We start from the raw sequence: 140,452 nt of genomic DNA on the forward strand, positions 1-140,452 counted from the left end.
TGAGTAAATCCTGAGAGACTGATCTATTCATATCCCAGAAGATTATTGATAAAATTGATACTATGTTTTTACTTTTGTTTTGCTATTTCCCATTTCTATTCCCAATTAGAATTGTTAGATATTATTAAGGTTCTGTTTTACATCTTTTTTCCAAACATGATTTTTTTAATGTTTATTTGAGGATTTCACATCATTCACCCTGATCACATTCACTTCCTAGTCCTACCAGGTCAGCCACCCAACATTTGCAGCCTTCCCCACAAAATGAAGAAGAAAATGAAGGAGGAGGAGGAGGAAGAGGAGGAGGAGGAGGAGGAGGAGGAGGAGAACAAAGGAGGAGGAGAGGATGATAATGAGGAGTCCAATTTGTGTTGTCCATTTGCTAGCTGTAGGACACTCATGAATTATTGTGGAATTTCAAGTAAAGCTGCAATGAGACACTTTCTAATCTCACTAGGAATGGTGTAGTGCATTAGTGACAAAGATAATAGAGCCCTTACATATTACCATAGGTATGCAAATGCCCCATAACTCCTCAAGGAAGCTTACAGAAGTTTCTTAGAAAATGTAACCCAAACTTTATGACCCAACTATTAAACAACCAGAAGATCTAGCAGATCACCAGCATGAGGCCAATCTGAGTGAAGTGTAAAGATAATCCTACAAACAAGAAAAAGGAAAAAAGGAAGAGAAGGAGAAGGAAGAAGAAAGAGGAGGATGAAGAAGGTGAAGGTGGTCGGAGAAGGAGATAGTGGATAGAGGAGGAGATAAAGAGTAAAGAAAGGAGAAAAGAGATAGATAAAAGGGCGGGAGGGAGAGAGGGAGAGAGGGAGGGAGAAAAGGAAGGAAGGAAGGAAGGAAGGAAGGAAGGAAGGAAGGAAGGAAGGAAGGAAGGAAGGGTAAGCAAGATTGTTCATGAAAATATTTGCAAACCAAAGCATCAGCAAAAGCTATCCAGTACGAATACATTCATTAAGTCAATTTTTACTTCAGAGATTCTCACTTAGTAAAAATTTGAACCAATGTAATTCTTATTCATTAATCTTAACAGTTGGAGATAAAGTGAAGTTAAATGTCTCTGATAAAAACCTACAGTGAAGTTAAATGTCTCTGATAAAAACCTACAGTGAGAACAGGTGTGCTTCATCAAGCTATAAGACAGCTTACTGCTTGCTTGCTGCTGGCTTGCTGCTGGATACAGATGGTTTCGTGTCTCTGAGAATTCTAAGTTTTGACTCAAAGTCAACTTCTTACTGTTATTGGCAACTAGCTTAAACACTTTGACAAATTTAGATTACAGATATGCCACCTACATTATACCTAAAAATGCAACTGCCATGGGGAAATCTAATTTGGAATCTGATAGATGTGTGATGACTGCCTTTCTTCTTCTTCTTCTTCTTCTTCTTCTTCTTCTTCTTCTTCTTCTTCTTCTTCTTCTTCTTCTTCTTCTTCTTCTTCTTCCTCCTCCTCCTCCTCCTCCTCCTCCTCCTCCTTCTCCTCCTCCTCCTCCTTCTCCTCCTCCTCTTCTTCCTCTTCCTCCTCATCCTCTTTCTCCTCCCCTTCTCCCTCTTACCTCCCCTTCCCCTCTCTCAAACTTTACTTCAAGTCTTCAGATAATGCTCACAGTTTGTGTACATGGAGTCTTGCACTTTTTATTGGATATTTTATTTATTTACATTTCAAATGTTATCCCCTTTCCTGGTTTCCCCTCTGCAAATCCTCTATCCCATACCCCTTACCCTGTTTCTATGATGGTGCTCCCCCACCCATCCACCCATTCTTACCTCATTGACCTGGCATTCCCCTACACCAGGGCATCAAACTTTCACAGGACCAAGGACCTCTCTTCCCATCGATGTCAGATAAGACCATACTCTGCTACACATACAGCTGGAGACATGGGTCCCTTTATGTGTACTCTTTGGTTGGTGGTTTAGTCCCTGGGAGTTCTGGAGAGTCTTTTTGGTTGATATTGTTGTTCTCTCTAAGGGGTTGCAAACCCTTTCAACTCCTTCAGTCTTTTCCCTAACTCCTCCTTTAGGGTCTCTGTGCTCAGTCCAATGGTTGGCTGTGAGCATCCGCATCTGTATTTGTTAGGCTCTGGCAGCGTCTTTCAGGAATCTTGCACTTTGTAATAGCCATTTTTAAAAAGTGAAAAGATAACATCAATATGATAGACTTGAGACAGAACTAATGATTTTTCTGTAATGCGGGAACGAAGAAAAATGGAAGGATAATCTCATTGTTTGTTTCAGCATTATGCTGTAGAACCTCTGCCTGGGCAACCAAGCGGAAAAGATTTTTTCACTGGCTTAAGGTAGAAAAACCTAGAGAATCTATAGGAAAGATTAATAGATGAGGTTATTAAATGTAAGATTAATTTACTAAATTAATAACGTTTCTAAGAAACTAGCAATAAACTAAAAATTATGCATGTATTACCATTTGTACTAGTATAATATGATGCATTTATGATAAATTTGACAGAAGATGAACAAGTCTTGCACACTAAAAATTATATCACCTAGAATGAATTTAAGACCAGACTATAAGAAAAAAATCATGTACTAAGAGTTTGATTGATCAAATTGTTAACAGAGCAATTTCCCAAATTTATTCTGTAAGATCTTTACTGGATGGCCTCACACTGATTTTAAGACTGATGATATTGGTTGAGTTTCCAAGAAAGTGGGTGTTATTATAGACTTAGGTAAATGAATTAGAGTCAGTATTAAAAGCCAATTTACACACTTTGCTTAATTGATTCCTGTGAAAAATCTTCAGACAGTTCAATAGAAAGGTAAAATTTTACTCAAGGTAAAATCTTATTAATCCTAGTGACTAAGATTTCTTTACCTTTGCCAGAAAAATTCAAATACACTGAACTTTATTGGAATAAATACTGTCTGCTTTTCAAATGACATAGTTATTAAAAACAAACAAGAAATGAACAAAGGATTTGGAAAAATATTTTGAGCACCCATGTCTAAGAAACAGCTATAATCTAGCACAGAAAGTAGATTCTAACTAAAAAATTAATAACTAAATAAATAAATCAAATAAAATGAAGAAGAAACACAATTTAAGATTTTCCTCCTATTGTGTGGGTAAAATCTGAATAATGCACATTTACACGAGCTCTCAGCACTAATTCCAGCAAAGATATTCATAAGAGATTAAGACAAATATTAAACTATTGTTACTGAGTGCTTTAAATTACATCTGCTACCAAAATATACATGTGTCTGCTAGTCTTAATCAATTTATCTATGGAACAAATTGATATGCTGATGACTGAATTTTCCAGGTCCATAAAGCTCATTCTAGTTTCTGTGTCATTTGGGTGCCTTCCTTTGGTAGTCTAGACACAGCCCGAGTTTGTTAGATATGTTTATAAATGAATTAGAACAGAGGTCTAAACAAAGGCGTTACTGAGGTACAAAATATCCTTTTGTTGCCTAGTGTTATTATTAAGAAAAGGTTCCAAAGCCTTCTGGCAAAGAATCATAGATTCCTACAGATGTTTTCTACAGATGAGAACTCAGCTCCTCCTTTTCCAAATATGCAAGTTTTGGGAGAGGTCTTTTCTTCATAGCCCCTGGGAAATAAATTGCAATGAAGACCATGTTTCCTAAAACACTCCTATGATTGTTTGAAATCCAAAGTGAGAAGGTTCTTTTGGCAAATAAATATTTTTGAGACTTTAAAACCCTTAACGTTATTTTGCATTTAGCTCCAAAGTGATAGCCTTGGTACCAAACTCTAAAATTAAACAAACAAACAAACAAAAAACAGGGAGCCTGGCATGATGCTACACACCCGTACCCCCATATGTGTTCACCTACACTACCAACATTACCACACAAGTCCATCGATTGATTTTGTTCAAATCCTTTGAATGACAGTGGCAAGCACATCAGGAATTTAAGGTCATTCTTCACTACTTAGTGAGCTGGAGGCCAGCCTGAGATGCAGGAGACCCTGTCTGGCACAAAGAAATAACTAGGGAAGAGGAATGCTGAGCTTGTTTTCTCATGAATATGAAATACAGTTTGAAAACAAAGATACTTTGTGTCCTAAAACATGGCCAAAGTTTTACAAATTGCTTCAGCCAATCCCTTTATCCCAGATAAGTAAACCTAGGCTGAGAGTGTGGATGTAGTAGAGCAGAGAGCAGAAACCACAGCCACAGTTTTATTCCTAGTCTAGCGTCCTTTCCATTATGTCTTCCAGTTGCCAGGAGGAAATAACCCCTGACAACATAATTAATACTATTTAAAGAGGTCAAAAAAATTGCCCAAGATCACATAGAAAGAAAGTGGCTATTCTGAGACTAATTAACACCAGAGACTCCAATAACTATTACACAGACTATGTCATGTCCTTATATCTTGTGTTAAAAGGACTATACATGAGTTTCATAAGAAACATTTTAATGGCTCTTTTCAGCAACAGGCTACTTAAGGTATTATAATCACACAATACATATAAGCTTCTGCTTAGATACATTCACTGACTGAATGTTTTGTAAGGGTGCACTCAGCAGACAATGGAAATGTTCATTGTCTATACTTATGGATTCAGACAACATGGAAACTTTGAAGCTTTATTAGAACCCTTTTTTTTTCATGATACAATGTATCCTAAAATGGCAATTTTCCTCACTGGTGAAGTCAAAACTGGAGAGAATGGAGGGGAGGGACAGAAAAGATAAAAGAAATTACCTACTAAAATATGTATTTGAAAATATTCCGTTCTATCTATTCATTTTCTTGAAATATAGGACTGCAAGGAAAGCTATAAAATAAGTAAAAATTTTCTCTTGTTTAAATCACCTTGCTTGATTCCCATCAGATTTGTAGATTTGCCACTTGAACATCTCCTTTCAAGGGAAAGTTTCTATAGTCAAGTTCTTTTTAAAAATTCCTCAAGCCTTCTCACTTGAAAAGTATTCACAAAACTCTGATTACTCGTTATACATTGAGCCCCAGTCTTACATTACAATCTCTATTATATTGAAATCATTGGGAGGTTGAAAATAGTGTTGTGTTGGGATATAACATAATGTGCTTATGTATATGCATGCCCCTCTAAAATATGCGATTGTATGTGCTAAAAATAGAACAGAGAGGCAAACGTAAAACACAGGACTCTGGCAAGCACAGTCTTCTTTCTTTTATTCATTGCAAATGCTTCACTTACGTCTGGTAAGTAAATGAAGACTTGTCTTGCACATGCTGAAATGATTAAGAGCAGACAGTACAAGGTTAACTTGCATTCAGTGTATTTAATGTCTTGATATATGCTGCTTTAATGTAGGTTTAAGCATTCCAACTGAAGTCATTTAAAATACACAATTTAAAGTAGTCAATAGAGGAAAATTTTAATTAGTTAGCAAAATATACAGAGCAAAATGAAAAGTGACTCTTGGACATATTGAGGAAAATTTGGGAATTCATAAGAGGTAAAAAAAGACTTACGGAAAAATATAGACACAACAACAAGGTCAAAGTTAATGTAAAAAAATATGAAGACCCCAAATCCTCACTAAATATTCAACTTTATTATCTAATAAAGTATTATCCAATGCTTTTTACTTAGATATTTAGAGTATATTTTTGAAAACATTTAACGCTGACAAGGATGTAATGTTAAATAGTCTTATACATATTTGGGGTGAACAGGTATGAATTTGGTGAGTAATCTGGGGATGTGTATATAATTTAAATTTTTCCCTTCTTTGCAATAACTTGTAAGAATCTGAGTCACTGCAGTACAAATTCTCAGGAACATACACACAGACATACAAATACATATACAGACACACATACACAGACACATAGAAACACAGACACAAATACATGGACATGCATACACAGAAATACACATGCATGCACACAATCATGAATGCTCATAAGCACACACCTCTACAGACACACACAGACACACACAGACACACACACACACACTGACACACACGAATGCATACACATCACAGTCACATACTTCAATATAGACTGTGGAGACCTTCAAATATTTATAGTTACAATGCTAGTAAATAATATAATGAGAGAAATAGAAATTGTTATAGGATATTTTAATAATACTATTATTAAAACAAAGTTCTCACTTATATTTTATATTTGATAAATTAGTAAGAGAGTGAAAAACTAAACTAGTATTTGGCAGAAATTTAATAAAGAAACTAATTAATATGTATAAGAAATGTACGAGGATGAATGTGTTTGTGCCTGTAATTATATTTTAAATCTGAAAATTATATTTATTAGTTTTGAGGTAAAGTTCATCAAGTCAAGTATTATGACTCTAAAGTATTAAATAGGCAAAAATCTCTCTGATTATTGTTTGTTTTTCTTTATTATTATTACAAGTTTATAAAAGCACTGATGGAAAAGAAACTATAGGAGTATACTGAATCCTGGTCTATGAATTTATATACAATGTGTCTGAAATAGTCAACATAAGTAAATCTTTCTGCATTTACAGAAATTCAAAGTATGTGTTTGATTGTAAACACAAAGTATAAATTCAAAGTACTATGTGTGGATTATAGACCTTCTATCCTTAGCTCTATGTGAAATGATGGATCTCTGGAGATTTGGTATACAATCAGGATGATATTCCATTTTTCAGTCAAGGTTACCTATGGACAGCTATTAAGCTGACACATTAAAAAATGAGCAGAGTATAACAGCATGAGAATTGTATATCTGTCAATAAGACAAAACCCAAGTGTAGATAAAATAAGTTCTAGTAACAATCTCCAAACCCTGACTTAAGCCACAGTTCTCTGTAACCCTCCATCCTTTTGGGGAAATAATTCATATATCTAGCAGTGAATAAGACAGTAAACAAGGAGGCCATTGAAACAGCAACACTGGATGAGAGGATGAACTCCTACAGAGCAAGACCAAGACTAGAATACCAGGAGAGGTAATGTCACTGAATATGAGATGCTGATGTGGGCTCTAAGAGTCACTGAGGGAACAGAAGAGGAAGACAATCCCCCTGAATACAAACGCTGCTTCACACTTCGGCTCACAGTTACACTCTACTGCCAGGAAACCCACTTATTTTCCCCCTTTCCTTGTTCCGAATAGACATTTTCCTGTGTTTGCGTTATTCCTGGTGACACCATCATAATCTAGTCCAGCAAACACAAAGTGTAGAATTACTTCTATCTTTTTTATCAATTTTCTGATACTTTGATAATATAATCCATAATCTTGTCTTATTTTCATTTGTGTGACAGATGTCGCCATTTGTCTTATCTTCCTTTTTTTAAGATCATCTACTCATGGAGGTGTAAGGAAAACTGTTCAGCGATTAAATCATGGTTACAGATCCCTAACTCATCCTGGGAAGAGCAGCTGTGACAATCTGTCTTTTCTCATACAGCCAATCTTAGGCTCCCCCTTCTCAGGTGGTTGGCATTGCACTGGGCTGGATGAATTTCCACTTCTTCACCACTATAACGTGAAGAAATTTTTCTCAGAGTATAAGAAAGTGTAGTGCAAAAGATGAGAGGCTGTAAAACTAGACATTGTTGATTTTGCAATTTAAATCTACCACACTGTATGTGTAGGTTTAGAACATTTCAAGCCTAGGTTTTCTTTGCCATAAGGTAGGCAAAGATGACATTGCTCAGAAAATAATGTTGTTCTTAGAATTTATCCACCATAAAAAGTGTGCTGTTATTTCTGTTGCTTGAGCACAGAAACTGGCAAACACGTATTCAAAACCATCAACTCTATTTTTTATTCCTACTATCCTAGTTTGGGTCCTGTTGCTATGATAAAGAGCATGGCCAAGGGACACTTGGGCAATGACGGGTTTATTTAGTTTATAGTCCCACATCACAGTCCATCATTAAGAGCAGTGAGAGCATGAACACTAAGCAGGAACTCGGAAGCAGTGACTGAAGCAGAAGCCGTAGAGGACAGTCACTGCTTACTGATTTGCTTCCCATGGATTGTTCATTTTGCTTCCTTATACAACCAAAGACCACATGCTTAGAAGAGACCCCACCCACAGTGGGCTGGGTCCTTCCGCATTAGTCATTAATCAAGAAAATGCCCCCACAAACTGGCCCGTAGTGCAATTTAATGGAGGCAATTCAAACGAAGAAAAGTTTCTTCTTTCCAGTTGACCAGAGCTCATGTTGAGTTGATGAAAATTAACCAGCACATCTAGAAATATCAATATTTGACTCTCAGCTCTGAATTTCTTTTAGTGTACAAATGCATTCTTTTAAAAAGAAACAAAAATCTTTTGTTCATTTAATAACTTCTCCAATGTGAAATTATAAAAAGGAAGAACACACTGAATGAAGTAATGGAGATGACTTTAGCTGAAATGCGCAGAGGAAGGGAAGGTAAATCCTTTAGAGAACTCCTCCAGCAGATAGGCATGGACCCCGATCGAGGGATGGGGACACGCACCCATCTCAAAGTTTTTAACTCAGCAATGTTTTTGTCCAAAGGAAAAACAGGGGCAAAAAATAGAGCAGAGACTAAAGGAAGGACCAACCAGGGACTGCTCTACCTGGGGATCCATCAGGTCTGCAGACACCAAGCCCAACAATTGCCATGGCCAAGAGGTGCTTGATTCCTGAGGAAGACTGGCCAGCAACTGACCAATGCAGATGTGGATGCTTGGAGCCAAACATCAGACTGAGGTCAGGGAACCTGGTGGGTGAGCTGGCAGAAGGACTGGAGAAGTGGAGGAGATTGAAACCCCATTGGAAGAACAACATAGGCGGGACTTACGACCCAGTTCTCCCAGAGTCTAGACCACCAATCAAGGAGTGTACCTGGAGGGATCCACGGCTCCAGTTACATATGTAGCAGAGGATGGTCTTGCCTGACAGCAACAGGACTGAGGCCCTTGGTCCCAAGAGGTTTGAAGCCCATTGTAGGGGGATGCTGGAACAATGGGGCAGGAGAGTGTGGGTGGGTGGGGAAGCCCTCTCATAAAGACAAAGAGGAGGGGGAGGGCAGCTGTGGGTTGGGAGGCTGGTGGAGGGGTAACTGGGAAGTGGGATATCATTTGAGATTTAAACAAATGGAATGATTAATAAAAAAAGGAAAAAAAGGGTGAATCGTTTTACCTTCTATAAACTTTACTCATATTTAGAATCAATTTTTCTTTAACGTTTTTTTCTATCACAAAGCCTGTTTTATTTTTTAAGTCTGTTTGTCTAGATTAAGCCCTATCTTGAAATATTAGTAATAAAAGATTACGCATTTTCTTGGAATTCTTTTTGAGAAAAATCAAAATGCTGATCAATTAAATATTCCTGCTTTGGAAAAGTTTGTCATCCTCCCCTTTTAAGGATGGCACAGTTTTAGCTGATCAACATTTTCATCAAAGTGCCTGGATACAAAATAACTCAAAAAAATCAATAGCCCTTTTATAAACAAATAATAAACAAACTGAGGGGGGAAGTTATAACTTTCATAGTATTCTCAAATAATATAAAATATCCTGGAGTAACTCTAATCAAGCAAATGAAGCACTTGAAGGTTGAAAGCTTTGTCTTTTAAAAAGAAACTGAAGAAGATATCAGAAGTTAGATCTCCTATGCTTATGGGTCAATAGGATTAACATAGTAAAAATGGCCATCTTACTGAGAGTCATCTACAGCTTCGTTGCAATCTCCATTCCAAAACAATACTTCACAGACCTTGAAGAAACAATTTTCAACTTCATATGGAAAAACAAGCAAGCAAGCAAACAAACACAGGATAGGTGAAGAAATCCAAAACAATAAAAGAACTGCCCTAGGTCTCACCATTCCTGATTTCCAGTTGTACTACAGATATATAAATAGAAAGCACGTGGCATTGGCATTGAAATGGACAAATTATCAATGGGATCAAACTGAAGACCCAAACATACACACACACACACACACACACACACACACACACACACACACACACACACACACACGAATACCTGGTTTTTAAATTAAGAAACCAGAAATATAAATATACACTGGAAAAAAAGGCAGCATCTTCAAGAAGTGGTGCTGGTCAAACTGAATGCAAACAGATCCATTCATATTATACAGCACACAACTCAAGTACAAGTGGGTCAAAGGACTCTACACAAAACGAGATCCACTGGATGTGATAGATGAGAAAATGAGGAATAGCCTTGAATACATTGGCAAAGACTTCCTGAACAGAATACCATCAGCACAGGACTGATTAACAAATAGTAAATGAGACCTCATGAAACTGGAAACCTTCTATAAGGCAAAGGACACAGTCATTCAAACAAAGCAGGCACCTACAGAATGACAAACGCTGTTTTTTTCCCAACTCCATATCCCATAGAGGATTAATATTTAAATTAAATAAAAAGTCAAGAAACTACATATCAAAAAAATCTAATCCAATTAAAAAACGTTGCCCACATGTGGGATATATTGTTTCTAGCTGGGATGGATTGTGTGACTTCAGTGGGAGAGGCAACATCTAGCTTACAGAGACTTGAAAAATTGGGGACTACCCAGGGGACCTCTACCCACTCAAAGGAGAAGGGGAGGAAGATGGGAGAAAGTTTGTGGGAGGGGCTGACCTGAAGAAGAGCAGTGAGTAGGGTGTAAAGAGAATTAAAAAAATAGGACATAGATGTAAACAGAATTCTCAACAGAGAAAACTCAAATGACTGAAAGACACTTAAATGTTTAATATCCTTTGCCCTCAGGAATATGCAAATTGGAACTACTTCGAGATTCCCTTTGTCATTATTGGTAAGATCAATAACACAGGTATCCACTCATACTCACAATGATGCAGCACAAGAAGAATAGTCCTTCATTGCTGGTGGGGGTGAAAACTTATACAGTCATCATGAAAATCACTATGGCATTTTCTCAGAAGGCTGGGAATTAATTGACCCAAAGATTCAGATATACCACTCTTGGGCATATACCCAAAAGATGCTCCATCCACAAGGTACTGCTCAAGCATATTCATTTCTGCTTTATGCACAATAGCCCAAAACTGGATACAGCCCAGATGTCCCTCAACCAAAGAATAGATGAAGAAAGCCTGGTACACTTAGACAATGGAGTATTCCATAGATGATAAAATAATGACATCACAACATCCACAGGCAAATGGATGAAACTATAAAAGTGTCATTCTGAGTGAGGTAACCCAGACCCAGAGAAATAAATATGTTATATATTTGCTTATATGTGAATATTAGCCATTAAGTAAATAATAACCAAGGTACAATCTGTAGACCCAGAGAGGTTAAGTATAGAGGAAGGGACTAGAGGGACCCACGTATCTCCCTGGGATGGAGAAATAGAGTTGAGTTTCTCATAGACTACAACATGTAGAGTTGTGTATGGAATGAATAGGTGGTAAAGGCAAGGAGAAAGAGAGAGTAAAAGGGAAAAAAATTCAGGGAGAAACAGGTAAAATTAATGGGCATTTGAGGGATGATATAGAAATCTAGTGTAATGGAAACTTCCTAAAATACGAAGGTGATCCTAATGAGGAATACTAGTAATGGGGCATACAGTGCCTCAGTGGCTATCTCTTTTAGCCATATCAGTCTTCCAGTTTAGGATTAGCACACATTAAATCCCCCATGGAAATCCACAAACAGCCCAGGCTGTTACTAAGACAATGAGTTTTTCTCTGCAACAGAGAACAGGTCCCATTGCTGAGGACAATGTCCACACAACTCATTGAACATGGAGACGTCCATCTGGAGTGTACATGGAGCCTTCACCTCTATATTCTAGTGTCTTTGTTACAGGAGTGTCTCCAGTAGGCTACCAAGAGTTAAACACCAACACAGTCACAAAACTTTTAACTTACAATCTGTCCTGCTTGCAAGATATTCTAGGATGATGGTGACCCAAAACTTGTGGGAGTAGCAAACCAATGTTTGATTTGACTTAAGGTCTATTCTATGAGAAGAATCCCATTCCAGACACTGCTTGGCTGACCAAGATTCAGAGACTATATCCCAAAAACCTCAGGTAAAACCAAACACCATCAGTATTTAAAAGACTCTTCCATTGCTGGTGGTTTTGCAAACTGGTACAACCACTCAGGAAATCAATCTGGAGGTTCATCAGAAAATTGGAAATAGATCTACCTAAAGAGCCAGCAATATCATTCTTTGACATATACCCAAAGATGCCCCACTATTCCAGAAGGGCACATGTGATACTATGTTCATAGTGACCTTATCTGTGATAGCCAAAAGCTGGAAACAACCCAGAGGTCCCACGATGGAAGGATACATTACAGGGTTCATTTACACAATGGAATATTACTCAGCTACTAAGAAAGATGACATCATTAGCTTTGCAGGTAATTGGAAGGAATTGGAAAATGTCAAGACTATACTTTCAGGGATCATTTCTATAGTTCGTCACTAGGGAAAATGTCATCCTGAGTGAGGCTACTCAGACCCCAAGGGACATTCATGGTATGTACTAATAAGTGGATATTAGCCAAAAAAAGTAGAGAATACCCAGAACACAATCCACAAAACTCAAGAAGCTTAACAAGCCAAAAGGCCGAAGTGAGGATGCCTTAATCTCACTTGGGAGGGAGAAGAAAGCAATCACGGGAGGGGGGCGGTGCATAGCAGGGAGACACCTGGGTGGAAAAGAGGACAGGGATGGGAAAAGGAGAACATGACCAGGTATTGGAGGGACAGGACTGAAGCCCTGAAGCCCAGCAGAAAAAAAATGGAAACAGGCAATCTCGGGAGGTAGGAGGTGGAAAAACGCTCTACAATGTACCAGAAACCAGGGAGGTGAGAGACGCTCAGGACTCGGGGGAGGGACTTTAGATGAAATGTCATACAGTGGAGAGAGGGAACTTGTAGAGTCCACATCCAGTAGAAAGACCAGACATCAAGTGGAAGGATGACATTGCCATCCCACAGTCAAAAAATAACCCAGAATTGTTCCTGTCTGAAAGAACTGTAGGGACAAAAATGTAGAAGAGCCTGAGGGAAAGGAGGTGCAGTGACAGGTCTAAATTAGGATCCTGCTCAAGGGGAGGCCCCAAGGCCTGACACTATTGTTGATGTTGTGCTGTGTTACAATCAGGAGCCTAGCATGACTGTCCTCAGAGAGGCAAAACAAGCAGCTGAGTCAGATGCAGATACTTGCACCCAACCAATGGACAGAAACTGGGGACACCTGTGGTTGAAACACAGAAAAGCTGGAAAAAGCTGAGGAGCAGGGCGATTCCATAGGAAGACCAGCAGTCTTAACTACGTGGACACCGGAGGTCTCTCAGACAAGAGCCACCAAAGAGGCAGCATACACCAGCCGATACAAGGTCCCCGACATATATACAGCAGAGGACAGCCTGGTCTGGCCTCAGTGAGAGAAGATGCATCTAACCCTCAGGAGACTTGAGGCCCCAGGGAATGGAAAGGTCTGGTAGGATGGAGCTTGGGGGTGGAGACATCTTCTTGGAGGTGGTGGTGAGGTGGTGTGGTATGGGGAATAGTTAGAGGGCAGACTTGGAGGGGGGTAGAAAGTGGACTCTAAAAAGGATTAATGAAAATATATATATATGCAAAATAAATGTAAAAATGACGTCTAACGATATTCTGCTATATTTATAGATCAGTGAGTTCCTTATCTAGTCATCATCAGAGAGGCTCCTTTTGCAGGAGATAAGAACAGATGCAGAAATCTACAGCCAGACATTATGCACAGAGAGATGACTGCATCAAACCTTTTCCCTCAGAACTCAGGGAACCCAATGGAAGAGGAGATGGAAAGAGTGCAAGAGGCAGTGGTGATGAAGGACACCAGGAGAGCAAAATCCTCTGAATCAACTGAGCAAAGCTCACATGAATTCATGGTGACTGAAGCAGCGTGCATAGGACCTACACAGGTACACACCAGATCCTCTGTGTATATATTATAGATTTTAGTTTAGCGTTTTTATGGGACTCCTGAGTGGAATAACACGTGTGTCTCTGATTCTTGCTCTTCTTAGTACGATTTCCTTCTGTTGACTTTCCTTGTCCAACTTCAGACGGGTTTTGTTTTACCTTATTACAGTTTATCATGTTTGGTTGTTTTCCCTTAGAAGCCTGTTCTTTTCTATTGAGAAGCAGAAAGGAAATGGAACTGGAAGGAGTAGGGAGAGGGGAGGCTATAATTAGAATATATTGTATGAGAAAAGAATTTATTTTCAATAAAAAAGAACAGCATTGTTTTAGTGAACTACACTTACTAGGAAAAATACAATCAATGCATCCAATGAAGACAAGAAAACCTTAGTACTGATTCATAGGACTGTGACAAAGATTTCCAAGTGCTAGAGGGCTGCAGGGGGTTTCCTCTCTGCAACTATCATGTGTGTGTGCTAATTAGTCAATGATTCTACACATAATTTTTAACTTATTGCTGAACTTGCTAAGCAAACCACTAATTACAAAACTAAAAGATAACAGTTTTGAAAACATTCTAGATATGTCTGACACTGTAATTGTGAGTCATAAGAAAAGTGAAAGATTGCCAGTTCTACAATCAGTTAACCAAATAGCTTTAAGCCAAATGCTTGTCCAATCAGCAATGGTCATAGATGTGAAACCCCTTAGACCAGTTGCTCCGTAGCAGATCTCACTGCTAATCTAACATCTTAGAGGAGTAAATAGAAAAGACTGGTGAATCGACTGGAGGAATTCCAATATCTCCTTTCTCTGAACTTCCACCAAAACCTGAATTAGTGTCTCATGAGAATCATCAATTCCTGAATAAAGGACAATAACTCATCTTGAGAGTCCGGAGTGTGATTAGCTCTTCTGTTGCCATGCCAAGTGTAGCTCATTGTTTATTTTTCTAATGCCCTGCTGTGTTAATGCTAGCCATTTAACTGTTTATTGAGTACTGAACATCATCTAGAATCTTGGCAAATCACACCTTAATCCAAGGAAGGGTTAAATTTCGTGCATGGAAATTTAATAGGAAAAAACATTCTTAAGAATTGAAAAGGAATCTGAGTAAATAGTTTTCTCTTTTGAAATCAACACATTTAACTCTGTCTCTGAGTTTCCAGTTGGGGAGAAAGGGAATTTACAGAGTCTAAACAGGAATTTAGAACATAGTTTCTTAGACAAAAATCAGAGATTGACAGATAACAGTATGTAAAGATGCTTTCTCCCACTGTTAGTTCTTATAGGTGTTTTGACCAGCTACTTCTTTGAGCTGATGCAGGGGGGAAATGAAAAACTTTTCAGATATGTTGCTTGTTATACATTTGAGCATGCAATGGCTTAAGAATTAACAGAGCTCTTGCAAAAACCAAATACATGTTAGCAGGTCCAACATTCAACCTGAAACTCTTAAGAGTAAACGTTTTTTGGCATACTCACACATTACTCATTCTATGCTTGTCTCAGAGCTGCCTCAAACTCAATCAAAAAATTTCCTGCTAGCACCACACATTTTTCAGGTACCTTGTATATTGTAATACTTTGATTTAAGAAGTGTTGATGAATCATTGGGTAAAGAAAAGTTATTATGAATTTAGGATGCATATTCTAGCCAGCTTGGTGTGCTTCTCCAAAACAAAGTAACAAAGAAAAAAAAGAAAGAAATTACAGGAAGTCATAACTAAAAAACAAACATGAAAAAAAGGACTAAAAAGGTAGCATTGATACTTCATGGAAAGAGTTCTCAAAGTTTCTCTCTCCATTTCAAGAATAGGGTACAGAACACACAATTCAAACTGCAGCGTTCTTCTAGAAAACTCATTCTGTTAAAATTTGAGCAAAAAGCCTAGCATGTTATTCATAGTGAGTCACTGCATATAGCAAAGATTTAGTCACAATTTAATATTGCCAATATCAAAACCTGTCAGATACTATTATCAACAAACAGAAGAAAAGATGACATTGAATAATACTAACAAAAGAAACAGCTCTAAAATTACAAAAGGATGGGTGACTCTAGAGACAAACATGAATGACCATGATCCTAGAACATAGAGCCTTCTCCAGCAGTTTTATCAACTGAGAACCAAGAATTCAAGTAGATGAACCTTTAGGGGACATTCTCATTCAAACCACCATACCATGATTTGGTATGGTAACAGTCCTATGAAGTTTTAGTCTAATAGTTCAGGGCATGTCTCTAGTAACTTTAAGAAATATCAGATGAGCAGGTAACAGAAAAGTGGAGAAAATCTCAGTCGTGGGCCACAGATCTTATCTGCAAACATTCTTATCCTTTAGGGTGGTAAAAGCCAGAGTCTGCATGTATATTGAAATGAGTTATTTAGTAATAGGTCACATACAGAGGAAAACAACAAATTACAGTTAAGGTGGCCCAATACAATTGAGACATGTACTTACAATAGTCTATCTACAACATTGTATTTCTCATCAAAAAAAAAAAAAAAAAAGAAAAGAAAAAAGAAAAACAACCAATCAGCCTTTATAGTCACATCTTCTATGCATGAAGTTTTGGTCTCTGTGATAATTATGTTTTGGAGAGCTGTAATACAATGTCAGCAATGACCCCTGTAGACAAATGTCCTATCTACCTTCCTCCCCATATCTTTGGACCAGCATCTCATATTCTGTTTGCTTACTCAATCATCTATAGTCATTGCACGTATAATTATAGCTATTATACATTTCCTTCAGTGCCAGGATTATACACTTTAGCCATTGAAATTCTCAACTGCATGACCCAAGCTTTACTCTAAAGATGCCATTTTAATATGTATCCGAAAATGAGCGAGGTTGTGGTGAGCATTGGAGACTATGGAATAGGAATAGAAAGAAGGAAGAATGACAGAAGAGTCTTTCAAAGAGCTGTGACTGATTGGGGGAGAATCAAGTTCAGGTTTGAAATGGAGATGTGGCAAGGAGATTCCTCCAAAGGGAATCACAGTTGTGGGTCACTGTGTGCTTTTATGTAAAGCGAACGTGATGCCGAGATGACAGCCGTACAAAGCATGGACAGAGGGGTGCTAAGAAGAAAGCTCAGGATGTGGGATGTCAGCGAGAGACTATGAAAGTCTGAACTGAAAATCTTCCTGGAACTAAAAATTGAAATCTACCCTAAAGAGTAAGTGAAAAAGTTAACTTACAAACTGAGGTAAATATACTTGTGATTGTTTTTAGTACATATTAAATGCTATTTTAAAGTGAAATATAATTCTATTTCCAGAGAATTAAACAGACAATTAAGATTTAAGGCAACCTTTTTGTTCTCTTTCTCTGACTACCAGCTACAAATTATTTTACTTTATTTAACTACAAATTAAACATTATATTACTGTTAAGACCTAACTCATAAGGAAAGGGACTGATAACACTATGTTTGAAGATGCTTCCAGACCCCTACATAGTTCTATGACTTTTTAATTACCTGTTCTCTAATGTAACCCTGAGATTTCAGGGAAATAAGTACGTAGTATCAACGGCACACTTCAAGTTTAGGAACCAATCATCAGGAACTGGCAAGTCCAGCTAATGAGTCTTCAGTATTAGCAGCAGATAACACCAGTCAAACAATGTTATGCTAAATGGTTTGAATTAACTTCCGGTCAGAATTTGGATGAGATGAATACAGACAGATCTTCACTCAAACTATTGCTTTTAATCGCTTACATTTGTGTACCAGATTGAATGTATTAGCAAAGGATATAAAAAGTTTCCTTTCCAAAAGAGGAAAGGCCTTGTATTACTGATATCTAGACATATACAAACAAAATATTCTATTTTCCTAAAAGAAGAATAAAATGGAAAATTACTTGTGACCTTATAAAATTCTTCATAAAGCCCTTAAAGAGGAAGTTGAGCGACTAAAGCCGTATGGCCTCACAGATCTTTCTTCTATCATTTTATTTGTAGTCTGCAGTGGATATCTCTCTCTGTCTCTATCTATGTCTATATCTTTATATACATTCAGTCACTCTTTATTTAAAACTCTTTTTTAATTGTTTGTATTTTGAAGAACAGTTTTTATTTATTTTTTCAAATCCTTACAAAAACCTAAATACCCAGCCATCTAAAAACATTAGGAAGCATCTATCTTATGTGTGGGAAGCATGCTCGACCGTCAGCCCACAGTTATGCAGGTCCGCCAGTGTGCACGGCTCCTTCAACTTTTACAACTGGACAGTAGAAAAGACCCATTTTGAGTCCCTAATGGACATTTATTCCAAAATGCTTATGATATTTTCTACTCTTGTCAGAAGAGTAGAAGAGGAGGCTGAGGATAAAGATGGGGGAAGCGGGGTGATTGAGGAGTGAGTAAGCATAGAGCCTGTCAACTGTTAGTTTTGACAAAGTTTGTCTCTCCTGTGCTTGAGTGACTTCACTGCCTTCTCATTAAAGTGCTGTTTCAAGAAAAAGTTGAGATTAAAATTCTTCTCCGGGAGCTGGAGGGATGGCTCAATGGTAACAAGCATTTATTCTTCTTGTAAAGGACCTAGGTTCAGTTTCCATAACCTACATGGTAGGTCATAGCCATTTCTAACTCCCGTTTGAGGGACTCTGATGCCTTCTACTAACCTCGGTGTATACCATGCATATACACAGTGCATACACATACATGCAGGCAATACACCAGTCTAAAAAATATTCTTGGGCTGGAGAGATGGCTCAGTGGTTAAGAGCACTGAATGCTCTTCCAGAGGTCCTGAGTTCAAATCCCAGCAACCACATGGTGGCTCACAACCATCTGTAATGAGATCTGATGCCCTTTTCTGATGTGTCTGAAGACATCTACAGTGTACTCATATATAATAAATAAATCTTTAAAAAATATTATTTTCTGCACTTTGGTCTTTAAGTCAAATAACTATATATTTGTGATAATGCTATAATTATTTGGAGATAAAAGACACTTTGTTTTTCTCAAGTTACACAAGAGAAAATTAAAAGATTATTTCCCATGTTTTTGAATACCGTGTCCAAATCAATATTAGGATGAACCATATACATACACATCACCAGATTTCAGGCTTCTCTAGAAGGTAGGTGACATAAGAACTCATGGTAGCCTTTACTTCATAATACCCAGCCATTAAGGGTCAGGGTCAAGGTACTGGCATTCATGTTTTGCTGCAGAATATATATGTAACTTATGTAACTTACAATGTAACTTGAACTGTCTTACAACAGTTCAGAAGGTTCTATTTTGTTGCACTATAAGAGCCATATGTAGGGTTCGAGGAGTGTGTGACATAATCCCTGGAAACTCATAAATCATTCATTATGAGACCACAGCAAAACCAGAAAATAATCGCTCAAGTAAAATATTTTGAATGCTAAGTGTAACTGTGCATTTTGCATCTTCAGAAACCATTTAGGTGTTTATAGAGGCTTGGTTTAAGGTTATTTTCCATTGCAGTTTGAGCTACAACTGGTAGGTGGTGCTGTCAGGATATGGTTCATGGGTTCTCTGAAACTGGCTCCTTTCTATGAGAACTTTGGAAACCTTCTATATTTTGCAGTTTGTTGAGGATTCTTGTTAAGCATACCTAGAACTACTTTTCCAGGTAAATATCAGAGAAGTAACTCTGATATTCTGCTATTCTAAATGTTCTGAAGCAGTTGGCAACTGAAGACTGAACAGATACTGTGTTTCTGATGTTCTTGATACATTGTGACTTCACCAACACTTAGGCATGTTGCCCGATTTCTTCTTTTATGCGCTGTTTTCATTTTTATCTACCATTAATGCTTGAGTCCTTGCAATGAAAAAGCAGGCCTGAAAAGCAGCAGTTCTTAGGTAACTAAGATCCTTCCCCTGTCCTCCCTGTATTCTTCAGCAGCGGCTTCCCGTTGCAGTACAAAAAAAAAAAAAAAAATGAAATAATAAAGGAAGGTAGGAAGAAATATTGAAACAGAAAGAGAAGGAAAAGAAGAGAAAGGCAGAGGAAAAAGACAAAATTGTAATTGTCTTCTTTGTCAACATGAGATATTAGTAACTAATTTACTGATTTCTAGGAAACAGAATCTTTAAAAAAATGTAGGAAAAGTAGATAAGTAAGAGAGAGAGACGTGCAGAAACAAAACAAGGAAATATATTTTTTAAGTTCCGTTTCCTTAGTGGGAGAGTAGGAGTGTCAGCCATTTTTACAGTTAGCTCAACACAAAATCATAACATCTGACCACTGGAAAAACAGGGAGTTTCCACATCTACATGCTGAGGGTCATTTCTTGATTAGACAAAACAATAACACCAATAAAATACTTCTTGAAATTTGTTACTTGATCTACTCCACTGTCAAAAAGTGACTGTTAATTACTGGGAGGATCAGCCTCTACTGCTTCCTATCCAGAATTTATAATATGAGCTCTTAAATATTGTACAAACATGATATTCAGTAAAATATTTTGTTCAGTGAATTGCACCTAAAACCACACTTGTTACTTTAACATGCTTATATTCTCATGGACGTGTGTAGCTGAATATTCCACAAAAGCTATCTAATACGGGTAATTTTAAAATTGATTTGTATGCTAAAAGCATTTATTAATTTTAAATTTTTTTCTTTTCTTTTTTACACTCCAGATTTTATTCCCTTCCCAGTCCACCCTCTGACTGTTCCACATCCCATACCTTCTCACTCCGCCCAATCTCCACGAGGATGTCCCTACCCCACCCCCACCATACCAGCCCTCTAAACTCCCTGGGGCCTCCTGTCTCTTGAGGGTTAGGTGCATCTTTATGTTTTATCTTTAAATCTCACAACTTATTTCAGGAAAGGTAGTGTGAATACTGAGTGTATAAAGCACATCGCTAGTATGAATAATTAGAATTCACCACATGTAATAAAAACTGGATAAAGATTTTCATTTTAATTTAAAGTAAATCTAAGGAAGACCTAAAAAAGTATTCTTTTATATGACTCCAGGACAGTAGAAAAGGTTAAAATATAAACATATGCCTGTACTTTAAGTTTAGTATATTGCTAGATGCTTTTCTTAGTTACGTAGACTGCATTTATTGGGAGCTCTTACCATCAGCTTTAAGTGCTTTGCATCACGTGGGTGTGAGACTCAGTTTTACTTAGATTCCTGATGTCATGATCTTACTGTGGGGAAAAATGAAGCAGGATTCATTGAGCCTTCATTACTTTTGCTGCCAAGAATCTTTTTGATGTTATTTAGGAGAAGCCCACAATGTTAGGTTACTTATTATGCTCCCCCTTTCTCTTCTATAGCAATAGTGGGACAAATTTTGGAAGTTTTGAAAGAATGATCCACATACACAACCTATATGATTGTAATATATATATATATATACATATACATGTAATAGATATACAATTATAATAGATAATATTATAGATATGCATTAGAAAAGTAGCGTAGAGTTTTGAAATAACAGAAGTCTAAGTTATTATAATATCATATGAGCACACAAACATGCATGTGCACAGGTGTACCCACACACACACCAATATTTTAATTTAAGGTCTCTCTCTCTCTCTCTCTCTCTCTCTCTCTCTCTCTCACACACACACACACACACACACACAATTTTAATTTTAAGGTTTCTAAAGAAATTTAAAGAAATCTTTAAGCCAAGCTTCTACCCTAAGGAAACATTATATATTTAAACATTTTAATTTAAATTAAACTAATTGGTTAGCATTTGACAAGAAGACTGAAATTCAGCTTACTCTTTCTCATTGGCTACTGTATTTTCTTAATGCTCTCAATATTATTTTGACACTCCATTTTCTTTTGAAAAAATTCAAAGTTTGTGTGTTTAAAATGAATTGTGCATTGGAAAATTAAGTGTTATGTGGTCCTAACTGTAGTGTCATATATTTAAATTGCATAGAGTAGTAATTATGGATGTGAATGCTTATTTACTGCATCTTGACTAACAAAATTATTTCAACAGTTTTCCTTAGCAGAGGTTGAACTAAAAATAATTTTTCTAATATATATTTTTCAAACCAGTCTTGTTTTATTCAAATTATGATGTCCTTTCAGCAAGTGGGGAGATGACTGAGTGGGTAAATTGTGTGTGGTTCAAGCATAAGGAATTGAGTTTCTACCCTTAGAATCTATGTAAAAGTCAGGTCAGAAGGGTAAGCCTGTAACCTCAATTCTGAGTCCCAGGGAAAGGCACTTGCTGGGACTCACTTATTAGCTCATCCCAGTGAGTTCCAGGTTCAGTGAGAGACTCAATCTCACAAAGATAGACAAGCCACTGAGGAAGGTTTGCCAAAGTCAATTCTGAACTTCACATTCTTGCAAATACATATAGCATAAGTACATAGACAGGGGGTTTAAATGAGCTTAATGAAAAAAATCATGAAGATTGATTTGAACTTCATGTTTATATTGTATGTTTTTGTTGTATCATGTATATACTGTATGTATGGCTGAAGTTAATATTAATATATATGTATATAACTGAAAAGATCATAGTAAATCAAATTTGACAACTTGCAGCATTTGTCTTTCTTTTTCATCTTCTGGAAGAGAGTTTTGAGGTGAAATGGAAATTTCATAATAGGAATATTAAGTCCATCTATAACTCAAATCTACATAATCTATTCTTTTGTTATCTTTAGCACTTAATAAATATCAGTTGAGTAAATATGTAAAACCAGCACTACCAATGACGATTGTATTCACAACCTGACTTCTCTTTAGCCTATGTATTGTAAAAACACCAAGAAGGACTGTGTGTGTGTGTGTGTGTGTGTGTGTGTGTGTAATACATACATACATGCATGCATGCATATATACATATAAGTGTGTGTTCTGTGTGTATGTGTCTGTAATACATACATACATACATACATACATACAATATGTAGTGGTGGTGGTGAGGGTGGTGTGTGTGTGTATATGTGTGTGTGTGTGTGTGTGTGTGTGTGTGTGTGTGTGTGAACTCTAAGCTATTGTTGAACAACAAGATGTTGGAAAAGAAACACGAAAGGTGTATAAGGAGTGTTAAAGAATGAGGCGTTATTAGGAGCACACTTTTCAATGGGTCGTCTCTCTAGTCCCCTTTGCTGTTGTTCCAACAGTGGCAGTTGATTGGATGATGACATTCCACCAGATCAACTTGTTCCCACAAAATGCTACCTATCCTGTATTTCATTGCATGAAAAGAATGTGAAGGATAACTGTCCTGCTTTCCTTTTTCTGGCACTAACCTCCCTGCTCTTGGTCAGAATGGAGATATATTAAGAAATGTGGAAATCACTTAGTCTAGATGGAAATTCAAATGACACAGTTTAGCTCAAGGAATGATGAAGAAAAAAAGTATGATAAAAGCTAAAAGCAAACAAAATAATATAAGCCGTGTTTGCATTTGTGTGTGCATGTGCGTGCGTGCATGTGTGTGTGCGTGCGTGTGTGTTTGTGTATGTGTGTGTGTACATGTGTTTGTCTCTGTGTGTGTTCCTGTGTATACATACATACTCATGCTCATATGTGTGTGCCTATGTGTGCATGTGTACACATGCTCATGTGTGTGGGGGAGGAGTGCTTTAACAATCACCAGATACTTGCATGGAGGTGATAGAATGCTATCAAAAGAAATAGGAGCTGGGCTAGGAATCCCCTATGTTATCATTTCCAATGAGGAAGAGATTTTCTAAATCCCAAGCATGAAATGAAAAACGTAATTCCTATTAATGTTTATTTCAATGGACCTATATCAAATATATATCATTCTCTCTCTCTTTATTGCTTGTTGATTAACCTTGAAGGATGCTTTCTTCTGTCATCAGGTACTATAGATATTTTCTGAAAATATTAAAAGAGTTAAAATATGCACAGAGGAGTATAAATACTGTAGTGAAGTGGAATAGTGTGAACAAGGAGAGAACAGGGGAGCTGAGGTCCAGAGGCAGAAGATTGGTCTACATAAGCCTCAGCAAGGAGGCCCAATCTTAGTTTTTTTAAGTATACATATTTCAAGAATGGCACAAAAATTATAACATATGTCAGCACAAAACACTATGTATATGTGTGTATGACACAAATGCAAACAATCAAACCTTCTAACATGAAATGGTTTTATGTGACAAATTTAAATTTTAATGTCTTTAAATATCTGTCTTTCTTTTCCCATATTTTCATACATATCTCTCTTTCTAAATTCTGCACTGACTTTAATAAAAGAAATTTGATAAATTACTACTTCTAGATAATTTCAGAAATACAGATCCCATGTGTGTGTACTGGAAGTGAGAATATTTTATCATTTCAGTTTGAAACTTTCAAGACCAATCTATATTTACCAAAATACTCCTCAATGTATATGCATTCTTCCCTAAAAAGATATTCAACTTACCAGGAGTTAGGACCTAAGAGTCTTTCTCTCAAACACTTACCAATTGTGTCTCCACGCTGAGATTTGGTCTGGCTTAGGTTTGTACACTGTTGTCCATGTTATTATTGTACCCACTGTGAGTAAATACATGCAACTGCCTTGCTTTGTCCAGGGGACAGCATTTTCTCCCTGTTATCTACCAATTCCAGCCACTAATTTTTCCTCAGAATCTCTTTTGCAATGATCCCTTAGCCTGGTCATCAAGGTGAAGTTCATATATTTCGTTAAAGGTGTGAATTCTGAAGTCTCTGGTTCTCTGCACTTTTGCCAGTAGTGGACATCTGTTAATCCTTTTTACTATGAATTCTCAGATGAGGCTTGAGAGATGCATTGGTGTGATAGCTGTATGTAGAAAAACACGCCAATTCTAATTTCAAAAACCTAAAATTCTGTAACCATAAGTACCCAGTCATGTGCTTTTAAAGAAAATTCAAAATCTGTTACTACTCTAAATGCCAGTTGAATAGATGACTAGGCAACGTGTATTCACCAGGAGACACAATATAAGCCATTGATATTAAATTAATGAATGAATGAGCTAGTGGAATTATGAATGGATATTCCCAAAGAGTTTCTATAAATAAACATGAAAATCTTCCTTTAACACATTAAAAAAATACAACGCATAAAGGTTTGAAAAATAATGTTATTTTTTCTCCTAACGGTGAATTTTATGATAGTAAAATTTATATTAATAATCCTCAACATGCAATATTCTAGGAACTATTCCACTTTAAGTCTTTAAAAGTCTTTGTGCTGCTGGAAGAACTGGGAACTTTTGCGATTGATTTACTTGTAGCAGTTCAGAATGAATGGTCTTTTTCTAAGAGTGTTTCCATCACATGGATTGAATTTTAAACTATTTTCAATGACCAATCAGACATTATAAAATAGTTATGCTACTGACTTGGTATGTGTTCAATGTCAAGCCACGTTTTTCCATTGACAGCTTGAGAAGGCTGTAAAACCATTAAAACTTAAACTTGTGGTTCAAAGGGAGTTTCAGCACTTAGGCTGCTTTTAATTTTCTCTCCTTAGTGAACACCTGCCTTTCCTTGAGTATTAAACCAATGTGCAACTGGTTGGATTTTGTGGGTACTCCAGGTAAAAATGGCAATATATTAACTATTTGAACAGAGAAAAACAGAAAGAATACCATTTTACAGTGTTATTCTGCATACTAATAAACATTAACTTGTAAAACAGTATCCATTAAAATAATATGCATCTAATTTTCTAAAGTAGAAAATTATTTTATTATTTTAAAAATGACTGGTAGTACTGATCTACTGTTAGAGGTTCTAGAGGAGTCTTTTGATATTAGTGGCTAATTTTTTAGCACTAAACTGAATACTAATTCTGCTAAAAGCCAAAAGCCAGCACTGCATATTTTGCTTTGGTACACAGCTACTCATGTACACATACAAGACTTTAATCAACAACTGTTATATTAAAATATAGGTTTGTACTCACCCATTTCTTTTCATCAATTACCTTTTGAGCACTGAGTTATTGTCAGATGCTCTTAGTCACTTGGCCAACCAAAGCAGAAAATCTTATCTTCAAGAACACAAAGATTACTAGAGGAGAAAAACAAATGCATTTATAGAATCAAATAGATACACAGAGTGAACATGTGTAGACACTGTTGCAGGTAGAAGGGGATAGTGGGTTTGAAGAGATAGCTCAGTGGTTAAGTGCACTGACTGTTCTTTCAGAGGTCCTGAGTTCAATTCCCAGCAACCACATGGTGGCTCACAACCATCTGTAATGGGATCCGATGCATTCATCTGGAGTGTCTGATGGCACAGATAGAATGTACTCATATAAATAAACATAAATAAATCTCTGTCTAAATAAATAAATAAATATTATCTATATATCTATGCACCTATGTATATGTGGGTCTATCTATCTATTTGTCTGTCTGTGTATGTGATGTATATATTACTATATATAACTTACAAATTGGTTGATTTCTATGTGGCTTTTTCAAACATCTTTAGTGCTATTTATCCCTCCCCCACATCCTCTTTCTCCTTCCCATCAAAAAAAAAATTCCCTCTGGGTTATTTCCCTTTATATCATCACAAAATTTTATTTTTAACTTCCTCCTTGACTATCCTTTTAAAACAGATGTTTTTATCTCAACTTCTGACATGAACCTTTCGCTGATTCCATACATGAGTGAAATTATTGATTTATTGCTCTGTGGCTGCCTTGGCTTTGTGCACTAAAATAAAGGTTTTCTCAAGGTTGTTTCACATTGTTGTGAATGATAGAATTTCACTAGTTTTATTACAGAATAATATTCTATTGTACATTTGTGTGTTTGTGTGTGTGTATGTGTGTGTGTATGTGTGTGTGTGTGTGTGTGTGTGTGTGTGTGTGTAAGGGTGTCTAGTTTGCCATCTGTTGCTGTGATAAACATCATGACCAAAAGTCACTTGAAGAATATACTCAAGGGTTTATTTGTCTACCAGTTCATGCTCAGTAATTTCTTACGCTAAGGTATGCATTGTTAACTGTGGCTCCCTCTTTCTACGTGATTCTAGGTTTGTGTCAAGTTTACAGTTAAAACTAATTTTGAATACACATACATTGACACACATATATTTGTGCCATTCAGTGTTGACATGAAAAGGTTTTTGAATGGGTAGCATGTAGCAGGTGCAGAGGAACAATTATATTTATCTCACAGTACACCAAAGGGATAACAATGTGTTACATACTTTAAAACACCAAAGGAAAGAGATTGGAGATGTTCTTTTCACAAAAAGATAATTTGTGAAAATGATAATTACCTGAGTTTGATCATTACTTTATGTCTACCTGTATTGAAACATTACCTCATACCCATTAAATATGTATAATCATGTCAATAAAATCAAAATAAAATAAATGTCCTTCATACAAGCAAGCTATCCACCATCAGGTGTGTATGCACTAAAATTTGTCAGTATCACTCAGGTTGTGACGATGATTATGGAGAAAAACAAAAAGGGCCAATGTATGTTCAGAAGATAGCTTTGGTATGTCTTGAGAAGTCATTTTATCTTATAACTAAAAGAAAAAGAAGATTCTAGAATAAATGGTTTCTTAGAAAATTCACCAATGTCTGAGAAAGAATGTGAAACACTGGTTATTTTTCAGGAATCTAAATAAAATTAGTGAACTTAAATCTATCAGGTATAAACATACACATATTTTCAAATTATTCTGGACACAAGAAAGTATCACATATTATATAATGTCAAGTTGTTATATTTTATACCACCAAAATTTCCCTTGTGAGTTTTACTTAGGTACCAATTATCCTTCCATGGATATTTGAATTATTGTCATTTAATGTGTGTAGACTTTGGATTCATTTATCAATGAATAGATGAATGAATGAATGAGATATTGTTTTTCTTTCTCATATATTAGCTTCCAGAGCTTCATATTCTATACTTTTAATTCACACCACATACAATTACATATTGGCTTATTTTAGCAGCATATATGTATTAGAATTAGTGTTTTTCATCAGTTTTATTTAAATATCTATTAGAATTTCTGAATGATACATTTGAAATTCAGCACAAGACTGTGCATCTAACCTTATCATAAGTTGGAAATTCAACTGGAAATTTCCAACTAAATTTAATTTATCTGTGGGTACTTGCCTATAGGCCAATTTAAAATATATGTATTTAATGATCTTATTTCCATATCTTTAGGGACTATTAATAAGGCAGTATTAAAATTTATGAAAGTTGCAATTAGAGCATGCTTGTTTAATTCATCAAATTTAATCATAACCTGAGTCAATTTAAATATTACAGTGACTTGTTAAATGTATGCAAATGAAGCTCTTTTTAAACCTCAGTTCGAGGGCCCTATGTGATACTGGACAGTGACTGACACACTGAACGTTAACCCTCTCCCAGGCGCTCACTACTTTATTTGCCAGATCTGCTGCACCTCATTCAGTTCTAACATCTGTCCTACCTCACAGATTATGTCTACCTTACACATGAAGATAAGGACCACTAAAACAGGAAATAACTCCTCAAATCCATGGCTCCGTTTCAATTGCACTTACTAGGATTCCATATCTAAGCATTCTCACTCACTCTTGGGTCATTCTCTCTTACACTTCCTAAGTGAATGCACACTATGGTGACTCTGTGGAGACATGACATGGAGACTAAAACAACCTGAGAAAACCCATTTGATTTTACATTTTTGATTATAAACATTATAAGTTGTTCTTAATGGAAAATAGAAAAATTGTGTTGAAAAGATGCCTCAGAGGAAAAGGTTAGGCTCACAACCAAAAAACCATGCGAGTCGGGGTGTCCCTGGCTCTTTTGCCAGGCCTTGGGACTCTTTTCCCCCTATTGGGTGGCACTGTTCAGTTTTGTTGGATTGATGCACTGATACGAGAGTTTGTGCCTCGTCTCTTTGTAACTTGTTATGTTATTATGTGGTATTCCGTTTATATCCTGGGGAGGCTGCTCTTTTCTGACCAGAAACAGAGGAGGAATAGACCTGTGAGAGAAGGGAGGTAGAGGTAAGGAAGGAGTGGAGTAAGAGGAAGAGGTGGTGAGAATTGAATTGTATGGGAGAAGAATAAATTAAAATGAAATAATTTGGTAATCACTAACATAAATCAATAGGCAATGTTTTAAAAATTGTAAAATCAATAATATTTCATATCAGGAAGTTGCAAATTGCAATTCAAAGTATGGGATTATTATAAAATTGTTGCATCTAAGAGCTATGAGAATTTTGATGAATCATTGATTAGAATTTTGTTGGGAATTTGGTAGTAACATATTTCTTCATATGAAGGTATTTATTTTAGGGGCACTAGATCTTTACGCAGATGTTTAAACAAATGTGCATTTAACATTTCTTGGAGACATAGATGCTTTATTCAGTCTTGCAGAATTTAGAAAATACAAAAATTAAAGTCCAGAGAGTGAAATTAGAGACAGAAGCTGTGTCATAACATGAAGGTAGACATATTCCCATCTAATATAAAAACACCCAGAGCCACCATGAAAACCTACAGAGATCTATGGAGTTAAGTTGGGGTACAACTCTTTTTCTGAGACTGAATGTTTATTATCTTTCCATGGAAAGACTTCCAGATATAATTATCCGTATGAAGTCTGAAGTCTGAGATCAACTTTGTTTCCATGTTCTACAAAGAAATGTTCCACTGGGTCAAATAAACATGTCTGAGGTTTCATGTAATCTATATAAAACCATTTGTATCACCTGACCACAAAACATGTCTAAATCTAAAGTTACTTTCTTTTCAATCCTACTGGGGAAGGCAGTGTTTCGCTTACCTGTGATAGATAAACTGAATGATATAAATAGCCCATTCGCTTATTTTATGTAGTACAGCAGTTTTTAAAGCATGGTTAGGAATTTCTTCAGAACTAATACATGAATGAGAAATGCCATCCTGTCCATTCTCTCTTTTTAATGGAATACTTGCGTCTATTATATAGTGGTGAGTATGGAACTCCCTAAAACATAGACTGTGGCTTTATTTGTAAATGTGGTGATCGCAGGTGAGGTCCCACTGCTGTGGATTGTAAATCCGGGATGAATGGTCTTCTAACAGGGAGGAAAGATATCATGAACAATGTCAAGTGCTGACAGGGCAGCAAGACAGGAAAGCAAAGAGCAGGATAGATGGGCAGCAGCCCCCAGAAGATAAAAGCAGCACACACACACACACACACACACACACACACACACACACACACACACACACACATCTGCTCCAAACTTTTAAACTCTAGACTTTGGGAAGAATAAATAGAGCCTTGTTCTCTCAAATGCCTTGCTTTGTAATGATTTATAATTGAGATTCAATCCTGTCCATGTGTTCACTCTTCATACGGAACAAGCACACCAGTATCCAGAGTCTACACTTCAATTCTGCTGACTTTTCCATGCAGCGTCTCAACAACAGCACAGAACCTCTGTCCCTTTTAGACATCTGACACAGAGGTTCTTAAACAAGTATTTCACTCAACATCCACTCAGCTCTTACCTCACTAGGTTATAAATATGAGGACATTCCTAAATTTTTCTTAAAGCCATACATAGGCTTGGCTGCATAACTTATACAATTATAATAATTTTTACAGAATCTTTAAAAGTTTAAGTAGCTTCAGCATTTCAGACATGTAACAATTCTGAGGCTGTTTTCTGGGGTGGGAGGAGGAGAAATTATGCTAAATATCTTGGTTTACACATTACTATACAGTTTCCAGGAGCATCTATGTATTTGTATTAATTGAATCTTTTTCTTGTTAGTTACATATCATTATGAATTGTCATTAATTCATCAAACTAGAAATAACATGTTAAAGGGGGAATCTTCTATAAAGTCTGTGAGCCATAGGACACTTTCTAGGACACTCGCTTAAAATCTGCTAGCTAAACATTTTATGAAAAACCGAATGAGACTGTATTTTTAGTCAGTTATTATTTCTATGTTCTTATTGGCCATATGCTTAGAGCTGATGTTTTATCACACTGTTATATATTATTTAACTTACTAAACTTTTTATCCTTAATTTTATCTATTTACTATATTTTTCATTCTAAATACATGGGGAGAATATGGTACTTTAGACTCAAGCACCCATAAAATAGAGGACAAAATAGAAATACAGCATGATGAAATAAAATAAAGTCCCCCAGCTTCTTAACACCAAAGTGATGAGTATTGAAAGCTCCACAGTAGCACGGTGCACAGAGAGTGATAGAATCTGTATGCCTTAATGTGCTTACGCTTCTGTTTCCTCATACAGTACATATGGAATTGAGACTTTTTATTTATATCTTCAACAGTATTGAGTAACACTCCAAAGTGATAGCACTTCAGAATGAGTTCTATCCATTCATTCAATTTAAATTTCTTCACTATCATATCGTTCTTAGAAAGAGCACCAGAAGTAACTTACTTTATTTGATCATCCCTAAGACAGATGCTCTTTATCCTGCTTTAGTGATCCGTATTGTACCTCTTCTTCTGTGTCCACGTCTCTTGCTACTTTTTTATTATATAATTCCCCTGGCTTTGTTCAAGTATAATCTTCCCAAATACTGCTATATTAATGGAAAACGTTTGTTGCTATTTCTAGGATCTCTGTGTTCTGAGCCCTGAAACTGCGGTGTTTATCTGGCTGTCCTTTCTCTAGTATCATTTCTCTAGTATCTAGAGTAACAATGACAGCTTCATTGTGTTTTCTCTCCTCTTCTTTACATTTTTACGTTTTTCTCCCTCCTAAATGGGGGTGGTACTACCTGAACGATGAAGGTTTCACATCCTTGCTCTTCGTACTGCTTGCAAAGCTCACCCATAACCACAGTCCCAGGTATTACATAACAACTAAGCTTTTACCCTCACTTCTAGAGGAAGTTTTGGATGAAAAGATATATTTCAGCACACAGCCATCATTTCCAATGCAATGTGTTTTAATGGTCATCATCTTCCTCTCTGGAAAAACATGTTTTAATGTCCCCAGGTCTGTGAAATACAATAAACTTTCTTAGATGGCAAGTACAGTGGGAGCATACGCAATTACTACTTAATTTGAAAACATAATAATTTAACAATTCATGTACTATATAAACAATAATTTAAAACTTAACTAGTAGATTGCATAAGCATGGCTCTAAACAACCATCTCTTTCTAAAAATGTACTAAAGGCCTCTGAAGTTATTTTAGTTACAGTTCCCTTAGTAATCTTCTGCCTGCCTGCTTCCTTCCTTCCTATCCTCCTCCTTGTTCCCTCTCCCTACATTCCTCCCTCTCTTCCTCCCTACCCCCTCCTATTGTCATGCAAGTCCTTCCTGTATGCCTCTCTTGCCTGCCTAAGAAGTCATCCCTCTTCTCAGAAGATGAATCTGAATACCATTTTAAACTATTATTTTACTGAGCATTTCTTTCAGCTTCTCTACTCAAAATTTAACAGGGCTTATTTTATACGTATTGCTTGATGATTAACAATTTTTAACAGAAATAATTTCTAATAGTTAAAGATAACATACAAAGCTTAAAAATTTTGATAATTCTTACATAAAATGTGTATCTTAAATTGATTTCTGATATATGATGGGAAACATGAAACCAGATGTAACTATAAGCAATAATAATCATTTGTCACTTGGTTTAGACAGGGCTTAGCATGGACACAGGTTGGCAAATATGGAAATCTGCATACTTTAATCATGTGGAAGCAAACATAGATCACTCTGAGTTTATAAACACACAGATATACAGTTATTTAAAATACATATTGCAGTGTGTGTGTGCGTGCGTGTGTGTGTGTGTGTGTGTGTGTGTGTGTGTGCGCGCGCGCGCGCGCCCACATGTCCACAGGCACATCTATGCAACGTAGAGTCCAAAAGTTGATGTCAGATATCTATCTTTTATCAATGTTCAACTTAATTTTGAATCTCGAGCTCACATTAAATTTGCCAGCAAACAAGCCTTGCGATCCTCCAGTGTCCAACCCACAGGCTGGAACTCCAGGTTTGTGCTACCATGCCCAGGGGTTTACTCCATCTCTGGTGCCTAACAATCATACTTGCCAAGCAACTCCTTCATCTGTGACCCACTGATGTACAGACACACACGCACACGCACACGCACATGCGCGCACACACACACACACACACACACACACACACACACTGCATGTTCACTTTAAAAATCAGATTATAAAAGATTCCTTTTTTTTTTTTTATTAACTTGAGTATTTCTTATATACATTTCGAGTGTTATTCCCTTTCCCAGTTTCCGGGCAAACATCCCCCTCCCCCCTCCCCTTTCTTATCGGTGTTCCCCTCCCCACCCTCCCCCCATTGTCCCCCTCCCCCCAACAGTCTAGTTCACTGGGGGTTCAGTCTTAGCAGGACCCTTGAAATTTTTCACTTTTCTTAAATATACTAGTGAATATAAATGATTTATACATACATTGTCATTCTGATAAAGTAGTCATTGGTATTCAAAAATAAAAAAAGCTTAAGTTTTATTTTAGTTAATACATTCAAAATAAAATATATTTTGACTAAAAACATAATTTTGTCTTAGGCACATATATATATGGCTTATTTATAATATATCATATATGTTATATATTAGGATATAATATGCAAGAATATAGCACACATGTGGTACATTTTATAATGTTAATGAAGGACACTTGCTCAATTATGATCATAGTATATATATTCATAATAACCAGAAACTAGAAACAACCTAGATGTCCCTCAACTGAAGAATGAATACTGAAAATATGGTACATTTACATAATGAGATGTTACTTAGTTATTAAAAGGAAGGGCATCATGAAATTTGCAGGTAAACGGATAGAATTAGGAAATATCATCCTGAGTGAGGTAATCCAGACCCAAATGAGTATGTACTCATTTATAAGTGGATATTAGCCACGCAGTACAAGATAATCACGCTGTAATCCACAGATCCAAAGAACCCAAAAACAAGGAAGGCCCAAGGGAATCTGGTTGAATCTTTCTAGAAGGGGAAATAAAATAGTTATCTTAGGTGGATAGGGGAAGGGAATTGGTTGGGAAGGGGAGCAAGCAAGGGCGAAATAGTACAGGGAGATCAGGGGAAAGTGAAAAGAAATAGTGTGATGTGGGGGAGGGGGCGATGGCAGAGATATCTCTAGGACATTTCAGTGACTTGGGTTGGTGGGGATGTGCCAGGGTGGCTGTAGGGCTAATTCTCGCTGAAACTCCTAGTACTGGAGGATATAGATTCTTATAGTTAGGCAGGACTTCCAGTGGAAGGATAAGGACAGTAAGCCACCTACAAAATGTGTCCTGCCTACAAGATGTGCAGGAACAAATATAGAGCATATGGAGGGAATGGCCAACCATTCCAAATGTGAGACCCATCCCATGGGCAAGAACCAATCCCTGATACTATTAATGATACACTCTAATATGCTTGCAGACAGGATCCTAGCATAACTGTCCTCTGAGAGGCTCCATGCCACAGCTGACCAAAACACACCCAGAAAACCATACCTAAACATTCGATAGAGTTCGAGGAGTCTTGTGGAAGTTTGGGGGAAGAATTCAGGGACCTGAAGAGGATAAGGACTCCACAGGAAGACCAACAGAATCAACTGTCCTGAATCCTTGGGGTGGGTGTGGGAGTGAATGTGGAATGGGGGGGGGCTAAAAGGGATACCCAAGGATGCCCCTCCTTTTCAGAAGAGAGGGGAGGGGCAAATGGGAGAAGGAGCTGCCAAAGACCTGGATGAGGAGGGGGAAGGCTGATATTGATATATAAAGTGAATAAATATATTTTTTTTAAAAAGTATTACAAGTATTTGTGGTAAACACCACTTTCTATGAATCTGTATAATTTCAAATGCTAATATGTTGATACAAGCAATCCTTTTTACTCAATCTTCCACTTCAAAATTTAATGTCTTCCAGAAAAACCCCAACAGGCACATTTAAACAGTGTTTTACCAGTCCTCAGTAGATCTCACAGCCAAGTTAAGTCCAGAAACAAAATTCAATGTTACACGCACATCCTCTACCACAGGTTTTGCCATATAGATCTTCTTAAACCACTTTAGTCCTGAAATAAAAACAACTAACAAAGTTATAAATCTGTTTAAATGACACAACTATATTGAATTATTTGAAAATATACATTGAGCATGGTGATAGACACCTATAACCTCTGCATTCAACAGGAAGATGGGGAAAAAAGAAATTCAAGGCCAATTTGGACAACTGTGAATTCTTGACCAGCCTGAGTTACTTGAGTTACTGTTTCAACAAACATACAAACAAAAATATCAAAATATATGAATTATCTTTATTAAGAGAAAACAATTTCCTTGAGTGATATTATTCTAATATTTAGCACATTAAATATTTATTACAAAACTAATAATAATTAAAATAAAAGAAAAAAAAGAGTAGAGATATTCATATTTGTAGCATAACATACTTACAACAAAATAAGGAGAAAATGTTCCTCAGCCAAAATTACAATGCTTAGTTTTATATTTGGTATGTATAGTTCACATTTACCCTCCATTCTATATAATTCATTTCCCTCCTATAAGCTTCACATGGTCATGGCTTTTATCTTATGTCTCCTAGCTCTCCATCCATAGAAGGTTCTGATGACCTTGGTCAAAAGTCATGGAAATATCAAAAGCTTTTCTAAGGAATCTCCTGTATTTTGGACATAATTTTCTTTATTTTTGCATTGTAGAGTGGTTGTCTCAGTTCCCTTCTAATAATTCAAATTAATCACACCAGTGACTACACATAACTTACTTCTTTTTTTTTTCTTTGATGGCATGGCTCCTAAATTTTTTTTTATTAACTTGAGTATTTCTTATATACATTTCGAGTGTTATTCCCTTTCCCGGTTTCCAGGCAAACATCCCCCTCCCCCCTCCCCTTCTTTATGGGTGTTCCCCTCCCCATCCTCCCCCCATTGCCGCCCTCCCCCCAACAATCTAGTTCACTGGGGGTTCAGTCTTAGCAGGACCCAGGGCTTCCCCTTCCACTGGTGCTCTTACTAGGATATTCACTGCTACCTATGAGGTCAGAGTCCAGGGTCAGTCCATGTATAGTCTTTAGGTAGTGGCTTAGTCCCTGGAGGCTCTGGTTGCTTGGCATTGTTGTACATATGGGGTCTCGAGCCCCTTCAAGCTCTTCCAGTTCTTTCTCTGATTCCTTCAACGGGGGTCCTATTCTCAGTTCAGTGGTTTGCTGCTGGCATTCGCCTCTGTGTTTGCTGTATTCTGGCTGTGTCTCTCAGGAGAGATCTACATCCGGCTCCTGTCGGCCTGCACTTCTTTGCTTCATCCATCTTGTCTAATTGGGTGGCTGTATATATATGGGCCACATGCGGGGCAGGCTCTGAATGGGTGTTCCTTCTGTCTCTGTAGAAGTCCAATACAACTGAGTGGTCTTAGTTACCTGTTCAGGAGAATATTTGGCAGTTTTTGTTTGTTTGTTTGTTTGCTTTTGTTTTTGTTTTGTTTTGTTTTTTGTTTTTGTTTTTGTTTTTGTTTTTGAGGAAGCACTTCTCCATCTGAAATTAATTCTTTTAAGGGTGGTATAGCACAAACACACAGGGAAAGGAAGCAAAAATGTTACTAATGGGTTGCTAGAGGTCAATTCCAACAATGTCATTCTTATTTCTGTTCTTTTATTCCAAGACCAGTCTTTTGGTGTAAGAGAAATAGTGATGCATGTTGGCTGCTGATTGAAAGGACTCTTTGACAATATGGTCTGCCCTGAAAGACTTTGACACACAGATGATATTTGAACTGAGTTTTTAAAATATTATTTCAGAATTTAATGAAACCAATAGCTTCAGGGAGTCAGAAATTGTAGCAACATCAGTGAATCTCATTGTTGTACTCTTTCATTGGCCTCTGAACTGTTCTTTGTAATTAATAATCTTTGAAAATAAAGTAAATTCATGTAGATAAACTCTAGAAGCCTTTATGCCCAGATAGCGTGAATTCGTTTTATATTAGGGTGATGAAGCAGATGAGAAAAACTGACTTTATAGACAAAAGTGTTTTGTGTGGGTCACATTTTGGAAGTTCAGGGTCAGGAAACTGACATTAGCTGAGCTTTGGTAAGGGGCTTCTTGGTTTTCTCCTACCATGGAAACAACATGGGAGAGAAAGGGATCATATCTTTAAACAGCAAGTACTTGGTGTCTCACAATCCTCTCCAAACACATGTCTATATCACATAAGAACCTTCCAGTCAGTTCAAGCTTACATTAGTTCCAAATGTGTCTATAGCATTCACAACTGTATTGCATACACATATTTAAGATTTGCTTTCATTTGTACATCTCTCTACACTTCTATTATACCACTGCTTAAGTTCTCATTGTGTCAGGGGAAAGTTAAAGTCAAACATATCAATAACAGAAACAGGAGGAGGAAGACAGTATAGGAGAGAGAGGCAAAGGAGAGAAAGAGGGGAGGGATAGGTAAAGACACACATACACAAACACACACACACACACACACACACACACACAGAGAGAGAGAGACAGAGACAGAGACAGAGACAGACAAACAGACGGACAGACAGACAGACAAAGACAAAGTGACAGAAAGAGAGAAATAAAGAAAAGAGTTTCTTTGCTACCTGAGTGCTAAATCATATCTTATGACATTTTCAGTTTTTTAAAAGAATGGTTCTTTTGTTATGCATCAGCAAGTTGAATGCTCTTGTTGTTGCATTGTTATTTTAATTTAATGTATTTTACACAGATCAGTAATTTGATTTAAAAAGGTAGCACTGAGTTTCGTCTAAGATTGTATAAAGTAATCCCAATTTTGAAACTCTTTAAATTTGTACTTTAACCAGACAGCAGCTCATACCTCTAAGACAATGGAGGGTGTCATGTGAGACTGAATTTCTCCCCTGGTCATAACTTAGTACAACACCTTCTACTGCTTCGACCCCACCCCCTCCACTAAAGATTAAGCCCTACCTTTGCAAAATGGTGGGGGGAGGGTGATTGCCCAATCTCTATTTTCACAGATGGGAGAAGAGGTGGTTTCAAATTTACCATAATTCAAAACATGAAGGACTAAATTTGTCCAAGACAACACCTTGGTTAATACCCCAGACACCATGAAGCAGCACGTGCAACCTCTTGGGCTTGGCTGTAATTCACTCCATATGCTTCACCTGACTGTGCAGGCGGACAATCGAATCTTTCACGTTTGAGTTGGAGCAGGTTGATTCTAAGCTAGAGATAGCTTAAGAATACAATTCAGAGTAACTGATGCGGTTTGGATTGATAAACAACTGTTTTCAAGGCAAATATTTAGCAAAGGTATCCAGGACACTTAAACGAGCTCCTCGTTCACAAACCCTACATGATGTTAATGCCTTTAAGGTGAGACTTCTTTAAGGTAAGAAACGTCTATCTCCTTAAACTAAGACTGCTTTACTACTTCACAGATATCATTAGAGTTGATAATAGCATTCCCCTGATAATAATAATAATAATATCTATAAATTCATTACAAAAATCTCTAAAGCTTTTGTGGAAGACTTTAGGACATGATACAAATATCCTGCAGTGCCACATGCCAGGGATGGCAGTGACAAACTGAAATTGGTTTAATTTGAGTAAATTCTATATATAAAGTATAGTTTGTATGTGTGTGTTTGTGTGTGTGTGTGTGTGTTAACATATGTATTTAGTGTTTAGTACATCTTTCTAATATGGTTAGCACTAATTCATGAATTTTTGTTTTTTATTTCTTTGTGGTTCTGGGGATTAAACATACTATGCGTCTATCACTTCTTTAGACCCTACTACAGTTACGTATGCTTTTATTTATAATGTTGTAATATGATATAACATGCAATACAATTTACTTAATCTGTGTTTATATTATGGTATGTTTTAATAAAAGTCTACAGATACAGATATGTAAATTTTATATACTTGATCATTTTCTAACTACATTAATACACCTTCAATTACTAAATTAAACCTAACATTTATAAATTGTGGATTTTCTGTTTAAACAATTTATTTTTAATTAATAAAATATAAACTACAATATTTTTTCTAAGTTTTTGTTGTCAAGATCCCAATCTCTATTTGAATGTCCATTGCTGTTTTAGTTGAATAAACAGTCGTCCTTTACTTTGTGTTTTATTGAAGCTGAGACACAACTAGCTTTACATTTTACTGGTTAAATAGGCTTTTTGTATAGACAAAGAGTCTTTGCCCTTGTCTCTTCTTTGATAATACAGTGACATATGATCTTTTATCCTTGTAGTATTTGGAACCCCTTCCTCTAGGATTTAAGAACTTTTCTTTTTAGATTTAATTAAGTAGCATCTTCTTGAGCATACCTTAACGAGACCTTTACTTCATCTCTCTTTTCTTAATAATACACAAGGGTAGTGGATTAAATATTTATTCACTGAAAGTAATTTTAATGTAATAGTTTTTAAAGAATCAACTTACATATGAAAAAGGAAAATCTGAGGAAATTTGATATGTCAAGATAAGAGAAAATAATATTGCTCAAAAGTTGTCCCAAACTTGCACCTATCAAAGTAATGAACAGAGCAACAACAACAACAGCAACAACAACAACAACAACAGCAACAAAGACATACTCTACTTGAAGAAGGATCTCACTGAGTTGCTTGCACATCAGAGAGACGATATCATGTCAGAGAGATGAGCAGTTTTTGTTTTGCAGTCTGAGATCCATTTGTTTCTTTGGAGGAGCTTGGCCAAGCATTGAGGGAGAAGTGAATCCATATAGCAAGAAGTATCAGGTTCCTCATCTGCATCCATTATGACAGGTCTGCTCATTCATACTTCACAGAATTAAGTCATAAAGAAGATTTTGTGAAGAAAATAATTTCCGATAATTAATATTTGAACACCACAGCTTTGAAAGGCATCCCGTACTATATTTTATAAATGTGCTGTTTGATCACATTTTATACAAATCACTATGAAGCCATTCTAGACTTAGGAAGCAATTCGATTAAAGCAATATATTCACTATGCGAATCCAGCAGTTTATTTCAAAGGCTGTTAATTCTTAAACTCTGCAATGTTATTTGTTTCACTGTGTTTTATTTCATTGCTTTTTCACCTAACTGCTTGTACTTAGAGTTTTCACATGGTACTAGTTCCAAAACAGAATTTGTTTATTTCTAATAAACTTCTTTTGTGTAAGATAGTGCTCATTAGTTTCAAACAAAAGTTTAGATCCATCAAAACTCAAAATCAAAAATACACAATAGTTTTATTACTTTTTTTTAAACCAACTGTCTTAGCTAGGATTTTCTTTGCTATGAAGAGATACCATGACCAAAGCAAGTCTTATAAGAGACAGCATTTAACTGGGATTGAGTTACAGTTTCAGAAGTTCAGTCCATTATCATCATGTCAGGAAGCATGAGAACATTCGGGCATGCATGTTCCTATTGAAGAAGCTGAGAGTTCTGTATTTTAATCCAAATGCAGCCAGGAGAGAGATTAATTCTGCACTGGGCAGAGCTTGAGCATTAGGAGTCATCTAAGCCCATCAACACAGTGACACACTTCCTTTAACAAGGCCACATCTAATAGTAGTGCTTCTATTGGCCAAGCATATCCAACTTACCAAACCAACTTACTATAGGAAAACAATAGCTTATAGTTTCTTTCTTATAATTTCATATTTTGGGGGGGGCATATGCTCTGTTCCAATATAGATATTAATGAATTTAGACTTTGTCAGTCACCCAAAATTCTTGTTTTACATTTCTATCTTTGATATTGTCTTATTTTGAAAGAATTAGAAAACTCAAGTGAGAAATATGCGGCATGGGACTTGGATAAGGCTGTTTGCAAGAGATTGCAAAGCAAGCATGAATACCTGAGTTGGATTCCTAAGACACAATTATAAAAGTCCAGTGTAATAGCATGTGTTTGTAATCCTAGTGATGGAAAGCTAGAGACAAGTAGATCCTTGGGTCTGCTGGTCAACCAGGCTGCTGGATTGAATTCCAGGTTGGAGAGAGAGACCCTGATCATAAAATAAGGTGGAGAGCAAGTGAAGAAGACACTAGGTATTTTCTTCTGGCTTACACACACATGCACACCCGAACTCCCCCACACACATGCACATATCCATACACATTTGCCAATACAAGTGCACACACAGTCACAGATGAATAGATGTACATATGTCTGAAAAAATAGTATCTGGATATTTTATTAAAAGTGTTAAAATAATATTTCACATTAATACATATTTTTTCTCGTTCAGTATTTATAACTCTGTGATAGGACTTTCTTAAGTCCTGGTGCTAAGGAGGATAAAGTATAATGAATAAATATAAGTAAATATAAAAAAATCACAATGTAATGTGCATAAATATTTTTATGAGGCCTATTTTAGACAGAATATAGCTTCTTTTTCATACAAAAATTTGTACCTGTGGATTAATGATAATGATGACCACAAATACTGTCATTCCAATAATATGTTCTGCTATGATACATCATATAAACCATTACAAAATGCATGAAGATAAGAATCAAGTTACACACGATCACTCTGATTTTCATAAATAGCAATTGATGGTACAACTAAACTGTAGATGCTTGTAGATCAAACCCCTAATGAACCCAAATGTCCTCATATATATGGATGCAAATGTCTTGATTCCAGTGGAACTTAGAAATGAGCGTTTAACTTAGAGCAGAAAACCAGGTTTAAATTATTGCCTAAACCCAAAGAAACTCAATAACTTGAAACTAGAGTAAGTTAAAATGTCACTGCATCTGTAGTGGTAGCCAAATGTAATTAATGCGATCAGTAGCTACAAGGGTACTAAGACATAGCCCAAACAGGAAGCCTATCAATGTAAGCATTCTGTTGAATGTATTTATTGACAAATGTGCACTGGTATCTGCACTAGAAAATACAATTATAAGATGCAAGAAGGCTTAAGAAATGTATTTTAACCATGTAAGCGTTGTAAATTAGAAGTCAAATTGAGTGGTCAAGGCCTACCTTAAGGAGACTTTTGTAATTAAATAGGTACCATATACTCCAGAATATTTTCCAGTCATTGGTAGGTATGCACAAAATTTTGGTAGTAGTCTGGCAAACATAAATGATACTTATCCCATTTAGATTACAATGTATATGTCCAGGTATGTGACCTTTCACCTCTCTATTTTCCTCCCTCCTGTGGCATCTTGGAGACTCTTGCTGAGATAACTAACCCAAAATCCACACTATCAACAGCTGCGTAAAAAGTCAACCATCTTGCACAAGATTTTGAAAGAATAAAAATGGGAGCATTTGTTAAGGCAATAAGATGTGGAAGCTAACTGACTCTGACAGCATTGTCTACAGCATTCTAAAAATACACCTGGTTTGCCTTCCTCCACCAGACCGCTGCCAAACGAACTCTTTCAAGCATATCAACAGTTAATTAACAGTGATGCTTCTGTTGCACTGAGGGATAACTGGATGTCTTCAACTAGGATGCATTGCTGTTCCAGGAATTTCCTGTGCCTGTTTGAGATCTTGCACGGCAGGTTTCCAGGTGTGGTGCCATACTGTGAAGCTCCAATCATGGGGTCAAAGAGGATCAACTTACAGAGCAATTTCAGGTCTTACATCATTTTGACAGATCTATATGTAATTTGGTACCTATTTACAAAGAAAGGAATAAGTGAGGTAAAAATTAAGTGAACACTCTCATTCTCTAGCTCAGCACTGAGGAAAATATGTGGTCAGCTACACAGACCAAATGAAACACAGCAGTAACTATACAAAGAAAGTAAAAAGAAAGTAATTTACTTTTAATGATGTATTTTCAGTAGTTTAAATAAATTGTATCTATCCATGACTACAATTTTCAATGACATTAGTGTAAATTGTTATACGTTGTATGTGAAATCATTTAAGTTTGGGATGCATTTAGTCTTTTATTAATTTACTTACTTTCCAGTCACAGCTTGCTCTCCTTTCTCTTCTCCCTTTCCCTTCCTCACCCACTTCCACTTTCTCTCCTTTCTTCTCTTTACTCACTTTCTCCTCAGAAAAAGAGAGGTCTCTCATGGATATCAACCTTCCGCGATATAACAAGTTGCAGTAAGACTAGGTACATTGTCTTCTATTGAGGGTATACAAGATAGCTCAGTTAGGGGAAAGGAGTCCAAAGACATGCAGAAGAATCAGAAATAGTCCCTACTCCTACCATTAGGAGTCCTACTAAAAGACCAAACTCCACAACTGTCATGTGTGTGCAGAGGGCCTAGGTCTGTCTATGCATGCTCCCTAGCTGGCAGTTCAGTCTCTGTGAGCCTCTAAGGGCCCAGGTTAAGTGATTCTGTAGGTTTTCTTGTGCTGTCCTTGACCCCTGTGGTTCTATCAAACCTTCCTCCTACTCTTCCATGAGACTCCCTGAGTCTAATCTAATGTTTGGCTGTGGGTCTCTGCCTCTGTTTCCATCAGTTGCTAGTTGTAGGCTCTTTGATGACAATTCTGCTAGGTTCCTGTCTGCAAGTATAGCAGAACATCATTAATGGTGTGAGGGGGCAGGCTGTCTCTCATGGCAAAGGTTTCAAGCTGGGCTAGTCATTGGTTGGTCATTCCCTCAATTTCTGCTGAAACTTTAACCCTGCACATTTTGTAGTCAAGACCGTTTGAGGTCGAAGATTTTATGGCTGTCCTAATCCCGCCTTGGGAAGTCTTACCTGATTACAGAAGATGGTCTTTTCAGGTTCTATATAGGTCACCCTCATAGATTCACTGCAGAGAGTCCCATTGTCCTAGATTTTTTAGTTCATCCCAAAGATGCCATGGTTAATCCAGTTGCCTTTCCCAGTACTCTATCCCTATACTTTGCCCTCTTGATCTCTCCAATTCTTATTTTCACCCCTTCCCCTACCCAATCCCCTCCCTCCACATATCCCTAATGTCTATTTGATTTCCACTTCCAAGGGAAATTCAAGTGTTCCTCCCTTTGACCTATCTTTATACTTAGCATGTTTGGGTCTGTGGATTGTAGCATGGCTATCCTGTACTTTATGGGTAATATCCACTTATAAGTGAGTATATACCATATTTCTCTTTCTAGGTCTAGGTTACCTCATTCAGAGTGATTTTTTTCTATTCCATCCATTTGCCTGAAAATTTCATTATGTCCTGGTTTTTCATAGCTGAGTAATATTCCACTGTGTAGATATATCTCAATTTCTTTATCCATTCTTCAATTGAGGTACAATTGGGTTGTTTCCAGTTTCTGGCTATTACTAATAAAGCTGCTATTAACATAGCTGAGCAAGTGTCCTTGGGACATGGGGAAACATCCTTTGAGTATATGCCTAGGAGTGGTATAGTTGGGGCTTAAGGTAGAATTAATCCCAACTTTCTAAGGAACCATCAAATTAATTTCCAAAGTGGTTGTAGAATTTTGCACCAGCAATTGATGAACATTCCTCTTGATCCACATCCTTACCAGCATGAGCTGTCACTTGAGTTTCTGATCTTACCCTTTCTGACTGGCGTAAAATAGAATCTTGGGGTTGTTTTGATTTGCTTTTCCCCTGTGACGAAGGATGTTGAGCATTTCATTAACTTCTCCTCAGTCATTAGAGACGCCTGGTTGAGAATTATCTGTTAGATCAGTACCTCGTTTTTCATGGGGTTATTTGGTTTGTTGATGTCTAGTTTTGCTACTTGAAGATGATACAATAGTATACATAAGCAGCCCCCAAAATTCTACTAGGAAACCCCTACAGCTGAGAAATATGTTCAGCAAAGTGGCTGGATACAAATTAACTATAGTAGCCCTCCTGTATACGAACTATAAACAGGCTAAGGATAACATTAGGTAAACAACATCCTTCATAGTAGCCCCAAATAATATAAAATATCTTGGTGTAACTTTAATCAAACAAGTGGAAGACCTATATGACAAGAACTTCAAGTCTCTGAAGAAAGAAATTGAAGAAGATATGAGTAGATGGAGAGATCTCCCATGTGCCTGTTTCTGTAGGATTAACATAGTCAAAATGGCCATCATTACAAAAGCAATCTATAGATTTAATTTAATTACCATCAAAATTCCAACACAATTTTTAAAGGAACTTTGAAGAGCACTACTCAGCATCAAATGGAAAAACAAAACACAGCAGGCATAAAAGCCCCAGGGTAGCTAAAACAATTCTGTACAAGGAAGAAGAACTTCCGGGTGGAGTTTATGGATGTTCTGGATAGAATTATCATCATCCTTGTTTTCAAACTGTATTACAGAGCAATAGTAATAAAATCTACATAGTATTGGCATAAAAATAGACAGGTTGGTCAATGGAATTGAAGACCTCAAAGTAAACTCACACATCTATGGACACTTGATTTTTTGAGAAATAAACCAGAACAATATAATGGAGGAAAAAAGTATCTTCAGCAAATGTTGCTGGTCTAAGTCATGTTTATATGCAGAAGAATGCAAATAGATTCATATCTATCATTGCTGCACAAACTCAAGTACAAGTGGAACAAGGACTTCAGCATAAAATAAGATACTCTAAAACAGAGGGAAAATAATTTGTGTAACAGACTTCAAGACATGGGCACAGAAAACAACTTCCTGAATAGCCATAGCTCATGCAGTAAGATCAACAATTAATAAATGGGACCTCGTGAAACTGGAAAGCTTATGTAAGGCAAAGCGCAGAGTCAAAAGGGCATTTATCTTACAGTAAGCCTTCATTTACAGTGATAAATTCTAAGGGCTCAGCCCCCACATATGTCTGTATTTGACAACAGTGTGGCTCAAGGTGAAAGCTAAATTTACTCAGTATTTGCTGAACTTATGTCGCACATCACAATATGCACAGTTACAATGTAATTAGCTTCCTTTATGATAATATTCATGTTGAAATGAATATTACTACAAAATTAGAAGGTGTTAGAGCTAAGGTCCAAACGAGTCTCAGTTTTATTCCTCAAGATGAAAGAAAACTCTAAGCAAGAAAGCTTCATGTGACTCCTATGCATTTCAAAAAAGGAGAATGGTGCCGTGAAATAAATTAATAATATTAAATATTTATTTATTATATATGTATACTGTCACCGTCTTCAGACACAGCAGAAGAGGGCATCAAATCCCATTACAGATGGTTGTGAGCCACCATGAGGTTGCTGGGATTTGAACTGAGGACCTCTGGAAGAGCAGTCAGTGCTCTTAACCACTGAGCCATCTTTGGCAATGGAAAGAAAGATGGCACTAGTGAATATGAAAGAGGTTCAATTAAGAATACTCTTTCCTGGCTACCGCTGCAGAGAGCCCCTGGGCAGCACCCCACGAGCGAACCTGAGCCTCGGGACCACAGGTAAGACAAAATTTTCTGCTGCAAGAAAGCTGCCTGATGAGCTTGGGACACACGGAAGCAGAATTTCTCTAGGACCAGGCACGTTCTGTGTTTACCGGAAGTCCCACACCGAAAGATCCCGGCCCGCAGCAGCTCTCTACTCCCAGACACGGTGAGAGAGAGAACCAACCGCCTGGTCAGGTGGGCACTCCTGAGGCTGCAGAGCGGAAGAGATCACCAACACTGCTCACCCCTGCCCACATCCCTGGCCCAAGAGGAAACTGTATAAGGCCTCTGGGCACCCGTGGGGGAGGGCCCAGGAGCAGCAGATCCCCTGCCAGAGACACCGCCGGACCCTGAAGGAAACAGACCGGATAAACAGTTCTCTGCACCCAAATCCCGTGGGAGGGAGAGCTAAACCTTCAGAGAGGCAGACAAGCCTGGGAAACCAGAAGAGACTGCTCCCTGCACACACATCTCGGACGCCAGAGGAAAAAGCCAAAGACCATCTGGAACCCTGGTGCACTGAAGCTCCCAGAAGGGGCGGCACAGGTCTTCCTGGTTGCTGCCGCTGCAGAGAGCCCCTGGGCAGCACCCCACGAGCGAACCTGAGCCTCTGGACCACAGGTAAGACCAAATTTTCTGCTGCAAGAAAGCTGCCTGGTGAACTCAAGACACAGGCCCACAGGAACAGCTGAAGACCTGTAGAGAGGAAAAACTACACGCCCGAAAGCAGAACACTCTGTCCCCATAACTGACTGAAAGAGAGGAAAACAGGTCTACAGCACTCCTGACACACAGGCTTATAGGACAGTCTAGCCACTGTCAGAAATAGCACAACAAAGTAACACTAGAGATAATCTGATGGCGAGAGGCGAGCGCAGGAACCCAAGCAACAGAAACCAAGACTACATGCCATCATCGGAGCCTAATTCTCCCACCAAAACAAACATGGAATATCCAAACACACCAGAAAAGCAAGATCTAGTTTCAAAATCATATTTGATCATGATGAGGGAGGACTTCAAGAAAGACATGAACACACTTAGGGAAACACAGGAAAACATTAATAAACAAGTAGAAGCCTACAGAGAGGAATCGCAAAAATCCCTGAAAGAATTCCAGGAAAACACAATCAAACAGTTGAAGGAATTAAAAATGGAAATAGAAGCAATCAAGAAAGAACACATGGAAATAACCCTGGATATAGAAAACCAAAAGAAGAGACAAGGAGCTGTAGATACAAGCTTCACCAACAGAATACAAGAGATGGAAGAGAGAACCTCAGGAGCTGAAGATTCCATAGAAATCATTGACTCAACTGTCAAAGATAATGTAAAGCGGAAAAAGCTACTGGTCCAAAACATACAGGAAATCCAGGACTCAATGAGAAGATCAAACCTAAGGATCATAGGTATAGAAGAGAGTGAAGACTCACAGCTCAAAGGACCAGTAAATATCTTCAACAAAATCATAGAAGAAAACTTCCCTAACCTAAAAAAAGAGATACCCATAGACATACAAGAAGCCTACAGAACTCCAAATAGATTGGACCAGAAAAGAAACACCTCCCGTCACATAATTGTCAAAACACCAAACACACAAAATAAAGAAAGAATATTAAAAGCAGTAAGGGAAAAAGGTCAAGTAACATATAAAGGGAGACCTATCAGAATCACACCAGACTTCTCGCCAGAAACTATGAAGGCCAGAAGATCCTGGACTGATGTCATACAGACCCTAAGAGAACACAAATGCCAGCCCAGGTTACTGTATCCAGCAAAACTCTCAATTAACATTGATGGAGAAACCAAGATATTCCATGACAAAACCAAATTTACACAATATCTTTCTACAAATCCAGCACTACAAAGGATAATAAATGGTAAAGCCCAACATAAGGAGGCAAGCTATACCCTAGAAGAAGCAAGAAACTAATCGTCTTGGCAACAAAACAAAGAGAATGAAAGCACACAAACATAACCTCACATCCAAATATGAATATAAAGGGAAACAATAATCACTATTCCTTAATATCTCTCAATATCAATGGCCTCAACTCCCCAATAAAAAGACATAGATTAACAAACTGGATACGCAACGAGGACCCTGCATTCTGCTGCCTACAGGAAACACACCTCAGTGACAAAGACAGACACTACCTCAGAGTGAAAGGCTGGAAAACAACTTTCCAAGCAAATGGTCAGAAGAAGCAAGCTGGAGTAGCCATTCTAATATCAAATAAAATCAATTTCCAACTAAAAGTCATCAAAAAAGATAAGGAAGGACACTTCATATTCATCAAAGGAAAAATCCACCAAGATGAACTCTCAATCCTAAATATCTATGCCCCAAATACAAGGGCACCTACATACGTAAAAGAAACCTTACTAAAGCTCAAAACACACATTGCACCTCACACAATAATAGTGGGAGATTTCAACACCCCACTCTCATCAATGGACAGATCATGGAAACAGAAATTAAACAGTGATGTCGACAGACTAAGAGAAGTCATGAGCCAAATGGACTTAACGGATATTTATAGAACATTCTATCCTAAAGCAAAAGGATATACCTTCTTCTCAGCTCCTCATGGTACTTTCTCCAAAATTGACCATATAATTGGTCAAAAAACGGGCCTCAACAGGTACAGAAAGATAGAAATAATCCCATGCGTGCTATCAGACCACCACGGCCTAAAACTGGTCTTCAATAACAATAAGGGAAGAATGCCCACATATACGTGGAAATTGAACAATGCTCTACTCAATGATAACCTGGTCAAGGAAGAAATAAAGAAAGAAATTAAAAACTTTTTAGAATTTAATGAAAATGAAGATACAACATACTCAAACTTATGGGACACAATGAAAGCTGTGCTAAGAGGAAAACTCATAGCGCTGAGTGCCTGCAGAAAGAAACAGGAAAGAGCATATGTCAGCAGCTTGACAGCACACCTAAAAGCTCTAGAACAAAAAGAAGCAAATACACCCAGGAGGAGTAGAAGGCAGGAAATAATCAAACTCAGAGCTGAAATCAACCAAGTAGAAACAAAAAGGACCATAGAAAGAATCAACAGAACCAAAAGTTGGTTCTTTGAGAAAATCAACAAGATAGATAAACCCTTAGCCAGACTAACGAGAGGACACAGAGAGTGCGTCCAAATTAACAAAATCAGAAATGAAAAGGGAGACATAACTACAGATTCAGAGGAAATTCAAAAAATCATCAGATCTTACTATAAAAACCTATATTCAACAAAATTTGAAAATCTTCAGGAAATGGACAATTTCCTAGACAGATACCAGGTATCGAAGTTAAATCAGGAACAGATAAACCAGTTAAACAACCCCATAACTCCTAAGGAAATAGAAGCAGTCATTAAAGGTCTCCCAACCAAAAAGAGCCAAGGTCCAGACGGGTTTAGTGCAGAATTCTATCAAACCTTCATAGAAGACCTCATACCAATATTATCCAAACTATTCCACAAAATTGAAACAGATGGACCCCTACCGAATTCCTTCTACAAAGCCACAATTACTCTTATACCTAAACCACACAAAGACACAACAAAGAAAGAGAACTTCAGACCAATTTCCCTTATGAATATCGATGCAAAAATACTCAATAAAATTCTGGCAAACCGAATTCAAGAGCACATCAAAACAATCATCCACCATGATCAAGTAGGCTTCATCCCAGGCATGCAGGGATGGTTTAATATACGGAAAACCATCAACGTGATCCATTATATAAACAAACTGAAAGAACAGAACCACATGATCATTTCATTAGATGCTGAGAAAGCATTTGACAAAATTCAACACCCCTTCATGATAAAAGTCCTGGAAAGAATAGGAATTCAAGGCCCATACCTAAACATAGTAAAAGCCATATACAGCAAACCAGTTGCTAACATTAAACTAAATGGAGAGAAACTTGAAGCAATCCCACTAAAATCAGGGACTAGACAAGGCTGCCCACTCTCTCCCTACTTATTCAATATAGTTCTTGAAGTTCTAGCCAGAGCAATCAGACAACAAAAGGAGATCAAAGGGATACAGATCGGAAAAGAAGAGGTCAAAATATCACTATTTGCAGATGACATGATAGTATATTTAAGTGATCCCAAAAGCTCCACCAGAGAACTACTAAAGCTGATAAACAACTTCAGCAAAGTGGCTGGGTATAAAATTAACTCAAATAAATCAGTTGCCTTCCTCTATACAAAAGAGAAACAAGCCGAGAAAGAAATTAGGGAAACGACACCCTTCATAATAGACCCAAATAATATAAAGTACCTCGGTGTGACTTTAACCAAGCAAGTAAAAGATCTGTACAATAAGAACTTCAAGACACTGAGGAAAGAAATTGAAGAAGACCTCAGAAGATGGAAAGATCTCCCATGCTCATGGATTGGCAGGATTAATATAGTAAAAATGACCATTTTACCAAAAGCAATCTACAGATTCAATGCATTCCCCATCAAAATACCAATCCAATTCTTCAAAGAGTTAGACAGAACAATTTGCAAATTCATCTGGAATAACAAAAAACCCAGGATAGCTAAAGCTATCCTCAACAATAAAAGGACTTCAGGGGGAATCACTATCCCTGAACTCAAGCAGTATTACAGAGCAATAGTGATAAAAACTGCATGGTATTGGTACAGAGACAGACAGATAGACCAATGGAATAGAATTGAAGACCCAGAAATGAACCCACACACCTATGGTCACTTGATTTTTGACAAAGGAGCCAAAACCATCCAATGGAAAAAAGATAGCATTTTCAGCAAATGGTGCTGGTTCAACTGGAGGGCAACATGTAGAGGAATGCAAATCGATCCATGCTTATCACCCTGTACAAAGCTTAAGTCCAAGTGGATCAAGGACCTCCACATCAAACCAGACACACTCAAACTAATAGAAGAAAAACTAGGGAAGCATCTGGAACACATGGGCACTGGAAAAAATTTCCTGAACAAAACACCAATGGCTTATGCTCTAAGATCACGAATCGACAAATGGGATCTCATAAAACTGCAAAGCTTCTGTAAGGCAAAGGACACGGTGGTTAGGACAAAACGGCAACCAACAGATTGGGAAAAGATCTTTACCAATCCTACAACAGATAGAGGCCTTATATCCAAAATATACAAAGAACTCAAGAAGTTAGACCGCAGGGAAACAAATAACCCTATTAAAAAATGGGGTTCAGAGCTAAACAAAGAATTCACAGCTGAGGAATGCCGAATGGCTGAGAAACACCTAAAGAAATGTTCAACATCTTTAGTCATAAGGGAAATTCAAATCAAAACAACCCTGAGATTTCACCTCACACCAGTGCGATTGGCTAAGATCTAAAACTCAGGTGACAGCAGATGCTGGCGAGGATGTGGAGAAAGAGGAACACTCCTCCATTGTTGGTGGGATTGCAGACTGGTAAAACCATTCTGGAAATCAGTCTGGAGGTTCCTCAGAAAATTGGACATTGAACTGCCTGAGGATCCAGCTATACCTCTCTTGGGCATATACCCAAAAGATGCCTCAACATATAAAAGAGACACGTGCTCCACTATGTTCATCGCAGCCTTATTTATAATAGCCAGAAAATGGAAAGAACCCAGATGCCCTTCAACAGAGGAATGGATACAGAAAATGTGGTACATCTACACAATGGAATATTACTCAGCTATCAAAAACAACGAGTTTATGAAATTCGTAGGCAAATGGTTGGAACTGGAAAATATCATCCTGAGTGAGCTAACCCAATCACAGAAAGACATACATGGTATGCACTCATTGATAAGTGGCTATTAGCCCAAATGCTTGAATTACCCTAGATCCCTAGAACAAACGAAACTCAAGACGGATGATCAAAATGTGAATGCTTCACTCCTTCTTTAAATGAGGAAAAAGAATACCCTTGGCAGGGAAGGGAGAGGCAAAGATTAAATCAGAGACTTAAGGAACACCCATTCAGAGTCTGCCCCACATGTGGCCCATACATATACAGCCACCCAATTAGACAAGATGGATGAAGCAAAGAAGTGCAGACTGACAGGAGCTGGATGTAGATCGCTCCTGAGAGACACAGCCAGAATACAGCAAATACAGAGGCGAATGCCAGCAGCAAACCACTGAACTGAGAATAGGTCCCCTATTGAAGGAATCAGAGAAAGAACTGGAAGAGCTTGAAGGGGCTCGAGACCCCAAAAGTACAACAATGCCAAGCAACCAGAGCTTCCAGGGACTAAGCCACTACCTAAAGACTATACATGGACTGACCCTGGACTCTGACCCCATAGGTAGCAATGAATATCCTAGTAAGAGCACCAGTGGAAGGGGAAGCCCTGGGTCCTGCTAAGACTGAACCCCCAGTGAACTAGTCTATGGGGGGAGGGCGGCAATGGGGGGAGGGTTGGGAGGGGAACACCCATAAGGAAGGGGAGGGGGGAGAGGGATGTTTGCCCGGAAACCGGGAAAGGGAATAACACTCGAAATGTATATAAGAAATACTCAAGTTAATAAAAAAAAAAAAAGAATACTCTTTCCTTGTGTTTCCTAAGGGAAAAGGATAAGTCGGGACTTGTTAAATTATCAAAAATGCTATGTAGGGAGAGATTGAAATGGGTCTCTATTACCTGAGATCAGTATTTGGTAAGCTTTTGTCACTGAGGTTGTTAGCACATTGTATTATTTTAATCATCACTTATTATATCTGTCACATATACTAGATGAAAATGATTTGCCAACTGCTATTGTAGTCAAAGAACGTATACAGATTGCACTAATGGGCTGTATTGGCAAGCATCTAATGATATTGTTAAAAGTAGAAAATGATGGCTAACAATGAACTCAGGACCTAAAATTCATGGCTAGGAGCCACAGTTAGAGTTATTCCCATATACTCCTTGGAATCTCTCCTGTCCCAGGCCTCTGGCTTGTGCCAGAGGTATCCCCCTTAACTGATTTCCCTTTTCTTTTCCTGTCCTCTTACCCCTCCCAGTCCCTTTACCTGGTTTCCACCCTACTCCTCTTCATATTCCCTATTGAACCCAGTTCCCTCCCTTCATCCATCCCCACCACACATGACTATTTTATTTCTTCTTCTGAGTGAGACTCAAGCATTCTCCTTTGGACTCTCAATACCTAGCTTCTTTTGGTCACTGGATTAGAGCATGGCTTTCCTGGACTCATAGAGCATGGGCTCACAGAGACTAAATCACAACTAAAGTGTATTTATGGCTTTATGTCCTAATGTCTAATGTCCACTTTTAAGTCCTTTTGAGTCAGAGTTACCTCACTCAGGATGATAGTTTCTAGTTGCATCCATTTATCTGCAAATCTCTTAATGCCGTTGTTTTTGATAGCTGAATAGTATTCCATTGTATAATGTACCACATGTTCTTCATCCATTCATCTATTGAGGGGTATTTGTTTTTTTCCAGTTTCTGATTACTAAGAATAAAGTTTCCATGAAGATAATTGAGCAAATGTCCTTGTGGTATAGTGGGGCATCTTTTAGGTATATTCCCAGGAGTGGTATAACTGGGCTTTGAGGTAGAACTATTCCCAAATTTCTAAGAAACTACCAAATTGATTTCCAACATGGTTGCACAAGAGGCTGATGTGGCCATCTCCTGTAGCCACATGGGATTCCCAGTGGAGTGAAGGGAATACCAACTCACCCATAAAACCCTCTAGCCAAAGTTTGTCTTGCTCTCAGGATGTTCAGGTATAAAGGGCAGAGACGGAGGAGATGGCTATCCAATGGCTGGCCCAACTTGCTGTGAAGTGATGTACAAAGGCAGGTTGGTAACCTCGGTTTTTCCTCCCCCGAAGAGAAGAGGGTAGCATGAAGGGAGAAGTGTATTAGGGTGGGATTGGGAGAAGAGGAGAGAGGGGACTGTAATCCAGAAGTAAAGTGCATAATAAAGAAATTAAGGGAAAATATATAACAGCAAAGGGAAAAAATACTTGAGTGGCTGTGATCCTACTTTCCAAAAGGACTCATCTTTTGACTCAGATCAAATTACATCAGGAACTGCTGCAGAGAGAACGCAAGAGGTGACTCAGAACAAAACTTGTTGGGTTGAAGCATCCCAGGGACAGAGGATAGCAGGCCTTATAGTTTTGGGGGTCAATACAGATGCTATAATATTAAATTATACTTCTGGTTGTTTAATTTGACATTGATTTGTTTTTTAAATTACAGACGAAAGCAGTAGCTTTACTGCAGTCACTTCAGTTGGCCATCTTAAATAATTTATCTGTAAAAAAGTGGTGCAGATCACTCCATATGTTGTAAATCAGGAAACAACTGTTAGATTACCTGCATTCCAGATTGGCCAATATAAGTGGGAGGGGCAAATGTTACTATATTTTATCCTCACGTAGTACTAGGATATACTGATCTATTCAGTATATTGAAAACTAATAATGACAAAGCTTAATTGTCATGGAGTCCTGTAATTTAGGCATTATTGGCTGACTTGAAGATTATCAGACAAGAACTGAAGAGTGAACACCGCTGGGTCTGCTGTGGTCTAAGGACTCAGGAATGTTTATTTAATATACAAGCACAACTATGTAGCACACACCAATCTTGGTTTTGATTACAGTCTCTAATACTTGTATTTAAAAATAGATGTTAGCCATTGTTCCAGAGAAATCCCTTTTCCTGGGAACCTTATGGAGCCCCCGTGCCTGGCGAGCTCAACTTGGAACCTGGAAGTGATCTAAGCTGCAGATGACTTACTCAGACCGTGATGACTATTGAAATAAATTCTGCTTATTCCTTTTTTGCGTACTGTTATCCTAACAGGGAAAAAAATCATCCTCTAAAAATAAATGTTTAACAAAAATAATTGGTGATAATGAGTTAGAATCCGTGGACTTAGAAGATGGAGAGTAATCAGTCAAAACTTCCGACAACCCAGAGCTTGTGCGTGACTACGCACCACTCCTGTTTTTTTCTAGCTTTCTCATTACATTCATGTAGTCATTTGGTCATTCTCATAGGAGGAGTATTTTATCACTATTATGTCCATCAACTTTGTGTGTATATGTGTGTTGTGTGTGTGTGTGTGTGTGTGTAGACACATACACAGAGAGAGATGATGATGATGATGATGATATATAAAACCTTCTAATTAATATTTTAATTCCAGTTTAAAGAAGGCATATACCTAGGGATTTTATAACTATCATATACAGTCACGACTTCATATTTTTGTAGATAAAAAGCTATTCTTCATATATTAAGTTCACTTCATTTCTTAGTTTGCGACATGCTCCACACACTTCTCCTCTGCGGCTGGTCTCTGCTGAACTTACACACACAGGTGAGCAGTTGTGAGTTTATCATTGGCAATCCTGTTTGGGATAACTTTGATTTGGAAATTGACTTTAACGAAATACTGGTATCATTTACAAAAGTAATTTTAAAGTTTTAAGACCTTGCAAGGAACTAACTTAGCGTTTTTAGAAATTGTTATCAAAGAAGTTGTGTAACTGGCCTTCACGTCTCATTTCATTTGGAACATGAATGTACAACCTTTTGTTTTATGCCTATAAATTAAAAATAATGGCATCTATGAGAGCCAGTTTATGTGAGGTATTGAGCCTCTTAATATAAACTGAGAGTGAGCATTAAATATCTGAGTGGAACTATATTAATACGGCTAACGCACAGGTTTCAGGGATTTGATTCATAAACCAAGCTTTAAGTGGGAGAGTAACTTAAGAATATTCTGCAAATTGATGAAGTATGAAAACAAAAACACAGAAGAATAACCTATACTGATGCCAAAATTGCATTAGTCATGCCAGACTCTCAAAGATGGAAATCTCAGACAGAAGACTGTTTTACCTGGGATTCCAGTCTTACATTTCAATAGAATTTTTGTTTTCTGAGATTTACGAACTCATTCCCAAATCACTACATTTAGAGGTATACAGCATCGCCTTTATTACATAGGAAGAATAAAATGTTCAGTTCTCTTAAATTGTTCGGAGAAATAAAATAGCTATTGATTTAATGATAAATGCACACGGCATAGTGCACAGCACTTTATTCTAGAACTGTCTTACACTAATGGATCTACGCATCTACATTTAGAAATGAAAATAAAGCCCTTTTAACCATGACATTTAAAAAGTGTGTCCATTTTTTAACACAATAGCATGGATTATGAATATAGAGATGAAAATATATGCAAATATAATTATTTTTATTTTCATTATTGTAAGTTAACTGTCAGGCAAGCCTAGCTTTAAAAACATATACAAAAGACATTGCAGTTAGAAGCTTTATGAAATTTAGGATATTGTTCAGATCTTCCTAAATTTAATGTTAAATTTTATAACATATTTAAGGGTGGAAAGTGATTGGAATTATGGCAGAGGCTGATCAAATATAATTTGAAATTCTAATAAAATCTTTTAAGCTTAACTTCATTAATCATGCTGTCTTTCAGAATACTACTTTTTCGAATGTTCTAGTTTTCAAATATAAATATATATATATTTGTATATATGGAAATAAATTTCAAATATATGTCTCAAATACATATATATTTTAAATACATCATAATTATGTACATACATTTTTTTCTGTGTATATGTGTATATGTATGTCTTATAGCCTGAGGCAGAGCTAAAGATTTTTTAAAATCGTAATTGAGTAATAACTTACAATAATTTTATTATTATAAAATGTCAGTTAGAATAACATAAAAACATTAAAAATTTTAAATGTCCACATAAAGCCCAGATTTAGTACATCTGTCCCTTATATTTTGTAATTCATAATACCTAGAGAAAGGTAATTCCTTACTTAATTGAAATAGATTATGTAATACATCATAAGCTTAGAATATTATATTCTTTAAAACCCTAAATTCAAAGCAATGATCTTGAGGACATAATTGTGTTCCTTGAGGGGATACAGCAACAATGGTTTTTCTATACAAAATAAGTGTCTGAGGCAATCCTCATGTTCAATTCATCATGTAAGCCTCAGAAATTATATGTATTATGAGAAGAAAAAAATTCTGGGATTTAACGTTAATTCTCATCATCCCTCAAACAACTTTTAAGTCACCATGAATCTTCAAATAAAATTAAATAAGTTCAATTTCGCTTCAAATAAAAGATTCCACTTGTAAAAAATGTGCCTTCAGAGTTGACTTTAATGCCACTTGGTCAGACCAAACAATGGGCATACTTAGCACTGAGTATGATAGATATCTTCTAATGACAGATAAGATAAGGCTATGCATCTCCACAAGAGCTAAACATCCCTATACTCTATGATGCACGCCCTGACGTTACACCTGTATGCTTCATATCTATGCTGACATGGCAGTTTTTCTGGAATATTGAAATATATGTTTGCGAAGAATAAACATTATAGCTCAAATGACATAAATACTTTAATGGAATTTTTATAATCCACCTTAATACTGAAAAGTCATATTAATCATTGGATTATGTAAAGTACAAATACTAAAACAGCTACTGATGAAAGTGCTGTATTTTCTTTCTGTTGTTATGACACTAAAATCTAAGAAGCATAATCTAGTATATAAAAATAAAAATTCTGTATCATTGCGAATGCCTTAAGAAAGTGAAGATTTTGAAAGTTATAGAATAGTAGTATTGAAACATTACGAAACTTTGATGGCCATATTTAATTTTGAAAGCGGCGAGCCTTGGCTCCTTTTGCTTTTTAGCACCCCTTTCCTTTTCCATGACATTTTGCTTGCATTACACTTTATATTAGAAATCTGAACTTCACCGTTCTTAGGATTATTTAATGCTCTGTGCCTTCAAGTTAAAAGACCTTTCCTGAGAGCGTCCTGCAAATCCCTGCCTTTGGAAGCTGTTTCTTCATTTTCTAACTTGTTTTTCTCCTCCTTTCCCAGATGACTGGCCTCAAATTTCCAGAGGAAAACTGACTAAGGCAGGTTGTAGAGGAATTTCTGGACATGCTGTTAACATCTGTATGATGTAGTGAATGGGGGTTGGGGTGGAATCCAGCACAGTCACTTGGGCAGGCTCACCAAATGCCGGCTTCTGTGGATATCAAACGTTATTTTTGCTAGTTATTCTTACCTGCAACCTCCTAGTTAAATGTAACTCTTTATTCCTAATAGTTTAGCTTTGTTTACAGAATACACACTGAGAAGACCTCTACGAATTTTATTAACCACTGTTTGCAAATGAAGTGTGCTTTTGTCAGTCCTATCTGACACTTCAAATACTACTTTCAGCTGAGGGGGTTTGCATGATGCAAATATTTTATTATGTTTATTAGAGAAATTGCTCAAATTCCGGTTTGAATAAAGCCTTTCACAGAACCCAGGGCCCATTGATATGCAAAGGGAGTCTAAGGAGGAAATTTATCATTGTACTTTATACTTCTACATTTACTATCACAGCGCATATTGAAGTCACAAAAAGCAGAAAAATCAAAATACTTTGCAATCTTATATGAGGAAGACGTTTCCCACTCTCTTTTGTAATTCTTAAAAAAGCCAAGGGGGTGGGCAGTGGCAGAAGAAATAGTCTCAAGCTTTAAGTCCAGGAAACGAACCTGCCTGTACCTAAAGTTTTGGCTGCCACTGACCGCACCCCAAGAATGCTCAGCTCCCCTTGTCAGGATTAGATTCCCAAATTACAGGCAAAGAACCTTACCTTAGTCAAAGACTTGCTGCAGGTTCCAGCTCACTCTCAGACTGAAAAGTTGAGCAGCTGGTGAACAAAAGTTTTAGGTTCTTTTTTTATTCCCTAACGAAGTCTGCAAAACTAATTTCCCTCAAAATAGGGCTCAATTTCCGTTAAAGAAAGCAGTGCTTACAAATCTTGGAACTCCTGATCAACCCCCACTCCACCCCATCTCTAAGTAGTGAAAAACAATTCGACTTTTCACACGGTTGTTAAAGTTTGTTTGGAAGTCCCTTTTCTGGAGAACCTCTTAAAATAAAGGACAACAGACTGAAGATTCCAGAAGGGCCGGCAGAGGGAAAGGCTCTGCCTTGGGGACACACCTCCCAAATTAATCAATACCTTTTCCTAATTTAAGCCAGATGTCTAGTTCAGGTTGCTGTACTCATTAATCCCATTAGCAATTTCAAAGACTTGACCATCATCTTCTGGTCACCCAGACAATAAACATATGGCAGTTAACCGTAGTGGCACGCCCAAGCCCTGAACACAGTAGGCTACTGCAGACATCCTCCTTGTAGACACTTCACAGACAGGACCCACTTTCCTGCAGCTCATTCTCCAAAGCTTGTTGTGGGTTAAAGAGAGGACCTCTAGTAGACTCTGTGGCAGGTCAAGCAAGCTAAAGGCTGTGTCAACCGCAACCCGGCTCTCACAAATTCACCAGTGGGCAAGTTTCGTAGTTCACTTCCAGGAGCCCAGGCTGTAAACCTGGGGGAAATGAACCATCATAGCAGGGTCGACTCTGAGGAAATGTTGAGTTTGCTATCTGCTTAAAACAGAGAGGTGGCAAGGAACGAACGGAATGTATGCAAAGAGGAGCACTGTAAGCTAAAAAAAGAAATTTCATTTCTCAACGGATGGGGGACGGGGTGGTGTGTGTGTGAATTGGCTCCTGTAGGGTTAGACTAGAAAGGGTGAAGCTGGGAGCAACTTATACTTGCTCAATTGATGTTTCTTAGGGTTGTTCCTGACCCAGAAAACTTTCCCAGTGAGCGAGTGTTGAGGAAATTGAACAAACTGGGTTGTTAAAGAGACATAGGGCTGGGAGGACACGGTCAGAAACAGAAGAAAGGGGGACACCACTTGGAGTGGCACATAAATATGTGCCACCAAGGCACCAGAACTTGCATCCATCTCTGCTTAAGGCACACCCCACTGGCTACCTCTCCATTCCGCACTCAGAGTAGCTCTGTGCTATCCTTGGTGCTCAGCCCTACAACCTCCTCTCTGGTGCGGGTTTTCTAACAATCTATCCTAAAACACCTAAAAGGGAAAAATATAATGTGCCCCTGAATGCGGGAAGTGCGAGTGGTCTTGGAGTTTGAAAAGCTAGACTGCTTCGCTCTTTTCCTTCTCTTGAACTCTAATAAGTTCTCTGTGATCTGAAAAGTCAGAGAGCGCCTGTAGGTGACTGCAACCCCCACCAAGGCTGGGAAATCTAGGTTCCAAGAACAGTGAGCGAGCACAGACACGGGGTGCTGGCTTAGCATAGTCGAGTGCTTCTGTGTCTGGCCACGGGAATCTATGGGATAGATCGCGGTGGTGTCCCTGAGCTACTGAGGCTCTGGGCGCTCCACTAACTGTTGTGGAAGCTCCCAGGACCCGACGGGCGTGGGGCAGCCGCTCCTGTCCTGCCAGCAATTGGGAACTGGAAATGAGAGAGTACGGTGGCGCTGACTGAGCGGGAGTTTTGGAGGGAGTTTGCATGTGGTCAGCGCTGGGCTCCTAAGCCAGCCCCCAGCTCACATTACACTCTATTTATAACCTCTCAGAGCCATTTCCCCCCCTGAAAGCAGTTCTCTGGGACCACCTTCTTTTGGCTTCCACCTCTCCCACACTTGACATCTGAGCAGCTGCAAGGGAAGCTCCTCCAGGTCCTAGTGTTTATACGTGCAGGAGACTGGCCGCTCGGCTCAGGACTGGGATTAGCGGGCTCTGCTCAAACCCGCGCGGCTTTTACATTAGGAGTGAGTGGGGGAGAGTCCTAGGATTTCTAGTGAAAAGTGACAGCGCTTGGTGGACTTTGGGACCTTCGTGAAGTCTTCTGCTTGGAAGCTGAGACTTGCATGCCATGGAACACCCCCTCTTTGGCTGCCTGCGCAGCCCCCACGCCACAGCGCAAGGCTTGCACCCCTTCTCGCAGTCTTCTCTGGCCCTCCATGGAAGATCTGACCACATGTCCTACCCCGAACTCTCCACATCTTCCTCGTCTTGCATAATCGCGGGATACCCCAATGAGGAGGGCATGTTTGCCAGCCAGCATCACAGGGGGCACCACCACCACCACCACCACCACCATCACCACCACCAGCAGCAGCAGCACCAGGCTCTGCAAAGCAACTGGCACCTCCCGCAGATGTCCTCCCCGCCAAGCGCGGCCCGGCACAGCCTTTGCCTGCAGCCTGATTCCGGAGGGCCCCCGGAGCTGGGGAGCAGCCCTCCGGTCCTGTGCTCCAACTCTTCTAGCCTGGGCTCCAGCACCCCGACCGGAGCCGCGTGCGCACCAGGGGATTATGGCCGTCAAGCGCTGTCACCCGCAGAAGTGGAGAAGAGAAGTGGCAGCAAAAGAAAAAGCGACAGTTCAGGTGAGTGTCGGCAAAACAATCCTGGGGAGAGTGCGCTCTGGGCTAGGAAGATGCAGGGGAGGTAGGGATGGTTCTTGTAGAAAGACAAACTAAGAAGCAGCTAGCGTTTCCTCTCTCTGGTGGCCGAATTCATCTATGCAGGGTCGGCCCTGTAATTCAGGAGCACGTGTTTCACTGAAGTTAATATATCTACATCCAGCCGTTCAAAGCCCCCCAAGATCGCAAATCAGTTTTCCAGAAGCGTTGAAGAAAGAGCAAGTGACACTATGCGAAATCGGTTAAGGAGCGTGGCGGTCCATCCACTGGTTGGGCGGGGTGTGCTCTTTGGGATGCTGCATCCTCTGGGCGTGCGTGCATGTCTCTGTGTGTGCGTGCATGCGGTTCTCTTTGACTTTTTCTTTCCAATTCCCAACTCTGAACAGCTAGACTTTTCCTATCATTAGCTTGGTTTCCACATTATTGCACAATATCTTGAACTTTAACTGGATTTGACAAAATACGCAAAAATAGAAAAGAAAAAAGAAAAAAAAAGAAAGAAAAAGAAACCCAAAACTTTTTATTTACATTTTATTTTCAGAGTTCCTTAAATAGCATTTACTTAAAATGATATTTAAAAAGCATTCTATTCATTTGGCGAAAAAGACATTATCCAGTAATCTAGAAGTGTTTAAGGAATACATCTGAAAATTGCGAATAAATAGATAAGGGCTTGACGAAAGGGTATTCTTATAGTGATTACACTCATGTGGTGCTAACATAGGATAAAACAAAACAAGCAAAAAAAAATCAATCAGCCAACTAAAGGAAACAAAACTTTTGAATTTCAAGAGTGGAAAATAAAAGCCTTCACCAATTGAGTACTGCTTGGAGGTGCAGCGAAGAGAGCTGACAGACAACAGCTCTGACAGCGCTGGAAGAAGATACAGAGAAAGTGTGGGTAACCTGAGCAGCCCAACAAAAGGGGAGCCTCCCAGAAGAATTCAGGGGCCTGAAAGTTCAATAGCCAGTACATCCCGGCAGCCCAGTAAAACTGAAAATTTCCAGGAAGCACAACAAAGCCCTTAACTATATTCCTCATTGTAAAGATGTTTACTTTCTTCCTTTCTTCTTTCCTTCCTACCTATCTTTCCTCTTTCCGTTTTCCCTTCTTTCTTTCTGTTCTTTCTTTCTTCCATTGAATCTTCCCTGTAGTTACAAGGCAACCTGGATACAGATTTTGGAAGACATCACTTAACTAGCACAGTGTTTGCATTTATTTAATTTTCTGTGTTAGCGACTTGAAAGTTAGAACATACAATTTGAGGCATTAGTTTGAAGAATTGAAAAAAAATCGCATTTGCAGTGTAGGACAGTAAGGGCTGTGTATTTTGTAAGGGGTTGAAAGATGATAGAAACTTTTCTTGACCCCAGTGTGGGCTGACTGCTTCCTTCCCAGCCGCGTTGAACCTGCGATTTTCTAGGTCCAGGGTGAACTTTTAATGCTCCATCATGATTAGTTATGTCTAAGAATGTTACCACACTGTCATTTTGTTTAGCGGTTATTGCTGAATGTGCGTGAAATCCTAAGACACTGAGAAGGTTCCTAAGAAGGCATTAGAATCCGCTGGGTTTCCTCAGATTGGGCTTCATGAGCACAAATGCTCCATTTGCTTCTGCAGGTTGGTAGTTACCTCAGGAAGGACCAGAAGCCCCATTCCCTGTTTTCTTTCTGCAAGGGGGAAACTGACCTACTTCTGAGCTGAACCAATGCCCTAAAGATTATTTGCGCACACGAAGGAATTTTTGTTCAGGCACAAGTTATTTTTGGGTGGGGAAACAGGGAAAGTGAGATGCCAAGCTCTTCCCAATTTGTTTTACTATTTAATATAACGGTCTTAATTCAACGTTATTTAATATAATGGTCTTAATACTGACTAGCAGTGGTTTTCATCACCTTTACCAGGGGCAAGTAAGCACACAGCAACGCCAAGCTTGTTTTAGCATGGTGAAACTCGTTTAAACACCAAAACAAGTAAAGAGAATAAACATTTGTGCCAACCACCCAGTGTATTAATACGTTACAAAGATGGGAAATATAATCAATAGGAAGGATAATGTCACTGGGGTTGACTGAGAATGAATGTTCCCATTGATAGACTACCGAAGTCAAGCATCAATTTTCTTGGTACACTATTGAAGATCAAATCTATGTCCTCAGACTCTGAGTTAAAATCAATTAGATCACAGGTATGCTTAACTCCAAGCCATTCTTGGTCCTATTCCAATTTATACAGCAAACATTCAATTCAAGGTCAAATCATTTCATAGTATTGTGAAAACAGTTTGACTTACGAGACATCAAAGTAACAGAAAAACAGCTACCATCCTGTTCTGTTATCAATATATGAGCCTTGGCACAGTTGGCTATTGCATCACTTCATAATTAATTAATGTTCAATAAATTATATTGGACAATCTGAGACTATATTATATAAAAATTAAATCATGCATAGTAGCAACTATTTATTTATTTAAGCATTTTATAATCACTATGTATTTATCGTTGGCACTATAGACAGGGCCTTAATCTATGGCAGTATTGGAAACAAGTATCTATACACCTGAATCTAATACCAGTGTATGTGTGATAACTGCATTAATTTCTAATAAGCAACAGAAAGTAATGTTAAACAACCAAGTCATGTGTAAACATTACACTTTTATCCACAGTAATACTGCAACAATTTCAATGTAAAATACTGTCCAGTATTTCTGCTCTGAAAACCCACATGAAAGCAGACCTGTACAAATCCAGAAAGCTTACCAGTAGAGAAGCAGAGGTTTATAGACTTTAGACTTCCATTATAGTTAATTAACAATTAAAAATAGCCAGTTTCAAGAGAAAATTATGACATTTTCATAGTATGTGCTAAACATTTTTATAACCTTGAGCCGGCTACCCTTTCCAGCAATGTTAGTAAAGCCAACATCTGCCACTCCTTCAAAGGGACTCTTAAAGTTACAACTGTGCTTAAAACAATCAGTGTGACCCAGGTGATTCTGAAAAATGTCTATAAATGCGGTGAACTTCTTGGCTTCAATTACACAAAGCAATATATTAGCGGGCATGAATTGCTTGGTTTTGTTAAAATAGATGTGCACACTTAATCTAATCAGCTTTTATGTAGTTAATATACACCATTATTGTATACACATCCTGTAGACAGTTTAGATTAATGAAAATAAGCACGCAGCTTTATTTTAAGGGATAAATTTATAATTATTCTCATTCCAAAAATGCAATGAATAACTTGGGGTTGTGGATGTTTTTTGGCTTGAGTCATATTATGTTTTGGTAATGTTACAAATATTTACAGCTATTCTGACACAAAATATTTAGTTTTGAATTATGTCAGTCTCTGTGTATGCCTATGCGTAATGACAAGGTGTTTTTTTTTATTTAGATTATACTATAAGCTAACTTTAGAAGTTCCCTCTGACTCTATTATATTTCTAGGTGTTCCAATCATTATGTTTCTGAAAATAAAACTAACAACTTTGCAATACATCTGCGTTACTGCATTATAACTTTTTGTATTTTCTTTAAGAGAAAATGCAATCTTTAGGTTCTCAGGTTATTCAGGAGAACTGTGAACACTTTAGATATCTTTAAACTGTAGTATACAAAACAGCATTGTGGAACTTTCTACAGTGTTAGCCTAATTTTGATGAGACCATTTTTAAAGGGTGCTTTGACTTTCAAAAACAAATGTAGGTATCACTGACCTACATGTGTGGCCTCAGTTAAAGTCTCTCAACATCAAGATCAAGAATTCCTTTTTAATTAAGGTCTTTAAACTTGAAAGTGAGCAAATAGAATTTGCTTGAATTTCCCTGCAGATATATTTTTGTGGTTACTGTTGTCGGTGTTAAAGGGAAGAACAGTCAATGAGAGAAATGGTGGTGGATTCCTCTATATTGAATCCTGACAGTACCTATGTAAACATATATATTTTATAGTAATTATTAGTAAAAACAATTATGTGGGTATTCTGTAAGCAACTCCAAAACAGGAAACTAAAACTGAATGCCATATTTAGGTTTTCCTCTGTGTTTGGAAAAACCGCCCCTTTGTCATAGTGCTAGAGAGTGTAATTTATTTTCAGGATAAGGCCTAATCACTGCAATAAATAAATTTCGAATTAAAATTACATATGAAGGGGCTATTTTTTTCTGTCATGTTTGTTCATTCAAAAGATGTAATCTATGAATGAATAACTGAAGATAAAAATTCCATTACATATAAAACTACCTATAAATTTAACTATAATCTGAATCTAATCAGATTGAGATGCTATTCCTTCTATAAATTTAAATATGGAATTTTAGAATTTATAATCTGAGCACTGCTGTTAAAGTTTTAATATCTATGACTGATTAAAGAAGAGGTAGAATATTGATGTGTTGGAAAATAAATTATGTGTAAGAATGTCCTAACATTTTCGGGTCAAATATTTGTAATTTACATCTCTCTCAAATTGCTTAGAGTTTGAAATTTCAATTTTCTTCACATTCCCTAATTTTCACAACACCCTTCATAGTAATAAACATTTTTGAGAATTATCCTGTAAGATGAGAATATTAGCGGTAGCCTCATTCCTCATTGATTATAATCATAACTTCAAAAGCATCAGTTCCTAGTTGGCCAATTAAGTTGCATTTCCTTGGGCACATGGTATTGTGGACTGATTCAAATGATTTGAATGTGCTTAAGAAAAAGAAAGACACAGACCACAATGTATGCCCTCAAGTTTGAAGGCAAAATACGTAACATTTCTTGCTTAAGCTTTTTTTTAGTATATTTCAGACATTGACACATTTTGTGGTTAGCACTGATCATGTTGAAAGTACATTAAGACAGTAGAGCACTGAGATTTACCCTGCGTTGTCACTCTGTTTTCAAGGATGCTGGTTTGAGTAACTACGTTGAACTGAAGTTCTCAAGTAAGGGTGTCACAGCACGTAGTCCTGAGCAAAACGCGTCATTGCTAAGTCACAGTCAACAGTGAGGCTCAGAAGCCATAGTTATGGACTATTTTACTCTATACGGCAAAATGGTTCCCCAAATTCCAGGCTTTAGTGTGTACTCCGGGTATTACCGGTTTGAAGACAGCATAATTCTAAATCTTGTGTCTTCTTGGAAAGTTCCTTCTGTTTTACTGTTATTCTAAAAGCATAAGGCATTTGTTTGCCCTTTAAGAAACCGTCCTGCACAGTATGGAAATCTTTAAAAGCGTTTCCTGCTTCCCTTTCAGTGTAGCTGTAGGTCATACTATGTGTAGAGGAAACGCAGGTGCCACAATGCACACTGGGACTCAGAGGACAACTTTGTTAAGTCTGTTCTGTCCTTCTGCCTTCATGTGAGATTAAGCTAGGGTCAGAGGTTCACGCTCCAAGTATCTTTACTCACTGAACCATCCCCATGGCTAAAGCATGTAAGTCCTATAAAACCAGTCCATATGGATCTACCTACTCAAAACTCAGGAGCTGTTTTTATAGTTCAGATTATTTTAATGTAAATCCTTTGGACAAATGTAAAATTAAATTAACAGAAAATTATGTGGTGAGAATATACATTTGGATTTTACAATATGGGTTAATTATTAATATTCTACATTCAAAAGTTTAAATTTATAATAAGTGTATTCCATTATTGAATTTCCACGCATTATATACTTATATTTTCCACTTAAATGCATTTCTATATTTGTGCATTACTGTCTATAAATTGTGTGCTCTACAATGACATTTTTTGCGGGAGTTCTAAAAATATTTTATAGATGTATTATTGTCTTATGCCTGTATGTGAACAAAAATGACCAGGCAAAATTTATAATGTTATTATACATTTTGACAGAGGATTTGTGAAGGATCTCTAAGAAAATAATTTCTTGGCTTTCTCTATTTTAGACATAGTATGCGATTAACAAATTATTTTTAACATGTATATTATTGTTGGGTCACTTAAAATGTAACATTTGCCTAAATTTTTAATTATTCTAACATATTTGTAAATGATGGTGACAATATTTAAATCTTTGGCGTTTTTACTTTAGTTGAGAAATATAGCACATTTACAAGACTCATAGTTCTAAAAAAACTATTTATTGGTTAAAGCTTTAATTAAAAAGTTGGTTTTACATTTTTCATGAAATCAATTTGTTCTAAATATCTTTGACTGCCATAACACTTATTTTTATAGCTTTAAATGCTATAAAATTTGGCAATTAAAACTTGCGTAGTCTGAACTGATTAAAATTATGAATGTGAGATGTTTAATTTTTGAGATTGATAGTGTTTAATTATCATAGATTTTTAGTTTGATCATATTTCTGCAGAAATCTCAGTTGTTAAGAAAGCAAGGAGAGGTTCTTCAGGTAGATAAAATGTAGCAGCACCACTTAAAGCAGCTATTAGACGGATGCATTTATAGTGAGTCTTGTAGATAATATGCATATTAATATCAAGACAAAATTCCAAACGAAGTTTCTTGATAATAGTAAATCCGAATTAGAGTTCCGTCATTAAAGGCTGTCATATCTTAAATGTTTCTACTATAAAATAAAACATTAAGCCTGCTGATTGCACAGCTGTTCTGAGACTCCCACAGGCTGAATCAGATAATCAATGATATTCACAAAAGCCAAAACTGCCAGGTCCCCTGCCGTGTTTGTTGTCCTTTATTTTTCTGTTTCTCTAGATCACTATTCTCTGTACATACTCCGAGGAGGAAAGAGATCAGAGCAATCTTACATGACTAAGGGCTAGAAAATAATTCAGATGAAGTCACCTTACCAGTTTGGAGGAGAGAGACAAACAGGACTGCCCAACTTAAGTTGGCAGGTGCCAGTTGAGTTTTACAAGCCTAGATTTTTACCCTTTGAAAACATAGCCTTAAAGCTCTGCCAGAAATGACACCCAAAATAGATTTACTGCTACACTGTTGTAGTTACTTGCAAATGCAGGGATAAAATATAAGCAGTGTCTGTAGACTGGCTTCTTGGGCAGTCAGAACTGCACAAGGACATGATGGTGTGGTAATTCTTAGCTACCTGTAAACTACCAGCATGCTCAACAGATGTATTCATGAGTTTAAACAAGTACAATGGGTGGGCTCCCTTTCAAATGAATGCAAAAAAAATTCCAAAAACCATTGATTTTACAAGATAAAAAATAATCCTCAGGAATACTTGATTGTCCCATCCAATCCTCTAGGCACTAAATGAATAAAATTTGCTGTGATTTTGATTAAAACATCAGTAAATTGGCAAGTGAGCTTCATCTTGTAAGAGCTCTTGGAATCTGCTCTCTGACAGAGTATATTGAAATCAAGTGGTATCGCTCCCTATTTAATATTTTTCAAAAGTTAAACAAGTTCTCAGCATGTTTACTGCCTTCAACAATTAAAATCTCCCCAACCATAAGCTGTGTTTACATGAGAGGTTTTTTCCTCCTCATTGAAAACATAAACGAGTCTGGATGTATTAAACGGACAGAATGTAGATATAAACTTCTGAGACAGCCAGGAAAGCCAGAGTTCAGCATCCACGTCTGGAGCCTACTGCCGCCCACATTTCCTGAATTACCACTCTGTGAAGACCTGCATCCAAAGTTATATCTATATGCATGTACATATCTATATACATATACATTTATATATATATATTTATGTATATATGCATATATATACATATTCATAAATATAACTTTTTCTTCAAGGACAGTTTGGTTTTAGGAAGTAGAGCTTCATAAAAATTATTCTTGAAAACATACATGTTTGGCGAAATACAAAGAAGTGATAACACTGTCTACTGTGTTTGTAGATTGAGCCAGCAGTTAATAAATCATAAAGGCCTTGTCTTAGTCCCCACTCAGTATATCAGACAAGGAAAGAGACGGCACACCCCAGTAGCAACTAAGAGTGAATCTGTTGAGAATTTGGTGATGAGTGGTAGGTGATAGAGAAAGTAGAGAAGCAAGAATCACCAAGGTCCGTCCTTAATCAGGTGACAAACCTCAGGTGACAAATCCTAGGAGTCATCACTGCAGGCCCAACACAGCCTCAGAGCAGAGGTGTTCTCTAAAGACAGGGATTTCAAGGTAACAGCCCGTCACCAATCTTCACATCCTCTGGTCTCAGTCTTGCTGCCCATGGTCTAGAAGTAATGATATGTTCAAGCACACGGAATCTGTGGATGAAAAGCCTCAAATCTGACCTAAAGGAAGCTGGGCCACAAAGAACATGGGGAGAAGACTCAAGAAAGACTAAAAATTCAAGGAAGCTAAAGCAAAAGTCTGGTGCTACCTTAGTAGGTGTCACTGTTGGCTCGACGTGTACCTGGTTTCCCTGGAAACTCCCAGCCAAATGAGCATGCACAAGGCTCCAATATCTAGCTCTGTAAATATGTCTTACTATTTTATCATCCATGAAAAGGGCAGTTACCTTGTGGGTATGCATCCTGTGAAAACCAGTCTGCTTTATGACATCTATTTTCCCTTATTATTGATAGTAGGATAAGAAGAGTTGCTGGCCTAAATGAACGCTACAAACTGAAAACAGTCAGCACAGTCTTTAGAATAATTTCAGTGGCATCTTTCTGAAATACAAGACAGGTTTGGCCAGACTACATAAGACATTCTCAACCTGCAGCCTCTACTGCTCGGGGATCGCCTTACCTCCTATTCTTGAATATCTCCTGCTTTTAATAACATTATATGCTGTATAAAAAAGAATAGAGTTGTACATAAACAGACATAGTCACATACCCATGCACATGCATACACACATTCACGCATACAAGCACATGAGTTCACCTTGGACTATTCTTCTGCCGAGAGATAGGATTCCAATTAACCAAATTCAAACATGGAATGAAACTTCCGCTTTCAGTTAACTGGGAGGGAACATTTTCATGCTATCTCGTGTGGTTTATTGCAGGGCTGTAGCTCTTTGTTATTTTGGCTACTCTAGTTAAGTGCTAACCAATGAGAAACCTGAAAAATAAACACCCCTGGAAGTATACTTCAAATAGAATTCCTAGGAGTTTGGTTTGGTGATGGTTTCTTTGTATAAAGAAAAATGATACATTTGTCTCCTTGTGTATAGCTACATTCCTGACACACTGCTCAGGTGAAGGCAAGACAGGATCGCAAAACTCCCTGGAGTTTCAAGTTCTGAACATGAGCTACAGTCACTTAGTTTATTTTCACTAGTGGAACCCACCTTTCAGTGTGGAAAATTGAGAAATGCTATTAAGAACATTATGTTCATATAGATGACGGTCTTCGGCACTTGGTTTTGAATAATTAAGAGCATTAAATCTGCATATCTTAAAATACATTATTAGAAATCAAAATGAAGTTTTAATCTCTTTCCAAGTTGTTTAATTCACGACAGTACCAACCCTGTAATGCGATGTTATCAAATAAGTAACTGTTCCTGGCTTTCCACAGAACACATGAGGAGAAGAAGAATTGTTACATGCTTGATGGCTGATGACTTAGTAATAACAAGAAAGAACTAATTACATTGTACAGTTCATTAACCCTGATTCCAAGGTGGGCTGATTTCTCAGTTTACTTGGTGCATTACAAACTCTAATTGTTCGGTAGATCACCAGACTCTGGACTGATTCTCAGAGAGAGTCAAGTCTTTACTCAGCTATGCAAGACCTTGTCTTAGGTCATGAGCCGTGCCCAGTGCAGTTAAGTAGGGTTTGTCTTTTCAGCCTAGTAATGGATAGCTGATTTCTAGAGTCCAATTTTAGCCTCAAGCCCTTTACCAGGAAAATCTCAAAGTGTAGTTTCAAACCTTAGGATCTTAATCCTCTAGTAAAAGTATTTATGATTATCAGTTAACAAATTGTAATTAGCAAAATGCTTTACTTAGGTGTAAATAGATTTTTCTATGGATTTTTTGATTGTCTTGGCTACTTTTCATTCTCCTTTTATGAATATGGACACTGGTGGACTGCCTTGGCTTGATTTTAGATTTATGTTTCTGCTCACAGGAAGGACAGAATTGCATGGGATTTTGACATATCACGCACTATACCTGAGCATCCCATATTTTATATCCTATAGTGTACAGATGGGCATTGTAAATAATCAATATTTACATAGACAAAATCACAATAGTGTGATCGCTGTAGCCATATTTCTATAACCACATAGGATTTGAAAAACTATTTCCTGATTTTAAATTTTTATTTTTAATTTTTTTAAAACCATGTTCTTCTATACTGTAAATGCTTTTTTGTATACTCTATGAAGTATTTTGGCTCACTTTCTCTCCTCTCTCTCTCTCTCATCCTGTACCCCATCTCTCTCTTTCTCTCCCTTTCTCTCCTTGCTAATTCTATTGACTTTGAAAATTAAACACACTCTCTAAAATGAGTACAGACTAGCTGTTGTATTTATTCTAACCAGAAATGCTTTCTTGATTCCCTCTTGTCTTGTTCACCCCCATCTCCTAGACAATCTGTAAACACTATATTGATCTTTTCTTCTGAATACAGTTAGCATCACAACCTCTGTATACATCAATGCTGATCTCTCATGTATTTTAGTCCATAATTCTCATCGTTCTCTTAAAACACAAATGTATTAGGAAATTAAAGACAATTTTCCTATGCATTTCAATTTCCTGTTTAAAATTTTTTGTTTAAAAACAACTTGATTTAAAAAAAAACAGAAAAAAACTAGAAAATGTCCACTTCTATTTGCACACACACATGAATGTGTGCACTTCTTTCTCTCTTTCTCTCTCTCTCTCTCTCTCTCTCTCTCTCTCTCTCTCTCTCTCTGAGAGTGTGTGCATGTGTGCTGCTAGGAATCAAAAGCAAGGCTTTCACATAAAATCAAGTGATCTACCATCTAGATACATGTCCAAATAATTAAGCCTAATTTATAATTTAAAAGTGACTGCGCAAAAAATGATCCTAGTGGACAGTTATGTCTTTCCCATCAACACTGGACTTAGTGTGCTGTCAGTGTTTCAAAACACATAGATGGATCAAAGGCACCATCAGTATTTGTATCTGTTTCCTCCTACTTTTATTACTTCTGGTATCAATTTAGTTATTTTTTGAGTAAATATTCTGTGAGCATCCATTCAACTTCTGTAGCATACAGGCATATTTTAACTCTATGTCCCTATGCTTGGAATTCTATATTAATTGGAAATTATTCTGCACTTGTAGTATAGGCATTCAATTATACGCCTTGACACTTTGAACAGATGATGTCTTTCAAAGATATATTACAAAGCTTTGTATATGCTAACTTTTGTGTGGAATCAAATTTTATTTAAAATCTGATGTACCCATTTATTCTGGAGAGGATTTTTGCATGAAAATATTTTGCATAAAATATATTACTAGTATTTGGAACATTATTCTAAGTAGTATCACTTATATTGGAGGTTATAATTACAGCACTACTTTATTTAAACCCATAGTTATCGATACTGGTGTTACAGTGGAGTTATAAGAGACTTCTTAGCATGATCAAGATAAGTAGAGGTGGCATTTGTTAGATGGATTATTGGAAATCACAGCAGTAAAAGAGCAGAGAGAGTAGAATAAAGTGCCTTCACGATCCTTATTTTCATTATTTATCAGCACACGGCATGTAGAATTTCATTTATGTCATCTCCGTCTCTGTCACATTTTATAAATTGCTTCCAGATAACTCCCAGCTTATTGTTTTATCTGAACATTATTACTTTTTTAGGTGTCAGATTGGACTCTATGTCTGCTCACTAGCAAGGAATTCATCATCTTTATCTTGTAAACTTAAACTACACAGCATAGCTGCGGAGGGCGTGGAACCTAGAGGAGAACACACTAAACCAATACAATCTCTAATAACACTCTCCATATTAAACTTATACCAATGAACAAGTATAGCTTTCCCCAACCCTCAGCACCCAAAACACAAAGAATAACTTACTGTGGGGTTCCCTCTCTGAGTAATACATTTATAACATACCCTTAAACCAAAGACACAGAGAACATAGGTGAAGGAGGGAAAAGAAGTATCTTAAAAGCAACAGTATCAGAGCGTTTGTTTCATGATAGTCTCTTCTAAAATAACAGGAGGGACAAAAACTGGGAATGATACGGAGGAGACATTGGATCAGGGAGATCTTGGAGGTAGGCGTGAGGGTAAATATGATCAAAATACATTGTTTGAAAACCATCACAGAATTAAGAATATATTTTATTTTTTAAAATTATCTTTAATCTACTTTTACAGTCCAGTCATTATCCCCTCATGGTCTGCCCTCAAGTAGTGTCTCATCCTATTCCTTCTCCCCCAATATCCAAGAGGATGTTCCCATCCAATCTACCCCACCTCATGCCACCCCACCCTATCCCATCCTGCCAGGCTTCCCCACTCCCTGTGACCTCAAGTCTCTCTTCTTTCACTAAGGCCAGGCCTAACCAGGCAGCCAGTCCTCCGATATATATATATATATATATATATATATATATATATATATATATATGTGTGTGTGTGTGTGTGTGTGTGTGTGTGTGTGTGTGTGTCAGGGGACTCGAACCAGCTAGTGTATGCTGTCTGGTTGGTGGCTCAGTGTCTGAGAGATCTTGGGGGTCTGGATTAGTTGAAATTGTTGGTCTTCCTATGGGGTCACCCTCCTTCACAACTTCTTCCAACTTTTCCCTAATTGAAAGGACAGGAGAACTCAAATAAAACAAAAAGATAAAACACTTCTGAAAGTAAGATATATACACACACACACACACACACACACACACACACACACACACACACACATATACACACACACACATTGGTTAGGTGTTTAAGTATCTGCGTCTAGGTCAGGGGCAAAAAAAAAGTCCCTAGGTGGTTTCAATGTATGGCTAATTGTGTTGAGAACTACCTATCCAGATAGTTTTGTGTCTTGAATGAAACATCCTGCATATCATCCTTTCAACACATGCAGGGCAATGGTGGACATGGTTTTTCAATATAATATAACTTGTTATAGAGAAGTAATTGCATATCTGCAATTATCACCAACAACATGCTATGTAGGAGAATAACTACTAGATATCTGTGACCATTACATGAAAATTAAAAAAATAAAACTTACATTGATAGATAAAGATTCAAGTGTTCAGTTGCTACCTGTGGCTGCTTACTAATGAATGGGCGGCATAGGTACAGAATGTTTCCATCACCTAGAAACACAAAAATATAATCTAACATTTAGCTAACCAACAGGCAATGAGGATGTGAATCTCTCAATGATGAAAGGAATTGGGAGAACTCAAATACAACGAGAAGACAAAACATATTTGAAAGTAAGATATAAAAATCCACTACATTCCTAAAAGGCTTTTTGTAGAAATGTTTATAATTGTGTCATCTTAAAACTGTTATTAGTTGAGTACATACTACACACACACACACACACACACACACACACATGCAATGAAAATTGAATAAAACATGCAACAATGGATAAAATCGGGATTTTGGAAGCAGAGGAGCAAACAATAAAGCATATTAAAAATGTAAGGTCAACTAGGGGGATTCTTTCAGGCCTCTAGAGGGATGGGGAGGAGAACATTTTTCTGGGAAAGGGTGGGGAGCATGCCAGGAACTAAGCTAGATTTTTCCAGGAGAAAGTATGAAAAGTTAATAAAATCAGACAGTGGCCGTTAATGACATAGCATCATTAACCTACAGAGTCTCTGAAAAGATCCTGTCTTTTGTAACCTTTGGTCTGACTTTCGAAATTGGAAGTCAGGTAGTTAAAGGGAAGCAGAAGAAGGGAAAGAGTTTTCTTTCTTAACACAGACATTAAGAATCGCTTGTTCGTCTTGGCATACAGAAGCAGCAAACGCAGGGGAGAGTGAACTATGGGAGTTTCACATCTATAGTACGAGGCATCTGGGCTGCTGGGCTGTGGCCACACATTACTTCACAAACTGCCACAACCGCAGAGCTCTGCTCCCGCGGGTAGCAGGCTGTTCATCAGTGAGTGGATTTATTAATGTAGAATAATTGAGGATTAATATTTACAGCATTTATGAGTTAAAAGAATTCATCCAAGTACAAAAAGTAGAAAAGCGTTCATGACTGCAATTAGGCAGGATACTCTAAGGAACACAGAAAGTAAAATACATATGAGAACACACACACACACACACACACACACACACACACACACACACACCACAACTCAACACACAGAGAGAGAAAGAAGGAGAGAGAGAGAGAGGAGAGAGCCAAACACAAACAACTGTCAAGGCAGATATCATTTTTATAAAGGTTCTTTTGGAAGAGAGTGAGTCCATACCAAAAATAATTTGTAATAAAGTTTTATTGGCAGGGTAGGGGACAGAGGAAACATTTTACTGGTTTACAGTGATTAAATTTATGAGTTCTTTTTTTTTTTGCTGAAACTTTACTCATGTTATTGGTAGATCCCAGCAAGGATATGTGTAGAAGTGATAATCTAATTTGGATTGAGACATTGGTATTATTCCCAATTTTACTGCTTTCTCCATAGACGCAATTAAGTAAAGGTAAAACCCTTAGAAGCATACCCATGAAACACCTTTATCAAAGACACCAGAGTGCACTGTCGAGTGAAGTAACCTAATGCCTGCCTTCAGACTAATATGTAATAATAGGTAATAATTGATCATTTCTGCACTGGGTCACTTGCCTTGGAAATTCCAGATGAGAAAGTCAAAGCAGACCATTAGGAAATTTAAATACGTTATTCAAAGAGGGTGGGATGAAGTGGACTCATAACTCAACTGTATCCAGAAGAAATGCTGAGTGGGAGATGATTCTCCCAACAGAGAAGCCACCAGTAGAATGCTATTAAGGGTTCCCTCATCAAATAGTTGTGCTATTCTCTGAACACACATAAGCACCTCCTCACATTTTCGCTCTGTTTCTCCAGATACCTTGAACATTCTTGTATATTTTATAGTAGAAACACTTTATTTTGGATCACCTTTTTTTTCTTTTCTTCATCTTTATTAACTTGAGTGTTTCTTATTTACATTTCTATTGTTATTCCCTTTCCCAGTTTCTGGGCTAACATCCCCCAACCCCTCCCCCTTCCCTTCTCTATGGGTGTTCCCCTCCCCATCCTCCCACCATTACCGCCCTTCCCCCAACATTTGGATCACCTTTTAATCATAAGAAGTGGCACTAGTACTTGTTGGTGAAAGCTGGATTGTTTTTCAATTCAGTGAAGGGAAGGTTATTTGAGGAATGGCAATTAAGATTATATCATAGCTTGTCTCAGTCCAGCCACTCTAGTCCACACCTAGGCAATAGCTGTTTTCATAAGTTTGGGATTCCTTAAGGAGACTGAGTCCAGTACACACAGACACACAGACACACAGACACACAGACACACACACACACACACACACACACACACACACACGATAATGTGAAAAGGCTTTAGGAAAAGGATGACTGATAACTATGTCAACTGCTCTCATCCTGTCTTGCATTTTACTAATATATGTATGAAAATTCACAAGGCTTGGCTTATAGAAGAACAAATTCTTGCCACGTAATATTAAATTCAGGGTATGATTTAGGACCCTATAATCATGCACATAATCTGTTTCAAGCATATTTTTATTAATGTTATTAATTTTTTTCCATTTAGACTTTAGACTTTCCTTTGTATTATGCACAAAGATGTTCATGGAAGTCATTATGAAAACATAACTACTTTTTAATTCAAAATATTATTCTAAAATAGGGGTGGTGCTCAGTGGTAGAAAACTTGCCTTCTATGTGTAAGGCCCCCGGGTTGTTCTTCAGGACCTTAAAATTAGAGAATTGGAAGGGATTTCAAAACCTAATAAAGCTATCCATGTTGTATTAAGAATGAGTAAATTGAGGATCAGAGTGCCAACTTTAATATCAGGATATAAAGGTGCTTCTGATAAGGATCCTTCCTATTCTTTCCTCTTGTATAATTCATTCTGAAAGTACAGCCTTGTGTATATAAAGATACCATATAGCTGAACCTTTACTTCCACAGATGATTAACTGGAATCTTTCAAATGTAAGGATTGTGCTTATGTCTAGGCATATTATCCTAGTCCCTTCTTGCTATTACTCAATTGGTAATCTACTGATGTGAAAAAATGGTATGCCCTTTCTTTTAATTAATCATGGGAGGAATGTGTTTTCACAAATGAGACCTTAATGTCCCTTCTGTGTAGAATTGTTCTTTTTAGTAAAACGTGATCAGATATTCAGGAGCAGTAAATCGAACCTTTCTGGAGTTCATGCCTAGTATTTAAAGTGCTATGAACATGCATTCCATTGATAGATGAAAATATCTGATTCTGATGTTTTTGAAAATATTTCATGAGCTGGAATATAGGGAGGTTGTTTCCAGTGGGTTTTTGAAATATCAGCTATCACACTCAAATCCTTATGAGGTTTGTTCTATTATCTTTATATCACTTCCAAAATATATTTCAAACTATAATTGTTATCAGCTTTTTTGTCCTAATATAGGATAACCCATTTTCTTTTCTTCAGGTATGTGAAAAAATCATGCACATTTAGAAATGTGACTATATTGAGTCACATGGGTTTTGATTTAAAGTACACATTATCTTGAACATTTAGAGTGCGGTTAGAAGGAAGCTTGAGCTGTAAGGAAAGTGCTTTTGTGTGATGTCCACTTAACCAATAAATCTGTCATCACCAAATGGTCTCCGTTTTCCTCCGAAATAAACAAATCACTTTTGAGTCCTTTGAAACAGGAGAGTTCCAGGAAAACAAAAGTCACTTTTGCTTCATCCCCCAAAGTAACATTTTTCATAAGTGGATATGAGACTCAAAAGGACGAGGAGTAGTGGGGTCTCCACACCTAATACAAAGTCCAGCAGACTGTATAAGGGCAGTTATTCAAAAAGAAAAAAAAAAACCGCAAACCTTGACTCACCAAAAGTGTGTGCATAAGCCAAGAAGGAAACACTTAGGGAAAAGCTCTAAGAAGGAAGCTTGACATTTGGGAAGCTGGAACTCAGAGTAGGACAGGATGGTATTTGCAGGCCCTAGTTGAATTAGCCATGGGATAATTTTGCCTTTGCATCACTCCGTATTATAGTTTTGTGTTTTTAGGAGGTGGCCTTGTCCTTCACAGTCTTCTTTGATCCAGATGATTTTCATATGAGAACTTTAATAAGAAAACCAGTCATTACTGAATAGTCAGGACCAAGCACTGATAAAGATGGGACTTCCTCTTATTTGCTTATATATATGCTCTCAGAACATACCAAACACATATTTTATTATTATTTATCTTAATTGAAATAAAAGAATGCCTTTAGAAGTAAATGCCTATGGATTCAATCTAGCAGTTTACAAGGCCAGATGTACACCAAAACAAAATAAACAAATATCTTCTGAGCAAGAAAGATTGGAACGTGAGTGAAATACAAAGGAAATGCACATTAAAAAGGAAAATGGAGGGGCTGGGGATTTAGCTCAGTGGCAGAGCGCTTGCCTAGCGAGCGCAAGGCCCTGGGTTCGGTCCCCAGCTCCGAAAAAAGAGAACCAAAAAAAAAAAAGGGAAAATGGAAAGTGTATTTCTACATTGTGTTTTTTTAAATATTTATCATTGTTACCGTGTGCTGCTGGTATCTTTGTGTGAACACACACGTTTCATAGCGTATGTGTGGTAGGCAGAAGATAACCTTGAGCAAAAAATTCTCCTCTGTGTGGGTTTCAGGGATTGAATTCTCGTCTCCAGACTTTTTAATGGCAAGCGTTTTTTTGTCTAATGATCCACCTCATTACCCCTCCCAGTTAGTTTGAGAAGGATTGTCTTCGCGGATGTGGCCGTAGAAAGCAGCCTATGTTCTAACAGATGTCCTTACGTTCATACACATACAAGTAACAGTAAAGAGACTCAGGGGTTTAACAACAAATAAACAAAGAACAAACAAAAATCCCAACTCCTGAAATTGGTGACATTGGGAATGCATAGGCAGGGGACAGGAGGGGCTCGAGGGAGGGATGGGCAGGTACATATATTATATGCATGTGTGACACTCTCAAGGAAGGATACACTTTTCAATAACAGAGAACACATTTTTAATTTATCTTTCATAATTATTAACATAATTGTTAACACAATTATTAACTATTAGTTAAGTAACACAATCAATTCTTTGTTCTATTACAACATGAAAAAATAAAATTGCTTAATAAATAAAAGTTTCATTAGCACTAAAATGCTTCTCATCTTAATGTTTAATAAACTTATTCAAAGTGGATATATTGAAACAACCAAGGACTTAGCCCGTTTCTTTCTGAAGCTTAGGGACTGAAAGGGAGCTTGTTCCTAACACTTAATTTCTATGACTTCCTCCTACGTCATGGTAGTCCTTCTATTTGGATGGCTAATGCTGTGCAATTTTTTTAGACTTCAACTAATTTGCATATTAATTGTTTTCTTTCAAAGATATAGACTGGAAATATAACTTGTTTAATAAGGTGCTTACCATGGGAACATGAGTTCTATTCTCTAAACTCTCTCTCTCTCTTTCTCTCTCTCTCTCTCTCTCTCTCTCTCTCTCTCTCTCTCTCTCACATCTGTCTTTTTCTCTCTCTCTGTCACACACACATACACACACACACACACACACACATACAGGCACACAAAACAAAAAAATTAACAAATAAAAAATTCTGACCATGTTATCCTGGGACCACCTCTGTGTAGGCTGAAGTAAACAAATTTTAGGAGTCATTGCCAAGCCAACCTAGACTTCTTGGTTAGTTCAGAGCAGTGGGAAATCCTGCCATAAACCAACCAATCAACAGACAAATAAAAAATTAATAAAGAATAACACCTGAGAAATGACACTTAAGACACCTGAGATTCTTTGCTTTAGATGCACACAATAATGTGCACATTCATGCACACACACACACACACACACACACACACAAACATACTATAGATAATAAATAGATAAATGATTGATCAATAGTTAGAGGATAGACAGACAGATGGATAGATTAGTGTTAGAGCACTCTCTTAGCATGAACAAGACTCTTAGTTACAGTAAGATAAATAATTTAATTTAATGCCATTAAAAATTACTTGTCTCACATGAGCAGATGTCGCTGTAAGAGGAGTATATGAAACATAAGCTGTTTGTATGCCTCAGTTGTCTCTTCATATTCCTCGATTATCTTGTGAGATGGTCTGGGGCCTTTGAATTCTGGGGCATCTGTTATTACGGTATTGATGATACCTTATAGTGAGCAGACAGAACATGGAATATGCATTATTTGCTGAGTTATTACTTTTTATTACAGAAGTCTTAACTGGTTTAAAGGATTTGTGCTTTTAAATTTTTACATGCAAAGCATTCAGTTGTAAATCTTTTGCAGTGGTTTCATTCTGTATAAATCTTTGGAAGAAATACAAATAAATCACCCAGAGTACTGTCAGTCACTGCACAGCGTGGGTATTAAAGAGGATATGGAAAAACTTTGAAAGAATGGAGGCCTGCTCCATTGTTGTAAGCCAAAAATATCAAAATCTGAGTTATAACACTGGAAACTGAAATTCTGATGATTCCTATAGGGGACTAATGCATTTCTCAACCTTGAAAAATTACATTGCTTGGAAATTACGGAATGTACCTAAATTTCACAGTCTGTCTTCTTTCCTGTATTTTAAACTTAGTATCACTCAAGGCTCTGGTCTGCTAGAATCTATAATCTCATTTGAGAATAAATCCCCTGTTAGTAACATCCCTGTTGTTAAGGCAGTTTAGTCCATGAACTCTTGATTATATGAAATCTTAAAATTTGTTTTTATTATTTTTAGTTGTAAAGTATGTCTCTGAGTGTTTGTGTCTGTGTGTATGTATTTTTATATATGTGTGCATGTGTGTTTGTCTACCAATGTGCCTATGTCCCATGTTTTCCTGTGTTTTTGTATGTGCATGTATATGCATGTGTGTGTGTGTGTGTATGCATGTGTGGTGACAGGTGTTGATACCTCTATAGCAGAAGTTACAATCGGTTATGAACTACCATAAAAAACAATTTAGGGGAAGTTGAGAATAAGGCATGGGTCATTAGAAAAGCAGTATTTACTTTTTTAAAAAAATTATTAGAATAGCGTGCATTTTAAAACTCCTTTTTATTTATCCTTTTTTTACACTCCAAATTTTATTCCCCTCTTTGTCCAACCTCTGTCTGTTCCACATCCCATATCTCCTCCTCGCTCCCCTGTCTCCACGAGGATGTCCCCACCCCTCCAGCCCCACCCCACCAGTCCTCTAAACTTCCTGGGCCTCCAGTCTCTGGAGGGTTAGGTGTACCTTTTCTGAGTGATCCTAACCCCAGCAGTCCTTTGCTGTGTATGTGTTGGGGCCCCCTATCAGATAGCATATGCTGCCTGGTTGGAAATCCAGTATCTGAGAAATCTTGTGTGTCCACATTGATTTAGACTGCTGGTCCTCCTACAGGATCACCCTCCTCTTCAGCTTCTTGAAGCTTTTCCCTAATTCAGCCACGGGAGACAGCAGCTTCTGTTCATTGGTTGGGTGCACATATCTGCATCTGACTCTTTCAGCTGCTTGTTGGATCTTTCAGAGGGCAGTCATGATAGGTCCCTTTTTGTGAGTGCTCCATAGCCTCAGTAATGGTGTCATGCTTTGGGGCCTCCCCTTGAGCTGGATCCCACTTTGGGCCTGTTGCTGGACGTTGTTTTTTTCTCCCAGGCTCCTCTTCATTTCTGTCCCTGCAGTTCTTTCAGACAGGAACAATTGTGGGTCAGAGTTTTGACTGTGGAATAGCAACCCCATCTCTCACTTGATGCCCTGTCTTTCTGCTGTAGGTGGTCTTTACAAGTTCCCTCTCCCAACTGTAGGGCATTTCATCTAAGGTATCTACCTCTGAGTTCTGAGAGTCTCTCCCCTTCCAGGTCTCTGGCACAATCTGGAGGGTTCCCCCAACCTCCTACTCCCTGCGGTGGTTAAGAGCACTGACTGCTCTTCCAAAGGTCGAGTTCAATTTCCAGCAACTACATGGTGGTTTCCAACCATCAGCAGTAAGATCTGAAGTCCTCTTCTGGTGTGTCGGAAGACAGCTACAGTGCTTATTCTTAATGCTGAGCTACTTTTCAAACTTCCAAAAATTGTTTTATTTCTTCAGATACTTAATTATTTTTGGTTTAGAAAAATAGCATTAGTGAAAATCAGTAAAACTCATATACATCCTTACTGAGTGTATATTATATTATTATAGACTGCTTTTATAAAGAGTTCAAAAAGACTATGTTTATAATTCTTTACACAATGATTAATCACCGGTTGATTTTCCTATTTAAATGTTAACCAGAAGGCAAATAGAAGTAGTAGTTTTGATTTTCCAATGTAAAAATTTTTAATCAACACCAGAAAAGTATAACCAGCCTTCCATAGTGGGTAGCGTGAAGGGAAGTAGAGATCATACCTTTCATTTTAATTTCAGGACTGATGGTTGTCAGGCTAACATAGTTAACTTTACATAGTTTCAAAAAATGAAGAAACCTACTTATTATTATTGTTGCTGATGTTGTTATTAATTTGCCCTTCTTTTTAATTTGACTCTTTCTATTTTAAAAGCCACTTACTGTTTGCTAGATGATTATATATATATATATATATGATGGTAATATTGGTAATATTGATATTTTAAAATTTTTATTGAATATCTTCTTTATTTATATTTCAAATGTTAGCCCATTTCCTGGTTTCCCCTCCAGAAACCACCTATTCCATTTCCCCTTCCTCTGCTTCCCAGGGACCAAACCACCAACCAAAGAGTACACAAGGAGCCACTCATGGCTCCAGCTGCTGCATTAATATTTCTTTACACTAGCCAGATGATCAACTGCTTGGAGAAACTGCCAATTAGCCTAAGTGTGTAGAATGTCAGCATCGATGTCAAACTTATTATAGACTTGCACCTTGTGATATTAGATTCTCCCAGCAAAGGACATATTTGTGGCTACAGAACTTACCTGATCATTACTATACAGTAGGGGTATTCTTGGTAACCAATTGGAATTGTGTGTGTGTTTATCTGGTCAGAAAAAGAAAACAAATTTAAGGTTGCTAAGTTTTAGGTATCTTATAGTATTTCAGAACGGTTGGTTCATCAACTATTGCTTCAAATATTCAATGATTTATAAACTACTTATCGAGTGACTACCATGGACTAAGTGAAAAAATATATGAAGAGTAGCAAGGGGTTGGACTTATGAAGTTCCAATTCCCTCCCCATTGGCAAGTGACAATTGATGGTTCCTGGAGCAGGTAAAATATATTGTGATACAATCATGATGTAATGCACATGCTCCAGTAAACATAACTGTATCCATGCTTATCCAAGCATCCTCAATTAAAGAGTGGGTTATAAACCTAAGAAGGTACTTGCTGGGAATATCAAGGTTCCTGTGAAGAAGGAGATACATAGCAAATGCAGATAGTAACACACACACACACACACACACACACACACACGTACAAACACACACACATACATACATTGTCTAAGATAAATATATGAGAGAGGGTGTAGTTTCTGAAAGCTAAAGTTTCAGAATATAAATAGATTTGTCCAATGTAATTTGTAATGGTGCTCAATGAAGAAGAATGTGAAGGACTTAGGGTAAAATTTTCTAAACTGTTATTATCTTAACTCTACGAAAAACTGGAATCCTGAGAGTACTATGTAAAGTAATTCAGGTGCAGATTATGAAGAATTTAATGAGTGAAAAAGAGACAACTACAGGAAAAGAATTTATATATTTACTTCTCTAAGTGTGCCTATTTTATATTGTATTCACCACTGGTTAATCCTCCTGTTACTTCAGTTTAGAAATACACCAATTACCTGTGTTATTCTGATCATGGCGCTAATTATTATTCATAAAAATCAAGTACTTAGGACTTTTCAGGCCATCTTTTTATGATGAGACATTAGGGTAATGGATGAGGATATTATTTTGCTCTTATCCTAATGAGGCACTTGATAGCACTACAGAGAATTACTTTGTAGATGGGACAACAGGTACGAGAGAGAGAGAGAGAGAGAGAGAGAGAGAGAGAGAGAGAGAGAGAGAGATTGTTATGAGGCAATCCTGTACAACCAAGATCTGGTTCAATCAATGCTGAAGTGAAATAGATTGAGAGACATGGATAAAGCACTGCTGGAAAGAAGACCTATTCCTTATCCTATAGTTCGGACCTGATTTAAACCACTGAGATACCCAAACACACAATGTTTTGATGTTTAATTTCCAGTCCCATTCTTAACTTTTTTTGAGTATTAACTGTAGGAAAATATGGCTTTTCAAAGAAATTTCTGAACTCTACATATTTTTAGATTTCATTTTTCTCACATTTATTTCCTTGTCTGGAATCCATTGCTGCATCATAAGTTCTACACACTACTTAGGAACTAGCACCAGAACCATTTCATATTCTGAGGCCTCTCAATCTGATAGAAAAGCTCTTCACCCACCTTTTCAGTGATCAGAGACATATTGTCCATTGTTGAAAGCCATTTTACATGAAAGATTTATGTTCTCTTTGTTCTGATGTGATCACTGTGATGCAACCTTTTGTTCCTTACACTTAGGACAATGATTGGCCAAAAAGTTTTATGCAATTATTTGTTAAAGTATGAAATACATAACTGAATAATTGTCAAAAGACAATGAAGTCTTTTTTGTTATTGGAACTTTTGAAAGTAACTTGAAATAATTTATTTTCTAGTGATTCAATTGTAAGTATTGAAATTAAATACCCTTTGGAACTTTGCATATATATATTATAATGTGCATTTGAAAAAATTGCAAGTTTATTTCATTTTATCTTAGTACCAACCAATATACTAAAAATAATTACATAATCTCTCTCACAAAGACAATTCCAGTATCATGGTTTCTATATCCTTTAAAGGAACCGTAAAGGCAATGATGTTACAAACTAGACGCATAATGATATTAAAACATTAATAAGCCTCTTCAGGTTTGACTCATGCTGATAGACTGAAACCATCTGTGACTTACTATTCACAGTGACATTCAAAACTGCTTTAATATACCTACTCAAAGAGATATAATAGGTGTAATAAAAGAGCAAATTGAATTTTGAATATTCAAAATAATATTATAATAAGGTTGTGTAATTAAGAGTAGAGAGAATGGTTCAATACTTAGAAACCTACACAATCTATTGCACAATCTATTCCATGTCAGGATTGTATGAGTAAAAGCAGAGCAATTATTTGACAAGTTTGTTGGCACATTCGTCCGACAGGTCCCAGAAAACTTTGAATGAAAGGGACTCATTTGACCTGTGAGTATTTCTAAAAGGCCTATTTAGTGTGAGAAGACTGGATTGTTCCCCTACAAAGAGTAAATGAGGCATTTTTACTTGTGAGGACATATTTCAAATTGGAAGTGCTTATTTATCAGGCCAAGAACAAAATAAGGTTGTTTAGATTACTTGAGTTTACAAATAACACATTACAATATATAGACCATCTTTCTATATTCCACACTTAAATATGTTATAAATTATGTTCCAAGAATACTCAGAATATAAGAACAATTAAAAAATAGTTTTATACTTTTTGATATAATTTTAAAGAAATATTCTACTGAATTGTTTGAGTCAATTTTATACCCCAACGCACTGCTGAAGTTGTTTATCAGGTTAAGTAGTTCTCTGGTGGAACTTTTGGGGTCACTTAAGTACACTATCATATCATTTGCAAATAGTGATATTTTGATTTCTTCCCTTCCAATTTGTATCCCTTTTAAAAATATCTTGGTGTGACTTTAACCAAGCAAGTGTGAGATTTGTAGGACAAGAACTTCAAGTCTCTGAAGAAAGAAATTGAGGAAAAATCTTAGAAGATGGAAAGATCTCCCATGCTCCTGGGTTGTCAGGATTAATATAGTAAAGATGGCCACTTTGCCAAAAGGAATCTACAGATTCAATGCAATCCCCATCAAAATTCCAACTCAATTCTTTATAGCGATAGAAAGAGAAATTTTCAAATTCATTTGGAATAACAAAAAACCCAGGATAGCAAAACTATCCTCAACAATAAAAGGACTTCTGAAGGAAGTTCTCTTACTTCCATCACTTACCATCTCTTACTTCAAGCAGTATTACAGAGCAATAGTCATAAAAAACTGTACGGTATTGGTACAGAGACAGACAGATAGATCAGTAGAACAGAACTGAAGACCCATAAATGAACCTATGGTCACTTGATCTTTGACAAAGGAGCTAAAACCACCCAATAGAAGAAAGATAGCATTTTCAGCAAATGGTGCTGGTTCAACTGGAGGTAAGGATGTAGAAGAATGAAAATAGATCCATTCTTATCACCCTGTATAAAGCTCAAGTCCAAGTGGATCAAGGACCACCACATCAAACCAGATACACTCAAACTAACAGAAGAAAAAGTGGGGAAGAGTCTCGAACAAATGGGCACTGGGGAAAATTCCCGAATAAAACACCAATGGCTTATGCTCTAAGATCAAGAATCAATAAATGGGACCTCATAAAACTGCAAAGCTTCTGTGAGGCAAAAGACACTATCATTAGGACAAAACTGCAACCAACAGATTTGGAAAAGATCTTTACCAAGCCTACATCTGATAGAGGACTAATATCCAAAATATACAAAGAACTCAAGAAGTTAGATTCCAGAGAGCCACATAACCCTATTTAAAAAAATTGGGTACAGAGCTAAACAAAACGTTCTCAGCTGAGGGTTATTGAATGGCCAAAAAGCACCTGAAGAAATGTTCAACATCCTTAGTCATCAGGGAAATGCAAATCAAAACAACCCGGAGATTCCACCTCACACCAGTCAGAATGGCTAAGATTAAAAACCTCAGTTGACTGCAGATGCTGGCAAGGATGTCGAGAAAGAGGAACACTCCTCCATTTGTGGTGGGATTGCAAACTGGTACAACCACTCTGGAAATCAGTCTGGAGGTTCCTCAGAAAATTGGACATTCCACTACCTGAGGATCCAGCTATACCTCTCCTGGTCATATACCCAAAAGATGCTCCAACATATAACAAAGACACGTGCTCCACTATGTTATAGCAGCCTTATTTGTAATAGCTAGAAGCTGGAAAGAACCCAGATACCCTTCAACAGAGGAATGGATTAAAAAAATGTGGTACATCTACACAATGGAATACTACTCAGTTATCAAAAACAATGACTTCATGAAATTCATAGGCAAATGGATGGACGTAGAAAATGTGATCCTGAGTGAGGTAACTCAAACACAGAAAAACACACATGGTATGCACTCATTGATAAGTGGATATTAGCCCAAGATGCAATCCACAGACTACAGGAAGCTTAAGAAGAAGGATGATCAAAATGCAGATGCTCCCACTCTTTCTTAAAAAGAGAAAAATATCCATAGGAGGGGATATGGTAGCAAAGTTTAGAACAGTGACTCAAGGAACAGCCATTCAGAGCCTGACCCACATGTGGACCATATATATACAGCCACCAAAACTAGATAAGATTGATGAAGCTAAAAAATGCATGCTTAAAGGGACCGGATATAGGTCTCTCCTGAGAGACACATCCAGAGCATATCCAATACAGAGGTCAATGCTAGCAGCAAACCACTGAACTGAGAACAGGACCCCCTTAGGGGGAATTAGAGGAAGGATTGAAAGAGTTGAAGGAGCTTGCAACCCCATAAGAAAAACAATGCCAACCGACTAGAGCTTTCAGGGACTAAACCACTACCGAAAGACTATACATGGAGTGACCCAGGCCTCCAACTGCATATGTAGCAGAGAATAGTCTTATTGGGGCACCAGTGGAAGGGGAAGCCTTTGGTCCTGCCACGGTTGGACCACCAGTGCAGGGGAATATGGCCGGCAATAAGGGGGATGTATGCTGGCATACACATATCGGAGGAGGGGTGAGGACGGGGGCTTGTGGACAGGAAACCGGAAAGGGGAATAACATTTGAAACGTATGTAAAGAAATATATCTAATAAATTTTAAAAATAAAGTAAAAAAGAATATATTTTTATGAAAAAATATATTTGCCTCGTGTAAAAAAAAAAGAATTAGTCTAAGAGTGTCCTATAGGGTAGTCATAACAAGTTCCTTTCACAGTTTCTTTTAAAGAGTAAAATTTTTTTTCCTCAAAAAAGAAACATTATATCTTAGAGGCTGGAAATTCCTGCAACCAATGATAGAACACAAAAGCATATGGGTGAGTCTTGCAGAATTAAGGATGTGGACCTCTAAAAGTAATGTCATTCATAATTACTTTGAAATATATTATTAGATATTTCAGTAAATTTAAACAAGCTTCATCTTTTTTAGCCAGATATAAGGTATGTGGGAGTGGCAATGTACAGGACCAGAAGAGAAAAGAAACCACCAATCTTTACGTAGCTGAAAATTTAGCATAGTACAATGATCACTAGCCAGACGAAATAAATTCACTGCTACCATAGTGGCAGGAATGTTACAGTGGTAGCTAACAATTTTATGATTATTTTTAAGGCCTGATACACATATTGCAAGCCATGCCTACAACTCTTATGAAGGCTACACAGCGTGTCTTGACATGTCATTGTCCCCTCGAGGGAACCTGCTACTGTTACTCTTCTCAAGGGACATAGTGTTAAGTAGATATCAAAAAAAACTTACCTTTACAGGCATAGGCTAGTACAGACCTCATATTTCATCAGAGAAGCTTCTTTTGTAGCAGATGTTGATTAACAAGGAGATCCGCAACTGATCAAGGCACAGAGAATGAAAGACTGCAGAAGTCTCAGACCTAATGGCATCTACATAACACATTCCCTCCTCCCACTGCTCGTAGATCATTATGGGAGGGGTACAGGGATCTTGTAGGAGTCAGAGAGGTGGGTGACTACAACAGAACAGTGTTTTCTGGATAAATAATGGCAGCTATATATGACCTCACACCAGTGTGACGTGGCAAGCAAGGAACAAATGGCAGCTCAAGACAGAGGAAATCCCAAAACAGCATGGATGAAGAGGCTGTTATGAACTCCCCCAAGCTGAGAAGTGCCGATAACTGGGCTGGACAGATGGCTCAGAGGTTAAGAACACTGACTGCTCTTCCAGAGGTCCTGAGTTCAATTCCCAGCAACCACATGGTGGTTCACAACCATCTGTAATGGGATCTGATGCCTTCTTCTGGTGTGTCTGAGGACAACTACAGTGTTTCATATACCTAAAATAAATAAATTAAAAAAAAAAGAAGTGCCGATAACTGACAGTTGTTGGTAGAGGAGAGTTAGTCTTTCCTAGGGTGTTGCCCGAGGAGGGTGTAACTCTTTATTGGATGTCCACACCCCAGAGTGCAGAGCCGACAGTAATTGCACTGACTGGATGGTTTTAAAGTGATGCATGCAGAGATTTGGATGAATCTTAAAATATTTGGAAACAGGGGTTAATGTGATAAAAATATAATATATGAAATTCTCAATGATTTAATAAAAGTGCATGTTAAATGGACCAGGACTCATTTATGTGCTTAGTCACAGGTGTGGTCTTTTATATTGTTTAGAATTTTCTTTATTTTCTTCCTTCCTACTTTCCTTCCTTCTTTTACTTTCTTCTTTCTTTCTTTTTTTTTGACAACTTATCAATATTTTTCCCACCCAGTTTATATCTTTCTTTCTCCACATCTCAATGCTGGTTTTAAGGTATACCCTTAAACCCATGCACTCTTTCATTTATAAATGTATCTTCAGATACATTTTCTGGAATAGCAGATGAAAACACTCTAATCTCTTCTCTATGAGCTCATTTCCTGTATTGTTCTAGTGCCGATCCAATTAGTTGCTTCTATCAGAGCTGTTTGTACTCTAACAGTTCGAGTTAGGTAACCTTCACCAGTCTGGATAGTCTTTAATGCTACGTAGTCATGAAAAGGAACGTCCCTATAGTGTCCTTGGTGAATCCCTGCTGTGTATTTATTTATATTTTGATCAGTTGTGGTTTATACCTAGAGAAAAGACTGAAATGATGTTGTAAATTTTATTTGAGTTTAGTAGAAATACCCTTTTTGTCACCAAATAAATCTTTTATACAGTTATTGCTTTAAAAAAGTTTTGTTGTTTATTCCTTGCATGAACTGCTGTAGCTATCACTGTAGACTTCTTCCTTCTATAACCTCCTTTAGACAGGAGAAATTCTCAGAAATATTTAGAGTGGTAGTGAAGAAAAGGCCATCCTATTTTACTTATACACTGCATTATTACAATCTGCTTGGTCAGATTTCCATTTGTGCAATGAAATACATTTAAAAAGGTAACTTAAAAAGCAGAAGGAAGACTCATTTCAGCTCAGAATTTCAGAGGTATGGCATTGCCTGGTTGCTTTGCACGTGTGTGAGGTCAGACTTTGCATGGTGGAAGTATGACTGAGGAGTCATGGTTACCTCACAGTAGTTACGAAATATGAAAGAGGAAGAGGGCTGAAGAAAGTTTTCTTGTTTTCAATTGATTTACACCATACTGTCCAATCCTCCCTAATCAATGAGTTTCAATTTCTTAAGTTCTCAAAACAGTCTTCTTAATATTTTGATTCTCCTCAATGTAATACAAAATACATTTTGTTATACGAAAGGAATTGTCAGGGCTGGAGAGATGGCTCAGTGTTTAAGAAAACTGACTGCTCTTCCAGAGGTCCACATGGTGCTTCAAAATCCTCTGTAATAGGATCCAATGCCCTCTCTGGTGTGTCTGTAGACATTGACAGTGTATTCATGTACATAAAATAAATAATTTTTTTAAAAAAAAAGAAAGAGGAAGAAAGGCCAAGGTCTCCATATCTCCTACAAGAATCAAGTCCTTTTGTGACTGGGTTATCTCACTCAGGATGATATTCTGTAGTTCTATCGCATGGTATGTACTCAGTGATAAGTGGATATTAGACCAAAAGCTCGAAATACCTAAGATTCAATTCACAGACCACATGAAGCTCAAGAAGAAGGAATACCAAAATGTAGATGCTTCAGTCCTTCTTAGAAGGGGGAACAAAATATTCACAGGAGGAAATACAGGGAAAAAGAGTTTAGCAGAGACTGAGGAAAGGCCATCCAAAGACTGCCCCACCTGAGGATGCATCCCACATAAGGACATCAAACCCAGACACCAGTGCTGATGCCGAGAAGTACTTGCTGACAAGAGACTGAAAGGGGTGTCTCCTGAGATGCTGAGCCAGAGCCTTACTGATATAGATGAGAATGCTTGCAGCTAACCATCAGAATTAGCATGGGGACCCCAAGGAAGAACTGAAGAAGCTGAAGCAACCCATACGAAGAAGAACAACCGTATCAACCAACCAGAATCCCCAGCGATCTCAGGAACTAAACCACAAACCAAAGAGTACACATGGAGGGACCCATGGCTCTGGCTGCATATGTAGTCAAGGATGGCCTTATCTGGGATCAATAAAAGGAGCAGCCCTTGGTCCTGTGAAGGCTTGTTTTCCCAGTGTAGGGGAACACCAGTGTGGTAAGGGGGAGCGAGTGGGTAGGAGTGGGAGCATCTCCATAAAAGGGGGAGTAGGGATGAGAGGGGGGAAGGGATAACAATTGAAATGTAAGTACATAAAATATCCAATAAAAAAGAGTACAGTCCTGACACATAATTCAGCCATAGTAATATTAAAGGCGTTAGATGAACCTCAATACTAGATGTCCTCTTTGGGGAATACACCCCATGAAGCACTCAGGAAAGATTATGTTAATGATAATTCCTTTACAGAGATGGAATTGAATCCAGAAATTTGTGGGATTTACTGATAAGGTCACTATCAATTGCATACATGATAACTCACAGAAGAATATTTAAAATATAGAGTAAAAACCAAGTGTCAATAAAACAAGGTAAAGGTGATTCAGATTGAGAAAGTATTGCAATAATCTTAGCAAAGAGAATGGTGAATTGGGATCCATTTTTTTCACTATTTCAAAGAAAAATTTCATGTAACATTGCCACTAATAGGTTCTGTATCACCAATCACGTGGTAAGGTATTAAAAAGCCTCCAAGTTGTCCTTTCTAGTGGGGAACGAGAAGAGCAAAAATGGAGTCAACTTGCCTAGCTGTAGAACTTCAGCAACCATTGATGTGACGTTTTGAACCCATATATCAACCAACTTTGAGTGATGCATTTCTCAATATTTAACATGTGCAGATCTAGCTTGGTGTTTAGACTCAGCCACGTGATGAGGAGAGGAGAGCTCTGCCTTCCTTGTCATGAACGTCAGATGCTGCTAGAGCCCTTCTGTGTCCTCTTGTGAGCTTAATGGCAGAGCAGAACTCTAATCTACTCTCAATGGCCCTCGTTCCCTAGCTCAGTCTTTAAACGTTTACCTGTGCTCATTTCTATGTTGTGATGAAATAGCATCTGAAAATAGCCTAAGCTCACTGGAGCTATCACATGACTGATGGTTTATCATGCTTTGACCTTCTTTATCATTCTTGCTTGTACTTCATACTCAGGTCTGCTGTCCTGTACTTAAGAGTCAGTCCATAATATTAGCTTTGCTTTTACTTTACTGCTGCCTAGAAAACTCTTCCGTCTTGTAGGGAGTTTTCCTCACCACCCTTTAAAAAAATCACAAAGATATATATATATATATATATATATATATATATATATATATATATATATAATTTTTTCATGAAATTTTCTCTATTTCCTTTCAGTTTTGTTCTATTTATTATTCTATTTATTCCTGAGATCATAATATAATTACATAATTTCCCCCATGTATCTCCTCCTTACCAATTCTCAAATCCATAGATTCTTTTCCTTAGTGTATTGTGTGTGTGTGTGTGTGTATACACACACACATATATACATATGTATAAATATATACATATTTATAACTACACATATATTCATCATTATATAATACTGCTTAGTCTATATAGTGTATTTGTATGTGTGTTTTCAAGGCTTATTATTTGGTATTTTTTAGCCCATTGGCCTTCTCTTCCTTGGAGAATGTTATTTGTCCTTCTCTCAGAATTCTTTAGTTGCCTGTAACTCCTTGTCTAAGATGAAGACTAACTGATTTGCCCCACATCCCCTTTAGCATATGTGGAGATATCTATCCCTGCTCAGTTCTTGTTTTGGCAGCCATGCAAGCAATACATGCAGCTTCTCTGTATATTTTAGGAGACACACTCTTACAGTACTTCCCGAATCTCTGCTCCTTACAACGTTTTTTGCCTTTTCTTCCAAAATCATACCTGAGACTTAGCTTCAGCAGCTATGTATAACAGTTGTGACTCAGTTCACCCGTTGTCATTTCTATCAGCTTTGGCTTTCTGTATTGGTTTATATTACAATGAGAAGTTTCCTTCAGAAGAGGCAAACACTCTATGTATCTGGAAAGACTCTGGAAAGGGCTATGCAGCTTTTGTTTTTGTTTTGCTTGTTTTGTTTTATTTTGAGGCAGGGTCTCTGCAGTAAACCACACTTGTTTGAATTTACTATGTAGCTCTGCAAATTCCTTTACCTCTAGTTCCCGAGATGCTAGGATTACAAATACACATGTCCATGCTTTATTTATTTGGTGCTGGGGTTCGAACCCAGAGCCTAGCTCATGCTAGGAAAGCACTCTACCAATTTAGTTACATAAGCTCCAGTCCTCATGACATCTTACTGAATCCTTGAATTGTGTGATATTTATTTATTTATTTTTTTCAGAGCTGAGGACCGAACCCAGGGCCTTGTGCTTGCTAGGCAAGCGCTCTACCACTGAGCTAAATCCCCAACTTTATTTATTTATTTATTTTTTACTGCTTTGGTTATCCACATCTGTTTCTTCAGTTACTAATTACATTTTTGATTTTTTTAAAGCTATTATTGTGTTTGTTTTTAATCTATTGCCTTTGCTTGGGAACTTTCCTTTAAAAACTTCATTAGTGAGGGCTATATTGCTGTTTCCTGAGGATTACCACAATACCTTGCTTGATAAATACTCAAACAACCTTTGTTGAGTACAGTTCATATGGCTATGAATCTCGAAAATTATGATCTGTATAAGATTTGGAAATTGTGGAAAATTTCAAAATAAGCACATCCAATGGAGAACTCCATATTTTGAAGGGAAAAAAATCAAAGAAACGGGGGAGGAGGAAGTTGAGTAGTTTTTAGAGTGTAGGAGGGCCTCTGGAACCCAAATAGAGGATATCTTAGCTAGCGAACAACTTAATTTCATGTAAATCAGCTCCGATTAATCATTTATAGAGTGAAACATTTCCACTCCTGTTTTATAGCTGTACTGGCAAGTGGGTGCCAGAGGAAGAGGGAATTCCCTGGGTAACTAGACTCCAGCTTCAAGCCTCTTTACTTCCTCTGGGTGATTAATTATGTTGCAAGGTTCTTAACAAAGAGGCCTTGATTCAGATCCCAAAGCACTCGAGTATTACTGCTGTAGCACTTCCTTACATCCTAGTTCAGTGACATTTTCCTCAAGACCAGTTCCTATTTCTGGCAGTAACTCTTCAGCTCTGGATCTTTAATTCCAGCCAAAATAAACTATTGTCTCAGGTCTGTATTTTTCCCGAAGCACCGTGGCATTTTTATGGAATGTGGAGACAGTTTTATGTAAGACTTTAATGACAACAATGAAGGACCTGGATCTTATTCTCTGGCCTACTGGCCTTTGCTCTACACCAGGAGTGATGAGACAGCTTCAGACAGAAACATCTCAACCCTTCCAGACACAGGACCTTATTTGTGCATGGTGTGAGATTTTTGTTTCACTATGTTTTGTTTTGTTTTTCTCATCAGCAACAGCAAAGAACTATTTTCTATGGCAACTGGTTGTATTTCAGAAAGGAGAAAGGCTTCTCCTTTTTCCCCCTCATGTCTATTCCGCACGTTTCAAAATCATCTTAAAAACATTTTAATAAAGCTTTGCTTTTAGGGAGTTGTACAGGCACATCATGTTTTGCCATCTCAGAGAAATAAATATTATTTTATCTCTTGAATACTTATACTTTCTGATCTTCAACAAGTATTTATTTAATATAAGAGAGACGCATGCCATCAGGATGAGTTTCTAGGCTGATTAGTTTAATAACTTAATTCTTAACATTTTAAAGTCCAGATTTTCTCACTCAATGAGCTAGTAAACAAAATTCTTTTGTCACTATTATATTTCTATTATTTGATATTCATTAAAACTGAAAAAATTTAAAGTATAATGGATTTCTAAAGTCACTCTTTTATAGAAAAATGTTCTAAGGCATGTGTGATATGCTATTTTTCAGTGTGCCACATTTTAAGTGAACTATTGGTTCATTAACTATCTTTTAAAGTGAGCAATTTATTATAACACATTTGGAAAGATGAGAGAAGTAATTTTTTCATGATTTGTTGTTGGCTTTCACAAATGACAACAATGTTTCAGTTATATGACATTGCTATAGGCATGTAGTGACCATTCCAGAAGCAGTACTTTCCTATTTCATAAAATTGAGATTAACCACTTTGCATGTTAGAGCCTACAGTCATCTCTTCAGAATGTCTATGCTAATTCACAAGATTCCATAAGAAAGGATAGCATATGAATGGCACAAGAAAGAAATTGAACCATCAAAATAGGCATATGTATAATATAAGCAAAATATTCATGCTGACTATATGAATAATTCTTCAGCTCTATGTTTGTGAGCATCTTTTACCCAATATGCAAGGCAGAAAGACTTTCCTCAGTTACTGTGATGTTGAGTTCATGGGCAAAAGGATGATGGCCAAGTGAGCAAGGACAGTATTTTTCCAACATCCATTTTCATGTTTGAGGAACATAAATTTGTGAGAACTGTATTTGACTACCTTACAGTTGAAAACTCAAACTGCTACAGTAGAACATATATAATCAGTCAGATTAATGTAAAAATAAAACTCAGTTCATTCTGAACTATCAAAACATCAAATTTTATTAAAACTTATTGAAAAATTATTGAAACATCAAAGATTACTCAAGTAATCAACTGTTATTTCTCAAGATCAAGAGGGTTGTTTAAGCTTAAATTGTGTTTTAAAATAATACCACAAAATAATATAATAGGATACAATATAATGTAATCAATTCATAGAATTGATAAACGTCTTTTCAACACGTACAGTGTTTGAGGTGAGCATATGTAATGTGGGGATAATGTGTATATAACTTACATATTGTTGTATATGCTGAGTTGATATTTCAAAACCATCAACATAGAACATTGATGATAGCAACATGTGAGTAAGGAGAAAGTACTTAAAGGGGTAGGAAGAAGAAATGTTCCACTAATTCATTCACAATTTTTTATGTTCTGGATATTATTTTGGATATTAGTATTTTGAATTTTAAATCCATAATTCAGAAAATATTCTCAAGTTTGTGATATGATGTCATTATGAATTCTAGAATTTTTCCTTCTTACTGTGAAAAAGCATCTTATATACTTACATATTCTATTTTAATAAATATTGCTTACAGTTAACATATGTTCGAGATTATATAATTAAAATAAGTTATGATATTATCAGAAAACTAGAATTTTAACATCATAGACTTTACTAATTTTTTATATACTTTATCAAACAACTTGAAGCCATTTTTATGTTATAAAAGAGACTCTTAGTCTGTGAACAATCTGTATGTCTCAGAGTGGAAAAATAGGTGTGTGTGTGTGTGTGTGTGTGTGTGTGTGCAAGAGAAATATTTGAGAGCCTGCATACATTGAGGTTTAGAATGAAATACAATCATTTTCTATAAAATATTTTCAAAGTGATACTTAAATTTTTCAAAGATAAATTTTATATTCATTTTCAAGGAATCTCATAAATAATTCAAATACATTACATGACTTTGCATTTAAAAACACTGTAAGAGAGGCAAATGCTTGCAGCCAACCGCTGAACTGAGAATGGGGTCCCCATTGGAGGAGTTAGAGAAAGGATTGAAGGAGCTGAAGGGGTTTGCAACCCCATAAGAACAACAATACCAACCAACAAAAGCTCCCAGGGACTAAACCGCCATCCAAAGAGTACACAAGGACAGACCCATCGCTCTAGCTGCATATGTAGCAGAGGATGACCTTGTTGGAAATCAATGTGATGAGAAGCCCTTGGTTCCACCAAAGCTGGACCCCCCAGTGTAGGGGAATGTCAGGGAAGGGAAGCAGGAAGGGGTGGGTGGTTGGGTGGGGAAACACCCTCATAGAGGAAGGGGGTTATGGGATAGGGGGCTTAAACATTTGAAATGTGAAAAACAAAACAAAACACTGTAACACAAGCAGTGCGGTGAGAGAGCCAGGAATGCAGACTAATAAACCTCTTGCCGACAGGAATTTTAAATGTCAAATATAATTCCATTTTGATTTGCATTTCTGTCAGCACAAAAGTGGGGAATTGGAGTTAATTGATGTTGTTTATTGTATTGATATGGACATTAGGCATAAAACATTTTAGGTTTGAATACATCATGGCAAACACAGACTTACCAACATATCCCATTGATCTTAGAGTTATGGAGCTACAGGGCAGCAAGAAAACAAGGGCGCTTCCCTTCAGCAGTACAAAAACATATACACAAACACATGCTTAAGGTGAACACTATAAAGTGTTACATAGTCTCCAGAAGACAATATTTGTCTTGAGTTTTATAGATTTGTAAGATACTTCTGAGAGGTCAGAAATTGTTTGAATGTTTGACACAGGTATTCAAGCACATAGTTGTCGAAATATGTCTTGAGAAACCCTTTCTTTGACCATAGCTCTTAACAAATTAAGAGATTAAATTACCTCAAGATACACTGTATCTTTTTTGGAGATACCTATGACAAAAAACGGCACAGAGTGTTTATATGTGAGCAATTGTTAAACACTACAACAACTTAAGGCAATTACATTCTATATGCCTATCCCACTTACAGCAATTTCTAGCTCTGTTCTTCACATTGGCACGAACCCCATCACTGTGTGTCCTCCAAATTTTTTTTAAATATAACTGGTAGTTTTATTATATATGCTAAAATATTTCTTGACTCATGATGAACCACAGAAAGGTAAACAATTCTTTTTTTTATTTCTATATTTTTTTTATTAACTTGAGTATTTCTTATATACATTTCAAGTGTTATTCCCTTTCCCGGTATCCGATTGATACTCTCATCAACAGAGCAAAAACTGGACTAGTAAGTGAAATATTATATATAACTTTTTAGTAGTTTATATATCACTGTAAATAACTTTTTAGTCACTAGACTCTTTCCTAAGGCAGCTGCTTATGCATTCTTCTTTCCTATGGTCTTATACTTTCTTTCATTCCTAGCTGGTTACTCATCATTTTACGAGCACGTCTATGCTCTAGGGTTTGGCTTGTGAAATACTTGCAATGCTGTGTTAGCATGGGATAGTTAGAAGAGCTCTATGAATAAATGGTTTGACTCTTACTTCTCAGGGTCACTTGTACAGACTTACTGGTTTGGAATTCCTTATGCTGAACAAACGCCAAATTTCACTAGTCAGAGGATGAACATTTTACCTGCACATAACCAAACATGATACATATCAAACTATGTTTAAGTGACTCCAATATTACACGGAAATCATTGAAATCTTGGTTATTAAAACTTGGTAATATAATTGATAACCAGAAAATCCATTGTGTTCCATGTATCTGGACAGAAAATTCTATTTGTTTTATGTATCTGGATAGAAAAATAAAATGAACTTCACTACACAAATATAATACCAATTTTTAATATAAAATAAAACAATATATTTCAAGGTTTAAGTTACATGCACACATATATACTCATATATATTCCACAAAAATAGTCATAAAATTTTTAATTATATTTACTTTGAAACAAAACTTGCGACTTAGACTCAGAATCAGGCAACATGAGCTTTGACTATTGGCTTTGCCTTAAGTAATAAAGTTTAACAATTATGCAATATCTAAGAAAATATGACTGGAAAAAGACACTAGTTGTTTCAAAGCAAATTTAATACTTGTATTTGACTGGCAAAGAATTGTTTAAGTAGTAGAAAGAGCTAGAAAATAAAATCATCACATTTTCAAAATTAACTCCACACTTACTGACCAATGGAACATCTCACTAAACAGTAGATAAGAGAAAACAGGTGATTCAAACACAATTTAACAATCCAATAAGAGTGATTGTTAAATTTTGGTTCATTAAATCTCACCGACATTTAAGTTTAATATTATTGGTAATGTGTATAACATTGAATGAATAGCATGTATCATATATATGTACTTTATAATCTCAAGTTTTCTCTTTATAACACTCACTTGTGTGTTCTGTTGATGGAGAGACTTAATTTCAAATGATTTAGGAGGCCTAGAAGACCTCACAGTTTGAAGATGTTCAGAGGACACATTCACACATGAAGTAAACATTAAGACAAGTTTCACACATGTACATGTAATACTTATAATTATAATCCATCATGAAATCGCATATTCTATGATTGTAACAGCTCAGGTGTTACTGACAATGAAGGCTTTTATAGATTACACCTCCTTTGATTCACAGTGTGATGTAATACTGATTGCTATTACTGTGTATATTTCAAACTATATAAGGTAATTACCTAGTATATAAATCAACATTTTTATAATAAAATATGCATACCTGGTTCTCAGACAGATTATAGCATCAATATTTTATCTAAATAGTACTTTATGCAACTTAATAATGAAGTGACATCATTATTCTTGTATACTTTTGCCTATGAAATGGAAAAATAAAATCTATAAGATTTCAATATCTCTATTCTAGGATAACACGTGTATACATGAACATATATATATACACACTCATACGTATACACACATATGTAATGTATATATTATAAATATAGATGCCTGCCAAATTAAAGAAAGCTTTCTTTTTCTCCATCAGTCCTTTGTCAGACTATTGAAAGATTTTTGCTTTGCTATACTCACATACTTGCTTCTGGGGTAAGCTCTGGTAAAAAGTAGTGTTCAATAATGTTTCTATTAGATTTTTATATTTAAGTTTTTTTAAGCAAATGCCATTGGAGTTTTTCCAACTGTTGGTATATACTGTGAAAGGAGATAGTGGTGGTGACAGTAAGAATAGCATTTGCATAAGTTGTGTGTGGGTTAAACAAGCTTGCAATCCCAGCACTAAGGATACTGAGGCAGAAGAATAGAGACTTCAAGGCAATTATAAGCTGTAAAACAAAGGCATGACCAACATTCATTACACAGTGAGACATTGTATCAAAAGAAGTATACACATCCACACCCACACCCACCCCCCCAAACACACAGAGAGAGAGAGCAAGAGAGAGAGAGAGAGAGAGATAACAAAACATTATAAAATACCTATCTAATTGAATTTCTTGGCTCTATGTTTTTAAATTTTTTAAATTTACTTTTCAAATTCTGCAATATTGTAAGCATAACTGAATAAATTCTAAACAAATCCAGGTTTATATATAAGTGTTTGAGTCAAACCTGGTCACTTAAAAATGTACAAAATTTTGGCTTTGAGTTATACCCATAGCTTCTGGTTTTATTTTTGTTAACCTTTATTCAATAATGTATTTTGATATTTTCTCTCCTATAGCTCTTCTCATATCTTGTCCACATCCCTCCCCACCCTTTTTGAGTCTGTCTTTGTTTTTTTCTCCCTCTCTATTTTATCTGTCTCTCTGTTTCTCTGTTTCTCTGTTTCTCTTTCTCTCTCTCTCTCTCTCTCTCTCTCTCTCTCTCTCTCTCTCTCTCTCAAACATGCACACACACACACACACACACACACACGCACACACACACACACACACAAAGAACCCAAACCAACAAGCATCAAAAATGAAAATAAAACAAAAATAAAAAAAACAAATAATCTTATCATAAAGAAACATCAAAACATACAAGCAAAAAAACAATAAGACTAAAAAATTGATTTGACGAAAAATAAAAATAAAATAATAAGCCCTGACAAAGAAAAGCAAAATGAAAATTATATATATATATATGTGTATATATATATATATATATATATATATATATATATAGAGAGAGAGAGAGAGAGAGAGAGAGAGAGAGAGAGATAAAGAGTCTGGCTTGAACGTATGCTTCTGTCTTGCAGGGATAGTTCAGCTGTTAAAGAAAGTCTAGGCTCACACAAAACTAACTTTTAGAAAGCAAATATACTTAGTCAATGCTAACAGACTTCTGTTTGTCCTATTTGTGCAAACAGCTCCCTTAGTGTAAACAGTTGAGAGGGTCCTTTCACATACAGTGTCGGAGTTGGAGATGGTGCAGCCGAGCCTCCCAAAGGCTGGTTCCCTTTGTGCAGCAGAGCTGTGCTGGAGAAACTGTCACAGAGGATTCCATGCTAGCAGCAGTCAAACAGTTAACATTGGCTGCAAAAGCTAAACCCTCAGGCTGTTTATAATTAAAAGTAATATTAACTGTGTTACTTATGTATAATTAATTATTTTACATAATTTGATTTTGGTACTAAGACTCTAAAGCAAAATAAATATATAATTCCATAGACAGAAAATTTTCAATATGATTATTTTAGTGTCTAAGATAGCTAAGTGATTTATTTCTCAATTCATACTTGTGAACAAAATTGTGCACAAATAGTATTTTAAGAAAAAGTGCATATGTAGAGTGGACTTAAAAATGTTCTGTTAAACCAGAGCTTCCAGGGACTAAGCCACTACTCAAAGACTATACATGGACTGACCCTGGGCTCCAAATTCATAGGTAGCAATGAATAGCCTAGTAAGGGCATCAGTGGAAGGGGAAGCCCTTGGTCCTGCCAAGACTGAACCCCCAGTGAACGGGATTCTTGAGGAGAGTGGTAATGGGGGGGAGGATGGGGAGGGGAACACCCATATAGAAGGGGAGAGGGAGGGGTTAGGGGGATGTTGGCCTGGAAACCAGGAAAGGGAATAACATTTGAAATGTAAATAAGAAATTCCCAATTTAATAAAGATGGAAGGAAAAAAATGTTGTGTTAATAACCGTTTCTGCTTGAGTTTTTAAGTGTTTTACACAAACATTTTGTATGCCTTAATGTTTTGCCAAAAATATGCAGTTTTAGCTGGAATATTAAAAAAAAGAAATACGCACCCACACACGCATATGCACACACACCATCTCTGGTTTCTTGTATCTAACAGATTTGGAGAAGGATTATCAAGTTTCTTGTAAAATATTCAGAGGAAACAAATATTTGTGTCTCGATCCCACTGGGTCTTGTAAAGTATCACCTCACCGGTTTCCCTGGAGAATCCTAGCTCGCCCCTCAGATTCACTTGCAGACAAGCAGGAAAAACACAGAGATCCTGTTGTGACTTATGTATTTTGCAAACTAAAGTAAATACTATTTATCTTTGCATGATTACTGGACTATCATGATGTTTTGGTTGGCTTTTAGTTTAAAATTATTTTCTTACCTTAAAACTACTTTTCTACTTTCTCATTCTATCAAATGCGTAGTTTTCAATGACCGCAGCTTCAACTCAGCATTAGTTCTTCGCTAATCATAGCTATCCTCTATCCATGGCTACTGAATGCTTCCAACATGCAGGCACTGTTCTAAAAGACTCACAAACTAACTTAAGTTCTACATTTGAGCTTAAGAAACTAATAATGGATGAAAGGAGGAGCAAGAATATTCATAGGAGGAGATATAGAGACAAAGTTTGGAGCAGAGACCGAAGGAATGGCCATTTAGAGTCTGCCCCACCTGGAGATTCAGTCCATACACATACAGCCACCAAACACAGACAATATTGCTGATGCCAAGAAGTGCATGCTGACAAGAGGTGCATACTGACAGGAGCCTGATATAGCTGTCTTCTGAGAGGCTCTGCCAGAGGATGAGAAATACAGAGGTGTATGCTCACAGCCAACCATTCAACTGAGAACCGGATCTCCATTGGAGGAGTTAAAGGATTGAAGGAACTGAAGGGGTTTGCAACCCCATAAGAACAGCAATACCAACCAACCAGAGCTCCCAGGGACTAAACCATCATCCAAAAAGTACACATGGACAGACCCATGACTCCAGCTTCATATTTAGCAGAGGACTGCCTTGATGGGCACCAGTGGGAGGAGAAGCCCTTGGTCCTACTAAGGTCGGAACCCCTCACCCCCACCCCAGTTTATGGGAATGTTAGGGCTGGAAGGTGGAAAGGGGTGGGTGGTTGGGTGAGGAACACACTCATAGAAGAAGGGGGAGGGGATTGGATAGGGGGTTTATGGACGGGAAACCAGAAAGGGGGCTAACATTTGAAATGTAAATAAAAAAATAAATAACCCATACGCAGCAGAGATTAGGCTTAAACTTTAAAGTCTGTGACTTTAGCATCTTGGCTGATCAAGTATCTATGTGAATATTTTGCTATATTTAGTGTCATATTTTAATGGTAGCTTAGCCAATCTGTTTTAATCTGAAATGGCAAACCATATTTAGGAAAGAATTTGTGTTCGTGTTAAAACAAGATGACACCAGAGACGTAAAAATACTGTGTGATGGTAGAGCTGTCTCATGAGCCCTTCAGCTCATTGGGGCCCATTTTCCCTTTTGAATTCAAAAGAGATAGTTTTTCATACACTATATTAGAAAATATGGTTTTCCCTCCCAGAGCCTCTCCATTTCCTCGCCAGTTTAACTTTATACCCCTTTCCCCTCTCTAAGAATACAGTTATCTAAACTAATAATAATAGTAAAACTAATTAAGATAAAAGTAAGACAAAACAACTAGTATAAAACAAAACAAACAAACAAAAAATAAAGCCAGAGGAAAATCACAAGACACACATGTTTTTATACAGAGAAATCCCTCAAAACCACAAAACCACAAATGATACCATATACGAAGAGAAAATTTTCTCATTTGCAAACACAGAAAGCATAAAAATTAATTCATCAACCCTGTATCAAATTAATGTTTATTTGTTAAATCAGTATTTGTTAACCGAAAATACATATTTCTCTAATAGTTGATTTATGGTTATCATGTTATGATTTATCATGTGCCCTTATATAGGGTGAAAATTTAATGATTCCTAGTGAAATACACTGACAGTGTCTTACTACTAAAGGAGGAACCCAGGTAACTGGCATAGAATTTCCACTCTGATATTCAGTGATTTTTTTTCTTCTTAGTGTCCATTTGCAATACCTAGAAATCTTTTAGAAGTCACCATTAGCAGTTTCTAGGTATAGCCAATTAAAAGAATCTTCAACAATAAACAACATTTTGCATAGGTATGTCCTATACACTATTTATGACATAGTACAATCATATTTTTGTTTACATAAAGTTCATATTGTATTGAAAATCCCAGGATTTGCCGGGCTGGACTATGTGGGGAGAGGTTCTTTGAGGGCAGTGAGTAATTGTTAGATCTTAGATATTCTACAGTGCCCGAGGAAGCCTGTCACTGAGACCTTTAGTTTGAAAGTGTTTGTTTCAGTTGAATTTGATCTGACATTAATGATCTATCTCAGAATGTCAATGGTACTAAGGTTTAAAAAAATGCTTGCTTTGTGTAAAATAGTCCTTCATTTGGTATAACATCTAACTGTTTACCTATAAATTTCTTGTCTCTTATTTTTGACATATGTATTTCATCGTGACATCATCAGAGGCATATGATGTCTTTTGATCATAATTACTCCTCATTCTTTTAGGTTTGTACTTTATACTATTGACAGTACTTTATACTGTTTGGCACTCTTATATCTGAGCATACCTAAAGACATCATTGCAGATATAAAGCATACACAATTATCCATTACTATTCCAACTGATTCCATGAGTTGTATACAAGAGCTTTGATAGACAATACACAGAAGCATTGAGCAATGCCTTCTTACTTTGAAGCTGGATTTCAGGTAAACTAATCACAGCAATTCTCCATAAGTAAAGCATCAGGAGAAAGTCCAGCAGTTTTGGAATCCAGTCTATAGTACCAGAAACAAAGGCAATCAGGAAAATCCATATAAATCCAAAGCAGACACAAAGAATTTTTTTCAATTTTGTTAGTATTGTAAGAATATAGTAAACACGCGATGAAGACTAGACAAAACGAGGACTCGCAATCATTAAATGAGAAAGCTACACAGAAACATCTAACGATTAAGTTATGAAAGCAACTCTGGTCTGTGTCCCTTGCACACACGGGGTTTACCAAGTTACTAAAAGAATTAGTACAAACTTTTCCAGAATGGCACTGCAAATTCATATGTTTGTTGTCTTATGTCAAAAAAGAGCTAAGTTTCTTATGGTCTATTCAGAGCTACAAAGAAGAAGTGTGAGGATATTCTAGCCAGTGCTAAGTAATTTACAGTCCTTAACTTGTGAAAATAGTTTCCACTGTCCCAATCTCTCTGAAGATGCAGCAGTACCACATGACTCCACCCACTGGCTGACACAAAGCGGGATAGGAGGTGAATAGGGTTCATGGACAGAGTACTGAATGCTCTTTGAATCTGTCAATATTTCTTCTCTCAGTAAAATGAACCAAAGGGAGCATTAGCTGGATTTACTTCAATGTCTGATTATGGGAGACAATGGTTGGCATCAAATTAACATTCAAGAGGATGAAACAAAGCATCCCTAAATGTAGCAGAATATTTAATATTTGAAAAAAGAAAGGCAAGGCTTGAGAATGTTCACAAGTGATGTCACTTTAAATTAATTTGATGAGGGAAAATGGAATAGACTCTTCTATATCTGAAACAACTTCATGAGGGATTATGTGGCCCACTGAGAGTCTTTTCCTTTAGTACAACTCAATCATGCATGTTGTACACATGTATAGATGGATATTTGTAGTTGTATCTCTTCTGGTATGAATTTAACTGTGGGTATCTATTACCATGTTTTCCTACCTTTCTTTTCTTTCTCTCCCTCCTCATCTCTTCTTTCCTATCAGCTTCTTTCCTCCTCCTCCTCCTCCTCCTCCTCCTCCTCCTCCTCTTCCTCCTCCTTCTCCTCCTCCTCCTCCTCCTACTCCTCCTCCTTCTCCTCCTCTTCTATTTCATTCTCCTGTCTTAATTCCTGAATCCTGGGATTACCATGATTTTTGGTTTATAACTAGAGTTGATATTTTTGTTGTTTCTTTGTTATTTATTTTTAATTATACAGTCTCATTATTGAGCCCTGATAGCCTCCAGCTTTTGTCAAACCTGTGGCCTTATCCTCTTCAGAAGTTCTGGAATTATAGATCTGTGTCCTGATATTTGGGGAATTTTTAACATCATAATTGCAAAACATCTTACCCAGAAAATACATACTAATGTGAATTTTGAATTAAGAAATTTAAAACTTGTAGTGAGAAGAATCATATTAAATCTATGTCAAATTTTAATAAACTTATTATATATTATTTTGATACTTTTGATATTTTTCTTGCTGTTTTACTGAAAGACTTTGCATTTAATATATTTTGGATTACAGTACTAGTAATAGAAAGTTTTATCAATATATCTAATTCCTTGTGGATTATACTTTGTGTTTATGTCATAGAAAAAGAGCCATTGAGTTGCTTTCCTTCAATCAGAAGGCACTACATAGTGATGGGCAATGATCAAAATGAAAATGCTCACTAGTGCTTCATTGTTTAAAGTCAAGGAACTTTACAAAGCATGGGCAACATAGAAAATAACACAAATGTTTAGATTTACAAAAACTCAGGGATGTAAATGGAATGATGGAATAGTTACTTATTCAGATTGTCCAAAATTCCTTTAACTGTTACCATCTTAAAATTACAAAAGAGATAGTAAGAAACAAGAAGCACTGTGCTATTATATTTCTGGTTTACTATTGGGATGCAATGAGACAAGACAAGGTCGTTGTGTGCTCCAGGGAAGAAGCAATATCTAATGTGCGAGGTCATGGTTAGGCTTTAAAAAATGCAAATTGTGAATTGCTTGTTTTTAAATCTAATTCACTTATTAAATTTGTATCCATTTAGGAACAAGCTTATAAAGTTTCTTTCGGAATTTCTCTCTGCTTCTGGCTTTCACATCCCTAGAAACATTCAAATTTGCCTTAATTCACTATTTCTTTTGGGTATGAGAATAGATAAATTGATGTTGAAATATTTCTGAAAGTCAGAATACTTTGTCATTCTAAACTGAAGTTCTTTCATTGTAAAATTTTATAGACATGGTTAGAATTACAGGTTATATATTCATCATGTTTTTATTTCTTTTCTTACATTACCATTTTGTATCATGCATGAACCTAATGATCTTTTATATTACTTGTCTTAAAAAATTATGATCTTTGCACTAATTTTTATACTAGACGGAAAATGTCACATGTAGAATAGTTCTAAACACTAGACAGAAATGATCCTTTGAAGGTAGAGTCAATCCCTCAGATAAATAGAACAGACTTCTCCAATTAGCATAGACTCAGTAGCCAAATGTTAGAACCTGGGCGGGAAGACATAAGTCAATGTATCTTCAATGTAGCAAGAATGCTAAGGTGTGCCTACCAGTGCATGAAAGTACCTGAAAGGAAAACTGTTATGGAATGCGGAGGTTGTGTTCATGGTGACAGAGAAAAAAGGTACTTTCCAGATTCCCCCCAGCCCCCTCCACACCTACCATTTGGCAGAAGATGTGGGAGACTGGAGAACATAGAGCTTTGCCTTAGTTGAAACAGCTGTGAAACATATGGAGGCTGATGTAAAATCTGACAAACTTCCTACCCGTTACTCCAGCAAAGAATAGGCAGTAGGGAGATAATGGTGCGGGACTTTGGATCAGCAAATAATAACTGAGAAGCATAAAGAAAGAATTTGAATTCCAGATTATGGGAAACATGGTACAAAAGAAAGAGTTATAAGAGCATGTTTGTTTGTTTGTTTATTTTAATGGAAGATTACGGGCACTGTGAGTTAACAGTCCTGCAGAATCATAGGTACCACCATGAAAGTATTCAGTATATAGAGGGGCAGTGATGCTACTTAACTCAATTGTTTTTATTTTCTAAGAAACAAATAGCTGTTCTTCATGTTAGTTTCAATGCAACGATGGTTTCTGCAATTACTAAAGATGTAAATATTCATAACTCACTTCCATTGATTTGTCAGACTTCTCTTCCTTTTCAATTTGCTTTGGGATTCAGTCATTCCATAAATTGTTTGTGGATTGAAAGACTGAATTATAGCCAGATTTTTGCTTAAATCCAGTCACTAGCTATATAAACCTACTGTTATATATTTCTAGTCATAATGGCCGTATGCATAAACCCATCACATGTTTTGTGTCTATGTGATGTATTTATGAAGTACTCTGGAATATCTCAAAAGCTAGAGGAGATCAATGTCAGAGAAAGAAAAATAAATACAAGTTAATAGGCTTTTCTCAGTGTGGATTTGTTCATTCATGCTTACACATGGGAATGTGTGAACTGTGAGTCACTCAAATTGAACTCCTCGTGAGAAAAAATTGCTGCTTTGTCGTCAGTTTCCAGAGTTGCTTATCTGAATGGAAAAGACCATTGTATCCATATAAATAATCACCAGCCAATATCTCAATGAGGGTAGCTGCAAGCTGGCAAAACTCTTTTGATTTTTGTGAGCATGAATAGTTTAGGAGGGACTTCAAAGCTAAACATTCCATGATGTGACTTTGTGGCCTGCCAGAATAGCCCATAGGGTGAAAAGTTGGTTACTTGGAAATTTTATTTAGATTATCCCAGAAGAGCTCAAAGTTACAACAGTGTGGCTACTGACAAAATATGTGGGTTAAAAACAAGTGTTTGGTGAACTCTAGTTTCTACTTGGAGCCAGGTATGTTAACATCATGTCCATAGGCCTACCAATGAACTGCCAACTGTTATAAGTTCATTTACTTCCAGTGGCATCCTAAAGAGTAATGTGTCACAAAACATTCTTTGACCTGGATTGAAAACTCCTCCTTGACCAGCTTAGAGGGAAATCGCAGCCAATATGGAAAGTGACAACTTGAAGAAGTGGTCAGAAGTAATGACCAGCCAGGGAAAGCTACTAAATGACCTATTATAGTAAAGGGAGTACCTAACGGGCCAAGATGTTGGTGAGAGCCCATTGCTACGGCTGCTGATCTGATAAAGACACATCTGGTCAGCTTAGATTTGAGCAAGGGTCAACCCAGAATTATTTACCTTAAAATGTCCTCTCTAGTGGGTTTCCATTTTATTTCTACAATGGTTTTCTGATGATGATTTGGTTTATTTTATTATCACAGTACCATTTTAGAATTTCAAATTATGTTCATATTTTATAAATGTTTGAAGAACTTTTCCAATTATGTAATGAGTTACCAGAAAGTGCGTGTGTGTATATATATATATATGTATATATATATATGTACACACATATATATATATATATATGTAAATACCAATTAGAAGTGTCTGCTATTTGATGATTAAACTTTTGTTCAACAAAATGACAAAATTTAATGTATGATATTTGAATGAAAGAGAGATAGGGAGAAAGAAGAGAGACCTATCTCACTCTGTGGAGATGTGTGTCTCTCTCTCTCTCTGTGTGTGTGTGTGTGTGTGTGTGTGTGTGTGTGTGTGTGTGTGTGAGAGAGAGAGAGAGAGAGAGAGAGAGAGAGAGAGAGAGAGAGAGATCTGTTTTACTGGCTTTGTTCACTGTTGGTCATGTCTGGCAAAGCACTTGGAGAAGTAGTTATTCAGTAACTGTAAATAGTATGTTTCCAGACGTTTGCACAACTGTGTTAACACTTTTTGCACTTTCCCCCCAGATTCCCAGGAAGGAAATTACAAGTCAGAAGTGAACAGCAAACCTAGGAAGGAAAGAACAGCTTTCACCAAAGAGCAAATCAGAGAACTTGAGGCAGAGTTCGCCCATCATAACTATCTGACCAGACTGAGAAGATATGAGATAGCGGTGAACCTAGACCTCACTGAAAGACAGGTAAAGTGGGTGTCTTCATTGCATGGATTTTTATTTCACTATAGCTCAGCAATTTTCTTTTACCGTTTGAATTATCCAGATTTATGATTTACTAATACCAATTAGAAGTCTTTATTATTCAATGATTAAACCTTTGATCAGCTAAATGAAGAAACAATTTAAAAAGATATTTGAATGAAAGGTGCATTTGCTGAGTTTTAAAAAGGAATGCTCTCTGATGTTGATATTACTCTGTTTACTTTAAAAACACGGTTTGTTTTAAATAATGTGGGCAAATGGTGAACTACTTCCTGTGTTTATATTTAAGCGCTCCTCATTTGGTGTCATAAAAGGTTGGTTGTCTGTACAGGTCAGGATAGGCCATGTCCTGTTGCAATAGAACATTAACCTTTAAAACTAAATAGCATAAAAAAGTACCCAAACAACTCTTGATGGTTTATTTTCTACACAAGTTTTACAAATCCAGAGCTCGCTGACCTTGGATTCTCGGCACGCGGTGCTGTTGCTAACCACAGGAGGTGATAAAGGATTGGCAGGTCCCTGACTTTGAAATGTGTTCATCTGGAAATGACTCCAACCTCTCCATTTACTCTCACTCATTTTGAAATAGTCAGGGTTGTACCATATGCTCAAAAGGCAGGGTAGTGGTTGGCAGCAAAAATACATAGATCATTAGAAAATACTCTCTATTAATCAAAATACTTTAAAAAGATGCTCTTTTTCTAGGAATTCAATAGTCTACTATCGACTCAAAGAATACCTTGAGCAGTAATGATCCATGTGTTCAATTAACAAGAACAAAATGAGATAAATTGCTTTATAGATAGATGCCTTTACTGGGTTTTATTTGGATGGAAAATAACTTGCTCTGTGAGCACTCAGGGAGTAGCCCCTGTATAAATGCATGTTTACCCTGGGAGAATGCAGCCTGCAGATGGTTAACAGTCTGGCTAGTTAGAGTAACATCCCCGAAAGGCAAATGCAAACATCTTTAGGAACAGTGAAATGATACCAGGCGCTATTAGGGCAAGAGTTTTACTTCCTCTCTCCCTGTACATTCCTCCTCCAGAGGTCCCACTGAGTCCAGGAAAATACCAACAGGGTGTGGACAAATGACTGCATGCCTTACGATAGCAAGTAATTTTATCTAATTTCTTAAATCATATTCTTCCTTTCTGCTAATTTTTACATTTCAGCTTCTGTGGGTTATTTGTGGTTAGAGAAAATATACAAAGGGAAGATTTTATGTGGTTTTATTTATTGGCAGTTCATATTTTATTAAATATTATGGCTGGGTCCTGAGCTCTGGAGTACGACAGTTTCTTTGCCTGAAGCGCACACAAAGTTTCCTCTGTGAGTGTAGCATTTGGCACTTCAGGAAGCAGAATCCAAATCTATATCCTCAGGGAGCTGATTTCCTTTTATGTGTTCATCTGGGAACAGAAAATTAAAGAAGGGGCAAAATTACACATTAGTTTGTGTAGAAACCATGGATTCCAGGAAAGACCCCCATGTTTTAGAAAATTGGAAACTCGGGTTGACATCCCGTCTACACAATGATGGATATAGTACTGAGCTCTCGCCAAGAGCAAAAGCAAAGCTCTCTGCTTATTCATAGTGATGGCCTATCATCTTTTACAGTCTGGTCAGAGAAAACCATACTTGTCTAAGAGCAAACTAATTTTAAAAGAGGTTCTGTAAACTAACAGAAATGTGGAAGGTATTTTCAATAATTGTTCTTTTTTCCTAACTGACTTGATGTATTGAGTTATATGCAACAACTATGTATGTGTCCTATTTTAAAATCATATTTTTCCGATATCACTTTAATTTCAAGTCAGCCTGCTTTTTCAGTGTAATAAACTATCTCAAATATTAATGCAAATTCACAAACAGCCCCAAGTTTATTTACAAGTTTGTGTATTTAGGTTTTTGAATGGTTTTCCCAGCATTCCTTATACCCATCCCGGAACTGCAGTCTTTGATCCAGTGCTAAATACTGCCTGAAGCTATTCTGAGACAGTTGTTCTTCTAATCAGCTAACCCAGGGTTCTTCAGAGTGGCACAAATGCTCCCAGGAAAACAATGAGAAGAAACTTCATCCTGTAAGGGTTCCTTAAGCTTCTGTTTATCCCATATTTACCAGTGTCTCCTATTCAAAGCCATCCTTCTAACCAAGCTTACAGAAAAGACTCCTTAGAAGTCATTCTGGGGGATGTTGGCAATGGTCTTACAAGAAAACCAGAAAATAAAAATAAATAAGTAAACAGACAAAAAATCCCGGAGAAATACTCAAGTTCTCAAATAATTAAAAACTTGGGATTGTGTGTTTTGTTTCCTATTCTGCCCATCCCTTCTGGCAGTTGTGAGTTAACTGAAAAGATGATATGCTCATGAGAATTTGAATTCTTAACACTAATTCTAGAAAAACGTTTTCAGAAAATGCCAAATTTCGAATGAAAAAAAAAAGTTAAAGAATGCTTAGGATTGGGCACTAAAAAGTTGGTTTTCTTGCATTAGTAAAATCTATTTGGGGCACAATTGGAAGGAGGCATGTTTCTCTCTCTTCTTATCCACCATGGTGGAAAACAAAGCAATTTCAGCAGACACTGAACAAGACAGCTACGTGTTAGGGGCTTCCTATTTGTAGCATGTTGGATCAATCCATTGGTAAAACAAATATTTGTTGAGCTGGGTGTTAGAAAGAAAATCCTGTCAAAAAAAGCTAGAGTCACTGCTGTCGCCCACAGGATGGGAAAGGTGAACACATGTTAACAGTGGCAGAGGTTGGTGAATTTAACTGTGGCCTTGGAGGAGAGTGTTTCAAGTTGTACCGAATATAAAGACCTTATCCTATACAGTTATGTTTACCTACTGTGTCAAATTACTAAATTTTAGGAATGTAGTTTTGCTTCATGTGATGGATTTGTTATGCTGAATTCATCAGAATAAAGCACCACCGAATTTCAATAATCACCTTCCTATTCTTGCAGACCTAAAGGCATTTTTTTTTCTAAAATGTTAGGGAGTCATTCCCAGTGAAATTTTTTAGATATTTAATTTTGGATCTTGAGTTTTTTAATGTCATAGCCATAGACTCATAAGATAGCATTCATAGTGGTGGCCTACTAAGTCATGTTACTTAACATTGGATGAAACGTTTCTCTGTATATTTGTACATGCACAGCAAAATAGGATAGACCAGATTACGCAAACCACCTAAATTTATTTCTTACCATTTCAGAAAATTAGAAGTCCAGGATCAAAGTAACGCTGGGGGTGAGGGTGGGGCAGGTTTCTTCTCACTCTGACTCTATATGGCTGAAGGTAGATCTCTGAAGTTACCACTAATGTTAATCTGAGTAATGGGACGTTATTCATATGAGAAGTAACATGAAAAGTAATTACCTTTATGGATTAATATTTCAAAGACCCTACTTCTAATGTCATCGTATCGAGCATATTGAGGATTTCTACATATGACTCGGGGGAGAGCAACTGTTCAGGCTACAATATAAATACCCTGTCACATCGATAGTGGTGAGTTTCAGCAAAATGAATTGACTGTGCAATTCACATCTTGATCTACATATTCTCACGAACCTTCATTTTAATTGTGCCTTCCTGCCTTTTACATGAATTAGTTTTATGTATTTTATTTTAAAATAAAATTGAGAAAAGTAGCTAAGGTATACATGTTAAAAACATAACTAATCATACATTGTTTAATATTTATCCTAATTTTAATAGCCTTTATTAAATGTAAATATTTTCTTGATTTTGATAGAAGCTTTCATTACTTAAATACAGATAAATAACTCACTATAATAGGTGAAGAGAAAACTGTAATATTTAGACTCGTAGCAGAATTATTTGGAAAAATAGTTATTGATTTTCTAAAACCTACTATGCAATCAGGTAAACTGTGCTTTAAGATTCATTTTTTTCTGTGATTGCCTATAAAATGTGTCCTTGTGAGGTAGATAGAGTATTAAAGATACTTTTGCTATAGTTATGTCTTTGATTCTTATTTGCACCACATGTTATAAACAGATACATGGATGTTTTTATAAGGATTTTCTCTTAGAAAAATGTGAGATATTTTAAATGCTAAAACATCTCTCAGTAAGTTAATTTCATAGTTCCTACCTGAGAAGCAGTTCCTAACAGAGTTTCATATTTACACACACACACACACACACACACACACACACACACACACACACACACTTGTCTTCCATAATTAAGTATCATGGAACTCTATAGTCCCATGGAGTATAGATTTTGCAATTATCTTTCAATTATTTTCAGCAAGAACAAGCAGGCCTACTTTCCAATGTGATTTTATTTGACAAATAGCTGTTGGATAAAATTATTTTATATGATATAAGAATGGAGACCTTAGCACAAAGTTGTACTTCTATTTCATAATGTTGCTTTGTAGGGCAGTAATACATTTAGTAATCCTACCAGTTCTAACTTAGAGTTAGCAGTTCCTAACATACCCTCATGTCTTCCTCCAGATCAACAGTAGCAGGGCTGTTTGGGACTTTTTACAGATCCAACATAAAGATTCCCCATATCAAAAGTATTTGAAGCTATAAATTATTGTTCTTGGTTTTGGTCTCTATCCAGATAAACTTCCCGCCAGACTTTTACTATCTTTTAGAGGAAAGAAGGGAGACAGCATCAGTAGGGGTGAACTAAAGTACTGGAAACGAGACTTTTTATAGAGTATAGGGAATCAAATGCAGGAGTAGAGATATTTCCACTTCGCAGAGCGAACAGAGGTTCAATATTGCAGTCTTGTAAAGGAGCTGGAATTGTTCAAGTCAACACATTGAATTCATGGCATCTCTGCTGAGATATGAGAAGATGCCACCTACTTGAATTAGGTTCCAATAGTGGAAGTGAGGAACATTCGATTTTCTTTGTTATTCATAAATCATTAATACCATAATGATGTGTATTTCCAAAATACCGATACATTTTTATTAATATAATTATTATCTTTTGTATCATACATACAATTTTTTTGTTCTTTTTTATGTATGTCAGTTATTTTAAAAGGCCAGACATGAATTGATCTCAACTAGAGCAGTGGTTCTCAGCCTGTGGGTTGTGAACAGACTGAGAGTTGAATGATCATTTCGGAGGGATCACCTAAGACCATCAGAAACACAGATCTTTACATTACAATTCATAAAAGTAGACAATTACCAGTTATGAGGCAGCAACAAAAATAATTTTGTGGTTGGGAGTCACCACAGTATGAAGGAAGTGTTAAAGGGTGGCAGCTGCAGGAGGGTTGAGAACTACTAAACGAGGGAAATGACCGTGGGGTGGAGCGGAGAAACTGCGGTACGTGTGGTACTTTAAAGGGGATTTTTATTTACAAATGAAGAAGCACTTCTCTTAATTCTTCAGGATAAGGAAGGTCCACATAAATTAACCAAAGTATTAATTTAGTTAGATTGATCCTAGTAAGTTGTCAATAGTATATGTTCTTTACCTTCCTTCATTTTAGATTTAGGTTTTACTATAATTAAGACTATAATTAAGTACTTACATTAGCTATGACCACTCCCAACTACATTTTGCAGTAGTTTGTTGTTGTTGTTTTTGTTGTTGTTATTGTTCTGAAAAGTTTACTGTTTTCCTTCTTTTTCTTAAGAACTTACAAAGAGAATATAAGATTTGGTTCATATTATTTTAACTAACATTTTTCTCATTACTCCCTTTCCTAGGATAAGGGATTGAATTTTTATTTGAATTGTTAGGTCATATATTATGTTAGGCTGAAGAGAAGAAAATGTGAAAAGCCCTCATTTGCGTAGCACTTTCCAGAATATGTAGCAGAATAAAAATACAATTTACTCAAAGTACTGATAAAATAACATAAGTTCATAAACCTCAGATATTCTGATTAAATTATTTGATTTTGGGTTTCATTTGTGTGCAAAATTATTGAAAAAACATTTTTAGAAGGTAGAGAGGAACAAGATCACCCAAAACAAGATCACCAAAAAAAAAAGTAAGATTTCAGAAGAAAAAAAACATTTTTTTCAAGTAATTTTGGGTATGGCAACACAGCTAGTGGGCTCTGCAGATAGAGCACAGTGCCCTTCCCTCTACCCCTGAGTAAATGAAACTCTCACTAGAAATTAGCAACAGCAACAGCTACAACAGCAAACAGTAAAGGACAATCCTTAAATATGAATCTAACACACTCTCATACATAAAAAAGCTCCAATGACAGTCAGTGATGGATGTATTATTTAAAAATATCTTCTATAAATTAGAAAAAATGTTTTAAAATAATTTTAAACAATGTGTTTTAGTTATCCTCAGTCTTCTCTCTTTCCAGATCCACCCTTTAGGCTCTATTTACCCAACTTTGTGTCCTTTTAAACACACACACACACACACACACACACACACACACACACACACAAACACACATCTTTCAACACCAAATATTTCTGTTTATGTGGCCTTCTACTGGGGCCTATTTAGCTTATCACAAGCTGCACTCTTAGAGGAAATTGTCTCCCTCTCTGAGAACTGATTAGTTGCTAATAGCTCCATTGCTATGGGTAGCTCAACTCCACTTTCCTTGTTGGTATTTAGTTGGTCTTATGGTTGCACAAGCCTTATACATGCTGTCAAAATCATTGTGTGCTACTGTGTTAGAGGGCACTGTTTCCTTGTAGTTAACCCACAACTTGTGTCTCTCAAATGCTTTCTCTCCACTACTTGGCAATGAACCATGAGCCTTGGGAGTGCATGATATATACTCCATTTAGGGCTGAGTATTCTTCAGTCTATGGTTTTCTTTACGATGATATGGTGAGGGTCTGGGTGTTAATCACTATTCGCTGCACATGATCTTCTGATGAGGTTTGAGAAATGCATTGTCTATTGTTACAACAGTAAATCATTAGGAGTTGACTTTGGTCAATACACAGCAACTCAAATATGAATCTCTCTCTCTCTCTCTCTCTCTCTCTCTCTCTCTCTCTCTCTCTCTCTCTCTGTGTGTGCCTGTGTGTGTGTGTGTGTGTGTGTGTGTGTTGTATTTATTGCCTTTTATCAATCTTCTCAGTTAAAATAAAATGGCAATGTAACACATAGGAAATAATGTCCTATTCTTAACATTCCTTTCATTTTAAACTATATATTTTATACCATCAATACAGGAACATTACAATTTTCTCCTTGAAAAATAAATGGAAAGATTTAAGGGATCTTAGCCCAAAATAATCTTGAAGTACTCACTTTCTTGCTCTTAGATATATGTAAATTGAGACAGAAAGAAGTAATTTTCCTCCATCCCCCCTCTCTCTGTCTCTCTCTGTCTCTCTCTCTAGCTGTCTCTCTGTATCTCTGTCTCTGTCTCTCTCTCTCTGTCACACACACACACACACACACACACACAGAGGAAGGGGGAGGACAAGAGAGATGCACACACACAGAGGTAGAAAAGCTCAGTACAGATTCCAGTTGCACTGGAGCAATATACAATGTCAGCTTGCAAAGGTGATTATCTAGAGTAGTAGTGTAATTACCTACAGGAACTATGCTATAGGAAAGTAGTCTGGTATTTACAAACTTAATTAAGTCAAGAAGGTGAATGGTGGTAATTATATTAATGGAGTTCCCATATTTCACACACATTCCTGTTTTATATCTTGAATAAGAGTTTGAAATATAGCATGAACCAAAGGAGAGAGAATAAAAGGCAGCACAGAGAACTACATGAGGCCCAAGGTTACAGCACACACTGTTCTTTCCTTTTGTGTATTATGACTTTTACTAAAGTCACTTAACAGTCTCACTCTAAAATTAAAATAATATTAAAATAGAAAAAGTATTATAAATAATGCATAAATAGTATCTACAGTCAAGCTGTCTGTATCCCTGCAGTTACTGACAGGCAATTACTTATATTTTGGTTAGTAAATTGTAATAATATGTGAATATCTTAGTTATAACTATTAAATCAAAACCTTTTTTGATCACCTTCTGATCTGTATTGTTAAATGGATTAATATGTGCATGGGTAAAATATAATACATGATTCCAATTAGTACTTAAAGTGACATACATGAAAGGCTGGATCTATGAAGCATCTAATAATTGATTATGCAAACATTTGAAAACAGTACACTAGCTTCAGTGAAACAGTGTACTGTCCGAACATCTTTGAAAGGTGAACACTCTTCTCTTGATTTCTCTGTAGCACTGTGCTAGTATAAATTGAGAGTGTGATAAATGTTCCAATGTCAGGTATTTTTTTTATCAGATATGAAAAAATATATTTGTCAGAAATACAGGAGTTAGTTTGTTGATGACTTAACTCTTAGTATAAATGGTGGCCTCGAGAAGGGGCTAGACTATTTTAAAAAGTGGCCCAGAGTAGCTTCCAAAAGAAAAATCTATAAAATACAGAAATTAATTGTAAAGAGTTGAAGTCAAACCAGGAAGGAGAAATATCCAACAAAAGAACAAAGCAATCCTAAGCACGGTAATGCTTCCCATTAGCAGCGACTCAAAAAATGCAAAAAGGGCATGGTAAGTGGTCCTATTATTAGAAAAAATGCCAGCAAATCTAGGCCTTGGGAAATATGTTAATCAATATGGATTCATGACTTAATCAGTAAAGAAAGCTAACCGAAAGAAACTTTCTTTTGGTACTGAGGTGGATTGTCACGTTCTCTTGAGTCCTTCCAGGACGTTTCTGGGTATTCACCCAGGGTGGTAGTAAGGTAAATACTGAGGAATTTTTACTGTGGCTGCATTCTTGGGCAATTGTTAAATGATATTTCCTAAGTTAGATGTTATTAAATGTTAGAGCAGAAAGAAGACCGGTAAAGTTAGACTTCCTGGAAAGTATCAGGACGCTAACTGTGCTGGGTCCCGCAGACAGTCCTCAGTTTAGCAGCGGTGGGCCTGAGACTCTTCTTCACGAGTTTTATTGGGACATCATTCTGTATAAATCAAGAAGCTTCTGGGCCTCTACTGAGGTGAATTATGATTTTTCTTCCATTCACCTGAGTGGTGTGTTGAGAAATAATGCATGCCTTTCCAAGTTAGGGGACGTTCATAGTAAATAGTGCCCTTTGAGAGGCAGATTTATAAGTAGATAAACTTGCAAATTATTCTATGGTCAAGGTAAAGATGAGTTTCAGAGAATGTGTAAACTTTGACAGAGATAAATATAAAATTTTCTTTGATTGATAGAGAAAATTCACTCCAATGTTTTTGGGTAAGCTTCCTCACCTATTGGTAACTTTGTGTCCTGTGTTGGAATTTATGATAATTCTTTGTATGTACTAAGCATTTCCCATTACTACGCACATGCAATCTGGCTCAATGCAATCCTCCATGGATTTATAATTACTGCATCGTGATATCTGTGTGCAGGCACTTGAGGAACTCGGTTCTATGGTTCTATTGCCTTTGTTGACTTACTTATTCCCCCCACTTTTTTTTTGAAGGTGAAAGTGTGGTTCCAGAACAGGAGAATGAAGTGGAAGCGGGTCAAGGGGGGACAACAAGGAGCTGCAGCCCGAGAAAAGGAACTGGTGAATGTGAAAAAGGGAACACTTCTTCCATCAGAGCTGTCAGGAATTGGTGCAGCCACCCTCCAGCAGACAGGGGACTCACTAGCAAATGACGACAGTCGCGATAGTGACCACAGCTCTGAGCACGCACACTTATGATACATACAGAGACCAGCTCCGTTCTCAGGAAAGCACCATTGTGATGGCAAATCTCACCCAAACATCGTTTACATGGCAGATGACTGTGGCAGTGTTGCTTAATATAATTAAACGCAGGCATCTCAAGTCTGTTTCTCATGATTGATAGAAGGTTTACACTAAGTGCCTCTTATTGAAGATGCTTCCACAGTGAAATTGGAGAAAGTGAACATATTCTAAATATACTTGTTCCTTTATATGACAGAGAGGGAGATGAATGTTTGCTTTGGCTTGCACTGAAAATTAAATTGCTACCAAGAGCAAACTCGGTAAGACATTTTGACTCAAGTTGTCTCCAGAGTGAAGATGTTATAGAAATGCTTTGAACATTCCAGTTGTACCAGGTCATGTGTGTGACACTGGGCAGGTATTTGCTTTTGCTTGCACTGAAACTTAAACTGCTATCAAGTTAACCCATGAAATAGTTTATCTTGAACAGCCACAGTGCCTGAAATCACCAAGTGGATATAAAATGAACTGAAATTCTGTATATATTACTCCTAAGTCATTTTCCTGTCTTCACTAATTTTAGCAAATGCATTCATATTAGCTGATGAAAATAGGCTTTCCCGTGGACAAATGCAGCCAGCTTCTTGTATTTTTATACATTTTTTTGTCAGTCAGAGACAATCAGTATGTGCTTACTTGTGTTCAAGTAGAGGAAATGCAGTAGAGTCTGATAGGACATATTCTTGTACCACAGACAAAACAAATCTTCTGTTGCATTGACTATCAACTGCTGCAGATACATTAGAGAACACACCTAGCCCCCCTCCAGCCTCCCTCTGTTATAGCTCGAAGAACATTAGGATCATAGGCAAGTAGGTTACCTTGCCAAATGAGTCTTGTGTGGCAGATGTCTGATTTTGTATCTTTAAACTGTTAATGTGTATGGGTCTGCTTCAGTTTAACAGGGAAAAAGATTTCTTCCTCATTGTTTATGATACAAAACCCAAGTGCCAAACAAAGCTAGTTCTTCAAGGGAATAGATGAGAAACTGAATGTCTGACAAGTAGACTCAGCGAAAATACATTATTTTTCAGAGGCTGTGTATTCATGCAGTACAAGTCCTTGTATTTTGTAAAAAAAAAAGTTAAATAAATGATCTTTAAAATAATTATTGTCTCCTTACTGGACTTCATTGAGTTTAATAGATTTATTCTTTTATATGTAACCAAGGCTGGTCTAGATATCATTAAGTAATTCAGCTTGGCACTCTCTTCCCAGCAATGTCCTGTCTCAGCCTTTCAGGTGCTGGCATTATAGCTTGGATCCACCATGCCAAATTAATTTTAGTAGACTTTAAAAAGATAGATACTTAAGAAGAATCTGAATTGTTTGTTTCTGTGTAAATCTAAGCGGATATGAGTAATGAAATAATTAAGATTCATCATTACTGAAGTTTTTATTATGGCATTAAGTTTGTAAGAACAGGCATCTACTAAGCATAGTTGGGTAAATGAAATAGAAATACATTTCAATAGCGATGGATAATGCATTAGTCCAACACTTTTACTTTATAATTATCTAACTTTCAGTATTTAGTCTGAAACCCAGAGACTCATCCGTGCTAGATATGTCCCCTACTATTGAGCCGTGTGCAAACAGATGTTTCACATTCATGATCTCTAGCTTTAGTGTGAAATACGAAGTGAACAAATGAAGGGGAACCACCAGTTCTAAAGGACATTGCTGACAAAAGGAAAAAAGAAGCCTCATTGTACAGTTAGTGGCACATCTGAGATAGTATAAGTACATCGGATGACAAAACCCCATTATCCCTTTATAACCTTGCTTTTGGTTTGCTACTTGTTTGACCCAGAAGGAGTCAGGAATATTACCTGTGTACTCTCCATTCCCCACTTATATTGACACAGTAAAAATTCCCTAAATGTCAATAGGTGATTGACTTATTTCCTTTAGAATGATTAAATTAATAAAACACATCAAATCTAATTTAATTAACTTATTCTAGTGTGATATCAATAGTATTCAGCAAAAAATAGGCACATGTTTTTCATCTGTGTAATAATTTTTATCTTGCTATAAAATAATATTTCTTAATTAGTATTGACAAAGATAGTTCACCATAAAACAGATTTTCTTATCAATCACGTGAATGAATATAAAGTATATTTGTATTGGTAACATATACTTTGGTGGGTTGACTTTTTTATTTTAGAATTGAATCCAAAATAAAACATCTTGACAAACTGGGTAAAAGTAAGATACAGGTAAAATTAAATTTAATTGGGAAGGGGAATAAAACAATTCATTTAGGCAAGAAAATAATTTCCAGAAATAATGAGAAATTGCTGCTTACAAGTAACCAAAGAGAATCATAAGGTTTGCTGTGAAATGAAAACACTTATAAATCAGAATTATAGCTTATTATGACCAATAAAATCAAGGGTAATTATTCTAAATATACACGATATTCAAAAATAAAAGGAGGCAAGTGTAAGATAGAATACACTTCTCTGTGGATAATCCTAAAATGAAAATCGATTCCAGAGAAGTAAACAGGTAGTAAAGGTCTTAGGGCTGATCAAAAGTACAAGTTGTTGACATGGATTCAAATGACTCACTGGAGACAGAAGTTGACCTTCAACAGCTCAACAGTGCATGCAGAGTAATAGCAATTACAAAAGGCTTTCGGCTCTGTCTCCGCATTGCTGAGTATGAGATTCAGTACTGTCCATATGATAAGCAAAGTCCCTAATACTGAGTTACATCACCACCCCTTAGAGATAATAATTGGAACATAGTGTATTCTGCAGTATCTTAGTATTTACCTGCCTCCAAAATGATGCATAAGTTGTATAGACTTCATTCTCTTCCTAGAATTTAAATATTTTTAGGAAAATTAAAGTATTATTACATGTCGACTAGTATTTGGCAGAAGTACTAATGATCAAGAGAAAAGGGGTTGTGAAATGGATGGGTGGATAGATAGATAAGTAGGTAGATAGATAGATAGATAGATAGATAGATAGATAGATAGATAAATGGATAGATAGATTTTTCTTCTTCATGGTGTGATACCTTATTACATACTGCCCTGTGCTTTTATGTAATTCCTTCTCAGCTTTCATGAATCAGTATGAAAGCACTTTTCTCTGGAAGTGGCGTGTACGCATCATGAACTGTTAGGGTGATTTCCCAGCAGGGCTTAGAGGAATGAAGGAATAAATATTACATGCTTTCTGCAAACCATTAACATGACTCTGATTATGTTTTACTTCCCAAAGTTACTCAAGAGTTTTCTGCAGAACTGATCCATTCTGTGGATTATGAACACTGTGCCATTATGAACACTAGTTTTTTACATTAATTTTATTTACATTTTTTGTCCAAACTTGGTCGGGGTAAGGAATAATATTTCTTTTCTCATGACAATTTCAACATTTTTTTAAACTCTTAAAGAATACAATTAAATGTAGTGAACAAAAGAATAAAATGAAAAAGAAAAATGATTGACTTACTAAATAATGAAGCATTAGAAAATGTTACTGAATTTTTAAACTTTACTTTTTCCTGTGTTTGTGATTTTCTATTATCTATTTTTATCATGCATTTTATAATTACTATACTTTGACAGTTAAAATCCTTTAAAATATTTTAAATATATGCCAGCATGAATATGGTCTTAGATATTTTATTCTCTTAAAATGCTGACCTTTAAAATGCTTAAAATTAGACCTTATTCAAGTCTAATTTCAATCCATAGTAAAAAAATTCCAGCAAAACTTTAACATTATGAAATATTCAGTAATCTCTTAGTAAAATGCAGTTTGTTCTATTAGAGATGTTTTTCAGAAAAAGTTCCATATATCATTTTTTTAATTCCATAGTGTAGTTGCTATATCTCTTTGTAATGGAGTGAGTTAATCTACAGCAATCTTACATTCAGGGTACATTTATTATTTCTCCTTTCTAAATATAAGTCACATAGATGAACATACATATTTTCTTTAAATTTAAGAGTAATCATATAGCTTAGATGTGCTTATATTTTCTTGAAATTAAGCACACCTTCTCCTTTAACATACTAGTAGTTGAAACATAATTTATTATAGGACTTTTTAAGTTGGTGAATACAGTTTTTAGAGAAATCATGACTTTATTGGGTTGATTAAATATTGGAAATGAACTGTTATTATAGCTGAGCTATTAATACTTGTTATTGACTTTCATTTTCTTTACTGTAGAATCCACTTTTCTTTGGCTTTTCCAACATTAGTGCATGGCAATATTTCGTGGTCACATATATTTATATATGGTCTAATAGATGGACTCATGATTAAAAAATAGAGAAAACATTGACAGAGTATGTGTTCTGTCCTCTGCAGCTGAGAAAACACTGAATGGTAGACTGGAAAAACCGAAAGACACTTGGAAGGTCTCTTGTGCTAAGTTTTCTTTGATTGCAGTGCAAGTAGACATAAAGAAGAGTGTGAGGTCAAACTGCACCTTTATCAAAAACATTATGTTTTAGAAAGATGAACAAGCAGACATACAGATAGCGATCTTGATAATAAAATCCATCGTTTATTTAAAAATTTCCAGCATATGAAAATTATTGCTGTAATAAAAGCCAAATAGAAAATTATCTGTTCCTAATAAACATTCTGGCTTCTGAATTTCAAAATATGTGCCTTAAGACTGAAATCAATATTTATTTTTATTTTAAAACCTTTTAAATCAGTGTATTCTCTCACATCTTACTTCCTGACCACGGCCTCTCCCTTCTCCTCTGCCTTCCCTTTTCAGTCCCTTCCTAATCACTTCTCCTCCATTTCCTCTAGAAATTAGGGGAAGATTAGGCATCTCAGGGATATCAACTAAACACAGCAAATCAAATTGAAATAAGACTAGACACCTCTCCTCATATCACGGCTCCCATGAGTCCAGATACTTTGACTCCGAGGTCTGTCTTGCAATATCCTTGACCCTTCTGGCTCCTACAATCCTTCCTTCCCTTACTCCACAGGATTCACTGAGTGCTGCCTTATATGTGACTGCTGATCTCTGCGTCTGTTTCCATCAGTTGCTGGATCGAGCCTCTCTGATAGTGGTTAGACAAGCCTCCATTATATGAATAAAACAGAATATAGAATATCATTAGGAATACATTTTTTTCTTCCCAGGCATATTTGGATTTATCCTAGGTCTCTGGCCTCTGCGTTCTGGTTCACCAGGCAGTGTCAGGCATTGGCTCCCTCTTGTGGCAGGGGCCTCAAGCTGGACCAGTCATTAATTAACCACTCATTCTCTGCCACCTTTACCCCAGCACTTCATTCTAGCAGGACAAATTTTAAAACTAAGGTTTTGTGGATGGGTTGGTGTCCCAATAACTTCACTGGAAGTCTTTCTGGTTATAGCAGATGGTTTGTTCAGACTCTGTACCCTTCATCACTAGGAGCAAGAGTTGTGATCACCTAATAAAATCCTGGGAGTTTTCATTGCATTGGGTTTCTATCTTGCTTTGGAATTCCCTTCCAGATCCAGGTGTCTCTCTCAGCATTCTTTACCTCCATTTTACCAATCCCTGATTTTTCTGTTTCTACTGAACCCAAACCACCCATAATATCTATGTAACATCTATTCTACTTCCCCCTTCCAGAGAGATCTATGCACCACCCTTGATCCCTCCTTGTTACTTAGCCTCTATGTTTCTCTAGATCATAGTATTATACTTTACACTGGAGTTGATTCCATTGATGTGAGTATACACAATGATTGTCTTTCTGGATCATGGTTACCTCAGTGGGGATGATTTTTTTCTCCTTTCATCCATTTGCCTGCAAATTTCATGATGCTATTATTTTTAAGAGTAGAGTAATACTCCATTGTGTAAATGCACCACATTTTCTTTATCCATTCTTCAACTGGGGGGGGGGCATATAGATTGCTTCCAGTTTCTGGCTATTAAGATCAAAGCTGCTAAGCACATAGTTTAGCAAATGTCTTCGTGGCAGGATGGAACATGTTTTAGATATTTACTCAGGAGTGGCATAGCTGGGTCTTGAGGTAGATAGATCAATTACTAATTTTCTGAGAAATTGCCATATCGATTTCAAAAGTGGCTGTACAAGTTTGCACTCCCAGCAGCAACGGAGAAGAGTTCCTCCTTGCTTCAAACCCTTGCCAGCATAAGATGTCAGTAGTATATTTTTAATCTTAGCCATTCTGACAGGTATACAATGAAATCTCAGAAAGATTTTGATTTACATTTCCCTGATGACTGAGGATGTTGAACAAGTCTTCAAGTGTTTCTCAGACACTTGAAATTTTTTTTTGTTGAGAATTATGTTTAGACTTATACCCAGTTTTTAATTGTATTATTTTGATTCTCAGTGTCTTGAGTTATTTATATATTTTGGAAATTAGGCACCTGTCAGATTTAGAGTTGGTAAAATTTTTTTCCCATTCTACAGGCTGCCATTTGTCTTATTGACGGTGTCTTTTGCCTTGCAGAAGACTTTCATTTTCCTGAGGTCTCATTTATTCATTGATCTTGGAGCCTGTACTATTGGTGTTCTATTTAGGAAGTTGTTACCTGTGTCAACGTGTTAAAGGCCATTCCCTACTCTCTCTTCAATAGGGTTCATTGTATTTGGTTTTATGTTCAGGTCTTTGATCCTCTTGGACTTAAGTTTTGTGGAAGATGATAGATATGGATCAGTACACATTCTCCTTCATGCAAACATCAAGTTAGACCTGCACCACTTGTTGAATTTGATACCTTTTTCTCCATTGTACAGTTTTTGTCTTCTTTGTCAAAAATGTGTGTAGTTATGTGTGTTTATTCCTGGACTTTGATTCTATTCCATTGATCAACCTGTTTTTATGTCAATACCATGCTGCTTCTATTACTATTGCTGTGTTGTATAACTCGAAATTAGAAATTGCATTGTTTTAGCTATCCTGGGTTTTTGCTTTCCCATCTGAGGTTGAGTATTGTACCGTCAAGGTCTGTAAAGTATTTTGTTTGGGATTACACTGAACCTGTAGATTGCTTTTGGTAAGATGACTATTTTTACTATGTAAATTTTAAAGAACCATGAGCATGGAAGATTTTTTCATCTTTTGATATCTTATGCATTTTTTTATTTTTCAAAGATGTGAAGTTTTTATGATGCAGGTCTTTTCTTGCTTGATTAGAATTATACCAAGATAGTGTATATTATTTGTGGCTACTGAGAAGAGTGTTGATTCCCTAATTTCTGTCTCAGTCTCTTTATGGTTTTTATTTTGGAAAACTACTAATTTTTCTAAAGTAAATCTTGTATCTAGCCACATTGGTGAAGATGTTTATCAGCTGTAGAAGTGCCCTGGTAGAATTTGGAGGATCACTTACATATAATATCCCATCATCTACAAATAACAATATTTTGGGTTCTTCATTTTTAATTTGTATACATTTTATCTCTTCTAGTGGTCTCATTACTTAGCTGGAATTTCAAGTACTATATTGAATAGATATGGTTAGAGTAGACAGCCTAGTCTTGCTCCTGGTTTAAGTAGAATTTGAGTTTCTCCCAGTTTTACTTGATGTGAGATAGCAGCTTGATGTGAATTGATTGAATCATGGTTAGGAATATGTTTTTATATACCTGAAGGGGAGAATGTAAAATTTAAGTATTTGATATTTACATTTTTGAAAGACATTGTACTTGTGTCTATATTATTTTGATATTACTAAGTTAATAAATCAAGAAAATTTTCCAAATGATTTTGCTTTAAATTCGCTATAAAGTCTTTACATATTTATGTCAGTACTTAGCTAACAGTCACTTCTAGTCATCCCATCCCAATGAACTATTTCTATTTGATTCTCTGCTTAGTGGTCAGGCTACATGACTTGCATATCATATTCAGTGACCTGAGAACACTTGAATTAGAGTGCTTGCTCATGTTGCTTACCCTGGTTCTATTTGTTTAGCTCCTCAAGTGCTGGGAAAGAGAAGTTAAGCCCGCTCTTGGCACCACACACAGGGATGATGGTATTCATGCCCAGTGGCATTCCTAATATACTTTGCCTGTTACTTAAACCCTGGAAGGTTTTATGCTTTGTTTTATTATTACTTTTTTCTTCTCTCCTTTTAAAAATTATTTTATTTTAATTTTTATTTTTACACTCTAGATTTTATTCCTCTCCCAGTGTGCCCTCGGACTGTTCCACATCCCATACCTCGTCCACGCCCCCTCCAACCTCCTCTCCACCCCACCCCAGTCTCCATGAGGATGTCCACACCTCACCCACCCCAACAGACTTCAAAACTCGCTGGGGCCTTCGGTCTCTTGAGGGTTAGGTGAATCTTCTCTGAATGAACCCAGACCTGAGAGTCCTCTATTATATATGTGTTGGAGGCCTCGTTCAGCTGGTGTGTGCTGCCTGGTTGGTGATCCAGTGTCTGAGAGATCTCAGGGGTCCATAATTGATACTTCTGGTCCCCCCTTGCAGGGTGGCCCTCCTCCTCAGCTTCCTCTAGCTTTCCCAACCACAGGGGTCAGCAGCTTCTGTTCATTGGTTGGGTGCACATATCTGCATCTGACTCTTTCAGCTTCTTGTTGGCTCTTTCAGAGGGCAGTCATGATAGATCCCTTTTCTTTGATTACTCCATAGCCTCAGTAATGTTGTCAGGTCTTGGGGCCTCCACTTGTGCTGGATCCTACTGTGGGCCTGTTGCTGGACCTTCTTTGTCTCAGGCTCTTCTCCATTTCTGTCCCTGCAGCTCTTTCAGACAGGAGGAATTATGGGTCAGTGTTTTGACTGTGGAATGACAACCTCACATGATGCCCTGTCTTTCTGCTGGAGGTGGGCTCAACAAGTTCCCTCTCCCCACTGTAGGGCATTTCATCTCAAGTCTTCTCCCCCGTGAATACTGAGAGTCTCTCCCCTCCCAGGTCTCTGGTAATTTCTGGAGTAGCCTCCCAAACCCCTTCCTCTTGAGGTCACCTGTTTCCTTTCTTTCTACTGACCCTCAGGGCTTCAGTCCTTTACTCCCACCCAATACAAGATCATGTTCCCCTCTCCCTACTCTGTTTCTCTTTCCCTCTCAGCCCCCCGCCCTGGTGGTGATTGCTTGCTTTCCTCTCCTTCCCAAGTGGAACTAAGGTGTCCTCACTTGGGACCTTCAGCTTGTTGGCCTTTTACTTGGGTAATCTGTACTTGGTTTTTTTGTTTGTTTGTTTGTTTGTTTGTTTGGTCTGCCACCAAAAATTCCAGCTACTATAACAAAACCATGGAGTCACATCATTTGTGCTTTTCATTTCAAGCTCACTTTATAATTCAATATTAATTTCATTTATTTTATACATTTATATAAATGTCCATTAGACTGCTAAACAAACTTTTATCTGCTCAAATACAATTTTTCTCTGTAACAAGTAATTAAAGAATTTGAGTACTAGGAGCTGGAAGGATGACTAGTGGTTACAAGTATTTTCTGCTCTTGTAAAATACCCATTTGATTCAACATCAACATTGGGCACCTAAAAACCTCCTTCAAATCCATCTATATGGGAACCAACACCTTCTGTCCTCCATGAGCAATAGAACACACTTTTACATAAAGCACGTATATGTATGCACATACACGTAAATATCAAACACATCTTTTAAAAAGAATTGGAGTGCTATGGTTTTATGCTATTCTCCTTAAAATAAGCTGCTCATATAAAAAATTGAAACAATTGTGTTCAAAATATTTTTATGAATATATTTAAAATTAAATAAGTTTCATCTGGAATTAAAAGTAGGTTCACTTTTAAAAACCACTGTATCAAACACCTATAAAAACAAACTCACTCTTTTCCACATAGCACTGGGATTTGATTTCTAGGTGGTTCCTTGGTTCAAAAGAAGAATGCAAAGGTTCTTTGCAAACTACTTAAGGGGTTTTAAACAAGAAAATAACACCTTCTCTGTTTTCTTTTCTTGTGCTGTAATACATAGTCAGTTATCAGCAAATACTATGGAAAGGCAGATCACCCTAAAACATGAATTAGCCAAGTTAGTAAAAGGTTTGTCGAAACGTTCTTTTGAATGCAAAACTCCAAATAATGGTTGAAGTTCCTAGTGAACCTGTCATTGTTATTTTTATAAAGCTCTACCATGGCCTGCTCTGCTTTCCACAAACACTATTGTAGCTTAAAATGAATCCCAAAATTTTTGTCACAGTCTCTACTACAGTCTGACAACATACCCAGTGTTTCATTAAATGGGAAACTCTTCTGGCTGTCTTCAGCTAGGAGAGTGCTACCAATGCTTCTCCTGACCTTGTCTCCCGAGTCTATTCACCACCTATATTGGTGTTTAATTGAGGTCCCTGGTCTGGTTGCCTGCAGTGATCACCCACCAAATGCATGCAGATGCATTTCCTCAGAATTTAGGTTTCCATACCTTTTGGGAGGCTATTTTTGCTCATCATAAATAAAACAGTGCTTGTAACAATTTGTTCTTAAAAATAGTCTTGATTCTACCAGTCTATGGATATTTATTGATTTTTTTTTATCCATATCGAATATCGGCATCATGGGAGTAAGAAATTTCCCATGTACATTGGTGTATCTCTAGCTTTTGGAATGATCCATATATTTAGAATTCTTATGAGTTAGAAACACTAGGCTTAAAATATCAATGTCGCATTACCTGTAAGCCATCACTGTAAATGCAGAGTCCCACAGTGGTTGTCAATCGAATTACATTCCTTGAAGATACACAGTACATAATTTACATGAGTCTGACCATTCACTGTGCCCATGCTGTTTGCACAGATTGATAGGTATTTTTAAATGTATGCGTAACTTAAATGTTATTTTTTTTCCTGGAAGATACCTGCAAATCTAAGGTTAGTTTGAAATGGAATCCTAGAACAATTTTTTCTTGGGTAATGTTTAGTCAGAACCATACAGCTGATCAAAACTCGTGCTATGGATTCTGAACTTTTATTTATAACATGTCAGATGAGAGAGAAAAACTAGGAAGAAAAGTTTAAGAACGGGTTTTTAACAGATGTTCATATGTGGTTCAGAGGAAAAGAAAATTTTTTCTCTACCACTCAAACGCCTGTTTTGAAGTCCTCAGAATGTTTTCAGACAGCTTGGCTGTTAGCCAACATCGATCGTTGGTAGTCTGGTATGAGAAACGCCATCTGTGCAGAATGGAAGTCCCTTATGAAAAAGGACTGATAATTATGTTCTTCACAGGTGCTGTTAAAGTGAAGTCAGGTGCCAAGCTTACAACTGCCTAAAGGCTATGATATGCTGAGAAAGAATGGTTTGCCATATTGTGAAATGGGATTTAAGCATAACATTTAAGGATTCCGGTCTTCGGGTGCTGCAAGGGTCAGACTACTTAGCAAGCTGTAAAACTCTCGCACTCCTTCCGCCATCAACAGTGAAAGAAAGCTTTATTTTGAATCAAGGATAAAGGCCAGATCAAAGTTATTACATTTCCTCACTAAAATACCTTTCTCATTACATCATTTCCCCCGGAAAAGTTGGTAAAGGAGTAGCAGTAAGTTGAAAACTCTGATGACTTAACCCCACACACAAAAATTAATTTGTAAAATAATAAAAATTAGTCTCCCACAGTTATTAATAGGAACCCATTATATCATTGCAGAAAATAGAACTCAACACAGTTATTTCAATAGACCAACGGGGTTCAATTTCACTTGACTGTTGGAACTATTACAAGCCTTCTTGGTATGAGTATAGATGCTGCTACTACAAAAAGAACTTCGCCATTACTTATGAACCTTCTTTAACACTATCAGGGATGATTTAACATTCTGTTACAACATTTTCAATATTTTACGCCATTTAACCCTCAGCACAACTTAATCAGTTATCAGTTAAGTATTATTCACTGGGGCTTCACACCAGGTCACTGAAATTTACAGTTAACTTATCTTTGCCATAAGTGGCAGAGCTGGGCCTTAACCTGTCTGATTCTATTATCTCCTAAAATTTTTCTTTCAATTATTTAAGAAAGATTATTTTTTCTTGAAATAAATATATGGGGTAGAAGAATTGTTCTTATCATCTCATCCAATCTCAATAAATGCCATTAAAACCTAGGAAACAATTATATATTTTTTATATATTATATATTTATATATTTCTTTGTTATAGTAAAAACTATAGCTATTGTTGCCAACACAAACAAGCAAGCAAGAAGGGTAAAGGCCCCTCTTTCATTACATGTCTGTTGATGATTTTAAACTTAGGAACTTAAATCAAGATGCTTTTTTAGCTTAAGGATTATTTTTAATTAACATATACTAACTCTACATAGGGAAGGCGTGATGTTTCTATACACTTATGCATTGTGTGGACAGATTGTTCAATAATCAGGTAATTAGCATACCTGGAATAATCAAGCTTGTGGAATTAGCATATCTGCTGCCTTAAATATTTACTATGCTTCTCTTCTCCCTCAACTACTTTGAAATACATGGCATTTACTGTGTTGGCTGTAATCCCCCAGCTGGGCAAAAAAACCATTAAAGCTTACCGCTTCTATCTATGACTTTGTGTTGCCTCATTACTTTCTTTCACTACTCCTCTTCAAAACAACAGAGGCTACTTTGGAATCCAGAAATCCCACTACTGTGTGTGAATACTCGCTATAGTTTGCATGGTCCATGCCCCTTAAACACTGCCGTCTTAATAGTATAGTCCTGTACCAGTGCTACTGAAAAGTAGTAGGACCTTTGAGAAGAAGATCTACTGAGGAGAACCGTTGTAAAGGAATTAATCACTATGACATCATGCTATCTTACTTCTTGTCTGAGGTGTGCAGTTGTGTTCTACTCTGTTCTTTACCAAGATGGGTCACCTAGACAATGCCAGTTACAAGGTTATTAGATTTCTTAAACATGAGTCAAAAGCAAAATCTCTTCTTAATGACTTAGGTATTCTGTTATAGCTATGGAAAACTGGTAGAAAATACTCAAAGGAATTGTTGCTGAGACATCCACAGGTCTCAATTTATCATAGCAGGAATTGCTTTTGTGTCCATCAATGGATAAGTGAGTTTTTCAAAGAAAGATAGTGTGGGTACCTAAGAAATGCTATTCAGTGACAAAGAGAATGGAAATCTATGATTTAGGTCAGTGTGCAGAAAGATGGACAGTATCATGCAATTAAGCAGGAAAAATCAAATTATTGGAAATTTATTTTACATATTAAAATACAGAAAGCTTCTTGCTTCCTATTCTGTATCATGTTGCTGCTTACTCTATATTGCATTAGAAACATCTAATAAAAGCTGGGATTTTTTTCTGCTGAACACAGTGATATAAAAATAATTGTCAGAGTATAGAGAATTAACAATTACACCATGAAATCAGCACACATTTTTCTTATATATGGCTTTGTGTATACACATATATATGTGTGTGTATGTATATATGTATATATATGTATTTATATATGTATGTATATACATATACACATAATAATAATAATAATAATAATAATAATAATAATAATAATAAAGAAAAAACCAAGCTGCCAATTTTAAATGGAGGGAGAATGGAGAGACTTGAAGGAAGGAAAAGAAAAGGGAGAAGTGATGAAATTATTTTAATTTCGGTACATGTCAAGAAAAAGAATTAAATAAAAAAATACAGAAAAAGGTGAGACATAAGATGTTGGTCTATGTACATGTCTTCAGTCACACTCTCTGGAGCCAGACTCAACAATCCACGATCCCACTAAAAAGAACAACAGCTTCCCCAAAAAAGTAGCTTTAATTATCATAAGATGATCAGAAACAGTTTTGAAATGCTATTTGGCAGAAATTATTTTTTCTTCCATTTTTATTAAATGGGATATTTCTTGTTTACATTTCAAATATTATTCCCTTTCCCAGTTTCCTGTCCATCAGCCTCCTAACCCCTCCCCTCCCCTTCTATAAGGGTGTTCCCCTCCCCATCCACCCCCCATTACCACCCCCCCAACAATCCCCTGCACTGGGGATCCAACTTTGGCAGGACCAAGGGCTTCCCCTTCCACTGGTGCCCCAACAAGACTATTCTCTGCTACATGTGCAGTTGGAGCCCAGGGTCAGTCCATGTATAGTCTTTCGGTAGTGGTTTAGTGGCTGGAAGCTCTGGTTGGTTGGCATTAAATCTCAGATTATTATTTGATCTTTCACAAGATTGCTCTATTCTTATTGTGATGATTGTTATAGACTATTTTCTAAAATATTAATATATGTGAACTGAATTCACTACAAGATTTGCTTATCAAGTCACCTACTTGAAATTTGGAAAATTTATATTTGGCTGTTGAAACAATTACAATGAGTTTTTTTTTAAACTCCACAAGAGACATGTCAGTGGCTGGAGTAATCTCTTCTAATTCACAAGATATCAACACTAGTTAGGAGCATTAAAGTATGCATAAATTTAAATATAGAAGATATGTAAATATATTCATGTATAAATGAATTTTCATTTAGAATTGATTGTACTTCCTACCAGATGAAAATACATACACATGAGCACATATGTATGATCATAATAGGCTTTTGATTTACATCTAATTATTTTAACATATTTGGGATGATTAATGTATTCAAGTGCCAAAATTCTACTGAAAGAACAAACATGGGAGGAGAAGGGAGTGATTATATTCTTATATCACAGTGCAATGTAAAATGTATACTTAAGCTAATGACAAAAATGATGCATGGTATGCACTTACTGATAAGTGGATATTAACCCAAAAGCTTGAATTACCCAAGATACAATCCACAGACCACATGAAGCTCAAGAAGAAGGATGATCAAAGTGTGGATGCTTCAGTCTTTCTTAGAAGAGGGAACAAAAATATTCATAGGAGGAGATATGGAGACAAAGTTGGAGCAGAGACTGAAGGAATGTCCTTTCAGAGCCTTCCCTACCTGTGGATCCAGCCCATATACATACAGCCACCAAACCCAGAAACTATTGCTGATGCCAAGAGGTGCATGCTGACAGGAGCCCGATATAGCTGTCTCCTGAGAGACTCTGCCAGAGCATGACAAATACAGAGGTGAATTCTTGCAGGGTCCTCATTGGAGGAGTTAGAAAGGATTGAAGGAGCTGAAGGCATTTGCAACCCCATAAGAGCAACAAAACCAACCAACCAGAGCTCCCAGGGACTAAACCACCATCCAAAGACTACACATGAACAGACTCATGGTTCCAGCTGCATATGTAGCAGAGGATGACCTTGTTGGGCACCAATGGGCCTCCCATTGAGTACTGCCAAGGTTGGAACCCACCCCCCCACCCAGTGTATGGGAATGTCAGGGCAGGGAGGCAAGAGGGGGTGGGTGGTTGGGTGGGGAACACCCTCATAGAAGAAGGGGGAGGGGAAGAGGATAGGGGTTTATGGACAGGAAACCAGGAAAGGGGATAACATTTGAAATATAAATAAAAATATCCAATAAAAAATCATGTTACTAAACATAAAACACATCAGAGAAAAAATTCATCATTATATAAAACATATCCAAATAATATTAATAAAAACAGTCTATGTTTTTTAAAGCACCAATAACTCATTCAAAGTGTAGTTGCTGTTTGGCAGTAGGGAATTTGATTAAATTATAAAAACAACATCCTGGGTGGTTCCATTATTCTTTCTGTAGTCATAAAAACATAAAGTTTTTCAAAATATATTCCTTAATAGTTCATAATTAAGTACAAACAAGTCATGTGTTCTTAGCCCACTTTATGTGTATTTTCAGGTTGTACCCTCTTCCAACATCAGAGTCTGAGCAGCGTCACAGGAATAGGGATAGAAAGAACAATACCAGGGACCAAACCACCAACTAAAGACTACACATGGAGGGACCGATGGCTCCAGCCGCATTTGTAGCAGAGGATGGCCTTGTCAGACATCAATGGGGGCAGGGGGCTTGGTCCTGTGAAGGCTTGATGCCTCAGTTTGGGAAATGCGAGGGTGGCAATGCAGGAGTGGGTGGGAGGGTAGGGGAGCACCCTCATAGAAGCAGAAGGAGGGGGATGGGATAGGGGGTTTGCAGAGGGGAAATCAGCAAAGGCATACCATTTGAGATGCAAATAAATAAAATATCCAATTACAATAAAAAAGAACAATATGAAGAATGAAAAAAAAAAGATTCTTGCTTATGTCTTGCTTCATTGCGTAAGAGCAAAACACAATCTCCTAAAAACGCAGATATCACTAGACATCTGTCATTTCAAGTTTCTCAAGCCAAAAATAACCTGGCACCCTTTTAATCCACGTTCTAAGAAATAAATTGTTTAAAAATATTGTAATAAAAATAGGTAAACTCAGCTTTCCCTGACTTCCACTGATCATAACATTGCTTAATGTAGAACGACAGAGATGAGAAACATATCTAAGTAATGAAAACTTCTTGCCTCTTAAACCTCTCTGTGCTTACTATGGAGCCTCCAATAGTTTCCTATTTCATATTAGGCCACTCATAGAGCTTAGCTATAATGTTTGACAAAGCTTCCAAATATTAGCTCGCATCTTGAGATTTAACTCATTTTTATCATGCAATTTGACATCAATTTTGAGAGATAAGCTGTACCATAATATAGTAAAGATAAATAGATTTATTTATTAAATATTGAATTAAATATGTATTCAAATAATATTTAAACAAATATGTAAATATTTAAATGAATAACTGATACTTAAGTAAATATTTGGATAATTATTAAAATTAATTGAATGGACTGTTAGATCATAATGTGGTATTAGATTTTGAATTCTTTTAGCTCATCTTAATTTCCCCCCAAAATAGTATTTCTATTAATTATTTGGTAATTTCATATAATGCACCCTAATCGTAGTTGTTTCCCAATCCTTTGAGGTGCATGATTCCACACTTGTGTTCTCTCCTTCCTTCCTCCCCCAAATACACTAAGTTCACTTTGTGTTCCCCAAATCGTCACTGGATCATGGCTGACTTCCAGTGGATAATTGAGTCCTTCTCTCCCAACTGCCAGGAGTCAACTGTGAAGCTCTGTACTTTTGTATCTTTAGCTTAAATTTTAAGAGCTCATGTCAGTAGCCTTCTGTCTAGATTGTTGTTGTTGTTTGTTTCTTTGTTTGTTTGTTTGTTTAGTTGGTTGGTTTTGCTTTTGTTTTTGTTTTTATAAGGTTGGGAGTAGGTTGCCATAGAAGCTTTCAATATCAGTCATTCTCAGATATGAGTCTGTGGTCATTGATAATGACTGCAAAAGAAGCGTCTTAACTTTCGAAAGCAAATTAAGTTTTTCGTGCATATTAATAGCGAGTGATTCAGCAGCAAAACTGTCTAACATGCTTTTAATTAACATGGCTTTAAAGCAAAAAACTTGTTTAGATTTTCTGGAATAAGGAGTGCTTTCTATATCCAACCCCTGTATGTATGCAGAAGAAAACTTCTGTGATATCACAGGGGTGTTATCTCACCTACATCAAGTCTGTCCAGGGAACATAATGATCTATTTGTTTGACTTCCTTATAACTGAAATATGTTATTAATTTATATTATGTATTTACTCCTTTGGGAAAAAAAACAAGAGACTGACTTGGTAGACATCAGAGTCTCCAGGATCCTGCTTTCAATCCTTACAAATAATTAACATTTTGCCCAAGATTCTACCTTAGTTTGTTATTTAGGGATCTCCAGGCAAGAAGCAAGCAGCCTTTTTGGCATCTCAAAGAAGCTTTAGAAAAGATGGTACGTTATCTGATTTTTAATTTGGTTTCTTCATCTGCATTTAAGGAGGTAATGTCATGCCTAAGTACTGTCTCCAAGGTACAGATGTAATATATATATATATATATATATATATATATATATATGTGTGTGTGTGTGTGTGTGTGTGTGTGTGTGTGTGTATATATATATATATACACACTTTACTTTGTTTGTCATAAGAAAGTTCATAGTAAACATTGCCTTTTTAGTATCCCATTTATAGTTCCTCATAGACATCATTTCTATTCACATCACATGACAGAAACTGGAAATAACTGGTCAATAAAGAGTGTTCTGTCAGGCTAAGTTAAAATACTAATGCTCTCTCCTATCAGCTTCCCATAACCTTTTAGTAATTTGAGGCTCTTCACAGATGGGAAGACAAAGGCTTTATGCCTGTACAAACACCAGCACCATGGATCCTATACATTTACTCAGGAGAGTGAAAAAATAAAAGCTGAGAAATAAGAAATGAGAACAGAGCATTGTTCAAAGAAGATCGAAAGGATGTATACGGATTGTCCTAACCTAGGAAAGGTCACAGATTTCAGATCTGTGATACAGAGGAGTCCCAGATTCTCTGAAGTTAGTTAGATGCAAACAATGAATATTTATGACATAACATGAAAACAGTGAGACTTTGTAGTTGAACCTGTGTGACACCCCTTCTTTTTCTTTTCCCTAGTATTTTGAATCCAGATTGAAGAAAAAAACAACCTGACTCATTGCTTGATGTAGACATAAAATGATTTTATTTTCCTTCAATTTATTTACTTCATTTTGACAAATTTGTTCAACTTTTCTCTGCAATTAATGGTTACAAATTAAAAACTACATACATACAAATATACACACACAATTGCCATGTAGTATTTCTCTCTAATCTTCCAGTTTTATGTTTATCTTTATGTTTTATTATCTTTTTGTTTTGTTTTGCTTTGCTTTGCCTTTTTTCTTTTTTCTTTTCATTTTGTTTTGTTTTGCTTTGTTTTGTTTTGTTTTTTGAGGAAGCATTTCTTTTTGTAGCCCCAGATGTCTTGGAACTCACAATGTAGACAGGCTGACCTTGAATCTCTGCCTCCTAAGTGCCCTTTATCTTTTAATTCAGAAACAGTACCTTGAGTTTGCTAATGTGACCCTTAGACTTGATGACATTTTGACCTATGAAGTCAGGTCTGGTGAAATATGTGTACCATGCACGTGAGCACGGCAATAACTTTCCAAGTCCTCCCTGATCTTGATCTTGACAGACCTGAAATGGCAGACACATTCTGCCAATCACACACACACACACACACACACACACACACACACACACACACACACACACACTGATAGCAAATCCTCAATCCTGAACACAGGTTGCAATGAAAAGCATGCAGAGATTGCCTCTCAATCTTTCTACTTACAGTTTTTCTGTTTCTAACTTCTACTTCTAGAAAATCTATTGCAAATGATAGTTTTTCATCTTGAAATGAGAAACAAGAAATGAGCAACTAAATTACTCTTTTTATCAACCACCATTTCCTTCTCATTTTTTTTGTCTTTTTCTTAGCATAGTAATCCCCTCAGATATGGGGGTGGAGTATATAAGGGAAATATCCACCTCTTTCCTTAAGAAGAGAAAGCATGAAAAGTTAAGCTACTGATCTGAATAGAATACAATGGAAGGCACTAGATCACAACTCATTTAATACAAATTTCTGTTTTACTAGATGTACAAGACTCATAAACATCAGAAATGCTATTTAATCAAATATATTTTTCAAAGATTACTTTTATTTCCTCCTTTCTATCTTATCTTCTTTCTTTTTTCTTCCATTCTTTAAAAAGAAATAACCAACCCCATTTTTTTGAGGTAGAAAATCTGAGGACTTGAGGAACTGAGGACCCAGGTATACCACTCCTAGGCATATACCCAAAATTTGCTCCAACATAATACAAGGACACATGCTCCACTATGTTCATAGCAGCCTTATTTATAATAGCCAGAAGCTGGAAAGAACCCAGATGCCCTTCAACAGAGGAATGGATACAGAAAATATGGTACATCTACACAATGGAGTACTACTCAACTATTAAAAAATGACTTTATGAAATTCATAGGCAAATGAGTAGAAGTAGAAAATATCATCCTGGCGGAGGTAACCCAATCACAAAAATGTCACAGATGGTATGCACTCACTGATAAGTG

At 36.8% G+C, this 140,452-nt stretch overlaps 1 protein-coding gene and 1 pseudogene across 1 annotated transcript; both read left to right on the forward strand.

The window, feature by feature from the left end:
- The first annotated feature begins 12,397 nt into the window (after positions 1 to 12,397).
- LOC120093493 (small nucleolar RNA U3) lies at positions 12,398 to 12,480 on the forward strand (annotated as a pseudogene).
- A 48,432-nt stretch (positions 12,481 to 60,912) lies between these two features.
- Positions 60,913 to 121,610, forward strand: Meox2 (mesenchyme homeobox 2). The gene is made up of 3 exons (NM_017149.2): positions 60,913 to 61,618; positions 110,570 to 110,742; positions 120,243 to 121,610. The coding sequence occupies exons 1-3, from the start codon at positions 61,105 to 61,107 to the stop codon at positions 120,465 to 120,467; spliced, it is 912 nt and encodes a 303-aa protein (NP_058845.2). The 5' UTR covers positions 60,913 to 61,104; the 3' UTR covers positions 120,468 to 121,610.
- The last annotated feature ends 18,842 nt before the right edge of the window (positions 121,611 to 140,452 follow it).

This window comes from Rattus norvegicus, chromosome 6, assembly GCF_036323735.1.
Source record: "Rattus norvegicus strain BN/NHsdMcwi chromosome 6, GRCr8, whole genome shotgun sequence".
NCBI lineage: Eukaryota > Metazoa > Chordata > Mammalia > Rodentia > Muridae > Rattus > Rattus norvegicus.

What these genes read in the sequence shown, in the direction of transcription:
- Meox2 (NM_017149.2), top strand. Translation starts at nt 61,105, where the DNA reads ATGGAACACCCCCTCTTTGGCTGCCTGCGCAGCCCCCACGCCACAGCG. An exon ending in AAGAAAAAGCGACAGTTCAG is followed by an intron (nt 61,619 to 110,569) that starts GTGAGTGTCGGC and finishes CTTTCCCCCCAG; the next exon opens with ATTCCCAGGAAGGAAATTAC. An exon ending in TAGACCTCACTGAAAGACAG is followed by an intron (nt 110,743 to 120,242) that starts GTAAAGTGGGTG and finishes TTTTTTTTGAAG; the next exon opens with GTGAAAGTGTGGTTCCAGAA.